This window comes from Neoarius graeffei, chromosome 14, assembly GCF_027579695.1.
Source record: "Neoarius graeffei isolate fNeoGra1 chromosome 14, fNeoGra1.pri, whole genome shotgun sequence".
Taxonomy (NCBI): Eukaryota; Metazoa; Chordata; class Actinopteri; order Siluriformes; family Ariidae; genus Neoarius; species Neoarius graeffei.
Window position 1 is genome coordinate 33833958 of NC_083582.1, and position 102270 is coordinate 33936227.

General features: G+C 42.2%; 1 protein-coding gene across 2 annotated transcripts; it reads left to right on the forward strand.

The window, feature by feature from the left end:
- Positions 1-2139: 2139 nt before the first annotated feature.
- sgms1b (sphingomyelin synthase 1b) lies at positions 2140-81153 on the forward strand. Of its 2 annotated transcripts, none has more exons than XM_060939565.1 (6): positions 2140-2365; positions 59442-60024; positions 60136-60253; positions 73899-74052; positions 74398-74564; positions 79199-81153. In XM_060939565.1, exons 2-6 carry the CDS (start codon positions 59648-59650, stop codon positions 79370-79372), a joined length of 990 nt encoding a protein of 329 aa, XP_060795548.1. In that variant the 5' UTR covers positions 2140-2365; positions 59442-59647; the 3' UTR covers positions 79373-81153. The 2 variants fall into 2 exon arrangements, with proteins under 2 accessions (XP_060795548.1, XP_060795549.1); XM_060939566.1 differs by lacking the exon at positions 2140-2365 and adding an exon at positions 47397-47464.
- Positions 81154-102270: the final 21117 nt, after the last annotated feature.

The window sequence follows — 102270 nt, forward strand, 5'->3', positions numbered from 1 at the left end:
GGTTTGGGCCTGTTTTGCTGCATCTGGGCCAGGACGGCTTGCCATCATTGATGGAACAATGAATTCTGAATTATATCAGCGAATTCTAAAGGAAAATGTCAGGACATCTGTCCATGAACTGACTCTCAAGAAAAGGTGGGTCATGCAGCAAGACAGCGACCCTAAGCACACAAGTCGTTCTACCAAAGAATGGTTAAAGAAGAATAAAGTTAATGTTTTGGAATGGCCAAGTCAAAGTCCTGACCTTAATCCAATCGAAATGCTGTGGAAGGATCTGAAGCAAGCAGTTCCTGTGAAACTGTTCTGTACGGAGGAATGGGCTAAAATTCCTCCCAGCCAGTGTGCAGGACTGATCAACAGTTACCGGAAATGGGGTCACACCAGATACTGAAAGCAAAGGTTCACATACTTTTACCACTCACAGATATGTAATATTCAATCATCTCATCTCATTATCTCTAGCCGCTTTATCCTGTTCTACAGGGTCGCAGGCAAGCTGGAGCCTATCCCAGCTGACTACGGGCGAAAGGCGGGGTACACCCTGGACAAGTCGCCAGCTCATCACAGGGCTGACACATAGACACAGACAACCATTCACACTCATGCTCAAGTTAGAGTCACCAGTTAACCTAACCTGCATGTCTTTTGGACTGTGGAGGAAACCGGAGCACCTGGAGGAAACCCACGCGGACACGGGGAGAACATGCAAACTCCGCACAGAAAGGCCGTCGCCGGCCACGGGGCTCAAACCCGGACCTTCTTGCTGTGAGGCGACAGCGCTAACCACTACACCACCGTGCCACCCAATAAACAAATGACCAAGTATAATATTTTTGTCTCGTTTGTTTAACTGGGTTCTCTTTTACCCCTTTTCCACCAAATCAGTTCCAGGGCTGGTTCGGGGCCAGTGCTGGTGCTGGTTCACAACTCGTTCAACTTGTGAGCCAGCTGAGAACCAGTTTGCTTTTCCATAGCCCGCGGTGGTAAGGGAAGCCACGTCATTATGTCGCTGTATACGTCAGTTACATCGCTACGTTTGCATAAACCTTGGCGCGAATATCGAAGCAAAAACAATGCGGAGAAGAAGCAGCAGCGGCAACAACAACAACAATAATAATGGATGACTTCGCGTTTGTACAGCTGCTGCTTCTCATCGCTTAAAAATGGCGCTCTTTCGCGGTCTTGTTATTGTTGTCGGTCTTAACAACTCCGCCCCCCCGCTGACGTAAGCGGTTCTTTCCTCTGGCCCAGCAGAGAGTTGGTGCTAGCCTGGAACCGGTTTTTCTGGCCCCAGAGCCAGTTCTTTGTCAATGGAAACAGAAAACCCGGTTCCAAACTAAGCACTGGTCCGAACCAGCCCTGGAACTGCTTTGGTGGAAAAGGGGCATGTGTCTACTTTAAGGACTCATCTCATCTCATTATCTCTAGCCGCTTTATCCTGTTCTACAGGGTCGCAGGCGAGCTGGAGCCTATCCCAGCTGACTACGGGCGAAAGGCGGGGTACACCCTGGACAAGTCGCCAGGTCATCACAGGGCTGACACATAGACACAAACAACCATTCACACTCACATTCACACCTACGGTCAATTTAGAGTCACCAGTTAACCTAACCTGCATGTCTTTGGACTGTGGGGGAAACCGGAGCACCCGGAGGAAACCCACACGGACACGGGGAGAACATGCAAACTCCGCACAGAAAGGCCCTCGCTGGCCACGGGGCTCGAACCCGGACCTTCTTGCTGTGAGGCGACAGCGCTAACCACTACACCACCGTGCCGCCCATGCAGAAATATAGAAAATTCTAAAGGGTCCACAAACTTTCAAGCACCACTGTAGAGCCATTGTGATGTGATGTATTTGTCTGTCGAACATGTCCCTAAAACAGAGCCTTTATGTGATAGTTACATTGGGACTATATTATTGACAAGTACCAAGTGCTGCTTCTGTCTGTCTGTCTGTCTCGGGAATGTGCGCGTCAGGACGCGCGCTCTCGCTCGTGAACGCGCTCACGTAACGGTCAAGGGAGCGAGGGCGCATAGAGAGGAGTCTTCACAGCGGTTTGGAATAGAACGAGCCGTTCGGTCACTAGGCCCCGCCCCCTGGAAGCTGCTTCACCCTCCCGCCGTGCGAGGACTCTTGGGCCGCGTCCAAAACCGCATACTAGCGCACTAAAAACCGTCTAACGTGAACGGTGTTTTCTCGGTCCGTCGTGATGCCCTGAGCGCGGGGCTGGCACAGGAAAGGAAGGGGAGAAGAAGCCTCTGAATTATCGCCCCCGTGCAACGCAAGACATCTTTAAAGTTGTGGCAGACATGTTCTCCACCGAGACAGCACACTAAAGCCCGGGGAAGGGATTCACGCCTGGTAGGTTATTATGGGATGCTTCGTAGGTTTTTATTTACGTGCATGCATGCATGCATACTCAGCTCTGTGCGCGTGCTCAGAGATAATGGAAATAAATAGAGTGTGAGGAGGAGGAGGAGTCTTCACTCCACATCTGTCAGTGTTCATCACTTCAGCTGTTGATCATTTGCGGTAACTTTCCCTTCAAGAATCTGACAGTCTGTAGCTAAAAATAATAACAACCTGTGTGAATGTAAACACACACAGCTGGACCACCACACCTGCACCGAACAACATCTGCCCTCAGGGTGAAGAGCATGCTCTCTGTAGCCCTTTATCACTCATCACCTCTCACAAGAAACACACATACAAGTTACATCAGATCCAAAATCGCAATTGATCTTCATGCAAGAGCTAGAAGAATAATTTCTCATCTCATTATCTCTAGCCGGCGGCACGGTGGTGTAGTGGTTAGCGCTGTCGCCTCACCGGGTTCGAGCCCCGTGGCCAGCGAGGGCCTTTCTGTGCAGAGTTTGCATGTTCTCCCCGTGTCCGCGTGGGTTTCCTCCGGGTGCTCCGGTTTCCTCCACAGTCCAAAGACATGCAGGTTAGGTTAACTGGTGACTCTAAATTGACCGTAGGTGTGAATGTGAGTGTGAATGCTTGTCTGTGTCTATGTGTCAGCCCTGTGATGACCTGGCGACTTGTCCAGGGTGTACCCCGCCTTTTCGTTTTTTCGTTTCGTTTTTCCGCACTATAATGACAGGCGTACTAACACCTTCTGCGCGCTTCGGCAGCGCATTGATACGGAGCTCAAATATCAATGCGCTGCCGAAGCGCGCAGAAGGTGTTAGTACGCCTGTCATTATAGTGCGCACTTTCCATAGCATAGAAAATCGCTACGTTTCAATTTGTGTAACTGAACTTGTTTCATATCACTGGTCATATAAACCTATGTAAACAGGAAAAACGCGGAAGAGTTTGGTCGCATCTAACTACAGCCCCAAAAAATACCATTGGCCATGCTGAGCCTAGCTACATTGCTAACAGGAGTGACAGCGCGTCTGACTGCGTCTGACTGACTGGGAGGTCGCGCAAAGCTCGGAGAGGTACGGAGCAGCTCGTCTCAATTCAGATAAGAGCATATTTCATTATGGAAGTACGATGGACTGTTCCTTTAACTTAATGCTGGTTTATTTGACAAGTCAATTTTTTTTTAATACAAGACGGCTCGAGGTACAAAACAGCCCAAGCATGTGAAGGCTAATGCTGGGATCAGACCACATGATTTCAACCTGATTTTGACCCGATTTTGTTGTGGCCGATAAATTTCCAACGCTGTCCCATGACACCTTAACAAAAAGTCTAGCATGTCAGAATTTTTGCAGTTTCTCACCAAATTTGATAAATTCTACCATGTGTTCTTTGACAGCCATGATTGACAGTTTCTGGACCCTCCTCCCCAAGGATGTGAACGATGACTGGTCAGGATCAAGCTTGGAGTGTTGCTAGTCTCCTGACCACGACACAGTAAGAACTGATAGTACTATGATTGCATAATGCTGGGATCACAAGACACAATATTTCTGTCTTTCACAATGGTTACCGTCTCAGATTAAGCAATCATGGTGCCATAACTTCTTGCTGAGTCATGGTTAGGAGATGAGTAACATTACAAGTTTGACCCCGACTAATCATTGTTCCCGTCTGGGCGTGTCATTGGGGGGGGGTCAAGAATTTGTCAATCATAGGTATCAAGGAGCATGTCGAAGGAGCGGTCAAACTAGGTGAGAAAAAACAAAAAATATTGGCATTGTAGACTTTTCATCAGGGCATCATGGAGCGTCCCAGATGCCACATCTCTAGTCTTTGATTATTTTACACAACAAGGCCTGTTCGTCATTCCCGACACTCATATTTCGACCTGATGCTGGAAATTTCTTGTCAATGACAAAACCTTGTCAAAATCAGGCTGAATTTGTGTAGTCTGATCCCTAAAGCCTAGGTCACAACTGGACGTACGATTTTTTGGCCGTGCGATTTTTGGCATTTCCCAAATCGCTGCATTTTTTTTTTTGTTCGTGGAGAAAGACGCACATTGGCCGTAAGTTTGTCTTGCAACCTGAAAAAAACGTAAGCGCCTGTAGAGTTTGTTTGACATGACAAAGAACCTCTGCGGCCGGTCTACGGCTCGAAAATCAGCACGTCACACGAGCGCCCTCCGTGCGTTTCTTGCGTTTTTTGCACGTAGACCAGCCATAGGAGCACGTACGGCCGGTTGTGACCGAGGCATAAGGAGTGACGTGTGAGAAGTGTGAGTCTAGCTGCTCACCATTTTGTTTCCCTGAATGAAAACAGTTTGGGGGGGGGGACACCACTCCTGAGCGGTGTCTAATGAGCCAAAAATTATCACAGGAATCAGACTCTCATATCATACACTATGAGCCAAGTTAGGGGTTTCATCAGAACAGGAAATGTGTGAGAGTAAACAAAGGCGTGTGTGTGTGGCTGAGACTTTGGAAATGGTATGGAAAAAACGTTCCCAGAAGGCTTAATCCCAAACGTGTTGGGTGTCTAAGTCACTATATTTTAGGGGAGGAGTAACAAGCCATTGGGGATTTATCCTACAATAGTACCACTTTAGATGAGAGCTTCTTTAGTTCCCATTAGCTTATTGTAGTGAAAAAGTATTTCTGTGGTGGTTAGTATTTGTGTTTGAATAGTAACAAGTTTTAATCACAGTCAGCTAATGTACATTTGCCCCAAGTGGTTTGGCTTCAAAACAAATAGAAATAATGGTTCAGCGAGGTAGAAATCATGCAGATTAGTAGATTTTGTGTCTAATTTATTACAAATCCATACTTGTACAGTACTGTGCAAAAGTATTAGGCACCCTGGGGTTTTTTTGTTTGTTTGTTTTTTTCTTTTTCATACACAGGGCTCGACATTAACTTTTAAACCCTGACTGACTGGGAGGTCGCGCAAAGCTCGGAGAGGTACGGAGCAGCTCGTCTCAATTCAGATAAGAGCATATTTCATTATGGAAGTACGGTGGACTGTTCCTTTAACCGAGATCTTTCTCCTCAGACAAGGCAAATTATGTCCTTCATGCAAGCAAGATTCTATCCCAAACACTCATGCATTTCTAGTTAGCATTCTTGAATACTATTTCCGGATGTATGTCTTAAGTAATGCTACTTGTCATTTTGATCGAGATGGACATGCCAAACATTCCATACACCTTCTTTTAATACAAACTCCTTGCTTTGACCCTTATTACAACCATTTGTTATAGGTTGCACATGAACATTAGTAGGTCACATGACCATAACATGTACTCTATTGCCCCTTTTCCACCAAAGCAGTTCCAGGGCTGGTTCGGGGCCAGTGCTTAGTTTGGAACCGGGTTTTCTGTTTCCACTGACAAAGAACTGGCTCTGGGGCCAGAAAAACCGGTTCCAGGCTAGCACCAACTCTCTGCTGGGCCAGAGGAAAGAACTGCTTATGTCAGCAGGGGGGCGGAGTTGTTAAGACCGACAACAATAACAAGACCGTGAAAGATCGCCATTTTTAAGTGACGAGAAGCAGCAGCTGTACAAACGCGAAGTCATCCATTATTATTATTGTTGTTGTTGCTGCTGCTGCTGCTTCTTCCGCGTTGTTTTTGCTTCGATGTTCGTGCCAAGGTTTATGCAAACGTAGCGACGTAACTGACGTATACAGTGACGTAATGACGTATACAACGACATAACTGACGTATACAGCGACGTAATGACGTGTCTTCTCTTAGCACCGCGAGCTATGGAAAAGCAAACTGGTTCTCAGCTGGCTCGCAAGTTGAACGAGTTGTGAACCAGCACCAGCACTGGCCCCGAACCAGCCCTGGAACTGATTTGGTGGAAAAGGGATATATGTAGGCTGTATAGCTGTGCTGGGAACTCAATAACTTACCAACTAATACTTACCAACTTACTAACTAATCCATCCCGGGAGGTGTCGCTTTTCTGACATGGCCGTCTATATTGTTTTGCTCTCCGGCCAGTACTTGATTGAAGTCTGGTTTTGGCTTGAGGTGATAGTGAGGTGGTATTACAGTGTTCTCCCCAGAGTGCTCTTGTGTGTCGGGGCTGACACGCTTTACATTTGCCAATATGCTATTTTTTTTTTTTTTTTGCTCTGACACTCGCTGAAAATTCATGTCAGATTTCTACCTTGCCATGTTTGAGGCATATTTTGAAGGAAAATCAGTGTTTTGGGCTGGTTTGCTGCCACGATGCACTCAGACCGGAAATAACCCTTGCACTGACGTCACGTTTACCTTAGCAACCGTCGCTACCCTATGCCTGGGGGACCACTGAACTTTATTTACATACTGTTCACATATCGAAGCCAAGAGAATATGTCCGACGTCTGTTGCCCGAAGAGAAAAGCTGCTAAAAAAGCTCTACTGCCAGATTATTTGGATAATCTTAGTCAGAAAGCAACAAAGGATAGATATACGCAGAAATTAGAGTTTATTAGCAGTTATGATCTGTACAAAATTCCTCAAAACGACTGGAGTGACGGTGCAGATTTGTGTCCTAGTGTTAGCGTTAGCTACATGTTGGAATATACCTTCTTTTTCCTGAAGACTCCTGACGTGGAAGAACAGTTAAAAAAAATACAAAGCAAGAAACGCTTCTTTGTAGAAAGGATTTTTCCTGACATTAGCTTTTGGGAACAGAATGTTGTGAAAGCCAAAGCATTGGGCTCCGACCTGAACTGTGAGCTAGATGGTATTCCCAGCCCTCCATGTCTCAACAACCCCAAGGACATGTAGTTACAGAGCTATCTGCACTCATTTATACAGTGATACTTATTATTGTTTAAACAATATCTCATCTCATCTCATTATCTCTAGCCGCTTTATCCTTCTACAGGGTCGCAGGCAAGCTGGAGCCTATCCCAGCTGACTACGGGCGAAAGGCGGGGTACACCCTGGACAAGTCGCCAGGTCATCACAGGGCTTTAAACAATATCTGAAGTGTTATTTGTAAAATAACAAAATATATTGCTCGAGACTTTCAAACAATATTGTAAGATTTTATTTAAATTTTATTGGATGGTACAATCTCATCTCATCTCATTATCTCTAGCCGCTTTATCCTGTTCTACAGGGTCGCAGGCAAGCTGGAGTCTATCCCAGCTGACTACGGGCGAAAGGCGGGGTACACCCTGGACAAGTCGCCAGGTCATCACAGGGCTGACACATAGACACAGACAACCATTCACACTCACATTCACACCTACGGTCAATTTAGAGTCACCAGTTAACCTAACCTGCATGTCTTTGGACCGTGGGGGAAACCGGAGCACCCGGACGAAACCCACGCGGACACGGGGAGAACATGCAAACTCCGCACAGAAAGGCCCTCACCGGCCACGGGGCTCGAACCCGGACCTTCTTGCTGTGAGGCGACAGCGCTAACCACTACACCACCGTGCCGCCCGGTTGGTACAATAATTAAATTATTAATTAATGCAGTAATTATGTGTACTAGTAGCAGTATTATTGCTCAAACATGTTTATTCTAAGGTGCTTTTGGTGTATGAAGTATTAAGTAGGCCTGAGTATAAAGGACATTTGTGCAGTAAATGCACTCTCCAGGGGGTATTATCTCATCTCATCTCATTATCTCTAGCCGCTTTATCCTTCTACAGGGTCGCAGGCAAGCTGGAGCCTATCCCAGCTGACTACGGGCGAAAGGCGGGGTGCACCCTGGACAAGTCGCCAGGTCATCACAGGGCTGACACATAGACACAGACAACCATTCACACTCACATTCACACCTACGGTCAATTTAGAGTCACCAGTTAACCTAACCTGCATGTCTTTGGACTGTGGGGGAAACCGGAGCACCCGGAGGAAACCCACGCGGACACGGGGAGAACATGCAAACTCCGCACAGGAAGGCCCTCGCCGGCCACGGGGCTCGAACCCAGGACCTTCTTGCTGTGAGGCGACAGCGCTAACCACTACACCACCGTGCCGCTCCGGGGGTAGTATTATTATTATTATTATTATTATTACTAACTGCAACAGAACTCATTTAAACTTTTGGTTAGTGGTGTTCTGGCAGTGGTTCAGGTAATAAAACAGCATTATTATTGATATACTACGTTGTTGTCAGATGATGACTTTATTTATTGCTCATGAACTCCATTGCTGCATATCACAGCATCACACACCTAAACTCGTTGTAGCAACCTTTTCAACCATGTTAACAGTAAAAAGTGACCGTGTCAGTACCACCATAAAATGCTCCTAAAAGTCACCAGATGCCACCAAATGGGCTCCCTTTTTTCTAAATTTTCTGGAGGAGGCCCCCTGGGACCTCCCCAACGAGAGGATGGAAATCCCCCTCTCGTACTCTTGCACCTACGGTATGCACTCTCCATCCTACGGGCTGCACAGTGTGGCCTCGGCCACCCAAAAGTTAGGGCTTTATTTAAATCCTGGTGAGAACATTGTATTACCTATAATGCATGGTGACCATTTATCAATTTTCGTTCAGAAATGGCAGTGCACACTGTCAGTCAATACATTTTTGGAGCAGTGACTTGCTTTCAAGAACCCTTCTTTCAACACCAGCATTTGAGACATACTATATTGCTGTGTTCACACTTATACCGGTACGAAAGTGGTATAACTGTATCGATACAAAGTATACCGGTACAGTTTAGTGCATCTGTCCACACTAGCGAGAAATGTTTGCGGTTTTCTTTCACGGAAGTTGAAATGCGCGTGTGCGAAATGTTTCCGTGGTTACCAAGTAACTTCCTTCCGAGAATATGGCGGATGAAAGAACGTGTGTGTGCTTTTTGTTGTCGATGTACAGTCTGTATTTCTGGTGGTCATTTATTCAATCGAATCGTATAAAATGCGCGAGGCAGTTGAGAAAGAAACAAAGAAAACGAATCTCCCTTTCTCCCCCCTCACTTTCTCCCTCTTCCCTTCTCTTCCCCTCCCTTTCTCCCTCTTTCCTTCTCTTCCCCTCCCTTTCTCTCCCTTTTCCCCACTTCCTCCTTTCTCCCTCCCTCTTTCTCCCTCCCTCCGCTCCATGTAGCTCCACGGTCGTTTTGAGCCATTTTGACGTTTTATTTACAGCTGGAGAGCACGTGCGTATTGTATTGTATGAATAACCCGGAAGACGTAGGAATGGTTCATTGCGCTTGTGCATTATATTTGTATCGATACAGAGCTGCTTCATCTGTCCACACTACAGCGAAGCACTACAGTACCGATACTGTACCGGTACGAAACCCATACATTTGTGGGTTTCGTACCGATACAGATATGGCCCTTTTCCACTACCCTTTTTCAGCTCACTTCAGCTCGCTTCAGCTCACTTCAGCCCGACACGGCTCGCGTTTCGACTACCAAAAACCAGCACGACTCAGCTCGTTTCAGCCCTGCTTAGCCCCTAAAACTCGCACCGTTTTGGAGTGGGGCTGAAGCGAGCCAAGCCGTGCCGAGTGAGGTTGGGGGCATGAGCAGACACTCCCCTGTGCACTGATTGGTGAGGAGGAGTGTCCTCACATGCCCACACACGCCCCGCGAGCACGCTGGGATCTGTAAACACCGCAAACCCGGAAGGAGAATAATTACGAATTACGAGAATTTCTGAAGCCTTATGCGCCTCGCCTCATCTATACGCTCTTGCCAGTATCTGTCCGCGTTGTCAGTGACAACAAGCCACGGCACCAAGACCAGCAACACTAACGACTCCATGTCCTCCATGTTTATTGTTTACTATCCGGGTCGTGAGACTACCGCTTAAAAGCTCACTGATGTCACTGTTTGCGCTGCTTAACGACATCACGTGACGTCCACCCACTTTCGCTAACTCCACCCAATGTGTCCACCCACTTCCAGCCAGCACGGTTCAGCGCGGTTGTAGTCGAAATGCAACTCCAACAGCCCCGCTCAGCTCGACTCAGCACGGCACGGCTCAGCCCGACTCAGCCGCATTTGTAGTGGAAAAGCGGCATTATACCGCTACAGTACCGGTATAGTTGCTAGTGTGGACAGGTGTTGCGGTACGAAAGTAGTTTCATATCGGTACAAAATCCCTAGTGTGGACAGGGTATCTGTGTAAAAGGTCACACACATGGGCTTTGTGTGTTTTGCACAAGCAGTGATTAAAGAGAAGACAGTTAAGCATAATCCGCTATAGATAAAGCAGTAGAGATATCACAGTATTGACGTACAGCTTGAGATTGTTAAGGAGAGGTAACACTAAATTTCACGTAACACACTGAACATGTAAATTGTTATACAGTGCTCAGCGGACCGTAAATGAGTCCATCCCCTTTGAAAAGTAACATTTTTAAACAATATCTCAATGAACACACACAATTTCCAAAATGTTGACAAGACAAAGTTTAATATAACATCTGTTTAACTTATAACGTGAAAGTAAGATTAATAATATAACAGATTACACATTTTTTCAGTTTTACTCAAATTAGGGTGGTGCAAAAATGAGTACACTCCACAACAAAAACTATTCCATCTAGTACTTTGTATGGCCTCCATGATTTTTAATGACAGCACCAAGTCTTCTAGGCATGGAATGAACAAATTGGCGACATTTTGCAACATCAATCTTTTTCCATTCTTCAACAATGACCTCTTTTAGTGACTGGATGCTGGATGGAGAGTGATGCTCAACTTGTCTCTTCAGAATTCCCCAAAGAAAATAATTTCTTTCCACCACAAAGGTGAAGGCTACAAGAAGATCAGCAAAGCTTTACTTATCAGTCAGAATACTGTAGCAAAAGTGGTACAAAAATTTAAGTAAGATGGAACTGCAACCATCTCACAGAGACGTCCAGGTCGTCCACGGAAGTTAACACCTCGACAGGAGCGTCTTCTGATGAGAAGGGTTGAAGAAAATCGGCATGCGAGTTCACTGCAGTTATCTAAAGAAGTAGAAAGCCAAACTGGGGTGACTATTTCCCGTGACACAATACGGCGTACACTGCAGAGGAATGGCATGCATGGATGCCGTCCACGAAAGAAGCTTCTCTTAAAGCCCAGGCACAAAAAAGCCCGCCTAGAGTTTTCCAGGGCCCATGCTGACAAAGATGAAGACTACTGGGACTCTATACTCTGGAGTGATGAGACCAAGATAAATGTTTTTGGAACTGATGGCTTCAAAACTGTATGGTGTCGCAAAGGTGAGGAATACAAAGAAAAATGCCTGGTGCCTACAGTGAAACATGGTGGTGGCAGTGTCCTTATGTGGGGCTGCATGAGTGCTGCTGGTGTCGGGGAGCTGCATTTCATTGATGGCATCGTGAATTCACAGGTGTATTGGTCTATACTGAAAGAGAAGATGCTACCATCACTCCGTGCCCTTGGTCGTCGTGCGCTTTTCCAACATGACTAAACACACATCTAAGGCCACTGTTGGATTTCTGAAGAAGAACAGGGTGAAAGTGATTCAGTGGCCAAGTATGTCTCCTGATCTGAACCCAATCGAACACCTATGGGGAATTCTGAAGAGACAAGTTGAGCATCACTCTCCATCCAGCATCCAGTCACTTAAAGAGGTCATTGTTGAAGAATGGAAAAAGATTGATGTTGCAAAATGTCGCCAACTTGTTCATTCCATGCCTAGAAGACTTGGTGCTGTCATTAAAAATCATGGAGGCCATACAAAGTACTAGATGTAGTCGTTTTTGTTGTGGGGTGTACTCATTTTTGCACCACCCTAATTTGAGTAAAACTGAAAAAATGTGTAATCTAAGTTATATTATTAACCTTACTTTCACGTTATAAGTTAAACAGATGTTCTATTAAACTTTGTCTTGTCAACATTTTGGAAATTGTGTGTGTTCATTGAGATATTGTTTAAAATGTTACTTTTCAAAGGAACACTTTGTACTCATTTACGCTGAGCACTGTAGGAACATGAATTGAAAGACATTGTAGCTCTGCTTTCACACTAGCGAGGGACAATGTGACAGCTCTTCAGTTCCTACGGTACATAAGCTCACAACACGGAGCTACGAACAGTAATTAGCAGCATTACGATCCGGTTTGATCTTTCTTTGTTTCGTTGTTACGTCATTTAAATGCATTTTAAACTGAACTCGTACGTTATTGTGTGTAAATTATAGTTAGTTAGTTAGTTAGTTAGTTAGTTAGTTAGTTAGTTAGTTAGTTAGTTAGTTAGTTAGTTAGTTAGTTTATTTACAGTCCTCTTAGGGAAATTCTTTTTCACAGTTTACATACATTTCATAGTGCGTTTTAAGGGCTGTTTCATACATACAGTAAAGGCATACATGCTCACAAACACATGGTAACAGGCGTATATACATACCAAACTGTTTCACACATCCAGTAGAGACATACATATATATATATATATATATATATATATATATATATATATATATATATATATATAGTCACAGACACACAGACATTGCAGAGATGCCTACTAGTACGGATTGGCCGTATTTTGTACGGAAAAGTTACGTAAATACGATGTTACGGCAAACAGTGTTATTCTGTACGGAATTATTATAAAGTCTTAAATTCCAGTGAGTTGTTTTTAAATGTCCAAGCGACTTTTTCAATCCATGCGCGATTCACGGCTAGGCTATTTATTTTTACGACAACCACACATGCTGTGTGTGACATGCGCAGATTCCGCACATTTGCTCGCGCTATTTTCGATACGGTAGAATGGCCGTGCATTACACCCAGTCAAAAGGGCAATGGATACGCGCACTGCAAACTGTGTAGAACTGACATTAACATCACTCATGGTGGTCGCGATGACTGCACACGGCATGTCAACTACAAAAAAACATATGGAGTATGCTGAAATGGCGAGTCAGGCGGAAAGTAAATCTGGGGGGATCCAGCAGTTTTTTACGAAATCTGTGGATGAAAAGACTCGGAACGTGACACGTGCTGAAGCGGTGATGGTTGACCGATGCTTGGAGTTGAACTTGCCAATTAGTGCCATGAAATGCGAGTTAAACTTATTCAGTTTCTTTTTACATGTCTGATTTTTATTCACTGAAATATCAAACACTGGCTGTACTTCTTTAATTCAAAGTCTTTTCAGTGTTGCAAGTGCAAATGGACATGTAGTATGATCAAAAACAGAATTTTATGATTAGTGCTGTTGGGATTGTGGCAAAAAATTGATAATTCCACTGTTTTAAATACAATTATAAATGTCATTTTATTCAATGTCTCTTCTGAAGCATTATGCTGAAGTATTTATATATTGGGACATTAAGATAACAATGTCGGACTCTCTTTGGCATGAAATAAGAAATTTTTTTTAAATTTTATTAGAATCCGTTAACAGGTAGAACATTTTACCAGGCAATATAATATAATACTTTTGAGGAGTTACATTCAATACCAATGATTGGTAGTCAACCGTAATGTCTGCAAACAGGGAACACTATTGTATTTATAAAAATGTGATATATTATATGCTCTAGAAATTTGTCGAGTGGAAATTCAGTTGAGATGGCTGCTCACGTTTTGTTTATTCAATTCACACAAAACAGTTATTTTTAATAATTTAAATGTTAAACATATTGGTATATATACCTCTTTATAATAGAAATGCGCATAAATTAATGTTACTGAAAGTCATTCCAAAATACTGAAAAATGTTTTCAAGAATACTGAAATTCAAAATTTGGGGTAGGCATCTCTGACATTGTCACAAACACATTTTGATCCACAAACAGGAGAGAAACATGTATACATTTGGGGCGGGGGGGGCATACACATTGGCATGGTTATCTCTGAGATGTTTTATTTATCATTTGGATGGCTGAGGGAATTAAGCTTCTGCTGAAACGGGCCTTATTACATCTTATGCTGCAGTACCTTTTGCCTGAGGGGAGAAGTGAGAAGTACCGGTTTAGTGGGTGGGTAAAGTCCAGGGATATTGCATGTGCAATGCGTGTGATGGCCTTGTTGTTTTGGTCTTGCAGATTTGGAGTGGGCAGACCGATTAATTTGGTGGCAATATTGGTTATCTGAAAGAGTCTGTTACAGTTTTTGACAGTGAGCATATTGAAAAAACATGTGGAACAGTACAAAAGAACAGGTTGAACAATGCTGGAATACAGTAGTAGAAGTAGGTGGGGGGCAACATGGAGGCCTTTGAGCTTGCGTGCTGCTGACAGTCTTTGGTTTCCTTTTTTGTGAATGTCTATTGTATGTTGTTTGAAGGTGAGGTTATTGTCAATAGTGAGTCCTAGGTATTTGAAATGGTCTACTGTCTCTACTGTTTCATTTTTGATGGTGATGGGGTGGAGAGGTTGTGGGGAACCAAATACCATTTCTTTTGTTTTATTGACATTGAGTTTGAGGAAATTGTTTTCACACCATTTGGCGAAGTGTGAAATTGTGTGGTTATATTGTTGTGTTGAATGGGTGTCTGTGATGAGGCCAAGAATAGCTGTATCGTCTGCATATTTGAGATATGGTGTTGGATGAAGGGCTGACACAGTCATTAGTGTATAGAGTGTATAAAAAGGGGCTTAAGACACAACCCTTGCGGAGCTCCTGTGTTGGAGGTAAGTGCAGGTGTGATTTTTGTGCTTACCCATACAGCCTGTTGTCTGTTGGTGAGAAAGTTGTAAAGAAGATGGATCAGACGAGCGGGGACGTTGAGGTGGGACAGTTTTTGGATCAGCAGGTGTCTCTGGATAGTGTTGAATGCAGAACTGAAGTCTGCAAACAGGATCCTGGCAGTCGTGCCTGGGGAGTCCAGGTGTTGTAGGAGGAGGTGCAGCAGGCAAGCAACAGCATCCTCGGTGCTTCTCCTGGCCTTATAGGCGAATTGGAGGGGGTCCAGATGTCGACGGACATGTGGCAAGATCGTGTTGAGCAGCAGATACTCCAGGCACTTCATCAGGATGGAAGTGAGGGCAATGGGACAGTAGTCATTGGGCTCTTTGGGTCGGGGTTTCTTGGGTACTGGGATTATTATGGCTGTTTTCCAGGGGGTGGGAATTTTACATTGATGGTAGGCTTCACAGAAGAGAGAATGGATTATGGCAGAGAGTTCGTTTGCACAGGTCTTAAGTACCCTGGCTGAGATCCCATCGGGCCCTGGGGCCTTGCCTGGCTTGCATTTCCTCAGCTGCCGCCTAACGTCCTCCTCTGAGAAGGGGGCTGGTTCATCTGGGTCCAGCGGAGGGAGTGCATCCAGCTGTCTGCGGCATTCTTCTGTGAAATCATCTGTGTTGAACCGGTTGAAGAAGATGTTCAATTTATGTCCTTGCTCGGGCGAGATTGGGGTGCTGGGTTTAGGGGCGCTACCAGTCATTGTTTTGGCCATCTGGAAGGCTTGCCTAGTGTTCATGGCACTGAATTGTTGTTCTAGTTTATTTTTATATTGTAGTTTGGCTTTGAAGATCTCATTTTTTACGTCCCTGTTTGCTGCTCTGAGTGCTGCCCAGTCCTTTGTCTTGAAGGTAGAGCCCTGCACTCCTGCGGGAGTCCCGCGGGACCTGCCGCAAAGCAGTGCGGCGCGGGACAAATTTTGAAAGCTCATTGCGGGCGGGAGTGGTTGTGCACAATGCGGGCGCGGGCGGGAGAGGTGATAAGCTGCAGTCCCGCTAACTAAAAACGTGTTTAAAATAAAATTTATAAATTATTAATTTATGTCTATCATATATAATTTGTGCTGGATATTTTATTTGGCATTAATAAAAACATTTTAAGATGCCTAAATTTGCAGAGAGAGTCAGATTGCCATTGATCACCCTAATGGGCAATTCTTTGATCACTCTAATGACTCGCCGTTCACACCCAGCCTCCAGTGACCCACACTAACATGATGCCTCAATGACTACGTTTACATGCACATCCAAATCGAGCTGCTGTCAGTAATCGAGCTGAAGGTCCCAGCAGGGTGTCAGAGAAATCCAATCCTACATGCACACAATGAAATCGGGCTATTGTGTGAGGTGCATTGTGCACCCGAGCCACAGGTGGCGCAACACGCCCCATCGTGTTGGTACACTTCCGGTTGTCGTCATGAAGAAGAGCTATTCAAGAGTGTAAACAAAGTTATCAGTTCTGTGTTCTCCATTGCGCGTTTTTCTCCCGTCCATGAATTTTAATATATTCAACTCCTTAAGCTGAATGAGCATGAACTCTGTCTCCTCATTGCTCCAGAAGTGCACGTTTCTGCTTGCCTGTGGCAGTGGGGGCGTGGTCAAGCGCCGGTCTGTAACAGGAGGGCGGAGCCAGGGAAGGTGAGTGGCAGAATCACTACACCTGACGGTAATTAACCTGTGTTTGTGTGTCTTCCCAGTAACCGCGCCCTATTTAAGGAGGCAGAGGGAGAGCAGAGGGGACAGCTCATCCCGGGACTAGAACACAGCGCGCGCGCGTGTGTGTGTTTCTCTCAAGAATAAAAGTAGGCTGTTAAACTGAAAAGTCTGACAATAAAAAGCCTGTTAGTACCAGAAGCTTTGTCCTGCCGTCCTCTGTGCTCCACCCACACTTCAGAGAGCTCTACATCGCCATTTTCTCTTCTTCGTTTGTTCCTCCTGACCTCTTCTGCTGCTCGCTACTACTGTTGTCATGCCGACCGAGGCTGTTGTGTTTCCCGCTTGTGGTCTCGTCACTCGTCACTTCCGGAAGTAGCTCGACAACTAGCTTGATAGGGTATACATGCACAAAGTAGCTCGGCAGAAATCGCATAAACTAGGTCGTGTAGCTCGATTCCGAGAAATCAAGTTCGGTTCAATTTCAGCCGAATTAAGGTGTATACATGGCATTTTGAACTTCGATTTCAGTCGAGCAACGGCAGAAATTCGATTCTCTCTATGTGCATGTAAACGTAGTGAATGACACCTTAGATGAGCTGGTCATCAGAATTCTGATTCTGATTCTGATCCAGGAGAGGATAAATATCTCTCGTACGTTTCCGATTCCTTTCCTCTTCCGTGTTTGAGATCTCCGATCGTGGCAGAAGAGCAGAGCTCCTCTACTGAAGCTCACAGTGCTTCAAAAGTAAGTGCTGCTTTAAAAAGAGGTACATTTACCGTTAAAAAGTCAAGAGTCCTGAAATCGGACATTTGGAAATCATTCTCACTCGTGTACGACGCGGAGGGAAATCAGCTGCCCTTTGCTTGCTGTGATAAGTGCTAAAAGGTTCTGACATACTAGGATATTCTAGTTAGAAATGCTTTACAAATGTAAACTGGGTTAGCCTAATGTTTTGTATGACTGAACAATAAAAATACCAAATTTCCACTTGGAATTACGTGCTCGCTTGTCTCTTTTTATTGTTTATTATTATTATTATTATTATTATTATTATTATAGACACTGACGAAGGCAACAGCCGAAACGTTCGTCTCCTTCTGCTGCTAAAAACAACTGAAAAGAAATGTAACTAAAAGAATAAGTTCAAGAGTGCGATCCATCTCTCCTTTCACACTAATTATTCATAGGAGACGCACCACGGGAGAGCGCATACTTAAATGATTAGCCTACTTAAATAATTATTATTATTAGGTCTACATGTTGCCATTTCAACATTCCGAATTCAGAAACAAGGTAAATAATAACAAACGTGAACGTGAGCTGTAGATATTTATGCTCAAATCCACTCAAAGTAGGGGGCGGGGCACCATCACGCTGTGTCAAGACAATAATTTTCCTGAGAAATAACGCGAACATCTGCATCATGCGGGATTTGCGGGCGGGAGCGGGACAAAATATGGCAGGCGCGGGCGGGAGCGGGACTGAAAATCATAATTCTTTGCGGGAGCGGGACTGCACAATGCGGGCGCGGGCGGAAGCGGGACTGAAAAATCCGACCCGCGCAGACCTCTACTTGAAGGCTCTGTGTTTTTCTTTCAGATTTTTCTTTAGCTGTGGTGTAATCCAAGGTTTAGAGTTTGGGTATTTTTTTTATTTTCTTTACTGGTATGGTGGTCTGGATGCAGAAATTTACGTAGTCTGTGATGATGGATACCTTGTCGTCTAGTGGTTCTCCATCAAACGTGTCCCGGTTGGTGCATGCCAGAGAGCCTTGGAGTTGAGCAGTGGCATCCTCCGTCCATTGGGGGGCGCTGTAGGTCTCTGGTTTGAGTCTTTTGAGTTCCTGTTTGTATACCGGAAGTAAACGGATCATGTTGTGGTCTGCGAGTCCAAGTGGAGGATAGGAGCGTGTCTGGAAAGCGTTGGCGATGTTGCCGTAACATAAGTCCAGAATGTTATCCTTTCTGGTGGGGATGTCTACATACTGTTGAAATGTTGGTAGAATAGTGTCCAGTCTGCATTTGTTGTAATCCCCCATTATAAGCACCGGAGCCCCAGGGTACTTAGCAAGCATCAAGTTAGCTTCTTTAGCAACCAGCTCAGATGCCTTGTTGGTGTTAGCGTCTGGGGGGAATGTAAACACAGCTAGTCACAACAGTGGGGAATTCTCGGGGGAGATAGTGGGGGCGTAGGGACACAGTCAATATCTCAATATACAGGAAGCTATACACATTTAACTACTGACCTAATACAGTTGTGGTCAGAAGTTTACATACAGTGACAGGAATATCATGGCAATATTTGGGCTTTCAGTAATTTATTTGAACTATTCTTTTTCTGTAGCAAAATGATTGTACAGAATACATCTTTAATTAAAAAAAACCCCACTAGAATCTGGTGTACAAGTTTTTTAAGTTTCTTTGGGTTTTCTGAAATCAACACAGGGTCAAAATTATACATACGGGGTCAAAATATACATGCAGCACACCTAATATTTGGGTAAAATGTCTCTTTGCAAGATTCATCTTGACCAAACATTTTTGTTTACCATGAACAAGCTTCTGGCAGAATTCTGGTCGGATATTTCATGACTCTTCATGGTAGAATTGGTAGAGTTCAATGAAATATATATATTTTTTTTATCTTAACATGGACTCAACTTATAAGCACGGTCCATATATTTTCAATAGGGTTGAAGTCAAGACTTGTTTTAAGCTTTATCCTCCACAACCAGCTCTGATGCATGTTGGGGTTCATTGTCCTGTTGTAAGTCCCAAGCCGTGTTCAAGTTTCTGATGGTTTATGCTGAAGAATTCTTCGGTAGTCCTCCTTCATTATTCCATGCACTTTTGTGCAGTGAACCAGTTCCACTGGCAGCAAAACAGCCCCAGAGCATGATGATCCTACCACCACCACCAGCTGGTACAGTGTTCCTCTGTACATGGTCACTGTGGCTAAACAACTAAATCTTTGTCCCATCTGATCATACAGCTTTCCTCCAGAAGGCTTTTTCTTTGTCTGTGGGGTCAACTTCAAACTTTAGTTAAGCTTGAAGGTGTCAGTTTTGGAGCAGGGGGTTATTTCTTGGATAGCAGCCTCTTAGTCCATGGTGATCTGAACTGTAGACAGTAATCCATCAGCTTCCATGGAAGCCATGGCCTAAAGGTTAGAGAAGCAGCTTTGAGACTAAAAGGTTGCCAGTTCGATTCCCTGGACCAGCAGGAATGGCTGAAGTGCTCTTGAGCAAGGCATTTAACCCCCACTTGCTCCCTGGGCGCTGCAGTATACCTGCCCCCTGCTCTGGGTATGTGTGTGTATGCGTGCGCTCACGTGTGCATGTATTCACTGCTTCAGATGGGTTAAATGTTGAGGAGGAATTTCGTGGTGCTTGAGTGTACATGTAACAAAAATAAAGACTTCTTCAGTTCATGGCAGGGCTGTGCCATGGTGGTTCCCAAGTTGTTCCTGACCATTCAAACCAATTTCCTTTCAGCTGAGGGTGACAGTTTGGGTTTTCTTGAAGCAAAGTGACTGCACCTCACAACAACTTGCATACAATTGTTTGAACTGATCTTGGGATCTGCAGTTGTTTAGAAATGGCTCCAAGAGACATTCCGGAAGTTGTGTATATCTGCGATCCTCTTTCTCAGATCTGCACTGAGCTTCTTGGACTTTTCTAATTTTTTACTGTGTGTTGGTCAGTCCAATGAGTGCTGTAAACAAACCCTTTTTATGAAGGCACAGAGAAGCTACCAGCTGTGGAAATCCTTTAATAGTGATAGACAGTCAGGTACAAATTGATGAGAGGTTTTGAACACCAGCTCAGATTCTTCCTGTTATCGCTCCTGAATGAAGTAGACAAATATACAGGTAGTCATCGGCTTACGACTGCGTTTGGTTACGACTGACCGGTCGTAAACCGATCTGGTCGTAAGTCGGCCTATGTTAAATGAACGTAAGTATATTGTGATGTGTAATGATATTGTAATCATCTTAAAGTCTTATTTTATCAACATTTTCTTATTTCATTACCTTGGCTCATTATTTGGTTTAAGTCAAACACTGCATACTCAGGGGTGAAAGTAACTTTTATTTCTTGCCGGTATATTATTTTGAGCGATAGTGCGCGCGTGCAGCGTGCACTGAAAAATACACCTAATTATTTATTATTGTCTACTTATCAAGCATTCACTAGGACTTCTTATCACTCAGTAGTACTAGTATAATACTTTTTTATCACACTATCACTCTTTCATCCACATCATTTCAACAACACAATCATTTTAATTAAATTTTTTTTAGCTGAACAGTTGAAAACTAACTTTTCATTTTGGACACTGGACACAGAACAGTGTAACAGAACAGAAAAGTGAAAGTTACTTTGATTACCAGCTGCGCACGTTATAGCACAAGATCTGGTTAAGCCGTACACGCACTGTAGCTCGCTCGTTGTTTGTCCAGCGAAACACTGCACACATGTTAGAAGAGGCTGGATGCAGTGTTGCCAGATTGGGCGGTTTTAAGTGCATTTTGGCGGGTTTTGAACATATTTTGGGCTGGAAACCGTCAGCAGTATCTGGCAACACTGGCTGGATGCTGGGCACTACCGGGAGCTGGGGCGGAAACTGTCGTACGCTCAGCTAGCTCAGCTGGGAAACACTTGCCAGTCATAACCAGACGGTCGTAAAGTCGATTGGTCGTAAGTCGCATAGGTCGTAAGTCGACGACTACCTGTATAACAAAATTCAGATTTTCTTACCATGCTTCCTTCACACCCCTGGTTACCTCCACCGACTTTGTTGAAGGAGGTTATGTTTTTGCCTCTGTTTGTTTTATTTGTCTTTTCCGAATGTAACTCAAAAATTAGTGAACCAATTTTGATGAAATTTGAAGGAAAGGTGAGCTATGGGTCAAGGAACAACTGATTCAGTTTGGATGCAAATCTGGATATGTATGCGAATCCAGGACTTGTTTTGCCTGTTCCCAATGTAACTCAAAAAGTAGTGAATGCAGGGTTCCCGCTGGCGCTCATCACTGACAAACATAATCCATCAGTGACGAAGAGAAAATTACGAGCAGTCGTCACAGTGACGAATGTATTTGTTTTCATTATCATAAGTCATCTTTTCTAGAAATCCCTCCACAAATACCTCCGTTTGCTAAAATCCAACCCCAGTGAAGAGACGGCAGGAAGCCAGAGTGTAAACAATGAGCACGTGCTTGTGACCAATAAAAATCGACTACACCTAATGACCAAATGGGCACCAAGCTTTTGACCATTCACAGTGCGTTTTAATCGGCCTGGTGTGGTGGTGTAATTATCTCTGTGTGAACCAAACAATGGTGCAGTCTAAGCTGATGAAGTTTTTTGAGCAGGCTTCTCCAAGCACTGACGATGATTTTAAGGGCTGAAACAGGCACAGGGGAGACACACTCAGAGCCCTGACCGTCCCCGAGCACACTGGACAGTGTCAGTAATACAGGGGTCAGTTTAAAAAAAACAAAAAAAACACCAACATGAAAATGCTGTCAGCTGGCAAGCAACTGAAGGGAGCACGGCGTGTTGAGTTCCCACGGCAGACATATGATGTAAAACGCTGTGTCATTCTGTGTTCGGTTCGTAAATTGACAGAAAAATCGGATTCCTTCACTGTTGGTTGTTCCCAGACGCTTCTTGACTCTGTTCAATTGTAAATCAGGTTTTGTGTTGAAGTAAAGGCTAAAGGGAGTCCTGATACCTCTTTAGAATAATTCCATTCTAAAATAACCTTCAGTCAACTGAAACTAAAGAGGTTTCTTTGAGTTTGATGGTGCACAGGGCACCCAAAACCAAGTCTTTCTTATTAGAGGCTGGAGTGGAGCTCAAATTTTAAGCCTAGGTCACAACTGGACGTACGATTTTTTGGCCGTGCGATTTTTGGCGTTTCCCAAATCGCTGCGTTTTTTTTGTTCGTGGAGAAAGACGCACGTTGGCCCTAAGTTTGTCTTGCAACCTGAAAAAAACGTAAGCGCCCGTAGAGTTTGTTTGACATGACAAAGAACCTCTGCGGCCAGTCTACGGCTCGAAAATCAGCACGTCACACACGCGCCCTCCGTGCATTTCACACGCGCCCTCCGTGCTTTTCTTGTGTTTTTTGCACGTAGACCGGCCGTAGGAGCACGTACGGCCGGTTGTGACCGAGGCTTTATATGGAATGGAGAGGCCTAGCTGTATCTGTACGACTATCTGAATTGCGCCAGTTTGGTTGATTTATAAACCTTTATTTTTCTCGCGGTCCAGTTTCCATCAAATCCTGCACTCTGATTGGCTGGCGAGCGGGTCCGTATCCTACGATACGGACCCCAGTTATGGACCCCGGTTACGGACCTCTGGCGACTCGCTCGTTCACAACAACAACAAACATAGTAGCATTTTTTGTCAACATTTATCTTTTTTAATAACATTTATTTATAAGATCATCAAAAATCTTATACATTTTTGCCAGCATTTCTCAGGAGAATAGCATTAATTTTACAGCATGGATAATGATAACGACCATCTTCACAGCGAAAGCGAGTTTTACTACCCTGAGGAAGAAGAAATAAAAGAAAACATTTCAGGAGAAAGCTAAAAACCTCTAACTGTTGCTAATGCCGAGCAAAAACATGGCTGAATCCTGAATGACTCGTATTTGTATAAATAGGGGACTACATAGGCGGCAAAATGTAGTTTTTGTCCTGCCATGGAAGTGCACTTGTATACCGAGGAGGAAGCAATTTGCATTACAGCCGTGAATGAGGATTCAAAATGGCGGCTCGGCTCGGTTTTCCCTTTCAGGCGCTCTCGTTTTCTGTTAGAATTTGGTAAAGGAAAAAATAAATATATTATTTACCAGCTTAAGGTAAGTCCGTATGGTGAAATACCGTGACCTCGGCCTTGAATACTGATCTCGGCCCAGAGGGCCTCGGTCAGTACTTTCAAGACCTCAGTCACGGTATTTCACCATACGGACCTCCCAGCTGGTAAATAACATATGTATTAAGTCCACTTTGATACATTGGTAACTAAGAAAAAATACAGACTAAGTGAAGAAAAAAATTAGAGTGAAAAATACTTCTTTGACTTATTTATTTATTTATTTTTTTAGGGAAAAAAGTGGAGAATATTTTTCAGAACCCCGGGGGAATGCTGTGAACGGATTTTGATGAAATTTGGTGTACAACTTTAGTATTATCTTAGGTTCAAGTGATTTTTGATTTTAAAGTTGATAATACAGTATGTGGCTTGGTGGAAGTACCGGATGTATTCTACCAAGCACCCTTCTAGTTTGCTTGTCTGTCTTCCCAGTGTATCTCAAAAAATAATGAAATTTGGAGGAAAGGTGTGCCGTGCACCAAGGAACAGTTGTTTACATTTTGATGCAAATCCGAATATGTATGTAAACAGAGTAAACATCTGGATATTCTATTATATGGCTTGGCGGAGAGATACAGGGCACTCGGTAGAGTATACTTCTAGTTAATATCTAACTTTGGCTCAAGTTTAGAGATCCACCACTTGTATTATATGAGCTTCAGGTCAGAACTCAAGAAGCTCACTGGATTGCAGGTGCCTGACTCACTGTGAGACAATGACGTAGATTACTAGAAACTAGGGTGGTGCCACAGTCATGGTGTATGATCAAATGGTGACCTGGCAACTTTTTTTCAAAATACCAATGACTTTCTGCCTATTATGGTCGACCTGTTCTTGGATTTGAACAACCCCTAGTTTCTGGACTTCCCAAGAAATCACATTCCAGCAACCTCTGTTTCTTGGCACAGGGGACACGAGTCCTCTGAAAACCTTTTAGCTGGTTAATCTGTTACTGTTTAAACGCCTCTAATAGCCTGTAGTGCGTTTGTAACTTTATGGTGTCGAAAATAAGAAAAGAAAAAGAACAATTAAGTGTTTCATGTTTTATCCCCTGCTGGCCAAAAGGCCCGAAGGGGGATTATGTCGTGGCGATGTCTGTCCCGGGAAGGGCGCTCACCTTCTGAAATCAACTCCTCTCACAATTTTCGGAGGAATTTCACAAAACTTGGCAGGATTATTTGTTATATGTCTGTAATATGCATATTGTAATTTCATTCAATTCGGTCACATTCTACCAGAGTTACAGCCCTTGAGTAACAAAATTATACTTTGACAATTTCATGAGAGTGTGTTTTCCTTCTGAAATCAACTCCTCTCACAGTTGTTGGAGGAATTTCACGAAACTTGGCAAAAGGCTTTGTTATATGTCAGTAGTACACATATTGTTTTGTTCAATTTGATCGCATTTTACCAGAGTTGTGGCCCTTGATTAACAACCTTGTACTTTGACAATTTCATGAAGCTTGCCTTCTGACATCAACTCCTCTCACAATTTTTGGACAAATTCTCGGTGCTTGGCAAAACGGCTTGTTAGATGACGGTAATACGTATATTGTGATTTAATTTCATTTGTGAAAATTTTCCCAGAGTTTTGACCCTTGATTAAGTAACTTGTACTTTGACAATTTCATGAGGGTGTATGTTCTTCTGAAATCAACTCCTCTCACAATTTGTGGAGGAATTTCACCAAACTTGGCTGAAGACTTCGTTATATAACAGTTACACGCAGATTGAAATTTCGTGTAATTTGGGCAGATTTTACCAGAGTTATGCCCTTGATTATTAGCAAACTTGTACTTTGGCAATTTCATCAAGGTGTGCTTGCTTTCTGAAATCAACTTCCCTCACAATTTTTATTATCCCCTGCTGGCTGGAAGGCCCAAAGGGGGATTATGTCGTGGCGATGTCCGTCTGTCCGTCCATTCCAGGAAGGGTGCTCACCTTCTGAAATCAACTCCTCTCATAATTTTCATACGAACTTCACAAAACTTGGCAGGGTTCTTTGTTATATGTCGGTAATACGCATATTGCAATTTCGTTCAATTCAGTTGCATTTTACCAGAGTTATGGCCTAGTTGCCAGCAGGGGATATAAAATATATATATATATATATATACACACACACACAGGTGCTGGTCATATAATTAGAATATCATGAAAAAGTTGATTTATTTCAGTAATTCCATTCAAAAAGTGAAACTTGTATATTATATTCATTCATTACACACAGACTGATTTCTTTTAATTTTGATGATTATAACTGACAACTAATGAAAACCCCAAATTCAGTATCTCAGAAAATTAGAATATTACTTGACCAATACAAAAAAAGGATTTTTAGAAATGTTGGCCAACTGAAAAGTATGAACATGAAAAGTATGAGCATGTACAGCACTCAATACTTAGTTGGGGCTCCTTTTGCCTGAATTACTGCAGCAATGTGGCATGGCATGGAGTCGATCAGTCTGTGGCACTGCTCAGGTGTTATGAGAGCCCAGGTTGCTCTGATAGTGGCCTTCAGCTCTTCTGCATTGTTGGGTCTGGCGTATCGCATCTTCCTCTTCACAATACCCCATAGATTTTCTATGGGATTAAGGTCAGGCGAGTTTGCTGGCCAATTAAGAACAGGGATACCATAGGTCCTTAAACCAGGTACTGGTAGCTTTGGCACTGTGTGCAGGTGCCAAGTCATGTTGGAAAATGAAATCTGCATCTCCATAAAGTTGGTCAGCAGCAGGAAGCATGAAGTGCTCTAAAACTTCCTGGTAGACGGCTGCGTTGACCTTGGACCTCAGAAAACACAGTGGACCAACACCAGCAGATGACATGGCACCCCAAACCATCACTGACTGTGGAAACTTTACACTAGACCTCAAGCAACATGGATTCTGTGCCTCTCCTCTCTTCCTCCAGACTCTGGGACCTTGATTTCCAAAGGAAATGCAAAATTTACTTTCATCAGAGAACATAACTTTGGACCACTCAGCAGCAGTCCAGTCCTTTTTGTCTTTAGCCCAGGCGAGACGCTTCTGACGCTGTCTCTTGTTCAAGAGTGGCTTGACACAAGGAATGCGACAGCTGAAACCCATGTCTTGCGTACGTCTGTGCGTGGTGGTTCTTGAAGCACTGACTCCAGCTGCAGTCCACTCTTTGTGAATCTGCCCCACATTTTTGAATGGGTTTTGTTTCACAATCCTCTCCAGGGTGCGGTTATCCCTATTGCTTGGACACTTTTTTCTACCACATCTTTTCCTTCCCTTTGCCTCTCTATTAATGTGCTTGGACACAGAGCTCTGTGAACAGCCAGCCTCTTTAGCAATGACCTTTTGTGTCTTGCCCTCCTTGTGCAAGGTGTCAATGGTCGTCTTTTGGACAACTGTCGAGTCAGCAGTCTTCCCCATGATTGTGTCGCCTACAGAGCGAGACTGAGACCATTTAAAGGCCTTTGAGGTGTTTTGAGTTAATTAGCTGATTAGAGTGCGGCACCAGGTGTCTTCAATATTGAACCTTTTCACAATATTCTAATTTTCTGAGATACTGAATTTGGGGTTTTCATTAGTTGTCAGTTATAATCATCAAAATTAAAAGAAATAAACACTTGAAATATATCAGTCTGTGTGTAATGAATGAATATAATATACAAGTTTCACTTTTTGAATGGAATTACTGAAATAAATCAACTTTCATTATCTCATTATCTGTAGCCACTTTATCCTGTTCTACAGGGTCGCAGGCAAGCTGGAGCCTATCCCAGCTGACTACGGGCGAAAGGCGGGGTACACCTTGGACAAGTCGCCAGGTCATCACAGGGCTGACACATAGACACAGACAACCATTCACACTCACATTCACACCTATGGTCAATTTAGAGTCACCAGTTAACCTAACCTGCATGTCTTTGGACTGTGGGGGAAACCGGAGCACCCGGAGGAAACCCACGCGGACACGGGGAGAACATGCAAACTCCACACAGAAAGGCCCTCGCCGGCCACGGGGCTCGAACCCGGACCTTCTTGCTGTGAGGCAACAGCACTAACCACTACACCACCGTGCCTATATATATATATATATATATATATATATACAGGGGTTAAATTGGGCCGGGGCTGTCTGGGGCTGAGCCCCGGCACATAAGCTTGGAGCGGATGGCATATGATCACGCACACATCAAAAGCAACAAACCCTTTTCACGATTTTCAGTTCTGAATAATTAAATATAATTTTATTAATCAATAAACCCATGACTTTTATGAGATAGATCATAGTTTTCCTGATAACAAGACGACCTGTCAAAGCTATTTAGAACAGAACTTGCGATCAGAGATTCTGGTTTCTGGAACACTGCGTGGGTTGCCAATTCCGCTTTTTATAAGCGACTTTGGGGTTTCTTTTTTTGTGAGCTCGCTTTAAAAAAAAATCAGAAGTCGTGGTTTGTGGGTTTTTGGGCTTGTGTTTCAGCGTTGTGACTTGTTTATAATTTTCTCCGTACACCGTCTCCCCTTTTACCTGCATACGATCGTAATCCATCAGAGGTGCTTGAACGAACTGTCTGTGCATTTGGCGAGTTCAATTTCCATAGTCCCCAGTTATCGACAGAAATTAGCCAGGGGGAAGGGGGAGATGTCAGTTAAAGTTAGCTACTGAGATTGACCAAAAGTTGAGCCTAACGTTGCCTCAAGTTAGCTACCTTTGGCAAACATAAACAAAACACTCGTCTTGTGCTCTAGTCATTATCATATTTTTTATTATTAAAAACAAAATATCAAATAATACTGAAGAGGGGAAAAAATAATACTGATCTAAATATGTTGTGTTTTTATTTTTAGACAGTATGTGTTTAGCAAAACACATACTGTCTAAAAATAAAAACACAACATATTTAGATCAGTATTATTTTTTCCCCTCTTCAGTATTATTTGATATTTTGTTTTTAATAATAAAAAATATGATAATGATTATGTTCACTGTATTGTTAATATTATTAGTGTTTTATTATTTATTGTTAATATTTAATTTAATGTTAATTTATTATTATTTATTGTTAATATTATTAGTGTATTATTAATGTAATTATTATTGTTATTATTATGTATTCTATTATGTATTCAATTATTTATTTGGCATGTGGTGCTTTTTGTATTGTCTAGAACATACATAAGATGAGCATATTATAGCAGCAAAATAGAAGCACAATCATTTGAATGCAGCAAAAGTTTTGCTGCATTCAAATGATTGTGCTTCTATTTTGCTGCTATAATATGCTCATCTTATGTATGTTCTAGACAATACAAAAAGCACCACATGCCAAATAAATAATTGAATACATAATAATAACAATAATAATAAATGCTTCCAATGTTATAGTGTTGTTTGTATTTGGTTGCATTCACTGCATGAATATATTTGATTGACAATTTGACTGACAGTGTTTTGGCATATTTAACATTTATCCTCCAAAATAAATCAACTGTTTTGGTTTAAGATTGTGCAAGCCTTCAAATTTTCTCACTGAACATTTCTCCTTCACATTTTTCACCTGTAGGCATGTGACAAGATTTAACATGATATTGCTCAAACTACCTCTGTAAAGTCAGCTAACAACTTATTAAAATGCACCAGAATTCAGCAAATAACATGTATGATAATAAAAAACTTCTGGGGGAGGACCCCCAGACCCCCCACTAATCATTTCCTTCAAACCAATGTACAACAACCTGTACAATCTGTTACATTGGCCAACCAATCTACGTTCAAACTGCCATAATGTGTAGGGGGGCACTACAAGACACACATAGGCCTACAACACACAGATAAGGTGTATATCTCTGTGCAATATGATATGGTTATCAAATTAGAGGGTTATTTTCCAAAAAGTATATTGGGGCAGGGCGGTGGGGGCAGGGGCGGGTACGAGGCAGAGCCCCCCCCACATAACCAATCCCAATTTAACCCCTGTATGTATGTGTATATATATATATACACACACACACAGTATATATATATATATATATATATATATATATATATATATATATATATGAATGACCTGTATAAGGATGCACAGAGACACTTTTGTACAAAAATGTACCGTAACAGTTCCTTGAATTTTCACCCCAGGCTTGTGTACTTTTAAAAAATGGTCGATTAACACAATAATAAACCGTAAACTGGTAAGTAGAAATGAGGTGTCTTTCACATGAAGTCACTCTCTGGGTGGTTTCTTGTTTCCAGTTGCATAAAATCATTGTGTATGTGACTAGAAAGAGTGAAACTTGAGCTTATGAGAAGCGTGTGGTCCTGAGCACAGTTATGCAAGATTTCCTGTTCACCACATGTGGTTTACTGTTTGTTGTACTTTTGTTTGGCTGGCTTGAGGTTTTTCTTCTTTGTCCTGTCACATATATTGTGACTAGATTTATTTATTTATTTTTTGAACAGTGTAGCATCATGCTTAATGCTTGCTAGGGCTGAACGATATATCGTTATCGTATCTATATCTAGATATGAACATTCAAGATATTAATATCGAAAAAGCAACGATTATAGACGATATAGATTTCCCCTCCCCGCGCTCGCCCTGCATGTACAGCTCTGGCAGTCACAACAAACATCATTTTTACGATTGCCCTTGAATGCACCGCTAAGGCCAGCCAACCACAAACCTTATTTCATGCTTGCTGTGGATCGACAGCTGAAGCCAACCAATGACAAACATATGAGGGCGGGAGTGAGGGAGACAGAGACCGACGCGCGCGCACACACTACAGACACAGCGGGGAAATTAAAAAGAAAGAAAGAAAATGAGCGCAGAAGATAATGCGGCCGGTGGCGGTGCAGAATCTGACTCGGCGCCAAAACATAAATCACCCTCCATTATTTGGAGGTATTTTGGATTCAAAAAGGACGATGTTAACCAGAGTGAGGTGTTGTGCAGGTCGTGCTTAGCAAAAATTGCGATGAAGCAAGGTTGCACAACAAACATGTTTCATCACCTGAAACAACACCATCACGTGCTGCACGAAGAGTGTATGACAATGAGAGAAACACCGGGGACTTCTCAGTCATCCCAAAATAAGCCAAAGCAAAATTTGATTGCTGATGCGTTCAGTAGTGTTACACCGTACAAGTCGACGTCCACCAGAAATAAAGAAATTACAGACGCTATAACATACCACATTGCAAAAGACATGGTACCTGTGTACACAGTCTCGAAAGAGGGCTTTAAAGAAATGGTTCGGACGCTGGACAAGCGTTATAAAATACCATCCCGAACACATTTTAATCAAGTGGCCATTCCGAAACTCTATAAGGAGTGTAAAATGAATGTTGAATCCGAGCTCCGTGAAATCGATCATTTCACCACAACCACGGACCTGTGGTCGAGCCGGACAACCGAACCTTACATCAGTTTAACGGTCCATTTTATTACAACAAACTTCAAACTCAAGACCCGCTGTCTGCAGACGTCCTTCTTCTCCGGGGAGCATACCGGGGATAATATAGTGCAGGAGATGAGAGGTGCGTTAGCAGACTGGGACTTGAAGGAGGACCAACAGGTTTGCGTGACAACTGATAACGCATCAAACATGATAAAGGCTTTGGAGGTGAATGGCTGGACGCGTCTTCAGTGCTTTGGACACGGTACACCTGGCAATAGGTACGTTTTGCTATGTTTATTTTATTAACTTTGAGACAGAGAGAGGGAGAGAGGTGTGTGTGTGAGAGAGAGAGAGGGAACAATCTGCATTAATATGTGGTTATTTAGCTGTTGTAATATATTCATGAATTATTTTGTACATCTATTTTTTCTAGAAAACGCAGTGAAAGGTGACAACCGGATCAGCCGTGCAACAGGTGTCTGCAAAAAGTTGGTGTGCCACTTCTCACACAGCTGGAAAAAAAGAGTGGCACTTGAGCTTGAGCAAGCCCAGAAGCGCCTCAACCTTCCAGTCCATGGACTCATAACTGAGTGTCAAACTAGATGGGGGTCTAGGGTGCTCATGATTAACAGGATTCTGGAGCAGCAGAAAGCACTCCATGAGGTCCTCTCAGAGGACAGAAACACCCGGCACCTAATTCTTGGACATCAAGATCTGGATGTGCTGGAGTCAGTCAGCAAGGCACTGGGACCACTGCTTGAATTCACGGATGCTCTGTCAGGGGAGGATTATGTTAGTGTTTCACACATCAAACCAGTACTCAGCCTGTTTAACACAACCATCTTGGCACCAGAGGAGGGTGACACTGACATGACCAAGTCCTTAAAAAAGAAAATGTTGGAGTACATGAATAGCAAGTATGAAGAGAGAGGAGGCGCACAAGAGCTCCTGGATGTGGCGTCCTTTTTAGATCCAAGACACAATACATCAGTGTTAACGACGTCCCCATCATCAAAGCCAGACTGGTGTCAGAGATGAAGACGACGGAACACAAGGTAAAAATAATGGTTAGAATGGATTAAATGAGAACAGTTCCTTCCATTTAAATGCATTATCTTACATTTTAGTAAATATTTAAGTTTAAATTTAGCTGAATTGTGTTATTCATCTGTGTTATTCATACAGTAATGATCATTCATATATAAAACTAATTAAATTATTTTTTTCTTCATCTTTTTTTTTTTTTTTACTATTTTCTAGCATTCTGTTGAGTGCAGAGAGACCAGAGTGGAAGAAGTTTCACCGCCATCCACCAAAAAGGCTAAGAAGTCGTTGGCAAGCTTCTTCAAAAGATCCACTACAAGTGCCACAGTACCAATCGATCCCACTGCTGCCATAGAAGCTGAGCTGAGTGCCTACATGCAGTCCTCCACAATTGACAATGAAGAGGACCCCCTTCTGTGGTGGAGATTAACTCAAAGTCAACTTTCCCCGGCTCAGCAACATGGCAAGAAAATACTTGTGCATGCAGGCCACCAGCTCTCCCTCAGATGCCCCTTTTCCACCAAAGCAGTTCCAGGGCTGGTTTGGGGCCAGTGCTTAGTTTGGAACCGGGTTTTCTGTTTCCACTGACAAAGAACTGGCTCTGGGGCCAGAAAAAACGGTTCCAGGATAGCACCAACTCTTTGCTGGGCCAGAGGAAAGAACCGCTTACGTCAGCGGGGGGGGGGGGGGGGGGGGGAGTTGTTAAGACCAACAACAATAACAAGACCGCGAAAGATCGCCATTTTTAAGCGACTAGAAGCAGCAGCTGTACAAACGCGAAGTCATCCATTATTATTATTGCTGTTGTTGCTGCTGCTGCTTCTTCCGTGTTGTTTTTGCTTCGATATTCGCGCCAAGGTTTATGCAAACGCAGCGACGTAACTGACGTATACGTAATGACGTGGCTTCCCTTAGCACTGCGAGCTATGGAAAAGCAAACTGGTTCTCAGCTGGCTCGCAAGTTGAACGAGTTGTGAACCAGCACCAGCACTGGCCCCGAACCAGCCCTGGAACTGATTTGGTGGAAAAGGGGTAACAGATGCCCCTCTTCCACTAAAGCAGTTCCAGGGCTGGTTTGGGGCCAGTGCTTAGTTTGGAACCGGGTTTTCTGTTTCCACTGACAAAGAACTGGCTCTGGGGCCAGAAAAAATGGTTCCAGGCTAGCACCAACTCTCTGCTGGGCCAGAGGAAAGAACCGCTTACGTCAGCGGGGGGGGGAGTTGTTAAGACCAACAACAATAGCAAGACCGCGAAAGGTTGCCATTTTTAAGCGACGAGAAGCAGCAGCTGTACAAACGCGAAGTCATCCATTATTGTTGTTGCTGCTTCTTCTTCTCTGTGTTGTTGTTGCTTCGATGTTTGCACCAAAGTTTATGCAAACGCAGCGATGTAACTGATGTATACAGCAACATAACTGACGTATACAGCGACGTAACTGACGTGGCTCCCCTTAGCACCCCGAGCTATGGAAAAGCAAACTGGTTCTCAGCTGGCTCGCAAGTTGAACGAGTTGTGAACCAGCACCAGCCCTGGCCCCGAACCAGCCCTGGAACTGATTTGGTGGAAAAGGGGTAAGAGAGAATTTTTAGTGCATCAGGCAACATTGTGAGTTGTGAGAGGTCCTGTCTGAAGCCAGACATGGTTAACAAGCTAGTGTTCCTGGCAAAGAATCTGTAGAAGTTGTGCTGCCTGTAACTACACTACCGTTCAAAAGTTCGGGGTCACTTTGAAATGTCCTTATTTTTGAAAGAAAAGCACTGTTCTTTTCAATGAAGATCACTTTAAACTAATCAGAAATCCACTCTATACATTGCTAATGTGGTAAATGACTATTCTAGCTGCAAATGTGTGGTTTTTGGTGCAATATCTCCATAGGTGTATAGAGGCCCATTTCCAGCAACTCTCACTCCAGTGTTCTAATGGTACAATGTGTTTGCTCATTGCCTCAGAAGGCTAATGGATGATTAGAAAACCCTTGTACAATCATGTTAGCACAGCTGAAAACAGTTGAGCTCTTTAGAGAAGCTATAAAACTGACCTTCCTTTGAGCAGATTGAGTTTCTGGAGCATCACATTTGTGGGGTCGATTAAATGCTCAAAATGGCCAGAAAAATGTCTTGACTATATTTTCTATTCATTTTACAACTTATGGTGGGAAATAAAAGTGTGACTTTTCATGGAAAAAACAAAATTGCCTGGGTGACCCCAAACTTTTGAACGGTAGTGTACCTCTGTTCTGTTAGTAGCAAATGCATTTTCTGCATACAGTTATGTGATCTTTTGAAGAATATAAGATGTTGCACTTCAATGCACTTTCACTATTCCACCAGCTGCTGCATTTGTTATTTATTGTTAAAGCAGAGCTGCAGTAAAATGTTTGATTTGTAATTTATTTATTCACAATTTATGTTGATGACTGGCAGTGAGTTCTTAAAAATAAAACTGCACTTTCCACATTTTTTTTGTATTATGATGTTTTTATTTTTCTGAAAAATGCTTGGTTTTCACCGAACCTGTAGTCATATCGTATCGATATTGAGATATCTGGCATGAATATCGAGATATGAAATTTTGTCCATATCGTTCAGCCCTGATGCTTGCTACATGTTTCAGGTCAAAAATCGAAAGTCGCTCCACTTAACTCTAGGGGTGTTCACACGGCACATATTTGCATCGATGCTGCACCGATGTATTTTGTTGCGATATATCTTACACCGGTGTAAATTTTGTGGAGCGTTCACGCGTCACAAACCTGCTTACTAGAGAGAAGCGTGTTAGCACCGGTGCAGCCCCACTTGCGATCACACAGCAGTTTTTGCGACCGTGCTATACGATAGTAATAATGCGGAAATGAAATATGCGCATGCGTGAAAATGTACTTCCTTTTCCCGGTTGTCATGGCATCACTAAGCGCCGGGAAAACAACGTGGATGAAGACACCAGTGTTGCCAGATACTGCTGACGTTTTCCAGCCAAAAATATGTTCAAATCCGCCAAAATGCACTTAAAACCACCCAATCTGGCAACACTGGAAGACACGCAGTTCTGTTGTTGTTGATATTCGCCATTTTGGAAGCGCAAAATACCAGGATGCAAATTATGCAATGCCCGTATGTAATCAACTCTCCTCACGCGTAGCGAGTCTACCCCTGTAGCGTTCAGACGTCCCATTTTATATCGGTGCTGCCCCGCAAACTAGCATTTACTCCGGAGTAAATTTCTTAAACCACCTCCCGAGCAGGGTTAGATTTGCACCGGTTTAAGCAGCTTTCAGGGGCTACACCGGTATAACTTTGTACCGTGTGAACGCTCTACCGGGGCAGCCCCGGTGCTACACCGGAGTAAAAGTTGCCGTGTGAACACCCCTTTAGACTTGCTGCATATAAGAAACATTCAGTGACCAAGAGCAGCGAATAAAGACATCCTGTGATCTTTAAAGAGATAATTTCTCTTTGAATGTAATTAAGACCCAACGTTGCAGCCCTTGAGCATCACTAATGAGATTTCTTTACAAGGAATTGGATCAGGACCTTCCTGCCTTGTGGAGAGGCCTAATTTGAAAAACATGCTATGAATTAGAGGAGTCACATGAGGTTTGTTAGGGTGTGCCAGTATCTTAGTTTCATTTAGTGTCATTTAGCAGTCTAGGCAAGATGTCATTTGATTCGGTTGTTAGCTTGGGGAGTTTGCTCATGTTTTCTGACATAATAAAACACCTCTGTGATTGCGCTCCTCAGATAAGACTTTGCCCTGAAGTCATTTTTTTTAAACCGTGTCCTTGCTTACAAGTGCCAGGTGCGATCAAGAGGAGTTCAGAAAAGTGTGGTTTATTTGTCATCATGTCGTTTTGTGTGTAACCAGGTTATGTTAATTTGCAACCAAGATGTCATATGCTCACTAATTTTTATGAACTGGGAAATGATTGTCATAAAAGGAGTATCTGAAACCACAAAACGACGTGGACTGTGTGTTCTCAGCTGAAATCATTGTGCTTCTCAATAAGACAAAGGTGTTTATTTGCTCAAGGACCTCTGTGCAGAAGAAAGCAGACCGTAGCCTTGATCCTTCAACTGACCCATGAGTTTTATCCCTGTTGTTCCTGCACACTTGAAACCGGATTCTGCGATTTAGCGTAGGGGTCGAACAGCGGAAAATCCTGCTCACCCAGGGAATTGAGCAGGGCGTTGAACTGTGTGCCACATGCGTCCTGTTCATTTTCATTCACATCCTCTTCAACCGTGGCCTGTTTTTGGCTGCATTGTGTGTATTTGTGATGATAATCTATGTGTAGTTAACAGTTTGTGATGGTTTCTGAGGGGTTTAGGCTCCATAATTATTTTAGATCAGGACTCTTTTTAGGTAACAGGCCTCATTATACTTAGTTCAATGTCAAATCTGCTGCACCAAAGGGGAAAAAAAAACTTTAGTAGACAAGGAAATCAGCATATCCTTGAAGGGTACATGCTGTATACATGAATGGATTGAGCATTCATCAGAACAAATGAATATACAGTGACTTTGACCATTGCGTGGGTGTTGGTGCCAGATGGCTGGTTTGAGGATTTTTGAAGCTGCTAATTTCCTGGATTTTATATATAGACTGGTACCAAAATCCAGAATTGTGACACCCAAAGGCATTTTTGAGACAAAGTCAGCAAACAGTCTTATTTTGTCAATTTGGGTGTGCCGAATTCAAATCTGCAATATGCCGAGCTCTATCTGACCTCTGTTGACCTCTAGAGGTCATTGAACTTTGGGCCTGTACACGTCTCAGCTGAACCCAGTTTCTCAGCTTTCTAAGGAATGAAATGTACTAAAATGATTAATGAAGTTAGCAGATGGCCTTGTTTGTTAAATGTTTGGGTGCTGAATTCATTTTTCATTTGTAAAACGACATATGACCTCTGATAACCTCAAGGTCATTAAACGTGGCCTTTATATGGGCCTATGCATTTAACGGCATTTTTAAACTGACTTTACTCCCCCAAAAAGAATATGAACAGACAAAAAACAAATAGAAAGGAACAAATACAACATTAAATGCCAGTCCATGTACATGTGACTTACTTTTCACAATGAGAATGCCTAGGCGATCACCTTACATAACATTGCATTACATTTAGCGGTTATTGTTTATACAACGCTACTGAAAAAAGGACAGATTCAGCAGCATACAAAATGTGGGGGCATACAGGTTAATCAGGGTTAATATATATGAGAGTTTTTTTCTTTGTTTCCCACGCGGACACGGGGAGAACATGCAAACTCCACACAGAAAGGCCCTCGCCGGCCATGGGGCTCGAACCCAGGACCTTCTTGCTGTGAGGCGACAGCGCTAACCATTACACCACCGTGCTGCCCCTCGTTTTACAAATGAAAAATGAATTCAGCACCCAAACATTTAACAAACAAGGCCATTTGCTAACTTCATTAATCATTTTAGTACATTTAATTCCTTAGAAAGCTGAGAAACTGGGTTCAGCTGAGACGTTTACAGGCCCAAAGTTCAATGACCTCTAGAGGTCAACAGAGGTCAGATAGAGCTCGGCATATTGCAGATTTGAATTCGGCACACCCAAATTGACAAAATAAGACTGTTTGCCGACTTTGTCTCAAAAATGCCTTTAACTCCTTAAATAAGCACTTTTTTGAATTTTGGTACCAGTCTTATATATATATATATATATATATATATATATATATATATATATATATATATATATATATATATATATATATATATATATACACACACACACACACACACACAATGGTCTCTAGAGTTTACACAGAATTGTGTTTAAAAAAAAAAGAGCAGCATTTGTTCTGCAGGCAGAAACACCCTTTTCATGAGTGATTTCTGTAAAGAATGGCTCGACTGGTTTGAGCTAACAAGAAAGTAAATAACAGTAACTCAAATAAGCACTCTTTGCAATCGTGGTGAGCAGAAAAGTATTGCAGAGCACCTGTCGGACAAATCCGAGGCTACCCTGGACACAGGCTCACTGAACCTGGATAGTCGAAGATTTAAAATACATTACCTGAAACACCCCCTCCCCCCATCCTCAGCGGTGTAAAAACTACAACCCCAAATCAGAAAAAGTTGGGACGGTATGGAAAATGCAAATAAAAAAAAAAAATCCGTGATTTCTAAATTTGCTTTGACTTGTATTTCATTGCAGACAGTATGAACCCAAGATTTTTCGTGTTTTGTCTGGTCAACTTCATTTCATTTGTTAATATACATCCATTCCTGCATTTCAGGCCTGCAACACATTCCAAAAAAAGTTGGGACTGGGTGATTTAGGGATAGTAATGAGGTAAAGCAATTAATTTAATGATGTGATTTGAAACAGGTGATGTCAGCAGGTGATCATAATCATGATTTGGTACAAAATCAGTATCCAGGAAAGGCCTAGTCTTTAAGGAGCAAAGATGGGCCGGCGATCTCCAGTTTGTCAACAAATGCGTGAGAAAATTATCGTAATGTTGAAAAGCAATGTTCCCTTCATATCTTTCTTTGAGGATTTGGATATTTCACCCTCTTTGGTGCGTAATATCATTTAAATGATTCAAGAAATCTGGAGGAATTTCAGTGCGTAAAGGGCAAGGGCGCAAGCCTAAGCTGAACATCTGTGATCTCGGATCCCTCAGACGGCACTGCATCGAGAACAGTCATTCATCTTGAGCTGACATGACCACATGGGCTCGGGATTACTTTGGTAAACCTTTGTCAAGCACGAAAATACGGAGTTACATCTACAAATGCCAGAGAAAACTTTACTGTGCAAAAAGGAAGCCTTATGTTAACTGTGTCCAGAAGTGCCGTCAACTGCTCTGGGCTTGGAGGGATCTGGGATGGACCATCACACAGTGGAAATGTATGTGGTCAGACGAATCAGTATTCCAGGTCTTTTTTTGGAAGAAATGGACACTGTTTGCTCTGGACCAAAGACAAAAAGGACCTTCCAGACTGTTACCAGGAACAAGTCCAAAAACCAGGGCCTGTCATGGTATGAGGTTGTCAGTGCACTTGGCAAAGGTAACTTACACTTCTTTGATGGCAGCCCTAATGCAGAAAAGTACTTTGAGATTTTGGAGCAACATACGGTATTCTGCCTTCAGGACGACATCTTTTCCAGGATTATTTCAACAAGACAGTGCAAAACCACATTCTGCACACATTACAAAGGCATGGCTGTGGAAGAAGAGGGTGCTTGTCCTCTCTGTCCTCAATAGAGAATGTGTGGTGAATTTTGAAATGAAAAATATGACAATGATGGCCTCATACTGTTACGCAACTTAAGACCTGTTTGCAGGAAGAATGGGACAAAATAACTCCTGAAACACTTCATCACTTGGTGTCTTCAGTCCCTAAACATCTTTTAAGTGTTGTGAGAAGGAACAGCAACATCATCTCATCTCATCTCATTATCTCTAGCCGCTTTATCCTGTTCTACAGGGTCGCAGGCAAGCTGGAGCCTATCCCAGCTGACTACGGGCGAAAGGCGGGGTACACCCTGGACAAGTCACCAGGTCATCACAGGGCTGACACATAGACACAGACAACCATTCACATTCACACCTACGGTCAATTTAGAGTCACCAGTTAACCTAACCTGCATGTCTTTGGACTGTGGGGGAAACCGGAGCACCCGGAGGAAACCCACGCAGACACGGGGAGAACATGCAAACTCCGCACAGAAAGGCCCTCGCCGGCCACGGGGCTCGAACCTGGACCTTCTTGCTGTGAGGCGACAGCGCTAACCACTACACCACTGTGCCGTCCCAGCAACATTATAAAGTAGTAATTGCTTTACTGTCCCAACTTTTTTTTTTTTTAATGTGTTGCAAGAATCAAAACTGAGAAGTGTTCATTTTGGGGGGGAAAAACACATCAAATCATGTGTTGATGTATTGTTTTGAGTGGCGTCCAGGTCAAAGATTAATTACAAATCATTGTTTTCAGTTTTAATTTCAATTTGAGCATATCGTTTCACCTCCTCCTCCTTTTTTTTTTCTAATTTGTGGTTGTACAGAAACTTGCAGAACTGTGGAGCAGAACAGTGTTGCAGGGTCAGATGTTTAAGCAAACACTTCCGACTTCCATCCTGTTTATTTTTGTTGCTATAGCAATGCTTCAGCTTTACGTGCTCAAAGATTACAATTCGAAAAAGGAGGAGTGCTGTGACACTCCGAAGTCAGGATTAAATAATAAGAATACGTATTGTTGTTTACATACAGTGGTGCTTGAAAGTTTGTGAACCCTTTAGAATTTTCTATATTTCTGTATAAATATGACCTAAAACATCATCAGATTTCACACAAGTCCTAAAAGTAGATAAAGAGAACCCAGTTAAACAAATGAGACAAAAATATTATACTTGGTCATTTATTTATTGAGGAAAATGATCCAATATTACATATCTGTGAGTGGCAAAAGTATGTGAACCTTTGCTTTCAGTATCTGGTGTGACCCCCTTGTGCAGCAATAACTGCAACTAGACGTTTTTGGTAACTGTTGATCAGTCCTGCACACCGGCCTGGAAGAATTTTAGCCCGTTCCTCCGTACAGAACAGCTTCATCTCTGGGATGTTGGTGGGTTTCCTCACATGAACTGCTCGCTTCAGGTCCTTTCACAACATTTGGATTGGATGAAGGTCAGGACTTTGACTTGGCCATTCCAAAACATTAACTTTATTCTTCTTTAAGCATTCTTTGGTAGAACGACTTGTGTGCTTAGGGCCATTGTCTTGCTGCATGACCCACCTTCTCTTGAGATTCAGTTCATGGACAGATGTCCTGACATTTTTCTTTAGAATTCGCTGGTATAATTCAGAATTCATTGTTCCAGCAATGATGGCAAGCCGTCCTGGCCCAGATGCAGCAAAACAGGCCCAAACCATGATACTACCACCACCATGTTTCACAGGTGGGATAAGGTTCTTACGCTGGAATGTAGTGTTTTCCTTTCTCCAAATATAACGCTTCTCATTTAAACCAAAAAGTTCAGTTTTGGTCTCATCTGTCCACAAAACATTTTTCCAATAGCCTTCTGGCTTGTCCACGTGATCTTTAGCAAACTGCAGATGAGCAGCAATGTTCTTTTTGGAAAGCAGTGGCTTTCTCCTTGCAACCCTGCCATGCACACCACTGTCGTTCAGTGTTCTCCTGATGGTGGACTCATGAACATTAACATTAGCCAATGTGAGAGAGGCCTTCAGTTGCTTAGAAGTTACCCTGGGGTCCTTTGTGACCTCGCTGACTATTACACGCCTTGCTCTTGGAGTGATCTTTGTTGGTTGACCACTCCTGGGGAGAGTAACGATGGTCTTGAATTTCCTCCATTTGTACACAATCTGTCTGACTGTGGATTGGTGGAGTCCAAACTCTTTAGAGATGGTTTTGTAACCTTTTCCAGCCTGATGAGGATCAACAACACTTTTTCTGAGGTCCTCAGAAATCTCCTTTGTTTGTGCCATGATACACTTCCACAAACATGTGTTGTGAAGATCAGACTTTGATATAAATAAATCTTTAAATAAAACAGGGTGCCCACTCACACCTGATTGTCATCCCATTGATTGAAAACACCTGACTCTAATTTCACCTTCAAATGAACTGCTAATCCTAGAGGTTCACATACTTTTGCCACTCACAGATATGTAATATTGGATCATTTTCCTCAATAAATAAATGACCAAGTATAATATTTTTGTCTCATTTGTTTAACTGGGTTCTCTTTATCTACCTTTAGGACTTGTGTGAAAATCTGATGATGTTTTCGATCATATTTATGCAGAAATATAGAAAATTCTAAAGGGTTCACAAACTTTCAAGCACCACTGTATATTCTAGTATAATTTTAAAAAGAACAAAGAATGCCTTTTCAGGAGAGATGAATGAAATGATTTTACCATGAAAAAGTAAAACAAAATGATGAAATCCTACATGTTGCTGGTTGGGTTGATATTGTGTCCGAGCCAAGCTGCTTCTGTAGCTAATTTACCGTTATCAGGGTTTAGCTCGGCCATGGTAATTGGATTCAGCCTTATGGAGTGTGTGTGTGTGTGTGTGTGTGTGTGTGTGTGTGTGTGTGTGTGTGTGTGTGTGTGTGTGGGTTAAGGAATTCGTTGAGAACAGAGAGTGATTCAAGTGTGTGAATGAGGTTGTTGTGGTTTGTCTTCTCCTCACAGTGATGGTGTGTGTTATCAAACATGGCTTGACCCACTGTTACTTCTTGTTGCAACTTTCGATTCCACTGTGAAACTACAATATAGTTAATATTGAGTGGTTTTTTTTTTTAAATATAAAGGGTTTCAACTGCTGCCATTTGAAAGACTTCTTTCACAATGTGGTTAGGTATCTGTTTGCTAAACTGGAGCATTAGCTTAGCGTTTGTGTCGTATTTAGTGATTTTAAATAGGGCCAGTGATGTGAGCTGGCTGTTCAGTAGGGAATTAAGTCTTGGAGAATAAGAGAGGCAAAGAAATAGGCCAGTTAATTATGCAACCTAAAGACACGTCTATAAACACGTTTTAAAATCATTTTTTTATCCAAACTGGCATCTCTGACGTCTAGACTGTTCTCAGCTTGATGACATTATGGTGGCCAGAAGACTATAAGGTCGGCTGTGTTGGGAATTTAGCGTGAGCTGAGCTATTCTCAGGATGTAAAAACCTGTCAGAAATAACCATCACTTTTCATGTTGTGGCCGAATGGTTAGAGAAGCAGCTTTGGGACCAAAAGGTTGCCGGTTTGATTCCCTGGACCAGCAGGAATGGCTGAAGTGCCCTTGAGCAAGGCATCTAATCCCCAACTACTCCTCAGGCTGTCCGTCAGTCTGGATAAAAGCGTCTGCTAAATACCTGTAATGTGATGTTGTACGTGAACCAAAAGAACCAAAAAAAAAAAGATTTGATCATTTAAGCAACATTGTGCTTGATGTGCTTTAAATGGGAATGAACTCGGGGCCAGTCCTGGTTTGTGTTTCTTTAAGAATCGCCGTGTACCAGGTTCATTCAGCAAATCTGCCTTGACATTGAACTCCAAACCAAAGACACCATGTGGAAAGTTGAGAAACTCGCTTGCTTGTTATTGTAGATCTGTATTTGGAGTTGGTATTCTTCGCCTTCATGCCATCGCGAGGTTGTGCATGAACAGCTTGTGCTGTTATCCATCCATACATCCATCCATTATCTATCCCGCTTATCCATCAGGGTCATGAGGAAACTGGATCCAGTCATAGTCGAGTTCAGGTGAAAGGCGAGGTACAGAAGCATTTCTTTGTTTGCTGGGAAAGAGAAAGACTGGGCTAATCCAGTGCTGATTAGCTATGCTATATTAAGCACTAAATAAATAAACTGAAACTAAAGACACGCTGAACACGTGAAAGGCTACCAAAACTTCATTAGATATTCTTCACGTGTATTTACAAGCAGTGACGAACCATTACAATAAGAACTGGGACTCCAGACACACCAAAAAAGCAACAGAGCAAAGGATTTTGTAAGGGATTAGCGGCAGGCTGCCAGGTCACTCTGTTGTGTGTAGCTGTCAATGTTGATTTTAAAAGTAACAAATTAAATTACAGAGGGAAATGAATACTTAAGTCTGAGTGAAAAATACTATAGCGAGCGTGCGTGGAAGAAGAGTCTGGAGACAGAAATCTTAGTTTCTCGGTCGTTAGCCTGTGCTACTTGCTCTCTTTAGCACTGGCTTGACTGCTTTATTAGCATTTGCTAACACTACTGATGAACGCTACACTGGCTGGAAGGTGAATTCACTGCTGCACTGACGGTGCTGACTCACGGTTGAGCTCATGTTGGCTTTTGAGAAGGTCAAAGGTAATAAATTTTTGGTCCCTCCCACTATAAATCAAAATCTGATTGGTTAATTCATCTGTCACTTCCTACATAAACATACACTGCCATGGCCTGTCCCGGCAGTGAAGTCCTAACCAATGAGTGAGTTGGCTCGAAACTCTTCTCAGCTTAGAGACGGCAAACAAAAAATCTCATTGGATAACTCTGTTTTAATGTTTTCAGGACAGTAACCCTTTCATTTCTGAAGCAAATTTGATAGAAAATGAGGCCCAATTAGAAGAGAATAATTATGAAAGAATGTAAGCAATTAAAGAATGAAGGAAATTAAATATAACAACATTTGAAATGCTGATACGTTTGGGCCTTCTCTGAAGGCCTAGAAGGCCCTGACGGTTTCCCTCTGCTTATAAGAGAAAAACATACCAACAGACATCAAAAAACTGGAAGAGAGAGTGTGTATGTATAATAATTATAATAATAATAATAATAATAATAATAATAATATTGGGTGGCTTTTTTTTGTAGTATATCAGATATATTCCATTCAGCTAACATGATATTGAACTCATCTTCGATTCATTCAATATCATGCTACCTGACTGGAATATATCTGATATACCACTCAACGCCAGGCAATATTATTTAAATAATAACCTTGACTTAGACTTGGTTAGTATTCACCGAGATTCACTTCACCTTCAGCGAATAATTGTTAAATAGTGGAATATTAGTGTCCATGTAAATGTACAGACTGTCTTCCTGTTCCGTAAATAACGCTATCGCAACCTTCGTTTCTCTGCACATTAGACACGACTGCACTGAAGACCCTTTGTTTAATCCACTTCTGTTGTAAACGCGTTGCATTGCTAACTCTACTGCCACTCTGAGTACTGCATGTTCACAAATTTATTCTACACAACGGCTATCGAATGCTCGGACACCGAACATGTCGCTGACTCCCATACCTAAACAAAACAGATCTACAGTACCAGTCAAATGTTTAGACACGCCTTCTAATTCACTGTTTTTTCTTTATTTTTATTAATTTAAAGTCACTTCATGTCTTAAAGTAATGATGAATGTCGTTTCTCTTTACTTATACCCCTTTTCCACCAAATCAGTTCCAGGGCTGGTTCGGGGCCAGTGCTAATGCTGGTTCACAACTCGTTCAACTTGCGAGCCAGCTGAGAACCAGTTTGCTTTTCCATAGCTCACGGTGCTAAGGGAAGCCACGTCATTGCGTCGCTGTATACGTCAGTTACGTCGCTACGTTTGCATAAACCTTGGCGCGAATATCGAAGCAAAAACAACACGGAAGAAGCAGCAGCAACAACAACAACAATAATAATGGATGACTTCGCGTTTGTACAGCTGCGGCTTCTCGTCGCTTAAAAATGTCAATCTTTCGTGGTCTTGTTATTGTTGTTGGTCTTAACAACTCCGCCCCCCCCGCTGACGTAAGCGGTTCTTTCCTCTGGCCCAGCAGAGAGTTGGTGCTAGCCTGGAACCGTTTTTTCTGGCCCCAGAGCCAGTTCTTTGTCAGTAGAAACAGAAAACCCGGTTCCAAACTAAGCACTGGCCCCGAACCAGCCCTGGAACTGCTTTGGTGGAAAAGGGGCAACAGTTGAGCGGTTCTTGATGTAATATGGATTACTACAGTTGTGGTGTCGAACAGGGCTATGTACTGTATTTTTATTATTTACTGTTTACTGTTTGATCTCAAACGCATTAAGAAGGTAAGAAACTCGTCCACTAATTTAACTTTTGATGAAGCATACCTGTTAATTGAAAAGCATTCCAGGTGACTACCTCATGAAGCTGGTTAAGATAATGCCGATAGTGTGCAAAGTGTCATCAAGGTAAATGATGGATACTTTGAATAATCTAAAATATGAATATATGTATGTTATTTCATAATTTTGATGTCTTCCTTTTCTTTATTGTTCTACAATTTAGAAAATAGTCCAAATACAGAAAAACCTATGAATGAGTAGGGGCATCCAAACTTTTGGCTGGCACTATATTTCTGTACAAGTTAGATTTTTCGATTGTGCCACCTTTCCTCACAGCCACTCTGTCGGTCAGATTGTAAAGACAACGTGATAAATACTGACAGTGGAAGAGATTATATGGAAAACGTTCTCAGAAATGATTAAAGCTAGACGGCCTTTCGATTTCATAAACTCGGTGAAATTTAGTTCCCTCTGAAATGTGGTCATTGTGATATATGTTTATTTCTGTAATATCTCACAAAATATCAGGCCGTTCTGTGGCTGGGAAGTTATTTAATTTGAGGAGATTCCCGAGCAAATAATGTGCATGAAATCGCTCGCTTCGCACAGTCAAGCAGACAGAGGAAGTCCGTATGCTCATGCGCAGGTTTACCTGCTTCTTCTTTTGGGTTTTACGGCAGCTGGCATCCACAGTGTTGCATTACTGCCATCTACAGGTTTACCTTTTACCATGTACTGACCGTTCCATCATTCTGTCACTAAACGAACAGCTGATCACACCGAAGTGCTCGCTGACCGCCGATATTTATTTATTAGTTTGGTCCTGCGTTTCCTTTCCTTCGCAACATAACATCTTTTCTTCTCACTTTCTGTTACTGTAGTCGGTCTTTCACGTTTCATTTGCACGCTCACGTCCTCCATTTTCCTCTCCTGCTTCAAATTTGTATCCCACAATGCCTTGCGCGAATGGGGAAAGCCCACCATATAATGCATGATGTAGTATCTTGAATTGGGTCATGGTGAAGCAGGAAAAAATAGTGGCGAATTTAGGGCCACATGGCCCTAAATTCATGAATTGTTCTATTTAAAAAAAAAAAAAAAAAAGCCCTAATAAAGTTGGAAGTCTGTGATTCGAATTCAGTAGCTTTCAGTCCACTAAACAAAAATAACTGGGTGTCGGGGAAAATTCTTTTTATGGCCTACACTTGGAAAATCTGAAAGGCAGTCTAGCTTTAAGAAAGAAGAACAAATTTAGAAGATTTTTGTCTCTAGCCTTTCTTCTCACTGTGCAGATTTCCAACCCTTGTTTCTCGTATTTGTGTCTTGGCTCACGGGGCTCATAATCTGGGACGGATGAAATTCAATACAGGTGAGAGTCGGATGTGCATTGTGGTGGTTCAGGTCTCGCCCACTTTCCCTGTGGAACAGGATGAAGGCACGATGAAAAAGAACCTGGAGCATTTGTTACAACGGTGACCTAATGCCTTCTAGAGAACTTCTCCTCCTCCAAAACTACGAACTGTATCAAGGAGCATCAGACTCATAGAAATGGCATGCCAGAACGCCACTCCTGAGAAGAGTAAATATTTCCATTCAGAAAATGGCCTGCCTTACTCAGAAAGTTGTGCTTATAAAAGCAGAACTTGACCAGTAGTCTTAGCAACCAACAGCGCGAGGAAATATATTCTTGTTCACTTACTCATTAGAGGTATACATATGCAAACCCCCCCTCCCGTTGTTGAGCCAGGACTACGTCCGAGGGAGTCAAGTGCTACGTCGTGGAACATGACCGAGCCAGTCAGTTGGAGGGGGCGGGGTCTGTGAGTGAGGAGGGAGTGGGCTGAGAAAGCACAAGCACTTGAAGAACGACCAGCAGTGCTTTTAGAGCACATGGAGAAGCACAAACAGCTCCTTGTTGCCCGGACGGAGGTGAGTTTGAACGGAAACTTTTCCTTTCAGGAGAGGAAATGTGTCACAAGGAAATATAATTGAAGTATATTTTATACAAAGTGTATGCTGTCTATCCATCTATCTATCTATCTATCTATCTATCAGTGTGCTAATTGTGAAACTTAGGAAATTAATTATTAACTTGGAGGATGTTGGGAATAATGTTTCCGTTATTCAGCTGATACGTCCATGACCACGTTCAAAGTTTAACTGCTTGTTACTGTGTTACACATAACCATGTGACTACTGTAAAAAGGAGCTGCGAATTATTAACCCTTGTGATTTCATTGCTTTTTTTTTTTTAATCATTGAAGGCATTATGTTACCACTGGGAGTCTCAAACTCCAAAAAGAGCTCTCTAGTCTCAAATCTTGAGGAGGAGTGTTGAATGGTTGATGTTGTCATACCAGCGAAGGAAGAATAACAGACAGCCCTTGTTTTATGTTGTCTTGTAAGAACCCGGTGTGTCTTATCTGTACGCGTGAGTGAACGGTAGGGAGTGAAGGCTCTGTCGTCACATGCACCTCAAGAGCACAAGGCAACCTTGTGTATGCAGTGAACTACTTTACAAACCTTCTCACTCCCACTGTAACAAAGGTAATAATCTACCTTTTGTTAAATGACCTTTCATAAGTCAGACGTCACACGTCATACGAATATAGTGTCTTCTGAGCTTTTTTGAAAAAGGATTCGACATCAAACGCTTACCTCACTCACTTTTGTTTTCCAGTATACATCACAAGCCGCCAGTTGTACAATTTGAACGCGTATCAAATGGTATCCATATACTGTCCACTGGTAACCATAGTTGAGAAACAAACATGGGGGAATGAAAGGAAACCCCCACCCCCACCCCCCCAATCATATAAAGTGATGACAGAGGAAAAATGGTTTGATGATGTTACCTTCAGATTGCTATATAACAGGAAACTGTGCAGTGTGTAAATGTGGTAGCACGTCTCATTACTACTTGGGGGTGTGGGGGGCGGATTACAAAACCCCCTAAACTTGTCAGTTTGGAGAGAAGTGTAAATGAAGGCCGCCAAGAAAAGCACTTCGATCTGCAAATGATAAAACTGAACAAAATGTCGACTCCGTTGTGTAGGACATGTAGCGCAGCGGTTCAGCTGATAATAAAACACGAGCGCAGAGCGAGCTGTGTAATAGACAGCAGATGTGCGGTGGGGAGGCGTCCCTTCCCCCGTCCCATGAACAGACTTGTAAACGGACATGCCACACCCTTCCTAACACACTCATACACTGTGTCTGTCTCTCTCTCTCTCTCTCTCTCTCTCTCTCTCTCTCTCTCTCTCTCCAACGAGTTCTTCAAATTCTTCTAAGTGAGCCCGAGACCATGTGCTTCAGCTTAAGAGGTTAACTAATAAACATTCTGTGTGGCTGGTGCAGCATGGGTTCACCTGACGAGTTTCGGAAAGTAAATTTTCTCTTTCTTTCTTTCTTTCTTTCTTTCTTTCTTTCTTTCTTTCTTTCTTTCTTTCTTTCTCTCTTGCTCTCTTTCTCTTTCTTTCTCCTATTCTTTCTTTCTTCTATTTTCTCTTGTGCTCTTTCTTGCTCTCTCCTATTTTCTTTCTCTTTCTCCTATTTTTCTTTCTTTCTCCTATTTTTCTTTCTTTCTCCTATTTTCTCTCTTTCTTCTATTCTCTCTCTCTCTCCTATTTTCTTCTATTTTATAGTTGCTGTCTGATCAACATCTACACTCCCAACATTGGCACAGACCGCATTCAGTTTTTCAATTGTTTGAATAAAGCCATCTCAGACATTCCCCAAGAAAGAATCCTTATTTTAGCTGGTGATTTTTAACTGCACATGGTTTAGAACGCAACCCCAGTGAACCGCATCCTCACTCAGCAGAGACAATTACACTACGTTCACACTGCAGGCTGAAGTGACTCAAATCCGATTTTTTCGCCCATATGTGACCTGTATCCGATCTTTTATTGACAATATGAACGACACAGATCCGATTTTTTCAAATCCGACCCAGGCCGTTTGGATATGTGGTCCTAATTCCGATTCCTATCCGATCTTTTCATATGCGACTTCAGTCTGAACCGCCAGGTCGCATTCATCCGACTTACACGTCATCAACAAGCCACAAACGTCACTATTCTGCGCTGAAGTAGGCGGCGGGTGTCTCAAAAAAAGTTACAACAACATGGCTTTGATGTTCCTTTGAACGGAGGTTGCAGTCACTACCCCGCAGAACGCCTGAGCCAAAACCCTTGCCCTCTTCCTTCTCAACCTCCTCCTTAACATCAGGCTATTGTGCATGTTCTGGCTCCGTTGCAACAACAACTGCATCATCGCCAGGTACTCCATGCTGGCTACTGTCATACACAGGAAACTTTAGGTTACTTCTGTAAACACTGGCCATGCTCACTGCGTGTGACGTCGTCGTATCCTGCAATGCGCATGCGGAACACTTTTAGGTCGCTTTTCGTTCATACTGAGGATCACATACAAGTCACATATATTTGCTAATGTGAACGACCTCACAAAAAAATCGGATTTCACAAAAAAATCGGAATTGAGCATTAAGCCTTGCAGTGTGAACGTAGTCTTAGAACCATAATACAGAACCACTGCCTAGTAGATGTGTGGAGGGAAACTCTGCCCACAGACAGGCAGTACACCCCGAAAAGATCCACACAGCAAGACTGGATAGGGTTTACACTCGGAGTTTCATAGGCAGGTTCTACAACAGTTATATCCATCCCATTCCACTCTCTGACCATCACTACATCTCCGTCACTGTCTCAACCTCACTGAGCACTTTCCATCAACATCACTGGCACTTTAACAACAGTTTACTACAGGATCACCATTTTATTCACGTTTTTACACTTTTCTGGGTTTCTTGGAGAGAGAGAAAATCACAGTACACATCACTAAGTCAGTGGCAGGACATCGGTAAAATCCACATCCAGCTTTTCTGCCAACAATATACCAGAAACCACACCAATGAAATCAAGATGATCAGCTTTCTTGAAAACGAAATCCTCAAACTGAGCAGCTCAATAAGAAAAGAAGAGGAAACAATAACCAAAGAAAAGCTGGAACAGAAAAAACGTCTTCTGAAACACTTGTATGAAGAGAGAGATACAAATACAAAAGACTTTATTGGATTCCCAGACGGGATCTTCATATCCAATTTACAATATAATGAAGAAAATTAACATATATAATATAAATAAATCTGGGGCGGCACGGTGATGTAGTGGTTAGCGCTGTCGCCTCACAGCAAGCAGGTCCGGGTTCGAGCCCCGTGGCCGGCGAGGGCCTTTCTGTGCGGAGTTTGCATGTTCTCCCCGTGTCCGCGTGGGTTTCCTCCGGGTGCTCCGGTTTCCCCCACAGTCCAAAGACATGCAGGTTAGGTTAACTGGTGACTCTAAATTGACCGTAGGTGTGAATGTGAGTGTGAATGGTTGTCTGTGTCTATGTGTCGGCCCTGTGATGACCTGGCGACTTGTCCAGGGTGTACCCCGCCTTTCGCCCGTAGTCAGCTGGGATAGGCTCCAGCTTGCCTGCGACCCTGTAGAACAGGATAAAGTGGCTAGAGATAATGAGATGAGATGAGATGAGATGAGATGGTGATCAATAATCTTTAATATAACCTTTTCATGCTTGTAAATAGTTTTCCTTTCTTTCAACCATCACGGTTGTAAATAAGGAGCACATAAAAGTCTCCGATTTTCTCTCACTCTCAGCAGAAACTTAATCAGGCAATGGTTCCTGTAAGACAATATATGAACTACATCATGTCCAGGACTTAAAACCTGTTTTAATTTCAGGTTTAAGCCTCAGCATAATTCTCTGTTTGACTCATGTTCCATGCATCTGCAGTGGTTTTGTGCTTGCAGCAACCTGTGATCCAATTTGTGTACACCATTATCCAGTTAACCTGGCTCATCTGTGTGATTTCCGTTAAATCATTTGATTAATTGTTTCTTGAGAAATGCAGAGAAATCCTGTTGATTATTATTTCTTGAAACAGGTACTACGTACAAACTCTCTCATTCATATCCTCCTGGGAACCAGGAAAAAGATGTGTCTCTCAATTTCTCTTTTGTCGTGATTTCCTTACTAGAAATTTCCCAAGAACCCTCCTAGTCACATGATATATCATTGGAAAGCCCAGGATGTACTCTTTACAATATACCAGGATTCAAGTGAATAGCTTGAAAGAGTAAGAGGGTGTGCACGTAAAACAAATGTCAACTACAGAGGACACAAATCTATGGGTTGGTTCTCAGGAGGATATATACCGTATATGTGTGTGTGTATAGATAGCACATCTAGTCACTGGGATTTTTGCCCATTCCTCAAGGCAAAACTGCTTCAACTCCTTCAAGTTAGATGGGTTGTGTTGGTGTACAGCAATCTGCAAGTTATGCCACAGATTCTCAATTGGATTGAGGTCTGGGCTTTGACTAGGCCATTCCAAGACATTTAAATGTTTCCCTTTAAACCACTCCAGTGTAGCTTTAGTAGTATGTTTAGGGTCGTTTGTCCTGCTGGAACGTGAACTTTCATCCCAGTCTCAAACCTCTGGCTGACTCAAACAGGTTTTCCTCCAGAATTGCCCTGTATTTAGTGCCATCCATCTTTCCTTCAGGCCTGACCAGCTTTCCTGTCCCTGCAGATGAAAAACATCCCCACAGCATGATGCTGCCACCACCTTGCTTCACTGTAGGGATGGTGTTCTCAGGGTGTTGGGTTTGCGCCACACATGGCATTTCCCATGATGGCCAAAAAGATCAATTTTAGTCTCATTTGACCAGAGAATCATCTTCCATGTGTTTGAGGAGTCTGCCGCATGCTGTTGGGCAAACTTCAAACGTGTTTTCTTAAGCAGTTACTTTTTTCTGGCCGCTCTTCCACAAAGCTCTGCTCTGTGGAGTGTACGGCTTAAAGTGGTCCTATGAACAGATACTCCCATCTCCACTGTGGATCTTTGCAGCTCTTTCAGTGTTATTGTAACAGTTCCTGATGTGGGTGGAGCACAGAAGCATGGCAGGCGAGAGTTGATGGTTGCACAAACACTTTATTTTAGCTTTTCAGCTTGCTTTCCAGCTTCCTTTCACTCACTCACTCATGTGTTGTGGTCAGGGAGAGAGACCCTTTTCTCTGCTCTCTCTCTCTCCTTTTATGCTCCATCCCTGTAACAAACATTTTAATACTTTTATTTGGATCGTCGCACAGGGAAGGATTACAAATCCAAACATTATTGGAAATATTCTGCAGATTGGCAAGTGTGATCATATAAAAATAATAAGTCCAGTCGTCTGTATGGATAAATATGACATCTCCGTCTCCAAATGGACAAGCTTCCTATTATGGCAGAAATTGAACAGTATCTGGCCAGTCTCTTCGCGCTTGTTTTGCATAATCCACACAGTTGCAAGCCTCGCATGACCAGTTTATGTATATGTCCAAGGCTCCCAAATACAAGAACAATTAATTTGCAGTTATACCCAAGACCCATGATTGATTCAAGAAGTGGCTGGTACTTCAACATTTTGGCATTAAAACAAGTGTCCATATATAAATCAAAAGAGCAGCCTATTTCAACAATGGTTACTGTTCTGTTTGTTTCATCAATGATGGTAATATCTGGAGTGTTTGGGAGATTATCCAATTGAACATTGTCATGATTTTCTGTATTAAACCAGTTGATCTGCACCGCACTGTGTTTATGCATATTTGTAGTTGCATCTAGAATGTCTTTAATGCTCTCTGAGATCAGGTCAACCAGTCGGTCATGTCTTACAATGTAGAGTCCTTTATAAAAACTACAGCCATTAAAGATATGGGCAGTTGTTTCATTTTCCCTAGTAGAACAGTGAAGGATGCAGTGTGGGTCATGATTATGGGGATACCAGGTGGCCAAGTTATACTTCGTTGGGAGGACTTGGAGGCGGGCTTTGATGGTAAACATTAATATGTCCTCACCAACGGAGCAGTTAGAGAGCACAGAGTGTGACAACGCATGATCTGCAAAGGCTAAACCCGCCAATTTCCCTTGCAGCTTTAGACTAGCCCAGTGCTGTGCGCTCTCTGACAGCTTCAATCTTCATACCGAATCTTACAGTTTAAATTTCCCTGCGTTTTCGCCGGCAGTTACGACAGGTGAGGACGCGTCTAGTGTGGTGCAGTGGCGTTCGTTCCTGCCGCCATGTTGTGACGCACACAGAGAGACGCCATGTTGTGACGCTCTCTCCTTTTATGCTCCATCCCTGTAACAAACACACAAACACATACATACACACACATTAATTGACAGCAGGTGGAATGACTTAGCCACTTACCTTCCCCGACCCCACCCTCCATTCACAGACTGCTGCTTGGCCACGCCCCCACTGCCACAGTTATCTTTGGTGTCTTTGCTGCATCTCTGATTAACGCCCTCCTTGCCCGGTCTGTGAGTTTTGGTGGGCGGGGCCTTGTCTTGTCAGGTTTGTAGTGGCGCCATATTCTTTCCATTTTGCTAGAATGGATTTAACGGTGCTCCCTGGGATATTCAAAGTTTGGGATATTTTTTATAACCCAACCCTGATCTATACTTCTCCACAACTTTGTTTCTGACCTGTTTGGAGGCTCCTTGGTTTCATGTTGCTTGCTTAGTAGTGTTGCAGAGTCAGGGTCCTTCCAGAACAGGTTGATTTATACAGACATCATGTGACAGATCATGTGACACTTTGATTGCACACAGGTGGATCTTAATCAACTAATTATGTGACTTATGAGGTGAATTGATTGGACCAGCTCTTATTTAGGGGTTTCATACGAAAGGGGGTGAAAACACTCCAGATTTCTGTTTTTTCATCTTGATTATTGTTTGTGTTGCAAGAAAAAAACAATGTGCACCTTTAAAGTGGTAGGCATGTTCTCATCTCATCTCATTATCTCTAGCCGCTTTATCCTTCTACAGGGTCGCAGGCAAGCTGGAGCCTATCCCAGCTGACTATGGGCGAAAGGCGGGGTACACCCTGGACAAGTCGCCAGGTCATCACAGGGCTGACACATAGACACAGACAACCATTCACACTCACATTCACACCTACGGTCAATTTAGAGTCACCAGTTAACCTAACCTGCATGTCTTTGGACTGTGGGGGAAACTGGAGCACCCGGAGGAAACCCACGCGGACACGGGGAGAACATGCAAACTCCACACAGAAAGGCCCTCGCCGGCCCCGGGGCTCGAACCCGGACCTTCTTGCTGTGAGGCGACAGCGCTAACCACTACACCACCGTGCCGGGTAGGCATGTTGTGTAAATCAAATGGTGCTAACCCTCCAAAACATTAATTTTAATTCCAGCTTGTAATGCGACAAAACGGGACAAACACCAAGGGGGATGAATACTTTTGCAAGACACTGTAAAGTCTGTGTGGGGAAAACACTGTACAGATGATAAGGAAACTGTTGACAAAAGTAATGTGTTTTAAATTCAAAATAAGGTGGTGAAATTCAACCTTTTTTTCTCTTTCTGGCAATTATTAAAAATCAGCCTTTAAAAATAATGGATGATTATCGATATCGACCGAAATGAAACATTTCACCATGATAATTTTTCAGCTATATCACCCAGGTTTATTTTTGCGATCATGGAAATGGATCCCAAAGAAGCTAAAATCACTTTATGGCATGTCGGTTAGTTTACTAGCAAGCTCACATTGATTTTGTAAATTCCTGTTAAAGGTGCTCGGAGTAAAATTGGAGTCTTCTTCATTTGATGAGTTTTTATGCCTCCGCCACCGTAAGGTGCAGGAGGCATTATGTTTTCGGGTTGTCCGTCTGTCCGTGCGTCCGTCCGTGCGTCCGTCCCGAAACCTTGTGAACGCGATATCTCAAAGGCTAATAAAAGGAATTTCACCAAACTTTCACCATTTGTGCGCTTTGGGACAAACATGAACTGATTAGACTTTGAGATCAAAAGGTCTAAGGTCAAGGTCGCTGTGAGGTCAAATGTCTGTCCGTAAACCTTGTGAACACAATGTCTCCAAGGCTCATCTCATCTCATTATCTGTAGCCGCTTTATCCTGTTCTACAGGGTTGCAGGCAAGCTGGAGCCTATCCCAGCTGACTACGGGCGAAAGGCGGGGTACACCCTGGACAAGTCGCCAGGTCATCACAGGGCTGACACATAGACACAGACAACCATTCACACTCACATTCACACCTACAGTCAATTTAGAGTCACCAGTTAACCTAACCTGCATGTCTTTGGACTGTGGGGGAAACCGGAGCACCCGGAGGAAACCCACACGGACACGGGGAGAACATGCAAACTCCGCACAGAAAGGCCCTCGCCGGCCACGGGGCTCGAACCCGGACCTTCTTGCTGTGAGGCGACAGCGCTAACCACTACACCACCGTGCTGCCCCGTCTCCAAGGCTGATACAAGTAATTTCACCAGGTCACGATTACTGTGAGGTCAAATGTCCATCCCCAAATCACAACTTCATAAGGCGTGTAGTCTACCGGGCGGAGGCATCCCCATCGACGCTGTTGGCGTCGAGTTCTATCTAGTTCCATTTGAAATCAAAAGTTATGTTCCGGTATGTTATGATCTTCTAGTCATTTATTTCTCTTAGTCTGTATTAATATGCTAATGAACTTGCCACATGTAATTACATTGTTAGCAACCATGTTATAGCCCAGCCAAATGGGATTCTGGGAAACCAAAACATGGAACTGGGCAGTGCATTGGAGTGTTTACTTGCCTGGTGGGTTAGTTAATGAGTTTATGATTGGCCAGCTCCAGCGAAGTGGAAAAACTCCTTCTCAATGGTTTACATGCTGTTCTTAGGGAAGCATATTGCTGCCACACCAGAAAAAAATAATAATAAAAAAAAAATCAGCATCACATAATAACGTCAAAAGTTTATAACAATATATTTTCACATTAATACATGAAATGTTTCGCATAATAATGTGTAACGTTATAAGTTTACATTTATAATTCTTGTTAAGCCACCGTAAGGTGCAGGAGGCATTATGTTTTCGGGTTGTCCGTCTGTCCGTGCGGGTGTCCGTCCCAAAACCTTGTGAACGCGATATCTCAAAGGCTAATGAAAGGAATTTCACCAGACTTTCACCATTTTTGCATTTGGGGACAAAGATAAACTGATTAGATTTTGAGATCAAAAGGTGTAAGGTCAAGGTCAAATGTCTGTCTGCATGCGTCCGTCCCGAAACCTTGTGAACGCGATATCTCAAAGGCTAATGAAAGGAATTTCACCAGACTTTCACCATTTGTGCATTTGGGGACAAAGATAAACTGATTAGATTTTGAGATCAAAAGGTCTAAGGTCAAGGTCACTGTGAGGTCAAATGTCTGTCCGAAAACCTTGTGAACACAATATCTCCAAGGCTGATACAAGTAATTTCACCAGGTCACGATTACTGTGAGGTCAAATGTCCATCCCCAAATCACAACTTAATAAGGCGTGTAGTCTACCGGGCGGAGGCATCCCCATCAACGCCGTTGGCGTCGAGTTCTATCTAGTTTGAATCTGTGCTCTGAATGAGGTGTGTCGGGAATAAACAGGGTAATATGGGCAATATGGCTCATTTACATGATTTAATCAAGTTCAATTTCATGCTTGGGTTGACCTGTGGTCAAGTTGGAAATATATAGAATAGAATAGAATAGAATAGAATAGAATAGAATGCCTTTATTGTCACTATACACATGTACAGTGAGATTAAAGCATCTCCAATAACAGTGCAAACAGTGTGGAGAGAGAGAGAGAGAGAGAGAGAGAGAGAGAGGAAGGGGGGAGAAAAAAAAAGGGGGGGGGTGTAAGGGGGTTAAGGTGCACAGTCCTGAGGTGAATGTGTTGCATTTCAAATTATGGAGTGAGGTATTTTACATAATAAAAGTATTGCATAGAGAGAGTCACCTTATAAAGTACTGCACATTATAAATTAGTAAATAGTAAAATAGATAGACTATAAAGTCAGAGCATATCCAAGTTCAGGGCGGTTATGGCTTTTGGAAAGAAGCTGTTTTTTAATCGATTTGTCTTTGTCCTGATGCACCTGTAGCGCCTCCCTGAGGGCAACAGGTTGAACAGATCAAAGCCAGGGTGGGAGCTGTCCTTGATAATATTCTTAGCTCTGCTAAGGCAGCAGGAGGTGTAAATGTCCATCAGGGAGGGGAGAGGGCAGCCAATGATTTTCTGTGCTGCCTTAACTACCCTCTGGAGCCTCTCCCTGTCTACAGCAGTGCAGCTGCCGTACCATACTGTAATACGGTACGCCAGCAGGCTCTCGATAGATGAGCGGTAGAAGGTCAGCAACAGGCTGGAGTTTAGGTTGTACTTCCTAAGGACTCTCAGGAAGTGTAGCCGCTGCTGAGCCTTCTTAATGACTGCTGTAATGTTTGTTGACCAGGAGATGTCGGCGGAGATGAGGACACCGAGAAACCGGAAGGTGTAGACCCTCTCCACATACACATTGTTGATGTAGAGGGGGGCTAGGTCGGTGCTGTGCTTCCTGAAGTCAACAATGAGCTCTTTGGTTTTCTTGGTGTTCAGAGCGAGGTTATTTTCTGAACACCAGGCTGCCAACTTCAGGACCTCCTCTCTGTAGGCTGCCTCGTCTCCCTTTGAGATGAGTCCGACCACTGTGGTGTTACACAGTGGGCTCAGCACACAGGGGGCTCAGCACACAGCCCTGTGGTGAGCTGGTGCTCAACATGCGGGTGGAGGAGAAGTGGGGGCCAAGTCTTACAGTCTGGGGCCGGTTAGTAAGAATTCACAGATTCAAACTTCCTGGATCAATAACTCTGAAGTTAAACATTGTAAAACTCAATAGACACCTCTTTCCTACTGTACCAAGGTAGACAACATGCTACAACCTAATTTTAATCAAAACGAATTGCTCTCCAAGCTGGACAAATAACACTGGTCTCTGTGTGCAGCTGGCTGTGAGACAAATAGCGCAGGGTGCAACTAACAAGTGCAAGACCGAAAATAGATGCTACAAAAATATTCAATAATTTCACTGTTATTCACTGTAGTGTCACCAAAATCACTGCACACATCAACAGTGTCCTGTTAGTTATTTTGGTGATGCTACAGTGTATAACAGTTATTGAATATTTTTCCAATAAAAATTCCCCAAAATTATGCAAAAACACTTTTTTTTTAAATTTAAAATTAGCTTGTAGCTCGTTGTCTACCTTGGTACAGTAGGAAAGAGGTGTCTATTGAGTTTTAACAGTGTTTCACTTCAGAGTTATTGATCTGGGAAGTTTGAATCTGTGAATATATTTCCAACTTTACCGCAGTTCAACCCAAGCATGAACTCGAACTTGATTAAATCATATAAATGAGCCATATTACCCAGTTTATTCTCCATATTACCCAGTTTATTCTTCATATTGCCCAGTTTACTCCCCATGTTGCCCAGTTTATTCCCCGTGTTGCCCAGTTTATTCTCCATGTTGCCCAGTTTATTTTCCACACACGTCATTCAAACCATAGATTCTAAATTCATGTTGAAGTTATCGTGTTATAACATGATACCAAATTATCATAAGTGAAACGTTTCACATAATAATGTGAAAATATGTTGTTATAATGTGAAAAATATATTGCTAAACTTTTCAAGTTATTATGTGATATTGGGTTTTGTTTGGTTGTTGTTTTTTTGTTTTTTTCGGGTGTGGGAGCAATACTCTTCCATACTTCCTAAAATGATCAGTTACTAGAAGTGAATTACTGAACACACCAAAATGTAAACAACTGATCAGAAAATTCTGGTCATTTTGAACGTACTACTGGGTGTATATACTGGGATACGCTTTTTTACACAATGGGTTTTATATTGTGTGATTGTTCCTGCACAGCCAAACCCTGTCCCTGATTATGATATGGTTAAGATGTTTTAATTGTCATCCTTTGTTTCTTTTTTCTTTTCAGGCCAGACCATGCATTAGGAGATGATGTCCAGTTGACATCCAGAGCTTGTTTTCTACAGGTGTTTTCAGACTTCTGCATGATGAGCGTCGCTGGAGGAACACTGTGCATCCTTTAGCGCTCTACACTGGTCCCTTCATTCCGTCTCAGCAGGTTGCTCAGGGACAGGCACAAAGACAGCAGCGCAGAGATCCAGGGAAAAGGTCACCATGGAGACCCACCTGAACGGCCATGTTAACGGCCATGCGGTCGGCGACGAGAGTAAGAGCGTGCGCAACGGTTTGGTCAATGGTTTTCATAAGGAAGTGGTGCGAATTACAATCCCCGGTCCGCCCAGCTCTTCATTTCCCACTGAGTGGGGCAAGACTGCCATGGCCTTGTTATATGCCATCTGCTGCTTGATTTTAACCACTGTAATGATCTCTGTAGTCCACGAACGTGTGCCTCCCAAGGAGGTGAGCCCTCCATTGCCTGATAAGTTCTTTGACTTTTTCGACCGTGTGGAGTGGGCTTTTACTGTGTGCGAGATTAACGGGATGATTCTGGTGATCTTATGGATCTTACAGTGGAGTCTTTTGAAACACAAGTAAGTGTTCTTTTTAAAACAGTGGACACTTTTTTTTTTTTTTTGAAGTCGCACATGTTTCTAAAAGGTATTGGACCACACTTTCTGGTGATATCAGTCTTTCCTTTGCAGGTCCATTGTTGGTCGGCGGTTCCTGTTCATTGTAGGGACTCTGTACCTGTATCGGTGTATCACCATGTACATCACTACTCTGCCTGTTCCAGGGATGCACTTTAAGTGTTCAGCTAAGGTATACGTTCTTTCAAAATGGATCCAAGAGTAATAATAGATCATTGTTTTTAACAGATTTTGCAAACCTGCTTAGGTAGCCAGTATTTTATGGCTAAATCTTCCTACATCTGAGGTAAAGGTTGTCCAATTTGGAAGGAAATCCAAGGTTTTGGCCAAATTTAAAGTGACCATCGAGAGTTCTTGTTGAAAGTAACCAAAAAAACAAAGGTTTATAAATATTAACTGTTTCAAACTAGCCTTTGCTTTAAGCCTTTGGGGTCGAGAGCTTCGCCGGCGAAGCTCGACAGGTTTAGAAATGAGTAGGTCATGTATTTAGATAAATATCTTGGCGAGTTTATCATACAAGCATGATAAACATATTGACAGAAACTTTGTACTTTACACTTTCCCATGTGCCCACTGCCAAATATTATAGTTTTTAAATTACCTAAATTAGATGAAATATAAAACTTGTCGGGGCGGCACGGTGGTGTAGTGGTTAGCGCTGTCGCCTCACAGCAAGAAGGTCCAGGTTCGAGCCCCGTGGCCGGCGAGGGCCTTTCTGTGTGGAGTTTGCATGTTCTCCCCGTGTCCGCGTGGGTTTCCTCCGGGTGCTCCGGTTTCCCCCACAGTCCAAAGACATGCAAGTTAGGTTAACTGGTGACTCTAAATTGACCGTAGGTGTGAATGTGAGTGTGAATGGTTGTCTGTGTCTATGTGTCAGCCCTGTGATGACCTGGCGACTTGTCCAGGGTGTACCCCGCCTTTCACCCGTAGTCAGCTGGGATAGACTCCAGCTTGCCTGCGACCCTGTAGAACAGGATAAAGCGGCTAGAGATAATGAGATGAGATAAAACTTGTCACCTTACTCAGTCACACTGGAGTTGGAGTGCTGAGCGTGCACTTGCACATTCATAAAAGACTATTCGCATGGTGATGGCATGATGATCAGTTTCACTTGTTCGGTTTTGATTGGTTTCTCTTTCGTAGTGGGAACGCCCACTGTAAACAGGATAAAATCTGTCAGCCATAGTTCAGGTTATTTGGAGATAAAACTTGTTGCGAGATGGCACGCGGATTTTATGCACTTCGGATGATTCAGGACAGCGATTCAATTCAATCTCGAGAACTGCGACACTGATGATAACCAGTGCCTTTTTTTTGCTTGTTTTTTTACTTCAACTCGATCCAGCTGAAGATCAACTTGAGTAAATGTAAATATTTCTTCTATTTACACTACCGTTCAAAAGTTTGGGGTCACCCAGACAATTTTGTGTTTTCCATGAAAAGTCACACTTTTATTTACCACCATAAGTTGTAAAATGAATAGAAAATATAGTCAAGACATTTTTCTGGCCATTTTGAGCATTTAATCGACCCCACAAATGTGATGCTCCAGAAACTCAATCTGCTCAAAGGAAGGTCAGTTTTATAGCTTCTCTAAAGAGCTAAACTGTTTTCAGCTGTGCTAACATGATTGTACAAGGGTTTTCTAATCATCCATTAGCCTTCTGAGGCAATGAGCAAACACATTGTACCATTAGAACACTGGAGTGAGAGTTGCTGGAAATGGGCCTCTATACACCTATGGAGATATTGCACCAAAAACCAGACATTTGCAGCTAGAATAGTCATTTACCACATTAGCAATGTATAGATTGTATTTCTGATTAGTTTAAAGTGATCTTCATTGAAAAGAACAGTGCTTTTCTTTCAAAAATAAGGACATTTCAAAGTGACCCCAAACTTTTGAACAGTAGTGTATTATGAGTGTATCGGTTGATATGTGTGTGCTGTAGTGTATACACAGGAAAAATGACTGAGCAGTTTTTCCAGAGTTAAAAACATTTTCCTCAGAAATAGTTAATTTTGCTCTATTTTGAGTTTAGAGAGTAAAATTTGGAGTTGGCCTGGGAGCAGAATTACAGACTAATTGTGTAACGGAGTAACAGAGTTGGTTGTGGCTCTGAACTGAGTAAAATAGTACAAGAGTTAATTTCAAGACACACTGAATAGAGTCAAATACGAAAATAAAGTCAAATACCAGATAAATGAAGCTGTTGTAAAAAGCAGTTTTAGAACTGTGTTGGAATGTGTGAAAAAAACATGACCTTACCCACTGGGACTTAATCTGATGGGATTAAGAGATGGCAGTGGGAGGGGTTTTCACTCTTCTCATTGAATGGAACGGAATTTTTTACCCTTCTCATTGAATACCCCTCCCACTGCCAACCCTTTATCCCAAAACAGTAGGACATAAATTATTTGATGGACAGTTAATTGTCCAAATCAGTGGAGCCGATTTAAGTTTTTGTGCTTGATACATTCCTAAGATTGAACAGAATCTCCTCAAGTGACCGAAACGGGTAATGGGCACAATGGGTAAGGTCATGTTTTTTTTTTTTCACACATTCCAACACAGTTCTAAAAAAGAAGAAAAGAAAGCACAACTTTATTCATCACACACTTGTGAAATTCCTCTCTGCATTTAACCCATCTGAAGCAGTGCACACACATACCCAGAGCCAGTGGCGTGCACAGATAGACACGAGGTGGTGATCAAGCACCTGCCCCTCTGCCCTCTGTCCAAAAAAGTGCCCTTTTGAATTTTTTTTTTTACAGTTTACTGAGGCCAATGTCGACATGATCTTTAAAAAAGCCGCGGCATTAAAAGCATGTGTGAAAATAATGTCCTGATGTGTGCCCCCTCCTCACACACACCGGACCTCTGTCTCTCTTGCTCTGTCACGTGAACAAGCGTGCAGTGCATTCAATGTGAGGTTGCAGCAGCATAGCGTCCTGGAAGCCACGGCCTTGTTGTAGCGCAGACAACACATCGGGCAGTCAGTCAGCTCTTCCCTTGCCCCACCAGCCAGGTAACACATGAATCGAGTGAAAATGTATTGTTTGCCCTCTAAGCCCAAGCTGTAATTATTTTGTCGTGAAGTAGCCCGTCGCATACAGAAACAACTGCACATAAGTATTATATTTTTTGCTAGACCATTTTCAGATTTAGGAAAACAAAAATTTCTTTTTCTATTTTGTTCAACTAGAGATTCCTGGCAAAGTCAAAAAGCCTTGATGTAATAAATTAACATTAAGTGGTTGTTTTACACCTTTAAAGGGCTGATGACACGAACATGACTCTATGCAATTTCTTAAATAAACTATACAACATGGCAAACATGTTAGATTTCTGTTATAATTACGTGAAAAGAAGCTGTTGTTACGCAAATATCCAACTTTTAATTGCACAGCGCAAGAAAACTGGGTCCATGGCTCGCGGCCATGTTGTGACGTCAGCGGGAGAACACGCTGCGGTTCACTGGCTGTTCTACTCTGGTTCTACTCAATGGAAATGGCGCATGAAAACGCCGGTGAACTCTCTAGTGCTAGCTCTTCCTCTTCTGGGAGTCTAGAATTGTGTTGATCTCTTCCGAATAGAATCTATGATAGCCTACCCTCTTTACCCTTTGCCTCTCGTTGCTAGGCGGCAGTTACATGAAAGCCGCAAGCTTTCACAAGCAAATACATGACTGATATCACGCCGACTTTATGATTACATTTATGATTATCATGTAGAATCTATAGCTCTACGTACCTTTATCTTATGTCGTTTCACAACACATGTTCTGACAGGAGGACTGTCTTTGGATCCGGCATAGCTACTAGTAGACCTCCTCCGGAATACTGGCAGTGTTGCCAGATTGGGAGGAATCCCGCCCAGTTGGGCGGTTTCAAGTGCATTTTGGTGGGTTTTGAACATATTTTGGGCTGGAAAACGTCAGCAGTATCTGGCAACAGATACTGCTGACGTTTTCCAGCCCAAAATATGTTCAAAACCCACCAAAATGCACTTTAAACCGCTCAACTGGGCGGGAAACCTCCCAATCTGGCAACACTGTGTAGGCACTGCTGATGGTAGTAACACACATTTGTGCTGAACTGAACACCCAAGAGATTCTTTTAAGCTGGGAAGGGTGTCAAAACAATCCAAATCGAAGTGTTCAGAGCACAGGACGGATGTTGGTGAGGGCTCCCACTTGTCACGAGTGCGCCTGACTTGCTTCACTCACTTCGCATGCAGCTCAGGATCTCTGGGAAACTTGAATAAACTTACCCCATCCTTGTAGGTTTTGGAGCAAAAGCCGGCAACACAACGCGAAGGCATAATAACTAATATATATATATATATATATATATATATATATATATATATATATATATATAATAATGTATAATAATAATACTAATAATGACAAACTGAACGCCTGTCGCATCAACAACAAACTGGTAAGTTAGGAGGAAGGTTCTTTCGCTGATGTCATATAGCTCCTCCTCCTCTTTCGTCTCCTGGGTGCTGCAGCCCCGTCAAATTTGCCCAAATAGCCGCGTTTTTTATCATAACTTGTAAAATAGGCGCCTTCGTGAATTAATATATGGATCATCGGGAATTACTTTTTATGTTATAAAACATCGCCAAAGATGTCAAAAACGTGTCATCAGCACTTTAAAAACTAAAACGGGTCAGTGGCGACCCGAACACAAGAAGAGGGTTAAATCTCAGACTTTTATAATAAGGTGTTCCACATGCGCAAAAAAGTGCCCTTTTTTCCCCCCAGAGCACTTGCCCCCCAAAATGTCTGTGCACGCCACTGCCCAGAGCAGTGGGCAAGGGCACCTCAGCCCAAGGCCATCCCATATTAACCTAACGATGCTGTAAAACTGCTATTTACAACATCTTCATTTATCTGTTGTTTTTTTAAAGTACAATCATGACGTACATACTACAGATATATTATTGTAGCTGAACTTGTGCTGAATACAAAAAAATTCATATGACTTTGAAAATACTGCTTAGATTTGTTGAAATTAATAAAATCGGAGCATGCCAAAATCGTTAGAGTGCCATAAAATACACTCACACCTCAGAGGGTTACTAATGTTTTGCGTGTCACGTTTATGTTCATAGGTTGTAAGGTTGTTGCTCGTTTTGTACCTACACTAGAGAATTATTGAGCCAATCAGTTTGGAAATTGAGTCACTTCTCGCAGTGATTTCAGTCTGACCATAAATGATTATGTTCTCATATTATCCTGTGGGATGAGGTGTGTAAAATTCAACCGCAACCTCTCTGATCTGCTCCAAGTCCAATCCCAATTTAAAATGTTCAGTACTTAACTTCAGACTTCCACATCCTGGCTTAAGTAAAAACGCACTCTTGATATCGAGTGTCAAAGAGCGATATCCAGTGACTGCCAAACTGAACTGTCATAATGTTTGTTTTGGTCTGAAGTCATGTTTGTTCATGAAAAATTAACAAGAGATGAGAGATTCATGACTGATGCCACGTTTTGAGAGTTGGGAACATTGTCCGGGACTCTTTTGCGACCACAGTCTGAAGTCTTGACCCAAAAAATGACACTTGTCAGTACTGAGAGTGATACTGAAATGAAAACTTTTGAATATTAATCAGTCAGGGATGTCTTAAAGTGCTGATGACACGTTTTTGACATCTTTGGCGATGTTTTATAATATAAAAAGTAATTCCCGATGATCCATATATTAATTCACGAAGGCGCCTATTTTACAAGTTATGATAAAAAACGCGGCTATTTGGGCAAATTTGACGGGGCTGCAGCACCCAGGAGACGAAAGAGGAGGAGGAGCTATATGACATCAGCGAAAGAACCTTCCTCCTAACTTACCAGTTTGTTGTTGATGCGACAGGTGTTCAGTTTGTCATTATTAGTATTATTATTATATAATATTATATATATATATATATATATATATATATATATATATATATTAGTTATTATGCCTTCGTGTTGTGTTGCCGGCTTTTGCTCCAAAACCCACAAGGATGGGGTAAGTTTATTCAAGTTTCCCAGAGATCCCGAGCTGCATGCAAAGTGGGTGAAGCAAGTCAGGCAGTATCTGTTGCCAGATACTGCTGAAGTTTTCCAGCCCAAAATATGTTCAAAACCCACCAAAATGCACTTGAAACCGACCAACTGGGCGGGATTCCTCCCAATCTGGCAACACTGCCAGTATTCTGGAGGGGGTCTACTAGTAGCTATGCCGGATCCAAAGACAGTCCTCCTGTCAGAACATGTGTTGTGAAACGACATAAGATAAAGGTATGTACAGCTATAGATTCTACATGATAATCATAAATGTAATCATAAAGTCGGCGTGATATCAGTCATGTATTTGCTTGTGAAAGCTTGCGGCTTTCATGTAACTGCCGCCTAGCAACGAGAGGCAAAGGGTAAAGAGGGTAGGCTATCATAGATTCTATTCGGAAGAGATCAACACAATTCTAGACTCCCAGAAGAGGAAGAGCTAGCACTAGAGAGTTCACCGGCGTTTTCATGCGCCATTTCCATTGAGTAGAACCAGAGTAGAACAGCCAGTGAACCGCAGCGTGTTCTCCCGCTGACGTCACAACATGGCCGCGAGCCACGGACCCAGTTTTCTTGCACTGTGCAATTAAAAGTTGGATATTTACGTAACAACAGCTTCTTTTCACGTAATTATAACAGAAATCTAACATGTTTGCCATGTTGTATAGTTTATTTAAGAAATTGCATAGAGTCATGTTCGTGTCATCAGCCCTTTAAAACATTGGCTGTGTTCCAAACAGAAAGTTGTTGCTTCGCTGCCATAATAGACAGGTGTCTAATAAGGCACGACTTTTGACTGAAGGCATCTTCTCAGGACGTTTCAGGACGGCATTTATGGTAACGTGTGACGTCAACACACCGTGTAACTAAACCAGAGTTAGCTAGTTGGCTAACCGATGCCTCACAAACCATATCAGACATATTTATTTGGTTACGCTCACAGGGTTATATCATCGGACTATAGTTTTTTTTATTTTTATTTCGGAAGTTTTTCAAAAATCAAAGTGAAAAAACTTACACTAACCGGACACTTTATTAGGAACACCATCCACCTGCTGTTTTCATACAGTTCTCTAATCAGCCGATCCCTTGACAGCAGCACAATACATAAAATCATGCAGCTGCAAATCAAGAGCTTCAGTTAATGTTCACTTCAAACATCAGGATGGGAAAAATTGTGATTTCAAAGTGTGACTTTCTTTCACTGTGGTATGAGTGTTGGTTTGAGCCAGATGGAATGGTTGAGTATTTCAGAAACTGCTGATCCCCCAGGGTTTTCACACACAACAGTCTCTAGAGTTTACACAGAATGGTGTGAAAAACAAAAAAACATCGCGTGAGTGCCAGTTCTGTGGGTGGAAACAAATGCCTTGTTGATAAGAGAGGTCAGAGGAAAACGGAAAGATTGGTCTGGGGCCCCCCCCCAGGAAGGATACAGTAACTCATAGCAACTTTTTACAACCATGGTGAACAGAAAAGCATCTCAGTATGCAATGAATGCACTGTGTTTTATATTTAGAGTGTCTTGCAAAATATTAATCCTCCTTGGTGTTTGTCCTGTTTTGTCGCATTACAAGCTGGCATTAAAATTTTATTTTTGGAGGGTTAGCACCATTTGATTTACACAGCATGCCTACCACTTTAAAGGCGAAAATTGTTTTATTGTGATACAAACAATAATTAAGATGGGGGGGGGGAACAGAAATCTGGAATGTGCATAGGTATTCACTCCCTCAAAGTCAATACTTTGTAGAGCCACCTTTTGCTACAATTACAGCTGCAAGTCTCTTGGGGTAAGTCTCTATTAGCTTAGCACATCTAGCCACTGGAATTTTTGCCCATTCCTCAAGGCAAAACTGCTCAAACTCCTTCAAGTTAGATGGTTTGCGTTGATGTACAGCAATTTTCAAGTTATGCCACAGATTCTCAATTGGATTAAGATCTGGGCTTTGATTAGGCCATTCCAAGACATTTAAATGTTTCCCTTTAAACCACTCGAGTGTAGCTTTAGCAGTATGTTTAGGGTCATTGTTCTGCTGGAACATGAACCTTCATCCCAGTCTCAAACCTCTGGCCGACTCAAACAGGTTTTCCTCCAGAATTGCCCTGTATTTAGTGCCATCCATCTTTCCTTCAGTCCTGACCAGCTCACCTGTCCCTGCAGATGAAAAACATCCCCACAGCATGATGCTGCCACCACCATGCTTCACTGTAGGGATGGTGTTCTCAGGGTGTTGGGTTTGCACCACACATGGCATTTCCCATGATGGCCAAAAAGTTCAATTTTAGTCTCATTTGACCAGAGAATCTTCTTCCATGTGTTTGGGGAATCTGCCACATGCTATTGGGCAAACTCCAAACGTGTTTTCTTTAGCAGTGACCTTTTTTTCTGGCCACTCTTCCCTAAAGCCCCACTCTGTGGAGTGTACGGCTTAAAGTGACCTTATGGACAGATACTCCCATCTCCACTGTGGATCTTTGCAGCTCCTTCACTGTTATCTTTGGTGTCTTTGTTGCATCTCTGATTAATGCCCTCCTTGTATGGTGGGCAGGGCCTTCTCTTGTCAGGTTTGTAGTGGTGACATATTATTTCCATTTTGCTATAATGGATTTAATGGTGCTCCCTGGGATATTCAAAGTTTGGGATATTTTTTAAGAACCCAACCCTGATCTATACTTCTCCACAACTTTGTCTCTGACCTGTTTGGAGGCTCCTTGGTTTTCATGTTGCTTGCTTTGTAGTGTTGCAGAGTCAGGGTCCTTCCAGAACAGGTTGATTTATACAGACATCATGTGACACTTTGATTGCACACAGGTGGATCTTAATCAACTAATTATGTGACTTATGAAGCGAATTGGTTGGACCAGCTCTTATTTAGGGGTTTCATACGAAAGGGGGTGAATACTTCTGCACACTCCAGATTTCTGTTTTTTTTTCATCTTAATTATTGTTTGTGTCACAATAAAACAACAATTTTCACCTTTGAAGTGGCAGGCATGTTGTGTAAATCAAATGGTGCTAACCCCCTAAAAATCCATTTATTTCCTGCTTGTAACGCGACAAAACAGGACAAACACCAAGGGGGATGAATACTTTTGCAAGACACTGTAGCTCTGTTTTATAACAATGGCTATGAAAAATTCCACACGTACAGTATGTGTTGATGTACGTATGCTACTTGCTTTGTTTTTTTTTACATTGGTTGGTTTGGACTGAGATTTTATGTCCTAGCCATCTTTGCTGCAATGTTGCTTGCTGCTGCGTGCTGCTAGAAGTGAACTTTTCATGTTGAGTTGTGTGTTGTAAAATGTTTGCTTTGGTTTGGTCCCCCCCCGGTTATTTGTACTGTAGAAGGATGCTGTAGTTCCTCTTCTTTGATTGTCATCTACTTCCTTGTGACAAAACACACACACATCCCATAACTTCACATGGTAGCGGATGATGATATTGAAGCATCTTTTACGAGTAAATCAGCATGGAAATCTCGGTATTGAGGCATTCGTAGAGATATTATATCTTGGGTCTGTTAGGTTTTTCAGCATCGGTCAGGGTTGTATAAATCTAGGATTGTATAAATCATGCTTTTTACTGTTTCTCATTTCCAACAGTGAAGAAAATCCTAGTCAGGTTAAATTTATCGGAATAATGAAAATGGTACTTGTTGATTTAACTGGATGATTGGAAAATGAACTCTTTGCAGAAATGAGAAACACAAGGTCAGAAGCTGACGCAAATTAAACATGTTGCACAATGACAAATCACCAAAGTCGTTTCATGTTTTGCAAAGAGGACCATTTATTGGAACCTCAAGGCAGTTTAGCTCGTGCAGTTCTCCATTTCTGAATCCTGTTCCAGGCTACATGCTTTGAAGCTGGTCGAGAGACTCACAGCAGCATATTTTAACTTTTCAATCTGTCTTTTGATTTGGTTTATGGCACAGTGTCACTGAAAAAAACCCCCACAACCAGTAGCTCTAAGCAAAGAAGTTGCAAGACGAAGGAGAATGAGTAATAAAGAAATGAGATGATTGTTTGGAGTGCGACTGTGTTGCCATGGTGCGACCCCTCCCTGGCAAGTGTGTCTGTTTGTGTGAGTGAGTCAGTGGGGGGTGGGGTAGAGATGCGGTGGGGGTGGGAACCTGGGGGCACACGCCCACTACATGGGACAGGAAGTGCTTATTACACAGTCTGGAGGGAAGCATTTGTCACCAGCTGTGCCAAGCAGGGTGCCCTTTGTGTGTCAGATCCTGCTTTCCTGTTGAGTGCAGTGGGGGGGGGGGGGGCAGAGAGAGAGAGAGAGACAGGGGAGAAAGAGAGGGACAGAGAGAGAGGGAGAGAAAGAGAGAGAGGGAGGGGAAGGGGGAGAGAGGAAGAGAAAGAGCTAGGGAGAGAGGGACAGGGGGGAGAGGGAGAAAGGGACAGACGGGGATAAATGGGGGAGAGAGAGAGGCAGATAAAGGGGGAAGAAAGAGAGGGGAGAGGGACAGAGAGAAAGAGACGGAGGGGGAGAAAGAGAGAGGGGAGGGGGAGAGAGGGAGAGAAAGAGCAAGGGAGAGGGACAGAGAGGAGTGGGGGAGGGGGATAAATGGGGAGAGGGGGTGAGACAGAGAGAAAGGGAGAGGGAGGAAGGGGGAGAGGGAGCAAGAGGGAAGGGGAAAGAGCAAAGGAGAGGGAGAGAGGAATGGGGAGAGGGACAGAGGAGCAGGGGGAGGTGGATAAATGGGGAGAGGGCGAGACGGGGAAGGGGAGTGAGAGAAGTGGGTAAGAAAGAGAGATGGGGAGAGGGACAGAGAGAGAGAGGGAAGGAGAGTTAGAAAGGAGGGAGAGAGGGACAGAGAGGAGTGGGGGGATAAATGGGGGAAAGAGAGGGAAGGAGAGGGGGAGCGAGGGATGGGGAGCAAGAGAGAGGGAGAGAAAGAAAGGGGGAAGAAAGAGAGGGGGAGAGAGACAGAGAGAAAGCGGGAGGAGGAGGGGGAGAGAGGAGCAGAGAGGGGGACAGAGAGAGAGACAGAAACAAAGAGAAAGAAAAAGAGACAAAGACCCCGTCCACACGTAGCCGGGTATCTGCTAAATCGAAGATATTTTTCTACGTTTTGGCCTGTCATCCACATGAAAACACATCAAAAACGAATATTTAAAAAAACTCCGGGCAAAGTGAAGATTTTTGAAAACTCCGTGTATGCCTTTTCGTGTAGACAGAGATAACCGGAGTTTTGCGTTTTAGAACGTCACAATCTGCGCCAAAAAAATGACAACAAATCTGCCCTGACGTCAGACGTGCGACCTTTGTTTACTGCAGAAGCCAGATTATAAGCATGGACAGAGTAATGGATCGGAGTAGTGCCTTGAAAGCGTTAATTATTGTGCAGGTGTTATTTACATGTTTAATTTTAGAAGCCCAACTACTGACAAGATTCCCAATCAACGTTTTCTTGCGTCTTTTGAAGTTTATACTCCAAAATTGTGTTTAGAAGCAATTCTGTCTCCGAGTCTGTCCAGACGAACGAGCTTGGCGCCATGTTTTATGTTTAGGCGGAAGTGACGCCAACAGAGGGCTATTCTGATGTGATTAGGGGGTAGGATTTGGGGAAATAATGCCATCTACAGGTTTGGAATGCTTATGAACGTGATTGAAAACGCAGATGTTCGGTTATGTGTGGAAGGGATTTTTTTCGAAGACGAGGTGGTGTGGATAAAACATTTTTATAAACGGGGGGGGGAATGTTCGGTTTTAAAAATACCCGGCTACGTGTGTACATGGCCAAAGACAGGGGGATAAATAAATAAATGTAATGTAAACACAAACCCAGTAAGGGCTTTTTTTTTTAACAGTATCATTTCCTTCTACAGAATATCAGTTTGTATTACAATGAGGGACTCCACAGCCACAGTACGACTGAATTCTCAAATCTGATTCGCCAGAAGGTATTGATTACTTTTCTGTAAAAGCAGCTCTGACAGTAGTTCCAGCTGCAAGGCAAAGCACAGTTCACATTAATACACTCGTTCTCGAACACATTATCGTTTCTATAGCAGCTTATTAGAAAGGTAGTTATTGAAGGCGGAGGCTCCACATGAACAGGATTATAAACCTGCATAACTGTTGATGTACAGACATTTTCTATGAGGAGGTGTTTGTTTAACTCTTTGGAAAGAGTCTCCAGTGTCGCTGCCTTGTAACATCCAGAGATGAAGCCCTAAAGTTTTCCACCATGGAAAAGTGTTCAGGTCGGAGGAGTTTACAGTTTTCCAGTAACATAATAAGCTGCATTATTTTGTCTGACCTTCAAGAAAAAGAAGAAGAGAGACTGGTGAGGGGGTTGTTTGTTTAAGGAACTAACTTGTTTCGTAGCGGTTCAACAACATTAAAATTAATTAAGTTATTCCATGAAATCGAGTCGTACATGAGCTGACGAGCATGTACAACGAGATTGAGTGGAATAACTGTTTTATTCTCTCCACATTTACTGGATTTTGAGAAACAGAGCATTTTTATTTTTAGCAAATTCGATAAAAAAAAAACTTTATACAAAACGTCTGACAAAATCATTTCCGCTTAGAATGTAAATAAAGTGGTGAAATGACGGTCGCAATTTGTGATAAATGCTATAATAATAATAATAATCTCATCTCATTATCTGTAGCTGCTTTATCCTGTTCTACAAGGTCGCAGGCAAGCTGGAGCCTAGCCCAGCTGACTACGGGCGAAAGGCGGGGTACACCCTGGACAAGTCGCCAGGTCATCACAGGGCTGACACACAGACGCAGACAACCATTCACACTCACATTCACACCTACGGTCAATTTAGAGTCACCCGTTAACCTAACCTGCATGTCTTTGGACTGTGGGGGAAACCGGAGCACCCGGAGGAAACCCACGCGGACACGGGGAGAACATGCAAACTCCGCACAGAAAGGCTCTCGCCGGCCACGGGGCTCGAACCCGGACCTTCTTGCTGTGAGGCACCGTGCCGCCCTATAATAATAATAATAATAATAATAATAATAATTTCTTGAAAAATAAAAAAAGATATTTTCTTACCATCAAATGCTTTTATTCTATATTTTGTTGCTTTTTTTTGGGGGGGGGGTTGTTTTCAAGTACAGTTTTTATTTCATCCTCCGTTGGTTCAGCAACACACTCCATTTTGTTTTTCTCTACTCACGGTAGATATCCTAGTAGTAGAGGAGCCAGTCAGACCACGCGATTGCTCATATCCAGTGACTGTGGCTAGAATAAATGCAATTATAATGAACTAGAAGGGCAGTCAGTAGAGTGTATACCTTCGCCAAGCTACGTATCAACATTAGGTTCAAGTGATTTTGATTTTAAAGCTGTCCACCAAATTTCATCAAAATCCATTCACTACTTTTGAGTTACGTTGGGAAAAGACAAAAGAAAATCCTGGCTCTACATACATATCCGGATTTGCATCAAAATCTAATCAATGGTTCCTTGGCCCATGACCCACCTTTCCTCCAAATTTCATCAAAATGTGTTCACTATTTTTTGAGTTACATTGGGAACAAACAAACAAACGGAGGTGGAAACATGGCCTCCTCCAGCACAGCTGGTGGGGGTAATAAAATGTGACATGTTCTTCTTTCATAAATAAGCAAATGTTCGTGTTTGGGGAAGTGTGAAGTTGTAAAACACTTGTTCCAAACTTTCTGCTGTAGTTGCAAATCACACTGGTTGTGTTAGACTGCAGATATTCAAGGCTGGATTTCTCATTCTTCTTTTCTGTGCCATAGCTGCATGGAGATTGGCAGTCCCAGATGTGGCGGGTGATGAAGATGCTTGCCGGAGGAGGTTTGACCATCACTGGCTCTCATCACATGTGTGGGGACTACCTGTACAGCGGCCACACGGTCATGCTGACCCTCACCTATCTCTTCATTAAAGAGTGTAAGGAGTCATTCCCAATTCTCGAAACTCAGTTCGGCCAACAGCGCCACCTTGTGTTAGACTTCAGCACATACACTGGAACATAGGCCATATACATCACTTTGCATCGAAATGTTTTCATACAAATGTTAGCAAAAAAGATAGAAGGAATGAAGAGAGAGACACTTCTTTATTGTTTGGTCACTTTTCCACCTCAGCCTCAGATCATTTAGGTTTCCTTATGGACGTAACAACACGGAAGCCTTCCATAAGGGCTTTATTTTATTTTTTTGGGGGGAAAAACGCATAGAAAGAAGTGCAGTTGCACTGATATGAAACACTTCCCCTCCATTTTGTGTGTCTTAGACTCTCCGAGGCGCTTCTGGTGCTATCACTGGGCGTGTGGGACGCTGTGCATCGTTGGCGTGTTCTGCATCCTTCTCGCTCATGATCACTACACCATAGATGTCATCATTGCCTACTTCATCACCACACGCCTTTTCTGGTGCTACCATACCATGGCTAATCAGTCAGTAAGTAAACTTCAACAGGAATTTGTTTATACAGAGATGCAGTATCTGACACACAATATTGTTATAATGGATGCTTAAAAACACCATGATGCATCAGTATTCCAGGGTTCCCATGGGTCATGGAAATCTGTGGTTGGTAGAAGAGAGCAACTGGACTTGCTTGAAAAGTCTTGAAGACGTTTCGCCTCTCGTCCGAAAGGCATCCTCAGTTCTGTCTGTCTAATAGGGAGTATCAAGTATTTATCCTCTCATGGATCATCATAGAATCCGAATCAGAATGCTGATGGCTGCATTGTAGGTGGCTGATAGATGTCATAGACACCCACCTCTGTTCAGTGATGGTCGTTCCAGGTTGACAAAAATGAACGATCCTCTCTGGCTAAGATGTCTGCCAGTTTTCTGGAAGTCCTCTCATACTCCCGCACCAGTCGAAGGGAACTCATCCCAAAGTGCGTAGAAACATATCTGTGAAGATACTCAGTCATCCAGGTACATAGTAATCTGTGGTTGGTAGAAGAGAGCAACTGGACTTGCTTGAAAAGTCTTGAAGACGTTTCGCCTCTTGTCTGAAAGGCAGATTACTATGTACCTGGATGACTGAGTATCTTCACAGACATGGGTCATGGAGTTTAAAAAAAAAAAAAAGTCAGGGGATTTGATCATTTTTGGCCTAAGTCATGGACTATCAGGGAATTTCTTTGTTAACAGGTTCAATTTTTCGTTTATCAAAATGTACTGTTTTCCAACGAGTAGTTTCTTTCTTTTTTTTTTTTTGAGTTTTTATCCCCCACTGGCCGAAAGGCCCAAAGGGGGATTATGTTGTGGCGATGTCCGTCCGTCCAGCCATCCAGCCATCCATCCGTCCATCCATCCAAGGAAAGGGTATTCTCCTTCTGAAATCAACTCCTCTCACAGTTTGTAGAGGAATTTCACCAAACTTGGCAAAAGGCTTTGTTATATGACAGTTATACGCATATTTAAATTTCGTTTAATTTGGGCAGATTTTACCAGAGTTGTGGCCTTTGATTAACAACCTTGTACTTTCATAATTTCATGAAGATGTGCTTGCCTTCTGACATCAACTCCTCTCTCAATTTTTTGACAAATTTCTCAAAGCTTGGCAAAACGCCTTGTTAGATGACAGTAATACGCATACCTCATCTCATCTCATTATCTCTAGCTGCTTTATCCTGTTCTACAGGGTCGCAGGCAAGCTGGAGCCTATCCCAGCTGACTACGGGCGAAAGGCGGGGTACACCCTGGACAAGTCGCCAGGTCATCACAGGGCTGACACATAGACACAGACAACCATTCACACTCACATTCACACCTACGGTCAATTTAGAGTCACCAGTTAACCTAACCTGTATGTCTTTGGACTGTGGGGGAAACCGGAGCACCCGGAGGAAACCCACGGGGAGAACATGCAAACTCCGCACAGAAAGGCCCTCGCCGGCCACGGGGCTCGAACCCGGACCTTCTTGCTGTGAGGCGACAGCGCTAACCACTACACCACCGTGCCACCCGGTAATACGCATACTGCAATTTAATTTCGTTTGTGAAAATTTTCCCAGAGTTTTGACTCTTGATTAAATAACTTGTACTTTGACAATTTCATGAGGGTGTACGTTCTTCTGAAATCAACTCCTCTCACAATTTGTGGAGGAATTTCACCAAACTTGGCTGAAGACTTTGTTATATAAAAGTTATACGCATATTGAAATTTCGTTTAATTTGGGCAGATTTTACCCGAGTTATGCCCTCGATTATTAACAGACTTGTACTTTGGCAATTTCATCAAGGTGTGCTTGCCTTCTGAAATCAACTTCCCTCACAATTTTTATCCCCCGCTGGCTGAAAGGCCTGAAGGGGGATTATGTCGCGGCGATGTCCATCTGTCCGTCCCGGGAAGGGTGCTCACCTTCTGAAATCAACTCCTCTCACAATTTGTGGAGGAATTTCACAAAACTTGGCAGGATTCTTTGTTATATGTCGGTAATACGCATATTGCAATTTCGTTCAATTCAGTCGCTTTTTACCAGAGTTATGGCCTAGTTTCCAGCGGGGGATATTGTGCTCTCAGAGCACTCTTGTTTCACTGTGTTTAAGCAATGAAACTTTACATTTTGTCCTGAAAACATCTGTGAACTAGTAAATAAAGGCCACAGATTGATGAGTTTAAAGAACTGTGGCTGGTTTTTGTCTGCTCGGCACAAAGGCAGCCTGTTCCTCCGTTCATTATTCAGCCTTTTAGTCAGTCAGAGTCAGGAAAGAGTCAGGGAATTTGACATTTGGCTGCGAGTGGGAACCCTGCTATTCATTCCTCCATTACACTGTGAACAATAATTTAACGCTTATTTTCAGTGTCATGAACACATTCTATTTTTCAGTTTAAGTTCACATTTTAGTATCGTATGTCAACAAATTATTTAACAATTGTTCATGGAGCCTGAGGTGGATAATTGTTTTAGTATAAATACACATGGTTATTTTTTAAAAAATCGTATTAAAAATATGTATTTCAAACTTCAGAAGTGGCATGCAAATGTAATAAAGGTGCGCACAGACTTGTCACTCATCTGCACCGACTCACAGAAAATACTTTGTTTTGAAATAGATAAAATAAATCACAATTTCACCTTCCCTTTGAATAGTTTTAGACTAAACTTCGTAGCATCTTTAGTGCTTTTAGGAACAGCATTTCCTTTCATCATTTGTAATTCTTCCTCACTTACGGTGATGAAGCGATCGGGCGCCATTTTGCAGAGTCGCTTGAGGTGATTATCGAGAAATAATCTGAATTTCTCGACCAATCAGTGCATAGGATTTTCTATAATTGCCTGTGTATTTATACTAAATGAAAATGATCCCTAAATCACATGTAATTCCTTTTTTTTAATATTAATAAATACAGCATGTGTAACGTTAACAAAAGAACAAACAACTTTCCTGATGGTTTGATTTATTGGTTTATTAATAAAAAGTAATATTAAAATTAGTGTTCATACCATCAGTGAGTGAAAAGAATCCCATAGTGAACAAGATAGACCATGCAAACAAGATAAAACACCTTAATTTGACATGTTTGTGGTTGGTAAAATAGGAGCAAATTTAAATTTTTATACGTGGAGTTCAGTAACTTAACATTTGGGAACATGTTGCTGTAAATTTTCTTTTTTTTTTTTTGCTAATTTGTGGATTTGTTTTTAGTCATCAATTTGATAAACTGAAAATTAGAGTTCCAGTATGTATGGAGTATTAATGATGTATTATGATATGGTGTATACCAGTGTTGTAGTCAAGTCACTAAACCTCAAGTCCGAGTCCAGTCTCGAGTTCCCAGTGTTCAAGTCCGAGTCAAGTCCAAGTCTCATCTCATCTTCTCTAGCCGCTTTATCCTGTTCTACAGGGTTGCAGGCAAGCTGGAGCCTATCCCAGCTGACTACGGGCGAAAGGCGGGGTACACCCTGGACAAGTCGCCAGGTCATCACAGGGCTGACACATAGACACAGACAACCATTCACACTCACATTCACACCTACGGTCAATTTAGAGTCACCAGTTAACCTAACCTGCATGTCTTTGGACTGTGGGGGAAACCGGAGCACCCAGAGGAAACCCACGCGGACACGGGGAGAACATGCAAACTCCACACAGAAAGGCCCTCGCCGGCCACAGGGCTCGAACCCGGACCTTCTTGCTGTGAGGCGACAGCGCTAACCACTACACCACCGTGCCGCCCGCCAAGTCCAAGTCATTTCAGAAAATTTTGAGTCGAGTCCAAGAACAAGATTCTAACTGCACCATTTGATGGTGGCTGTTTTAACGGCATTCCTGAACATGACGTATGAACAGGTGAATGTGCTTCTCTTTATCAGGGAGTGTGAAGTATTCTGTCAGAGATGGTTGGGAGATGGATGTAAGTGCAGAAGGTGTGTTTATTAATGCAAGTGAAGACAGGTAAACAATCCAGAATGGCAGGCAAAGTCGTAAAACAGCAAAACGGGCAATAGGTCGAGCGAGACACAAACAGACTATCGTAGACTCGGCAGAATCAAAGACGAGAAACAGGAAATCAGGGATAAGGAAATAAGGCTCGGTAAAGTGTCAGCAACGCAATTCAATACTTCGCAAAGTAAGTGTGTTTTCATGGTTTTTATATAGCTGACTGTGCCTTAATCCTGTGCAGGTGCGAGTCGTTTACGGCGCACACGTAAGAGTCTATTTGATGCACGCACCAAGGCGCGCAGGTGTGACACACTTGCACAAAATTAGTACAAAAATTAATGTAAATATAAATATGCCAAATTATTATGGCATGTTACAAAAAAATAAAGAAAAAAATCAGAGTCCTCGTCTCCAATTTACGAGTCCAAATCATCAGTGCTCAAGTCCAAGTCGAGTCACAAGTCGGACTCGAATCCGAGTCCTGGACTCGAGTACTACAAGCCTAGTGTATACAAGTCTTATGTATAATGTATTACTGATATTTATTGTTTAATGTTAACTAATGCAGTAAATGATGTTAAGGTAAAGTGTTACTGTTTGTTTTTGTTTTTTTTAAATACTGGCTGCAAGTGTATGCGTGAACTTGATCTTTATTAATGAACCCAAACCCTTTTCTGATTGTGCAGGAACTCAAAGCAGCGTCTCCAAGCAACTTCCTGTCACGTGTGTGGTGGTATTGGGTTTTGCAGTATCTGGAGCGGAACGTGCAAGGCGTTGTCCCTCGCAGCTACCACGTCCCGTTTTCATGGCGATCAGTACAGTGGGGCACGGTGAAGTACACCAGGATCGACTCTGACTGATCGTAAAAGCTCAACCTGAAGAGCGAGACTCTTAAAGACTTTCCTTAAGTGCCAGATCATGTGACAGACCAAGCCAATCCCTTTAGTGCTCAGCTGCAAGGCGCACCGGTCCATCTGACTTTCCAAACTTCATCCAAAGCATTTCATTCCTCACCCACTACCTGCATTCCTTCCGCATTTCAGACCTAATGCATTATGGGATGCGTGGTGTGTAGTACCCAGGGCTAGAGCGAATAACAAATGCCTTTAGCACGTACTGTAGCACCTGCCAAATGTCATCACGTGATGTTTAACAAATCGCTAATTTGGTACATGGTCTGCCTCTGTCTGTTACTTGAACATGCAGTAAAGTGAACCAGATACAGAGATTTCCATTTGCTTACAGACTGAGCCATTTTGCCATGTTTTAATAAAAGACTGGCCTACTTGAGAGAGTGGAATCGAGTTTACCCAGTCAGCGGGTTTTTCCAGACTGTTCGCTTCACCCAAGTGTAGAAGTGTCCCTTTAACTGAAAATCCGATAGTTTATTATTTTTTTCTTCCTTTCAGAAAACGACATGCAGGGAAGCAGATGTTTGAAGAGAAGTGTAGTTTTGTAGCTACCCACTTAAAATGTGCTTTCGATAAGAATAGCGATTTATTTTTCAGAGTAAATCTGTCATGTTTTTTTTACATGCACAGCAAAAGGAGACAAAAAAGACTGTTTGCTTTTGGTGATACGAACTTCCTCAGTGCCTTTCATACCAGGATTGGACAGTGATCCTATGGTTTGTATGTGTGTGGTTTTTATTTTTTATTTTTGGCATCTCAGTGGTATATTAATGTTGATAAGAGCCTTGAAATCAAGGCAGAAATCCCCAGTACTACACGAAGCATGAGACTGCAGCAGCTTTTAAACACTGAAACCACTTCCTTGTGTAATATTTAGGTTGGAGGCAAAATCTGGCGCGAAATTCTAAAAGGAAACACGAGACGTCATAAACGTCTATTGATGGGAAGTGGAAAGGTATTAATACTGTATATGTTAGTATTATTTCTTTGGTAAATTGGTATAACTGCAAGGTTGCAGTGTCTTTGTTTGCGTCAACCTAAAATTGACATTCAGAGCAGTTGTTCATAGACATGCAGTGTATGAGGAAAAATATAAAATGATTAAGATGTACTATCTTTATTTGTTCTCAATTTTTATCAGCAAAGCGTATTTGGTTTTAGGAAATACCCAAAACTTAGCATGCTCTATAAATAATTTTTACCAAATTTGTCTCTTTTCAACCATTAATGACCACCAAGACAGTGTCTATAATCAGTTTTGTTGTTGTTGTTATTATTATTGTTGTATGAAATTTATTTATTATCATATCTCTTGAAGTATTCCATGCAATGGAATATGGAAGCACATTTCATTTGTCTAAGACAAATGGCTTTGTCTTTGCTGGTTCTGCTTTCATACCCTACAGTCGGATAGGAGAGTAGTTTCAATGTCTTTGTGCATTGATGACTTGGGAGCGTGTTCGATCAGGTCCACCCCGTCCAGTGTAGTTCATGAGCCAGATCCTACTTTGTTCATAAGCTGATAACAATGAATGAGCTGTCCTGTACAACACATCATAAGAAAAGCTGCTAACACTTTATATATTTTTTTTTTTTGCCAAATAAATGACAACCATTAGCACACAACTAAAATGATTCCGAAGTTGTTGTGGTTATTTCGAAACACTTTTGTGTCTGAATGAATATCTCTAACCATGCAGTGCCTTCGAAAAGATTGTGGGTGGGGTTAAAGGAACAGTCCACCGTACTTCCATAATGAAATATGCTCTTATCTGAATTGAGACGAGCTGCTCCGTACCTCTCCGAGCTTTGCGCGACCTCCCAGTCAGTCAGACGCAGTCAGACGCGCTGTCACTCCTGTTAGCAATGTAGCTAGGCTCAGTATGGCCAATGGTATTTTTTGGGGCTGTAGTTAGATGCGACCAAACTCTTCTGCGTTTTTCCTGTTTACATAGGTTTATATGACCAGTGACATGAAACAAGTTCAGTTACACAGATTGAAATGTAGCGATTTTCTATGCTATGGAAAGTCCGCACTATAATGACAGGCGTACTAACACCTTCTGCGCGCTTCGGCAGCGCATTGATACGGAGCTCAGATATCAATGCGCTGCCGAAGCGCGCAGAAGGTGTTAGTACGCCTGTCATTATAGTGCGGACTTTCCATAGCATAGAAAATCGCTACGTTTCAATTTGTGTAACTGAACCTGTTTCATGTCACTGGTCATATAAACCTATGTAAACAGGAAAAACGCGGAAGAGTTTGGTTGCATCTAACTACAGCCCCAAAAAATACCGTTGGCCATGCTGAGCCTAGCTACATTGCTAACAGGAGTGACAGCGCGTCTGACTGACTGGGAGGTCGCGCAAAGCTCGGAGAGGTACGGAGCAGCTCGTCTCAATTCAGATAAGAGCATATTTCATTATGGAAGTACGGTGGACTGTTCCTTTAAAGATGAATGAGACAATAATATTTCTTGACAGCCATTTGGTATTCTGAGCAGCATGCTTTATTATTATAATACATGCAGGACACTTTTTTGATGGAATAAAAACGTGTTCTATTCCCTTCTAGCGGGTTTCATTCATTTAGTTTGATAGCATGCAATATTGTTAGCATATCGCTTATCCTATGTGTATTACGCCACGCTATCCAATGGAGAACGAGCGTTGAATATGGTTTACGATATTGCATGGTTGTCAAGACAACATGTATGTTGGAGATGTAAAACTTCCATGCTAGCGAGCGACTGTGATAATTTGTAAACAAACATGGCCTCCAGGTTTGTTTCGTTAAATACAGAAGGTTTTGAAAGAGAAAAACATGTTGAACAACCAAAATGAATGTGTATGTATAATAATAATAATATTGGCTGGCTTTTTTTCATGGTCTATCAGATATATTTCATTCAGCTACTCGTCTTCAACTCATTCAGCATCATGCTAGCTAAATGGAATATATCTGATATACCGTACCACTCAACGCCAGCCAATATTATTTAAATATTTTACCTTAGATCAGGTGTATATTGGTACAAACCAATGTAAAGTGTGCTAGTATGGTATTGAGCCACCAGAGCCTCTTCAGTGCACTGTAGAACAGATTATATACAATGAACACCATTCATCCATCCATAGATGACTTGCAACCATGTGATCAAAATGTGCTACGTCATGAGCGTCTGCCATGATGGTGGATATACAAAGCAAGTACGATGGCAGGCGCTGAAAGCGTGTCTGTAAACTGCTGATTTTTCTAAGTATTACCACGACTTGAACAGTCGAGCGAAGATTCAATACAAGGAGAAGATAGATATATGTGGCTTTGACCCATATTATTTAAAAAAGTCAGACTTTTCTGAAGATGAGACGCTTCTACTGACCATCAAGTACGAATGCAGGTCATTTCATCCAATAGTTGACATTTAATCCAAAGCCTTTTTCATATGCACGATCAATTATTTTATATTTCCAGTATTTGTTTGCTCGAAAAAAGGAGGAATTCTCAATGGAATTTGACTGAAACAAAACACATTTTTGTAAAGCAAATGAGTGCCATAGTACATGTGCTTCGATACAAAAGAGCGTACTAAGGGGAGTACCCACGTCGGCCCGTGCCACTTGCTGACCCTGGGATGAATTAACTCCTTTATCGTTGCAGGCTGCTCACTTGCATGTCTATGTTTCCGGCTGGATCATATTAAATCTTCAGGCGTGGAGAAGTGCTCTCGCGGGGGCTTCGTTCGCGAATCCCGGGCTGAGGCGCAGTTCTACTGACCCAAGACCGTGTTCTTTCGAAGGGGGAGGCTTAGGAGGAGGTGCCTGTAAAAATTGACTTTGCTGCAAGCTCCCATGGCCGAGTTATTAATTTTTAAAGCCAGCTGGATGATGTTAAATCTTTAGGCACGGAGCAGTGCTCTTGCGGGGCTTTCGTTCGCAAACACTGGAATACCTGAAATATAAAATAATTGATAGTGCGTATGAAAAAGGCTTTGGATGAAATGTCTTAACTATTGGACAAAATGGTCATTGGACGAAGTGTCCTGATCCCCTCGTATCCTCTCCGTACTAAGCCTCAGGGTTTCCTTAGCCTTTTTCCGATTCACGGATGGAATTCTAAAAAAATCGGAATGTGCCACGGTCACGAGTACTGTTGTGACCACAACCACATACAGCACAAAGATATGGCATAGCTAAAATAATGCTTAAAGCAGTGGAAAAACAGAGAGTTGCACATGCGTGACTGTTTTGTATGGAATGTCGCTTGACCCACATTTGTATATCCACCAACATGGCTGACATCCGGGTTTCTATTTTGCTTTGACGTCACTTGCAAGTCGAGGATTCTCTGTACTGTTTATCTGTCACGGTCATGGTGGAAGCTGGAAACAATCCCAGCTAACTTCAGGTGAAAGGTTTGCTAATCTATCAAAGGACTACCAATGGATGAACATCTTTTTGGACGAACAATGTTCTTCCAAAAGAAATTCCTTCATTTGGTGTCTTGATGCTGGTGGTGGATCCCTGTTTAATGCATCACTCAGATCTCCTATAGCTATCCAATTCTGTTGAGCTCTGATAACTGTGAAGCACATAGCATATGATTTACATCATTTTCTATGATGTAAATCATATGCTATGTGCTTCACAGTTATCAGATCTCAACGGAATTGGATATCTATAGGAGATCTGAGTGATGGGTTTATCAATCAACCCATTCTGTGAGCTTTCGTACCCTGTAGATTGGAGCAGAGACCTTTCTGATCAGGAGAAAAATATTTCATCATAGGACAAAGGTGATCAGAGTCAGAAGAACTTTGAATTGATTTGCAGGGACACTTTCCTCTAAGAGGACAAATGGACCCAAACCATGCTAGCAAAATGTCTCCTGCAGCAGAACAGGCCTAAGTAAGCATTTTACATACAACTTTTCCCCATGGTTTGAATCTGTGAACCTCAACATACCTAGACGATATTTAATTTGGCCTTCATCCGTTCTTTCCACAATTTTAAGCCCAACTCCCAGCAGCTTTGTTGACAGGAAAAACAGCAGATGATCATCCCAGGACCCATTTGACCTGGTGGAGAGTGTGGGAAATATGCAGCACGGTCCTTGACCTGCTGGATTAAGTTTCTTTACTTCAGCAAGTACTGAAAGCGCTAGAAAGCGGCGCACAGTAGCGGAGTGGAAAGTTGAAGAAGAGAACAAAACCCTGGTCCATGAGACCAAGGGAGCAACCTTCATGTCATATCTGTTCCAGTTTGTGTTTGTGGGGAGAAGCCAAAACAGTGCAGTTCCTATTATAAAGTTAGAACTATAAACTATTCAAAGAACTTGTCTTTTTTGTAAGGAGATTGCCACTGCTACCATTTGCAACATTGCCAAATACCTTACACTGTCACAAGAATACATTTCTTTGGTACCCTTCGTTGTCTTTGCATGCTAACAGGAAACTTTGGTTGCTAAGCAACATAACAACCAAAGATTAGTGTATTCAATGTGTAGAAAAGTGTAAGTTGGGATTTTATTGTTCTTAAACTTCATGCATTAATACAGAACTTATAATAATAAGATCACAAATTATTTATTGCTATCTGTTTGAGTTTAAAATAACTTATAAATAAACCAGATCTGCTTTTGTTTCACACCAGCATGTACAGCATGGGGTTTATGCTGTTTAGAGCAAAGAGAGATGATCTTTGCAAAGATAATGCACTAATCCCCAGTTTCATTTTTTTAAACTTCTGGACCGTCAAACTTCAATGTCAAAAATGACATTGTGAATTCATCTCATTATCTGTAGCCGCTTTATCCTGTTCTACAAGGTCGCAGGCAAGCTGGAGTCTATCCCAGCTGACTACGGGCGAAAGGCGGGGTACACCCTGGACAAGTCGCCAGGTCATCACAGGGCTGACACATAGACACAGACAACCATTCACACTCACATTCACACCTACGGTCAATTTAGAGTCACCAGTTAACCTAACCTGCATGTCTTTGGACTGTGGGGGAAACCGGAGCACCCGGAGGAAACCCACGCGGACACGGGGAGAACATGCAAACTCCGCACAGAAAGGCCCTCGCCGGCCACGGGGCTCGAACCTGGACCTTCTTGCTGTGAGGCGACAGCGCTAACCACTACACCACCGTGCCGCCACATTGTGAATTAATATTAAAATATTGGATTTCACCCAGCGAGTTCTGTATGCATTGGATGCTAAGACGTGAGAACTCTACATACTGTGGTTTTCAGGCATAAAATGTACACTTGGATATGCATATTGTTTTGGGTTTTTTTCTTCTGTGTTTGAAATAAGCAGAAAAAAGTCACCATACTCTGTGGGTTGAACTTTGAGCCAAAGGTACTGAGATATAATTAAAATGGAGATATAATTATTGGTAAAATGACAGGCTTGTGACAAGCACTGAAAAAAAAATTGAATATGAGTAAAAGTAAAACTGACTGTTATGTGCTTTGTGGTAGCACACACACTGCATGCAAAAAAGGTACTGGGGATTTGATTATGCAAATGTTTTCACGTGCACAGACACATTACTGGAATCTGGAACATCAAAAACCACAAAAAGGAAATAAGGCACGTAAATTTTATCGGGGTATATAGCCTTAAAAAGCTTTCATATTGCACTGCAATGTTTTCTGTCAACCTCTGGAACTCAGGATGTAGAAAGTTACAGAGCTAGAACTGGAAATCATCCAAATAGTCCTTGAGTGCAGAAAATGAAGCAATTTGAAGATGTTGCTGTCTTCCCTCCCTGACTTGGCCTTCATCCCATTTTTCAGAGGTTGAAAAAAAGCAATTGCATAAAAATCTAATGCATTAACTTGGTTCTTATGCTCACTGAGGTTACGATCTACTATTAAAAAAAAAAGTTAAATCTGACAAGCACCCTTTGGTTTGTACCTTTTTGGTGATCTCACACTCACGCATATTGTAACTGAATTCAAAGGTGAACCTCTTTTGAAAAGTGGAGCCTTTACTTTGAGACATTACTAACCATTCAAACCTAGAACTATTCCTTATCGCATATTTTTCTCAAAGTCTAAGCAGCTATGAGTTCTTTAAAAGGTTTCTGTTTCAGTCACTTTTAGGAACACAGTTATTTCCATAAACACAGCGTTTGATCTATAATAATTCTGATATCAGAGAGACAAGACCTTCACCACAGTACCACAGTGAACTTTCACAGCACCTACACAACGACAGGTCTTTCATACAGATGAGCTATTTATACACATACCGGTATACATCAGCATATTGATTGGATGCTGATTTTAATGGCCTGTTCGTGCATATTTATGGAATAGCAGTAATTCAGTAGAAAAGGCAGTCATGACTCGATGCACGGTGTTTACTACCGTATGTGTGCACTCTTTGAGAATTATCCTACAAAGCCAAGAGTAGCAAGTTTTCTCTCTATAAGATTATACAGTGGTGCTTGAAAGTTTGTGAACCTTTTAGAATTTTCTATATTTCTGCATAAATATGACCTAAAACATCAGATTTTCACACAAGTCCTAAAAGTAGATAAAGAGAACCCAGTTAAACAAATGAGACAAAAAATATTATACTTGGTCATTTATTTATTGTAGAAAATGATCAAATATTATATATATATGTGAGTGGCAAAAGTATGTGAACCTTTGCTTTCAGTATCTGGTGTGACCCCCTTGTGCAGCAATAACTGCAACTAAACGTTTCCGGTAACTACTGATCAGTCCTGCACACCGGCTTGGAGGAATTTTAGCCCATTCCTCCATACAGAACAGCTTCAACTCTGGGATGTTGGTGGGTTTCCTCACATGAACTGCTCGCTTCAAGTCCTTCCACAACATTTCAATTGGATTAAGGTCAGGACTTTGACTTGGCCATTCCAAAACATTAACTTTATTCTTCTTTAACCATTCTTTGGTAGAACAACTTGTGTGCTTAGGGTCATTGTCTTGCTGCATGACCCACTTTCTCTTGAGATTCAGTTCATGGACAGATGTCCTGACATTTTCCTTTAGAATTTGCTGGTATAATTCAGAATTCATTGTTCCTTCAATGATGACAAGCTGTCCTGGCCCAGATGCAACAATCAGGCCCAAACCATGATACTACCACCACCATATTTCACAGATGGGATAAGGTTCTTATGCTGGAATGCAGTGTTTTCCTTTCTCCAAAAATAGCGCTTCTCATTGAAACCAAAAAGTTCTATTCTGGTCTCATCCATCCACAAAACATTTTTCCAATAGCCTTCTTGCTTGTCCATGTGATCTTTAGCAAACTGCAGATGAGCAGCAATGTTCTTTTTGGAGAGCAGTGGCTTTCTCTTTACAACCCTGCCATGCACACCATTGTTGTTCAGTGTTCTCCTGATGGTGGACTCATGAACATTAACATTAGCCAATGTGAGAGAGGCCTTCAGTTGCTTAGAAGCTACCCTGGGGTCCTTTGTGACCTCGCCGACTATTACACGCCTTGCTCTTGGAGTGATCTTTGTTGGTCGATCACTCCTGAGGAGGGTAACAATGGTCTTGAATTTCTTCCATTTGTACACACTCTGTCTGACTGGACTGGTGGAGTCCAAACTCTTTAGAGATGATTTTTTAACCTTTTCCAGCCTGATGAGCATCAACAAAGCTTTTTCTGAGGTCCTCAGAAATCTCCTTTGTTCGTACCATGATACACTTCCACAAACGTGTTGTGAAGATCAGACTTTGATAGATCCCTGTTCTTTAAATAAAACAGGGTGCCCACTCACACCTGCTAGTCATCCCATTGATTGAAAACACCTGACTCTAATTTCACCTTCAAATTAACTGCTAATCCTAGACTAGAGGTTCACATACTTTTGCCACTCACAGATATGTAATATTGGATCATTTTCCTCAATAAGTAAATGACCGAGTAGAATATTTTTGTCTCATTTGTTTAACTGGGTTCTCTTTATCTACTTTTAGGACTTGTGTGAAAATCTGATGATGTTTTAGGTCATATTTATGCAGAAATATAGAAAATTCTAAAGAGTTCACAAACTTTCAAGCACCACTATACATAGTGTGATTCACCAACATAATTATGCCTGCACAGTATGGCAATGCTCAGCTCATGCAAAGATCATCAATTTTGTGCTGAACACAAGTTGTTGCTACATCAGCGGGTGCATGAAACTTACCAAGACTGACAACATCTATCTATAGTCTGGTATTGCACCTCCTGATATGAGAAGAGCCAGCCAAAAAGAACAACTTGGGCAATCATAGGATGAAAGACACCCCATTTATGACCATCCCTTGCCAGCACAGCATTTGAAATCATGCAGAAGCTTTCTATCTTCTGTACTGGACTGCAATGCATCATGCAAAAGGGTTCAACTCTGAGAAGAGAGACTCGAAAAATCTCTAGAGGATAGTCATATATCTATTGATCCCTCAGAGAAACTCCCTCCTGGTTCCGACCAACCATAGGTAACATGGCACAGTCTGAACAGATGTAAATCTAATATGGTGAAACGGGGATACACCAAAGATGCGGTATATCCCAAACTTTGAATATCCCAGGGAGCACCATTAAATCCATTATAGCAAAATGGAAAGAATATGGCACTACTCCAAATCTGACAAGAGAAGGCCCCGCCCACCAAAACTCACAGACCAGGCAAGGAGGGCATTAATCAGAGATGCAGCAAAGACACCAAAGATGACAGTGAAAGAGCTGCAAAGATCCACAGCGGAGATGGGAGTATCTGTCCATCGGACCACTTTAAGCCGTACACTCCACAGAGTGGGGCTTTATAGAAGAGTGGCCAGAAAAAAAGCCATTGCTTAAGAAAACACATTTGGAGTTTGCCCAACAGCATGTGGCAGATTCCCCAAACATATGGAAGAAGATTCTCTGGTCAAATGAGACTAAAATTTACCTTTTTGGCCATCATGGGAAACGCCATGTGTGGTGCAAACCCAACACTGTGCCATAAACCAAATCAAAAGACAGATTGAAAAGTTAAAATACGCTGCTGTGAGTCTCTCAACCAGCTTCAAAGCATGTAGCCTGGAACAGGATTCAGAAATGGAGAACTGCACAAGCTGAACTGCCTTGAGGTTCCAATAAATGGTCCTCTTTGCAAAACATGAAATGACTTTGGTGATTTGTCATTGTGCAACATGTTTAATTTGCGTCAGCTTCTGACCTTGTGTTTCTCATTTCTGCGAAGAGTTCATTTTCCAATCATCCAGTCAAATCAACAAGTACCATTTTCATTATTCCGATAAATTTAACCTGACTAGGATTTTCTTCACTGTTGGAAATGAGAAACAGTAAAAAGCATGATTTATACAATCCTAGATTTATACAACCCTGACCGATGCTGAAAAACCTAACAGACCCAAGATATAATATCTCTACAAATGCCTCAATACCGAGATGTCCATGCTGATTTACTCATAAAAGATGCTTCAATATCATCATCCGCTACCATGTGAAGTTATGATGTGTGTGTGGGGGGGTGTTTTGTCACAAGGAAGTAGATGACAATCAAAGAAGAGGAACTACAGCATCCTTCTACAGTACAAATAACCGGGGGGGGACCAAACCAAAGCAAACATTTTACAACACACAACTCAACATGAAAAGTTCACTTCTAGCAGCACGCAGCAGCAAGCAACATTGCAGCAAAGATGGCTAGGACATAAAATCTCAGTCCAAACCAACCAATGTAAAAAAAAAACAAAGCAAGTAGCATACGTACATCAACACATACTGTACATGTGGAATTTTTCATAGCCATTGTTATAAAACAGAGCTACAGTGTCTTGCAAAAGTATTCATCCCCCTTGGTGTTTGTCCTGTTTTGTCGCGTTACAAGCAGGAAATAAATGGATTTTTGGGGGGTTAGCACCATCTGATTTACACAACATGCCTGCCACTTTAAAGGTGAAAATTGTTGTTTTATTGTGACACAAACAATAATTAAGATGAAAAAAAAACAACAACCCAGAAATCTGGAGTGTGCATACTATAAGTATTCACCCCCTTTCGTATGAAACCCCTATAAGAGCTGGTCCAACCAATTCACCTCATAAGTCACATAATTGATTAAGATCCACCTGTGTGCAATCAAAGTGTCACATGATGTTTGTATAAATTAACCTGTTCTGGAAGGACCCTGACTCTGCAACACTACTAAGCAAGCAACATGAAAACCAAGGAACACTCCAAACAGGTCAGAGACAAAGTTGTGGAGAAGTATAGATCAGGGTTGGGTTATAAAAAATATCCCAAAGTTTGAATATCCCAGGGAGCACCATTAAATCCATTATAGCAAAATGGAAAGAATATGGCACCACTACAAACCTGACAAGAGAAGGCCGCCCACCAAAACTCACAGACCGGGCAAGGAGGGCATTAATCAGAGATGCAACAAAGATACCAAAGATAACACTGAAGGATCTGCAAAGATCTACAGCGGAGATGGGAGTAACTGTCCATAGGGCCACTTTAAGCCATACACTCCACAGATCGGGGCTTTATGGAAGAGTGGCCAGAAAAAAGTCACTGCTAAAGAAAACACGTTTGGAATTTGCCCAACAGCATGTTGGACAAAGCTGGACAAGGACAGGAAAGCTGGTCAGGACTGAAGGAAAGATGGCTGGCACTAAATACAGGGCAATTCTGAAGGAAAACCTGTTTGAGTCAGCCAGAGGTTTGAGACTGGGATGAAGGTTCATGTTCCAGCAGGACAAATGACCCTAAACATACTGCTAAAGCTACATTTGAGTGGTTTAAAGGGAAAAATTTAAATGTCTTGGAATGGCCTAATCAAAGCCCAGATCTCAATCCAATTGAGAATCTGTGGTATAACTTGGCAAATTGCCTAGGAGAAGGTAACTCCAATTTCAAACCAGTCGGAAGAGGATTTGGGCCCCACTGAATTAAACTAAAGCCCGATGTGAACAATGAACTTTCAGCACCAAATTAATTAATGGAAAGTGATCCAGAGGAAGACAACGAAAAAGATGGGGTGACGACATCAAAGAACGGATGGGTAGGTCACTTGCGCATTGTACAGCCCTGGTGCGTGATCAAGGAACGTGTAAGGAGATGGTGCAGCAGTTCAGAGTCCCCGACCCTCAGACCTGAGGATGGGAAAATGGATGGATGGATGGTATAACTTGAAGATTGCTTTACACCAACACAACCCATCTAACTTGAAGGAGTTGGAGCAGTTTTGCCTTGACGAATGGGCAAAAATCCCAGTGGCTAGATGTACTAAGCTAATAGTGACATACCCCAAGAGACTTGCAGCTGTAATTGCAGCAAAAGCCGGCTCTACAAAGTATTGACTTTGGGGGTGAATACCTATGCACACTCCAGATTTATGTTTTTTTTTTCATCTTAATTATTGTTTGTGTCACAATAAAACATTTTGCACCTTTAAAGTGGTAGGCATGTTGTGTAAACCAAATGGAGCTACCCCCCTCCCCCCAATCCATTTTAATTCCAGCTCGTAATGCAACAAAACAGGACAAACATCAAGGGGGATGAAAACTTTTGCAAGACGTTGTATCCTGGATGGATGACCAAATAAGCTATTGTATGCATACTCCAAAGAGCAGATTTCAGTAGTGATTTTAGTCTATGCTATTCCATTTGTCCCAGAAATTAGTCCTGAGAGGAGCTGTGAACCTCTGAATGCTCACTTAATAAGTGAATAAAATCAGTGAATTAAGTGCTGTAGAAATGTGTCGAGTTACAGCCCATGAACCTTGCTCACTGTTGCTTAAACTGAATGACAGAAGACAGGAAGTGTTCAGCAGCTGTGGCTTTCCCATAACAGCTGTAATCCTGAGCAGAAATTGCTTTTTCCCCCTTTTCATTCTGCTTTTAACTATAAAGTCTGTTGAAAAACCAAAACTTAAGGTCTACTCAGATGTAGACAGAAGAGCATGGTTGCCTATGGTGTAAATGATAACTACAGTATGTCAATGACTTACTCATAACCAGTAAGACCAGTTCAATATAGACCAAACTTCAAAATTATTAGGACTGTTGCCAGTGACAGCTGGAGGTGATATCTCTCAACATTTCTGTCATGGTCCATGCCAGACATGCCCTTCCTCTCTCGATTTCTGCCTGTGTGTGTGTATGTGTCTTTGCAGGGACATGTGGGCTGGGTGTATGCTTCCAGAATACAGAACATCGGTCATTTCCTGCCAGCATTTACACCCCAGTGTCACTCCAGATCTCCACTAATTGGTTGTTCTAGCCGTCGTGGTAGCACGGATACCCGGCCTTTCTTTGTGATTCCAAAGCAATCACATATTGTTTTCTGATTTTTATTATTCTGTCAAATTTCTGATTGCTTCTTCTCCGATAGTTTTAGAGATATTGACCCCAAACTAATTTTAACTCATCCATCTTGTTTAATTGCCATTTTTAATCAGAAATTTTTCAATAGAGAATGAATGAAGACAGTTTTCTGTCCCTTGTAGCAACTTAGGCAAACTGCCAGAGTGCAACCCCTTCGGACAAGTTTGTTTTTTTCAACATGGCTGCCGGGATTTCTTCGTGCTCCTCAGTGCTAAGATCAGTGGAAAAGTACTTGCATCATGAGTAATGAGCTCTCCTGTGGATTAATTAAAGCCTATTTTCCAGATGATATTTTGTTTGCCGTTATTCAAGATGATAAGGTAGCGCGAAAACAGAAATGGCTCACTTGCTATCCAGGTAGCAAGCAGCTGCTAGCATGCCAGTGGCTACCATGCTAATAACATGCTAAAAAACTTTTGTGCTGGAATATTTTCAAACAATTTTCTGAGTTCACTATCAAAACACATATACAGGAATACACACTGAACTGTGGGAAGGACTCTGGTGATCCAGAACCTGACTGGGACCAAGGTGTTGCCTCATAGCTGTGTACGGGATAGACGTGCTAGGATATCGGCTAAAGTGCCTCGCTTACCACACTTCTGATATAAATATATTTTATCATTATTTGATATGTTTTGTCGACATATTATTTATATTACCCATAATAAAGAATATGTAGACAAAGTATATCAAATAATATGTTTTGTCGACATATCTTCTGGATTATTTATATTACTAGAGCGTCACAGTGGTGCAGTGGTTAGTGCTGTCGCCTCGCAGCAACAAGGGCCTTTTTGTGTAGAGTTCAAGTCAAGTTTATTTGTATAGCACTTTTAACAATAAACATTGCCACAAAGCAGCTTTACAGAATTTGAATGACTTAAAACATGAGATAATTTTATCCCTCATCTATCCCCAATGAGCAAGCCTGTGGCAATGGTGGCAAGGAAAAACTCCCTCAGATGACATGAGGAAGAAACCTTGAGAGGAACCAGACTCAAAAGGGAACCCATCCTCATCTGGGCAACAACAGACAACATGACGATTACATTAACAATTTTAACATGAAGTCAGTTTGGTTGATGTTATAAACTTTTCATTGATGGAAACTTGAGTGCAAAACTGTTCATGACAACTGCAGTCCTAAAGTTAGCAAGTCAACTGTAGTCCTCAGCCATAAAAGCATTACTGTAAGTATCCAGAGTGTCCTCCAAGTGTGACTTTCAACTGTCCACATGGGGCCGTCCTCAACAGGAGCGATGCGATGAGACGCCAACCAGACACAGGGCACCAGGATGGATCAGGCAGGTCCGAGGAGCAGAAGAGGTCAGGATCTCGATCCCAGGACCAACATGTAACTCAGAGGGACAGATTGGGGGGGGGGGGGGGGGGGGGGGAGAAAACACAGGTTGTTAGGTATGGCCAATGTCACCTGAATAAGTAGGAACAGTATACATAGTGCACTGAGTACAAGCAGGGACTCTGGCAAAACTAAATATGACAGCATAACTAAAAGGGGAGAGCCAGAAGATAACACAGGCATGATGGAGCCTCAGGACATAAAGCAGCCAGCCACTACACCATCAACAAACTCGAGTGAGCAAACAAGTGGGGGACTGACAGCATCCATACATCCCAGTTTACCAAAACACTCTACAGTATGTCTGAGGACCCTCCAGATCTACTCCTTTACCTCATAAACACCATTAACAAAAGGCTTGACTAAACAGATATGTTTTCAGCCTAGACTTAAATGCTGAGACTGTGTCTGATTCCCGAACACTACTTGGAAGGCTGTTCCATAACCATGAGGCTTTGTAAGAAAAGGCTCTGCCCCCTGATGTAGCCTTCACTATACGAGGTACCAGCAGATAGCCTGCACCTTTTGATCTAAGTAGGCATGGCAGGTCATAGAGGACCAGAAGTTTGCTCAGGTACTGTGGTGCGAGACCATTCAGTGCTTTAAAGGTCAATGGTACTTTATAATCAATATGAAATTTGATTGGGAGCCAATGCAGTGTGGATATGACAGGGGTGATGTGGTCATATTTTCTAGTTTTAGTAAGGACTCTTGCTGCTGCATTTTGAACTAACTGGAGTTTGTTTATGCACTTATTGGAACATCCAGACAGTAAGGCATTACAATAATCCAACCTGGAGGTAACAAAAGCATGAACTAGTTTTTCCGCGTCATGTAGTGACATTAAATTTCTTATCTTAATATTTCTGAGATGAAAGAAAGCTATCCGGGTAATGTTATCAATGTGAGTTTCGAATGAAAGACTGGGGTCAATAATCACTCCGAGGTCTTTTACTGCTGCACATGAAGAAACAGAAAGGCCATCCAGAGTTACTGTGTAATCAGAAAACTTACTTCTAGTTGCATGTGGTCCTAGTACAAGTACTTCAGTCCTGTCAGAGTTAAGCAGAAGGAAGTTAATAAGCATCCAGTGTCTAATGTCCTTCACACATTCCTCAATTCTATTAAGGTGGTGTCTCTCATCAGGTTTTGCAGAAACATACAACTGTGTGTCATCAGCATAACAGTGGAAACTAATACAATGTTTACGAATAATATCACCCAGAGGTAACATATATAAAGAAAAAAGCAGTGGACCCAAGACAGAACCTTGTGGAACACCAAACTTTACCTCAGTACTTTAACCGAGCTGTCTCTGTGCTATGATGAGGTCTAAATCCTGACTGATACATTTCATGGATGTTATTCCTATGTAAATATGAGCATAACTGCTGTGCCACAGCTTTTTCAAGGATCTTGGAGATAAAGGGGAGCTTTGATATTGGCCGATAATTGGACAGCTGACAGGGATTGAGGTCAGGTTTTTTAATCAGGGGTTTGATAACTGTTAGTTTAAAGGATTTGGGTACATAGCTAATCGTAAGAGAAGAATTTATTATTTTTACCGTAGAAGTGGTTCAATTAATTAAGGTATTATCTGTTTGAATATACGTGTAGGTAAGGGATCTAGTACACAAGTTGAGGCTTTTGATGCGGAGATTAATGAAAGTAATTCAGTTTCTCTAAGGGGAGTAAAACATTCTAATTGCTGATCTGCTACAGTTATATTGTTAACTACAGGGTCACTTACATTGTCTGACCTTAAATTAGTAGTTTGAATTTTTTGTCAGATATTCTCAATTTTGTCATTAAAAAAATTAATGAAGTCGTTGCTACTACATACTGCAGGTGTGCATGTGTCTATAGTGGACTTATTCCTGGTTAATTTTGCTACAGTATTAAATAGGAATCTTGGATTATTTTTATTATCTTCTATTAGGGAGGAGAGATACGTTGATCTCACAGCACTAAGAGCTTTTCTATACTTCAGGAAGCTCTCCTTCCAAGCTAATTTGAACGCTACCAATTTTGTTTGACGCCATTTACATTCCAATTTTCGAGTGGTCTGTTTTAAAGTGCGAGTGTCATCATTATACCAGGGTGCTAATTTTTTGTCTCTGACCATTTTCCTTTTAAGAGGAGCTACATTATTTAAAGTATGGCGGAACGTTGACTCTAAGCATTCAGTTGCCTGATCAAGTTCTGCAGGGGCTGACAGTGACCCAATCAAAGTTGATAACTCTAGGAGATTATTTATAAAGCTCTGTGCAGTAGTTGACGTGAATGTACGTTTAATACAGTAGCATGGTGAGGTGCATATATTATTATTCAGACATATTTTGAATGAGACGAGATAATGATCTGAAATAACTTCAGACTGTGGAAGTATGACTATATTTTCTACTGAATGTTAAACAGACATGGGGAGTTCTCCCCATGTTCTCCCCGTGTCTGTGTGGGTTTTCTCTGGGTGCTCTGGTTTCCCCCACAGTTCAAAGGCATGCAGATTAGGTAAAATTCCCAGTCACTGGGGTTGCACAAGCCAGTGCATACTTAGTGCCGGTCCAAAGCCCAGATAGACTGGGGAGGGTTGTGTCAGGAAGGGCATCTGATGTAAAAACCTATGCCAGATCAAATATGCTGAACAGATCTACTGTGGCAACCCCTAATGGGAGCAGCCGAAAGAAGAAGCTTATTTATATTACTCATAATGTATTTTCATGAATATTGATTTGTTTTTTATTGTGTAGGAGACACATTTTGCTTTTGCAACCTTCTTGAAGAAAACAGTGGAACGGGGAGGTTTATTCTCTGTTTAAATGTTTATGACATTTTTGATATCAAACAATTGTGTGAATTTTCTGAAACGAAGCATGTAATTCCATATTTTAAATAAACCATATTTTCCCCATTTCTGAGCGTCTCTTTTGCTGGCTGTTTAAAAGAGGCTTTACACTCATTAATTGCCCTTACGTCTTTTAAACTCTCAAAAATCAAACAATTCTTGTGCAATCTATACATTGGCATCATATTGATCAGACATCAACCCCAAACCTAAACCATATAATTAGTTAAGCGACTTGGTGAGTATTATCTGAATTTTTAAGCTTTGTTTTAATATAACACAGAGTATAAATGTGCCTTATTTTCTTCAAATTGATTTCACTCTTGTCATATTTACTGGGTCAAAAATAGACACATTTAAGGTTGAAAGTTTGTGAACCCTTTAGAATTTTCTATATTTCTGCATAAATATGACCTTAAACATCAGATTTTCACACAAGTTCTAAAAGTAGATAAAGAGAACGCAGTTAAACAAATAAGACAAAAATATTATACTTGGTCATTTATTTATTGAGGAAAATGAGCCAATATTACATATCTGTGAGTGGCAAAAGTATGTGAACCTTTGCTTTCAGTATCTGGTGTGACCCCCCCTTGTGCAGTAATAACTGCAACTAAATGTTTCCGATAACAGTCCTGCACACTGGCTTGGAGGAATTTTAGCCCATTCCGCCGTACGGAACAGCTTCAACTCTGGGATGTTGGTGGGTTTCCTCACATGAACTGCTTGCTTCAAGTCCTTCCACATTTCGATTGGATTAAGGTCAGGATTTTGACTTGGCCATTCCAAAACATTAACTTTATTCTTCTTTAACCATTCATTGGTAGAACAACTTGTGTGCTTAGGGTCATTGTCTTGCTGCATGACCCACCTTTTCTTGAAAGTCAGTTCATGGACAGATGTCCTGACATTTTCCTTTAGAATTTGCTGATATAATTCAGAATTCATTGTTCCATCAATGATGGCAAGCCATCCTGGCCCAGATGCAGCAAAACAGTCCCAAACCATGATACTACCACCACCGTGTTTCACAGATGGGATAAGGTTCTTATGCTGGAATGCAGTGTTTTCCTTTCTCCAAACATAACGCTTCTCATTTAAACCAGAAAGTTATATTTTGGTCTCATCCTTCCACAAAACATTTTTCCAATAGCCTTCTTGCTTGTCCATGTGATCTTTAGCAAACTGCAGATGAGCAGCAATGTTCTTTTAGGAGAGCAGTGGCTTTCTCCTTGCAACCCTGCCATGCATACCATTGTTGTTTAGTGTTCTCCTGATGGTGGACTCATGAACATTAACATTAGCCAATGTGAGAGAGGCATTCAGTTGCTTAGAAGTTACCCTGGGGTCCTTTGTGACCTTGCCGACTATTACATGCCTTGCTCTTGGAGTGATCTTTGTTGGTCGACCACTCCTGGGGAAGGTAACAATGGTCTTGAATTTCCTCCATTTGTACACAATCTGTCTGACTGTGGATTGGTGGAGTCCAAACTCTTTAGAGATGGTTTTGTAACCTTTTCCAGCCTGATGAGCATCAACAACGCTTTTTCTGAGGTCCTCAGAAATCTCCTTTGTTCGTGCCATGATACACTTCCACAAACATGTGTTGTGAAGATCAGACTTTGATAGATCCCTGTTCTTTAAATAAAACAGGGCGCCCACTGACACCTGATAGTCATCCCATTGATTGAATACACCTGACTCTAATTTCACCTTCAAATTAACTGCTAATCCTTGAGGTTCACATACTTTTGCCACTCACAGATATGTAATATTGGATAATTTTCCTCAATAAATAAATGACCAAGTGTAATATTTTGTCTCATTTGTTTAACTGGGTTCTCTTTATCTACTTTTAAGGCTTGTGTGAAAATCTGATGATGTTTTAGGTCATATTTATGCAGAAATATAGAAAATTCTAAAGGGTTCACAAACTTTCAAGCACCACTGTATTAAGCATCAAAACAGCCATGTGGTTGTCCCTCATCATGCCCTTTGGCATCACTAATGCCCCAGCAGTCTTCCAGGCCCTGGTTAAAGATGTCCTTTGGGACTAACCATTGCGCTTTTGTCTACCTGGACAATATCCTGAGCTTTTCCCATGACCCCCAGGAACACGTCCATCACATTTGCCAGACCCTTCAACACCTTATGGAGAACAAGCTGTTTGTAAAGTCTGAGAAGTGTGAGTTTCATGTTCCCTCAGTCACCTTCCTAGGTTACACCATAGAAGAGAGAGAAGTTATAAGTGAGAAGTTGGAAGTGAAAGTTGATCCTGACAAGATCAGAGCCATGACTAAATAGTCCACTCCCACCTCCTGCAAGTAACTGTAATGATTCTGGGGGTTTGAGAACTTCTACTGCAGGTTCATCAGGGACTATATTGGAGTGGCCTCCCCTTTTACCCAACTCTCTTTCCCTGCCAGGCCCTTCTGCTGGACTACCAAAGCAGATACTGCCTTCACCAAGTTCAAGCAGCACTTCACCTCTGTTCCCATCATGACACAGCCTAATCCTTCAAGGCAGTTCATTGTGGAGGTGGGGTGGTCCTCTCCTAGCAGTCTGAATCTGACCAAAAACTATTCTCCTGTGCCTTCTCCTGCCACTTGACTCCTACTGAACACAATTATGATGTTGACAACTGGGGGTTGCTAGACATGAAGTGAGCCTTGGAAGAATGGAGACGCTGTCTGGAAGGGAGAAACACCCGTTTGTTGATTGGACCGCCCACATGAATCTGGGGTACATCCAATCAGCCAAATGCATCAACTCTCCCCAAGCCTTTTGGGCACTGTTCTTCAGCCGATTCAAATGCACCCTCACTTACTAGCCCAGCTCAAAAAATGGCAAACCCAATGCCCTTTCCCATCAGCACTCTGTGAAATTCCTTCTCCAGCCTAGACACAGCCTAAACACATTGTCCCTTCCTCCTGTGTGATGGCTGTACTTACTTGGAAACTCCAAAAAAAAAAAACATCATGGAGGACCAATACACTCAAACTGGCCTGGGCAACAGTCTTTGACCATCTCTTCATTCCGGATTCTGCCCTTTCCCAAGTCTTCCAGTGGTCCAACATCCCATTTTTCCTGCCACCCTGGGTTTAACTGCACTCACTCCCTCCTTAAGCAGTACTTTGGGTGGCTCACTATGGACACGGACACCCATTCCTACATTGCTGCCTGCACAGTTTGCACCCACAGTATGTGGGCACCCACAGTGCCCACACCAGTCTCCAGCCAGCCTGTTGCACCCCTTGCCCGTCACTAGCTGCCCTTGATCACATCACTCTGGACTTTGTGACCAGGCTACCTCCTTCACATAATCACACCACTAACCTCACCACCACTTAGCATTTCTCCAAAGCAGCCCATTTCACAGTGCTCCCCAGCAGTCTCCTTGGCCTTCCCTCAGCCAAGGAGACTGCTGACCTGCTTACCCCACATGTTTTTTTTTGTCTTTATTGTATCCCTTCAGATATTACCTCAGCTCATCTCACAGGTGTAGAAGTCTTTTTGCCAGGCCCTAGGAGCATCCTCTAGCCTTTCCTTGGGCTCCCATCCTCATTCCAATGGACAGAAGGAATAGCTCAACCAAGAACTGGAGGCTGCCCTAGGCTGCATTGCTGCCAACAACCCAGCATGGACCTGGATAGAGTATGCCCACAATTCCCTCACCAGCTCTGCCACCTGCATGTCCCCTTTCGAGGCCTCCTTGGGGTACCAGCCCCTGGTTGATCTTGGGTTTGTGCAATGTTTTCTCAGAATACAAAACATGTTGAACAGAGAAGTTGCAAAAAAGAATAAAATTATAGTTTTGTTGTCTGTCCATTTGTGTAATTTGTACTTTGATTGGACACTGTGTTGTAATGAATGTGCATGTACAAATCTGTATGGACCACCTACCGGTATGATACTCACACTTGAACAATACCTGTGTAATAGACAGAAGGAGCTCATGTCAATGGGCACATATCAGCAGGGTTAAGCCCCACCTGTCTTTCAAATGTAAACGAAAAATCAATATAAGGTATCATTTTGGCATCAACATTGTCTTATCTGTGGTTACTAAATGTTTAACAGAGGATTATTTGTGATTTTTTTTAAACTGAGTAATAGCACCACGAGCAGCTGTACACAAAAACCCCACACAGACTGATATGAAGCAAGGCTGTGGGCTAACTGTAATGAGCCCAATGCTGTCGGTTCATGTAGCCAATCAGCGACAGTCATGTCATATGAGTACACAGCGTGATATGACCCTCTAGTTTTGTATTCCAATAGGCTAATATATTTTCACCCTTTTGGGTGATGTTTCCATAATACGTCACCAGTAGGCGTGTTATAGACTCAGTTGCAGGTGCAATAAACATGAGCAAAGTGGATTATTTACTCTATCACTATTTTTCTGCGAAAATTTGTTTGGAGGAGAAGCTGAAAGTTGTTAGACTGAGCATACATTGTCGAATCAAAGTAAAAATTACACAAAAGTACAGATGACAAAACCAGAAGTTTAGTGGGGGTTTTTGTTTGAAAAAAAGGGTTGCAACTTTTCTGTGTACTTTTAAACTTTTAAATAATATATTAGTTATATATATTTTTATATTATAAAATGAACATAACATCAAGATAAAATGTGATTTTTTTTTATGATAAAAAAAAGTACCACAAGCTACCACTTGTAATAGATGTTTAATGGACTATATATACTAATTTGTCTCACAAAACACTGGTATAATTTATCTTGTCTCAGTAATACAATGATGACTTTTTGCCCAAATTAGACAGGAAACTTTGCAGACTTGAAAAGTGTGGCACAGCACACCAAAAAAGCTTAATTGCCCACTTCCTGTCACAAGGTATGTACTTTGGGTTTTGAGCCTCCGCCATTAATACAGTCAAGCAGTGACAATATATTTGACACCAGAAAGCAACTGCCGACATGTATACATATTTATTCCTCTCCCTTGTTTATCTTTTTATCAATAATACCTACTAGTAGCTATAAAAATGAAAAGACTTTCTCTTCCTCAAAGCACACGGATTTCTTTAATGCTTTATTAAATATAATAAAAATGATCATGATGTTTTAGTTTTGTACTGTAGATGTATGAACTGCATCTCAAACTAGCTAATATTTTATAGTATCTTATAGATGCAGTCTCAGACAAGCAGAAGAAACATGGCAGTGTACACCCAAAAGGTATTGAATAATGGCTATAAAATAATGTTTCCAAGCTACCTTTGCCCCAGGAAAGCATAAGA

Coding starts and splice junctions, on each gene's coding strand:
- sgms1b (XM_060939565.1), top strand. CDS start 59,648: ATGGAGACCCACCTGAACGGCCATGTTAACGGCCATGCGGTCGGCGAC. Junction 60,025..60,135: donor TGGAGTCTTTTGAAACACAA/GTAAGTGTTCTT, acceptor TTTCCTTTGCAG/GTCCATTGTTGGTCGGCGGT. Junction 74,053..74,397: donor CTATCTCTTCATTAAAGAGT/GTAAGGAGTCAT, acceptor TGTGTGTCTTAG/ACTCTCCGAGGCGCTTCTGG.